Raw genomic sequence first — 144,179 nt, forward strand, 5'->3', positions numbered from 1 at the left:
GGACACTGCAGACAGAATACATTTCTATCATCACAGAAAGTTCTACTGGGCAGCCCCTGCTCTAAAAAGTGCATAAACAGGGGCACCTGGCTGGCTCTTTCGGGTAAGCATCCGACTTCAGCTCAGGTCATAATCTCACAGTTCGTGGGTTCCAGCCCCGTGCTCCGCATCAGGCTCTGTGCTAACAGCTGGGGGCCTGGAACCTGCTTTGGATTCTGTGTCTCCCTCTCTCGCTGCCCCTCCTCTTCTTGTGCTCTGTCTCTCTCTGTCTCTCAAAAATAAATAAATGTTAAAAAAAATTTTTAAGTGCATAAATATTTGAATCAGATGGTATGTTTTGTTCTATTGTGAGCAGCATTAAAAGTTGCTTCCAAAAGTTCTCTACCTAGAATTGACATAATTCTAGATAAAGTGATTTTCTACTTTTTCAAATCTGTATCTTCATTTAAATATATCTATTCACAGTGATATTTTCCTTTAAAAATATTTTTCTCTTGATAGGAGTCTTTCACAGCTTTCTGTTATGACTACCTACTATCTTGGCACAATTTGCATAGCTTAGAACTAGCATATATTTTGTTTATGGTTACATATTGCCTTAGCAACCCAGTTTAGGTTTATTTTGAACAGGTAGATGAATTCCAGCGTACCTGAAAATATCGTAGCTGTTTGTGCGATTATGATGCTATTGCTGAAATGAAAACAGCAGCTGTGGTACCAACAGCAGGCAGCCCCAGCTTCACATCATAAGGATGACCAACTGCCACGCACAAATATTCGCTCTGTGCTCCTGTGTACATTCTACTCAATGAAGCACAGGCCTGGAATTAAGATCTAGGACACATCCTCGGTTCCCTTTTGGAGGCAGAGCCATGTTTCCACTGAGGACAGTATTACAATTCTGGCCTTGTAGTTAAAACAGCCTATAAACTTATAAAACAGGCTTTAGATCCTTGCCCTTCAAAGTGTGGGATGGGACACGTACCAGCTGTATTAGCATTACCTAGGAATTTATTAGAGATATAGAATCTCAGGCCCCACCCCAGACCTACTGAATGAGAATCTGGATTTTAGCAAAGTCCCCCGGTGACTGGAGGCCCACTGAAGATTGAGAAGCTCTGCCTTAAGATAACGAAAATGAGACCTCAGTAAGTCCGATGACATTTGTGGAGCGCGGGGTTATGAGTTGAACTGTGTCACCCTCACAAAATGTGTATGTAGGAGTCCTAACCTTCAGTACCTCAGAATGTGTCCCTATTTGAGGAAAAGTTCTTTACAGAGGTGATCAAGTTAAAATGAGGTCGTTAAGGTGAGCCTAAATCCAACATACCTGAGGCATGGCCAAAAATTTTTTTTTTTATTAAAAAAAATTTTTTTAATGTTTTATTTATTTTTGAGACAGAGAGAGACAGAGCATGAGCAGGGGAGGGGCAGAGAGAGAGGGAGGCACAGAATCCGAAGCAGGCTCCAGGCTTCCAGCTGTCAGCACAGAGCCTGACGCGGGGCTCCAACTCATGGACTGTGAGATCATGACCTGAGCCGAAGTCAGACGCTCAACCGACTGAGCCACCCAGGCGCCCCCAAAATTTCTTAAACAAAAGCTAGAAGATCTCTGTTTATTTGTATGTTATGTATGTGATAGATATGTGATATTTTTCTATGTCTGGATTATATTGGCAAAATTAATTTGTAAAGAGCTTTATTTAATTGGTTTAAAGAAAAAAAAGCGCTCATGTAAATTAAGTAAACTAATCCAAATATTTTTCGAGTTCACATGATTGGAGATAATCTTTGATAAATAAAATCTCCTTTAAGTTGTTAGTTTAATAAAAATGGCATGTCTTGGGGCGCCTGGGTGGCGCAGTCGGTTAAGCGTCCGACTTCAGCCAGGTCACGATCTCGCGGTCCGTGAGTTCGAGCCCCGCGTCAGGCTCTGGGCTGATGGCTCGGAGCCTGGAGCCTGTTTCTGATTCTGTGTCTCCCTCTTTCTCTGACCCTCCCCCGTTCATGCTCTGTCTCTCTCTGTCCCAAAAATAAATAAACGTTGAAAAAAAAAATTAAAAAAAAAATGGCATGTCTTCAGAGTTATCAGCATGTATTTTTTTTAATTTTAGAGAGAGAGAGTACATGTGGAGGAGAGGCGCAGAGGGAGAGAGAGAGAATCTTAAGCAGGCTCCACACCTAGCACAGAGCCCGATGTGGGGCTCAATTCCCACAACCCTGGGATCATAACCTGACCCAAAATCGAGAGTCCAACAGCCAACAGACTGAGGCACCCAGTTGTCCCCACTGTTATCAGCATTAAATATAATGCCAATAAATAACTGATTCTCCCTGGGCTTATTAGTCAAATAAATTCATGTTATCTCTGTTTCAAAATTTGTTAGCAAGAAAATCCACTTGAGATAGTGTCTAGCTTGTCCAATGTCTCAAAGTTTTTGTGAGTTATGTAAACATAGTTGTTGGGAACAAATGATTTATATCGACAAATATGGGATAAGAGTTTTTAGGCACGATAATTATGTTTTATGGTATGTGTACTTAAAAAAAAAAGTAGCTTCCACAGATTTTTTTGGTAACTTGAAACTGTCGGGTTTTGCTAAGTTAAATTAAATGTTGGAATTTCATTAAATATCTGGATCATTTTCCAAGCAAGATAAAACACCAAAACATTGACCACTGAACATAGGTTTGTCTACTTTTGTCTTCCTATTGCTGAGAAACTAAAGATAAACTTAGGACTGTTAGTAACCATGTCTTGTGCCACACTGAAAGACTGTACTATTTGAAAGGGTGTATGCTTCTAGGTATTATAAAACGCATTTATAAATTTGTTGGTCCACAATTGCTTACTTATTAGTGTTCACTAAGAATTAAGGGATTCTAATATATAGAATATATATATAGAGAGAATATATATATTAGAATTCTAATATATATACAGAGATAGATATGAACGATAAGGAGGGAAGAAAATGACCATATATGAGAAGAAGGCAAGGAAGGGTGTGCATTATTGGTAAGAGAATAGTAAGTTGTAGAAAGTTTGTGGAAAAGAAATCTTTGAAAAGGAATTTTAATGTGTGGTCCAGCTAGCTAAGATTAAAATGAATTTATTTAAAAATTAGTTAATATCGGGGGCTCAGTGGGTTAAGTGTCCCACTTTGGCTCAGGTCATGATCTCACCGATTGTGAGTTCGAGCCCTGAGTTGGGCTCTGTGCTGACAGCTCAGAGCCTGGATCCTGCTTCGGATTCTGTGTCTCCCTCTCTCTCTGCCCCTCCCCTGCTCGTTCTCTCTCTCTCTCTCTCAAAAATAAATAAAAACATTTAAAAAAAGAGAAAAGAAATGGAGTAGTTAACAGACTCCTATCTAAGATTTCCCAATTTCAAATCTGTCATCCACATGGATTCTCGGATTAGTAACATTAATAGAAATACTTGTTACAGCATTAGCTGTATTAGAGTTATTAGCTGGAAGGAACCTTACATAAGGAAACTGAGTCCTGGTGCAGCGAGAGATTTACGCAATGTCACCTGGCTAATTAGGTGTCGATACAAGACCAGGATCCGTATTTCACAGCTCTCGTCCAGGGTTCCTGACAATCTACCTGGAATACATGGCTTTGGTAGCTGGAGATCATAGAACAGAGTGTCTATGATAATATACATTGCTTTACATAAAGCACATGGATTTTGCATCAAGTAGTTTTAATTATAAGGCTATAAATATGTCAAAAGGATCTGACAACATCTTCTTAAGTTACAAGAGTGAGCTCAAGTAGTTTCTGATGTGGGCATATTCCCAAGAAGAATGAGTTTCATAGTCAGGAGGTACCCAGGCTTCTCCCTCCCTCTTCCTGGCCCCCTGTTTCCTCTTTTAAATTCTGTTGGTTTTAACATTAGAAAATGTCATAGAGAAATCAAACATAAATCAAATTATGGAAATGCAGAAGAAAGATTTCATCCAAGTTGTTTTTCTTCCTTTTATCTTCTCATCTTTGAATGATGGTAGGTTTTAATCTCCAGAGAGACCTCTTTGGAACTCCAAATAGGAAAAATTGTACCTTTTCTATGAGATACTAAGCATAGCTGCTATCTTCCTTTGGAAATAGTATATTAGTATATATATATATATATATATATATATATATATATATACACATAATGAGTGTAAAGAAGCAAATTCATAAAACTATCTCTTTAATTAGCTATCAGACTCCTGGACAAAACTAGAAGCTGATAGGTTTTGTTTTGGTTTGTTTGTTTTTGGAGCTGATACTTTTAATAGGACATATGTGAGGTGTGAAAATTCTTTTTTTATTAAATGTTTATTTATTTTGAGAGAGGGAGACAGAGAGCGAGCGAGCGAGCTATCTGTCAGCGCAGAGCCCAATGCAGGCCTCAAACTCACAAACCATGAGATCATGACCCAAGCCGAATCAAGAGTCAGATGCTTAACGGACTGAACCATCCAGACACCCCATGAGGTATGAAAATTCTTAATGACAACTGTGGGAATGCTTTTTCCATTGGCAGCTGCCTAAATAATTTAAGGGTTTGTATCAGGTTTCCAGGTAAGATCTCTCTGACTTCATCTTCCTGTGATTACGTTGGGATTGAAGGCAATGAATTATGAATGTGTTCTCTTACAGGAGATCTCATCGTGTCCCTTCGTAATTTCACTATGTTATCTCTTCTCGTCTGTGTCTAAAGCACTCTAATACATGTATCATGTTCTAAACAAGGAAAACAGAAACCATTACAAGTGTTTACAACAAAGGAAATTGAATGTGGGGCAATTGATTACACTGGTGATGGCAGAGCTGAGAAGCCAATCAAGGGAGAGCAAGGGAACCCAGAGAGATTAGCGTCTCTAGGCTGTTACATACGTATGATTATTATTTTCCTCAAGGCAAGTATGCAGGAGCTCTCTGTCAGGGATTACAAAGGTAGAAGATGCCCTCAGGAGATTTATGATCTGGTTGGAAGACCAGACATGCACAGGAAACACAGGGTGATTAAGGGCTGAACTGTGGGGACACACGCTAAGACCTAGAAGTGCAGTGCCTGAGGAAGAGAGAATTCTGGTGCTCCCCGGCCAATGTGGAATGAACTAAAGGGTACTTTTCACGGAGTGATTTTGCCTAACTTGAAACTTTTAGAGACTAATCTGATCCCAGGGATTCTGCCTATGAATAAGCACCTTATAACACTTTTTCTTCTCTTAGAAATAATGATCTCTTATGGAGAAACAGCTTTTCTTCTCAATGAGTCAAAGAGATGTATTTATTCAGGAAGAAAGGAGACCCAGATGAAGTCATTTTGCTCTTCTAAAGAATATTGGTGGATTATGGGGCTCCTGGGTAGCTCGCTCAGTCGGTTAAGCGTCCGACTTTGGCTCAGGTCATGATCTCGCGGTTCACGGGTTCGAGCCACGCGTCGGGCTCTGTGCTGGCAGCTCAGAGCCTGGAGACTACTTTGGATTCTGTGTCTCCCTCTCTCTGCCCCTCCCCTGCTTGTGCTCTGTCTCTGTCTCTCAAAAATGAATAAAACATTTAAAAAAAAGAATATTGGTAGATTTAAAATTTATGTTCAAAATACCATATCTGATGATATATATAAATACTCCTGATAGGGTTAATTGGAGGCAAATGGCAAGTTTTGGGGTATCTGCAATAATCTTTTCTCATGTCCCTCCCCTTCTATATACTTCTTCCTTTCAATTTGGGCACTCAGCACTCTCAACTGCTCTTTTACATTTTTCACTTATTAATTCTTACTGACTTAAAGGGATCAGATTTAAACTATTTACAACATAGAATAAATTTGAATCAACATAACCTCTTATAGCCATCTGATTATATATATACATATATATACATATATATGTATATACGTATATACATATATATACACATATATACACATATATACATATATATGCAATGAAACTGACCCTTAACATTGGCATATATTTTGGGGAATAAAATTTTAAAATTAGAACATGAAAAGTGACAACAGGAAAGCATATTTTAAAGAAGTAGTTTGTGTACAGAATATTTTAAAATAAGCATTTATATAACCATTCTGAATATTTAGGAAAAATTTTGAATACTAAAATAAAAAAGAATTTTAGAATAGCACATATACATCAGGTCATAAGATAAAGTTTAATACATTTGATCATGTTAAAGGACACAAAACACAGCCAATCTAACCAAATTTCAGGCATGCATTTACATAAATATATTAAATTAAGAAAAGAAATTGTACACTTAAACATCCTTTTCACCTAAAAATCATTAAATCCACAGATCAACAATAAAATCCAATTCTCTGCATTTACCACTTTAAGATACAATCGTTCTATTTTAAAGATAACACAAATACACTTGTTAGAATTTATATGCATTATACATATATTATATATTACATAGATAGTGTGTATACATATGTAGTGTTTGTACAGATAGATAAATATATATATACATGGGTGTGTGCACACGTACAGATACACACAGATGTACTTTAGGCCATCTGTACTATTATTGCTGGACTCTAAGTTGAGCTGAATTGGAGCTGCTTGGGTGTGACTGGTTATTGTCTTTTGCTTCAAACATGTTCATCATACCCACTGGGCTCACAATCCCCCATTGTAAACATCCTTGCCTTTTCTATAGCACATAATCATTCCAGACACTTCAATAAATATTTGTGGAGTTAATGAATGGAAAGGTAGCTGAATAATAGAGGATTGATCAAAGAGAACTGAATGTTTTAATAACTTGGTTAAATAAATCAGATTAAGTCAAATTTAGAGGGATTATCTGAGCCAATGACTTTGCCTATTACCCTTCAGAAGAACATTTATGCAAATCCCAACTAGTACCTATATTACCTCTGCTCCCTCAAACATGTACCTGCCTTTACCACTTGTTCTCACAGCTTTCCACGTCCTAACAGAAATTCAGGCAAGGATTCGTTACTTGTCAACAACCTAAAGGAAAATGAACAGCTAGAAGAACGAAAACACGTTAGAAGAATAAGAAAGCTAACTATTCTTTAAAACTGGACTAAATTAATCATAAAGATAAAGCCAGGGAAGACACAGGGGTTTTGTTTTGTTTTTTCAGATTTCTTTTATGCTTATTGATGATAATGATTTGATAATGTTTTCATTTTAATTAGATGGGTTTCTTTCAAATTAATATGTCCTAGGGAATCAAGCCATCCAAATTCCATACTACCTTCATATCATTTATCTTGTTACTATGTGGTTCTTGGTGAAATGCATGTCCAAAAATGTCCTGTGGATATGAGATACGGAGAGCACCTGATTCTCGTAAGGCTGTCAATTTAATTTCTCAATAATAGTATTATGAATAGAATGTATTAATAGTATTAGGTTCTACTATACATGTAATCTTAACTTATTCTAGGAAAAGTCATGTCTCAGATTTTAAGAATGGGGTAAAGAAACACCCAACATACATTCTGGGCATAGACTACACCAAACCTGATCACACATTGTTCATATGAATGGAAACTATTGGCTAGTCGTCAGTGCAAAGAGAAATGTACTGGAATTAGTTTCTAACTATGAAGACAAAGTTTATTACAAATTTATCCATTATGAATTTTACAGCACTGTTAATGTTCTGTTCTTTCAATCCTATGTGTTAAAATGTGTTTTTTTAACTTAACATATTACAGTCAATTGAGATAACCCACCAAACATTTGTTAATTTGCATGTATATATAAAATATACATATATTTTGATTTTAAGTAATATATAATTGACACATGCAAAAAAATATCCTTACTGAAACTAGATGTCTGACTGTGGTATACATGAGCAAATTCTAATAGGTTAGAATTCATGTTGAATTGATATCTTTTTTTTTTTTTTTTTGTGGTAAGTCAGTGTGTAATAAAAAAAAAGCATTAACAATTTTTAGACCTAAGGCTTTATGTGGATACCAGGAATCCATTATTTACTCTTTATTTTTTCAATCTGCTTATATATGACCTATACAAAAGAAAGCAAGGTAAATAATGGGCATCTCCTGGGTTCAGATTTAATTGGAGATTTTAAGAAAAGTGCTGAGCTGACAAATGAATACATCTCTTCCTAGCAGCTAGGGAGGGTACCACTATGATGGACAAGAAAATGGCACTCGTGATGTCTTGAATGCAGCTCACTGTCCTAAACACTTATTTTAAAGCAATTTTAAACCTTACGAGAAGATATTTAAGAGACAGAAGTGTTGAAGTTGGCTAGGATTAGTGTTTGGCAGATTTTAAGGTCATGGTTTTAGTATTTTTCATATCAAAATGCTTCTATTATTCAGTGTCCACCTTCTCTGACATCGTTAATTATTGGAGGTATGACTAATTTGTGTTAGAGTGATGAAGAGAAAGAACGTAAGATAGCAAACGTATTTCTTTAGGATATTCTGAAGAGGGCCTTTCTGAAAGTATTCACAATAATAGGCTCACTAACTTCCTAGCACGGATACAGATATATGTACATTTTCGGGGCATGGAACTTTGGTCTGATTTCTCCGCAAGTTCAAGTCTCAACCCAGAGGTGGGGAAAGGAGAGATTTGGAATAATCTTCAAAACAGACTCCATACAGATGGTCATGCCTGACTAGGAAATAGCTACTAACTTTTACTACTGTTAGCTCAAGCTCTTGACTGGGGTATTCTTTGTGTTTTCCTGTATCTATGATGGAACACAAGCCAAGCTGGAGCATCCAGGATTGTAGTCATTTATCCTTTTGGTTATTTTTTCGACAACTGTAATAGGTCGATCTAATATATTCATATTTGTCTACTGTTCTTCATGATAGAGTCTGAGCACATGTGACATTGGGAGAGGGTGTTTTTCAGGAAAACAAAGATCATAATGAGCAAAATCAATAGCTATCTACCCCAGGACATCTTCATTATGGGTGTACTACTGAAGACATGTCTGTTTAGTCAAAACTGATAGAAATGGAAGAGCAGGAAGAGGTTATAGGAAGAAGGATATATGGGGGGGGGAGGGAAGGTGAGAGAAGAGAGACAGAGAGACAGAGAGAGAGACAGAGATGGGGGTAGAGATAAATACTATAGGTAACATTCTGTAGAGACGCTCAGAAACTTTAACATATCAATCAGCCAACTACATCTGCCTAGGGTATACATATTTTTCCTCTTAAAAATTTGGTCTTGCTTTCTCTTTTCTGTTTCAAAGCTAAGAATGTTAGACTAATAATTAAGTTTAAGTTAATGTGTGCTTTGAAAGACCCTGGATGTAGCATCTAACCTCATATTTCATACCTGGTAGGCTTATTATACAGTTTATGATTCAGAGATTAAAAAATAATACCGAAAAGAAATATATTAAGGTTGTTAATACATTGGGCTGTAATTATTTTCAAAGAAATCAATAGAGAAGAGGCACCTGCTCTGAAGTATATAAATGAAAAAGAGAATGGTTTTCTATTCAGGTCGTGCGTCTATGTTGTATGTGTATGTTTCTCTGCTCTTTCTTTATGAGATAGTCCAATAATCTGAGAAAACTTCTGAGTATTCTTTGTGAAAGAGTAAGACCTATATTTTACAATAGCCACACCGAAACAAAACTCCAAGAAGAAAAGGTATAGATGGAACTTTTTATCATCGCACACCTTATTTTTTTTTAACTCTTCTTTTCTTTTCAGTTTAATGATGTGCCAATTCAGTTTTCTTCTCATTACCTTAAATAACTGGCCAGAAAGCAGGGTTCTATTAACCAGGACAAGAGTTTGGCCAAAGCCATGGTAGAAAGTTTTTTTTTTTTCCAACCCTTTATAACTTCCATAACAGCATTTCACATTAAATGGACACCCAAAGCTTAAGGTCCAGAATGGACAAAGGAGTAATAATATACATTTTTCTATTTATTTATTTTAGCTTTATCTCACACATCTACACTCATACCAAGGACATGATTTTTTGCATTCTGATTGTGTGCTTCCAGAACCAAGTAGACATTGCCATTCATAGGACAAAACAGTAACTTTTTCCCTAGCTCATATTTTAACCAATTCCTACCTGCCTATCATGGATCATTCAAGAGAATTCTCCAGTCACAGTTTAAAAATCTGACTGGAAAAAAGAAAGGTCAAAAGATTTTTTTGAAATGATCACTGAGTTTAAAATATGTCGCCATCAATTAGCCACCGCTATTTACGTCTCTCCCAAGAACAAAAAGAAATGGCTCCAACGACTTGACTTTCTTTGCTCGGGTTTAATATCCATGGATCTTGCTATCTTCGCTTTTAGAAGAGTTTAGCCTTTTATTCTAATGATTCACAATAGAAAAGGCAGTGACACCTGGGGTACATATGTTTTTCTAAGACATTTGAAACTCTTTCGCTTGGGAAAGGACTGTGTAAACGTTTGGGTCTGGTCAATTTAATATAGATATTTTTAAACAGTAGGACTAATGGCAATATAACACCTTTTCGTTTGGAAAGATTCTTTTGGAAGAGATGGAAAGATTAAGTGTGTAAGAAGAAACCCTGGATTTTTCAGATTTTGCTGAATATATAGCAGTATCCTTATTGTTTTCAGTGAAACTATGAACAGGAGAATGTGTAATAAAACTGCACAATTTGACAGATTTAGACAGCTGGCTCCCTCACCAGAAGTTCACATTTTGTTAATGTCACCCACGTTGAATAAGGGACGATTAGATGGTAAGGTCCATTTACAAAAATGGTTGTCAGGACATTTTTTTTTTTAATTGTAAAACTTTCTGTGATGGAATTCAGTAAAAGGGCTATGAAGAGAAAGCAAAGGAGACAAAAGACTGCTATTAACCTCCAGATGCGGGCTACTGCAGGTTCATTGCAAGATTTGTCACACTCTTGGGCCAATGAAGTGTTAGTGTGACTAGAAGGGACCACCCCTTTTCTGGGGTAAGAGGGCAATTTGGTCTCCATGCTCATTTAATCCTGAGACTTCTTTGAATAGACTGTCAATTGAATCTAAATTGTGCAAAATTATGCATGCACTTTTTAATGCAGGCTATTGTTCACTAAGCACTGAACCAAGATTTCTCAACCCATTTCCATTTGGCATGAGGTCACTTGAAACTTAAGCAATCATATATGGAAGACAAGAGCAGTGTACTTAACCAACCTTTCTACATAAATGCTCACTGTGCTTTAATTGCAAACCTCTCACTTTAAAACAATAGAGAAATACTAGTTACCCGATTTTATTCTTTTTAATTGAGGTTCATATTCCCAAAGGTAAGGAGTGGGTTTGGACAGTCAGCCTGTGCTCATATTCTATACTAGTCTACAATTTAGATTCTGGAAGAACAGATGTTTACAGAAGGACAACCCATAGCGGGTGTGTGCACGTCACGATAGATGCTTTCTCAGTAGTGCAAAGAGGCCTTATGATTTTGTTACAATCCAAATGTGGAGAGCTGGCCTCAAAAACCAGTAAGAAAAATGTCTATCAGACTTTTTGCAGTTTTAAATTAGATCATGGCATTTCTTTAAAAACCTGAACAGAACATTTATAGAAATTTATTCATACATTAACCAAAGAGGATTTTCACTGAGGTCTTAAAAGGAACATATACATTAAAACTCATATTTGGCAAGAATTAGTATTTTAAGCTTACATAGCCAAGATTTGTTAGAAACGAGTGAGCTCTTCTCCAGTGAGTTTCATTCAGTGTGAAATCTGCAACGTTCTAATCACATATACTCTGACAGTCTTGCTATGGTGAAAAGCACTTTACATATGTTTAATGCTGGAATTTTATAAGGATTGGCTGTTTTCTTGCTTTTTCATCCGTCGTTAATGATTACATGTTGGCACAGGGGCACATTGCTAGATTAGATCCACAGCACATTAAAGACTGTTTGCTTTCTCACTCCCCTTCTTTCCAATTAAGTTGGTGAAAAATGTAACTTTAGTATTTTACAGGACAGGGCAAAGATGTTTCATCTAGGTGATGTCTATATTATAAAAATAAAATAAAAAATATAAATAGGTAACACAAACCCAGTGCCTATTGTTAGATACAATATATAATAAAAGCAGACCTTTTAGGAAGATTGATTTCAGAATATGCCGTTATGATTTAATTATAAAACGCTTGAAAACAATCTTGAGATTAAACTAGAGTAACCGGATTTCTCTGCCAATAAGAAGGTAAGTGGGTAACATTCTGTAATTGGATACATTGATACAAATGAAGATTACAATTTTATATCGTCGCCCATTAAAAATTCATCAGGGAGTTCTGAAACATTCTCTCACATTATAATCCTTTAATATAAAAATATTGCCTTTTTTATTAGATCCATCAGATTGCACAGTAATGTTTCAAAACTCCATTAAAGTTGACTTTAGCTATTACAGACAGAAAATTCCTGGGAAGTCAGATAATCTCTTTTGGTGACATAAAAATTCCGTTATCAATTTACAATGGAACTTCTGTGTAAATTACCCCACACAAGGAAATATATATATTTAAAACCCATCTGTTATGCAACCACGCGTATAGAGGTTGTGAGTGTGTGTGTGTGTGTGTATGTGCATATGTGAACAAACGTGCCAACATACACACACAGGATCTGCACATTTCTGGAAATTATTTTTAAATTAATAAAAGAAAATGAAATCACAGGAAGTGTGTAGCAGGAGAACAGTCTTTCTTTTTAATGACAGGATAAAAAATAAATGCCCATTGGAAAGGAAGATTCAAACAGTCCCAGAAACTATACAATGTAACTTGTTAGATCCAGCAAATAAGATGTCATGTCAATGATCTGATCAAGAATACCTGCCCTGGTCACTCTGCGGATGTTTCTGTCCACTTGTTCACACTGAGGACCAAGATAGCCTTTTTTACAGAGGCACTTGTTCGGTCGCACACAGACACCTCCATGACGACACGCTGGCTCACATTTTGCTGGCAGGAAAAGAAAAAGCAACAAAATCACACTCTCATTCTGCATGTCAGAAACAGCATCGAGTAACGAGGCCAACAAATATCTGATGAGTAAGGGAAAGGAGGGGAAGAAGGAGGTAGCCAGTCAAACAGTGATCCAAAAGATAGTAAATAACAAGAAGGAAAGAAGGTTTCCAGTCCAGACCCACAGTTATGTGGGAGCCAGGACTCAGTAGAGAATGGGAGACATTTCCAGGGAAGCGGAGATCACGGGAAACCATTTCAAGCCCTTGCAGAACTGACTCTATTTAAAACGAGGATTTTAGTTCTTCAAATATGTCTGCTCCATGAGGGCATTTCCAACAGAGGGCCTTCCAAGTAACTCCATGTTCCCATTTCTCCAGGGCAGGGCCTTAATGTGGGAAGGGCCTGGCCTGAGAGGGAGACGCGGCAGCTTCAGCATCTCCAGGGCAACATACAGGAAGGGTCAGTTCTCAGTTTTGGTCAGATGGAACAGCTCCCTTAGATTCCTCCTGCCTTTAGCTCCGAGGGGGTGCACAGCATCACTTCATCTCTGATTACACTTTGTGGCCCCTTCTGGGGCAGTGCAGCGGGCCAATCCTTTTCAGGGTGGCTCTCCACACAGAATCTCTTCATAAAAGGATTTTTACCACCACAATATAGGTGGGAAATGTAAAGATTTACTGCTAAAATGAGATGGAGAGATAAAATTGGTTTTAGAAGTTGTCTTTTACTGATGGGATAAATGTGGGCTGTGCAGCCACCGAAGACAGAAACAAATTCCTTGAACACGTGTCTTCATACTTTCAAGGGACAGGGTTATTTTAACCTTTTCAAATGCATTAATCAAAACCCAGGGGTCTGTGGTTGACAAATGGAAAAGAAACAACAAGAGAATAATGAGATGATTTTCTTTTTTACATTTGTGGTTGATGAACTATGTTAGTATATGAATAAAGTTCTTGCTTAGGTCAAAAATATCATGAATAGATTACTTTTATAAAATGGTTCTGATCTTATATATTCAAACTATTTAAACTGATAAGTGGAAAGACTAAAGTACTTTACTGAAATAAAACTTCATGTTATCTCAAAGAATGTCAATTTTCATTTACATCACTTATTATTATCATTATTTATAATGGTATGTATAATGCACCTATATTTAAAATAATTTGTTTACCCTCAGTTTAAACATACTGTTGCTAGAAGGCACTCAATAAATATTTGTTATCTGATAACTTGAGGTGACTTACGAGGTCAGGCAAAATCCAAAGTAAGGAATAAAACAGAATGGACACTATATAAAAGAAGCAGAGAGAATAGGTATTGTCAGGCATTAAAGGGGGCAGAATGAAGATACATTATCAGGAATTAGAATATCTGTGCATTTGAACACTGATCCTCATTTTTTGTCAACTAAGGAAAAAGAAGACAGAATGGGTAAATAAAATGTAAGCAGCTATTTTAACTAATGTAATTACCTAATTTCTGTAGACTTTTAATTATAACTCTCTCCTAGATATATAACCATGGTATTAATCAACCAGGTAGTGTTATTAGTGCTGAATCAATTTAAACTTAAATTGTACACTGCGTATGTGACTGTAAATGTGGCCTACGTTTTGTTAGACAATATATAGAGAAGTTACGGTTGAAATTTTTGGAACAAATATGTTTTTCAAATAAAGAAAAAATAACATTTACACATTAACTATAATATTAAGTATGAATTTGTAACACATTTTCATTGGCAAGAGAGGCTTTAAGATTTGAAATATTTGTAAGTAATATGTATATGCTGGTTGTTGAAAACGCATTAAAAATGCATTTGTCCTTATGGAAATCTCCTCCAGTTTTACTGGGAAGTAATTGACATGTCTCACTGTAAAAGTTTCAGGTATACAGCAGGATGGCTTGGTTTACATATATTGCAAAATGATTTCCCACAATAGATTCAGCTAACATCCATCATCACATATAGATAACATAAAAAGAAAAAAAAATTCTCCCGAAAATGGATTTTCACCACATACATCCTAGACGCTAGGTATCTGAATCTATCTAATTTTCTTCACACCAAGTAGAATTTAAACATCATTGCATGTAATTGAGGAAATCCCTGGTTAAAGGATAGGGTAACCGTGGAATAAATCTCTTCTGCTGTCTCTGAGCAGCTGCATACCTAGTTGATGGTTCACAAGGGAGTGGCAAAAAGAATTAAAAAATCTCATAATGTGCCCCTAGATAATTGCGTTTTCTCCTTTTTATTTAATAACACCCACTGAAAAACCCTGTTTTTAGTGCACTGTAGCAAGAAGGCAGGCAGTAAAGTTAGGGAGGGCATTTATGGGGTGTCTGGAAAATGCTGGCACTTGGAGAGGGGCTTTGCAAACACTAGGTCATTGGCTGGTGTGAAATCTCAAACCTGGGACTGAGAGCCTGTACAGATGATCTAGTTGTGCTGTTTTCATTTTTCACCATTTGAAAGGACTCAGTTATTTCAGAGTCTTTTACATTTATGATTAACTTATATATGTGAATTGTTTACATTAAGAGAATGGGAAAGATTTCATTTGCAAGTTCAGAAACAGACTGAGCATTCACATTATAAACGGCTAAATTCTGAGCCGTAGATAATTCTAGAAGACATAGCTGATGGTAAGTTCTTGAGTTCCTAAGGACTGCCCCGTGCCCAGCCTTTCCTGGGCACAACAGATATACTGACCAATTCTGCAGAAGTGCCCTTCCCATCCTGGGGTGCAGCAACACTTGCCCGTAGGGGTACAGTAGCCGTTCCGACAGAGCCGGGAGCATTCCGAAGTCAATGTCTGTGCAGGCTGTACCGTGGCTCTGCACTCCTCGGGCATCAGAGGTCTGTGTCAAAAGACAATGGATCAAAGTGTATTTGGGCTGAAAACCAGTATCAGGATGAAATCCCGCGAATTTGTAGCTTGCAAAGCATTTCTTTTTCTTTCTTTTAAGTGGGTCAGAAAGATGGACAACTTTTCTGAGAATACAAAATACATGCCAATGAAGAAACAACCTAACCAGTTCTGGACCAGAGAACATCATAATGAACATTACAAGAAATTTTGTCATGATGGGGCGCCTGGGTGGCGCAGTCGGTTAAGCGTCCGACTTCAGCCAGGTCACGATCTCGCGGTCCGGGAGTTCCAGCCCCGCGTCGGGCTCTGTGCTGACAGCTCAGAGCCTGGAGCCTGTTTCCGATTCTGTGTCTCCCTCTCTCTCTGACCCTCCCCCGTTCATGCTTTGTCTCTCTCTGTCCCAAAAATAAATAAACGTTGAAAAAAAAAATTAAAAAAAAAAAAAAAAGAAATTTTGTCATGATCAAAATTCACTGATTAAAAATATAATTATATTGTATTGGTGTTTTCTATTTGGTAGCTAAACATTTCTAGCGATTAAAATTCTTAAAATAAAGACACATAGTTTAAAACTCCCCCCCCCCCCTCCGGTTTACAAAAATGTTTAGGAATAATATCTGAGATAGGTTTCACTTGTTATTGGCATATTTGGCAATATCACAGGGGTGAAGGCATTCATCTAAATGGCCACTTGCAGCCCAAAAAAGCTTGGGAATCATTTTTTGTTTAATTTACATTTCTCTTGAAATACCTTTCTCAGACTGATTTTTCTCGAAGGGATATCGTGTGTGTGTGTGTGTGTACGACTGACTCAAATTTTCAACCCTTTATGCAAAAAATAAACCATATATATATAGATAGATAGATATAGATATATAGATATATAGATACATTTTCAGATCTTTTATTTTGTCCTGCTCTGAAGAAAAATAATGCTATTAGCAGCAAACAGAAACATCGTATCTGCTAAGTAAAAAGTCACAGACTTTGTTTTAATTGCTCTACAACTGCCATCACTTAGAGATGCCTTCAAAAGAAGATGTCTGTGGTTCTTACTGGTTCTGAAATAAGAGGCTGTCATTCAAGTCGGGCTAGAAGCATGGTCACAAGTGCTCATCACCTAATGTAGGAGAAACAGTGCACAGTGGGATTCCTCTATCAGTCACTGTTGCCTGGGTCACAGTGTGGGGAGCAAGTGCGTTCCAAAAGTTCAGGAATGTAAACAAACACTCAGCACTACTCAGATCACCACCATTAGGATGGCCAAAGCAGTTGGACTCCTTAAGGACCATAACAAAGAAGGTGATAATTATAGGTCAAAGCCACCAGAAGAAGTAAATGATAAAGCCTTCTAAGAGAAGCACATAATTAGGCCCTGTTGACTCCTTTTTCTTGAGACAGGTGATCTTGTTCTGTCCCTCTGGCAGTGAAAATACTTTGGGGCCTGACCTCCGGCTGTGTCTACAATGACTCAAACCATATTCAAAATACATAGTGGCATCTTTCGCTTCTCTCTCCAATAAAAGTCCCACTCTATGTTGAAAGTACTGAGTTTTGCAACTAATGTGACAATTCAGAAAGCTCCCTTAACCTCTTATTTAAATCTAGAAATGTCAATTTATGTGAAAGGTCCTCAAGGCATTCCATGAGCTGGGCCTATTATCAGTCCGACAACGTGAATAATTTCCATGTGTTCCCCAAGGAAGGGAGTCTTTCTGGGAGAGAGGGCAAGGTGCGATGAGGTGGAGAAAAAATGAAATGGTTATGCCAAGGGAAGTGGGGGCATTACTTTCACCTTCCTGTTTTGTTGTTGAATACCCCAAGTCGGATCTATTTCTTTCTCAATAAAATTCTTGGGGCAGGTGGGTGGCTCAGTCAGTTAAGCATCAGACTCTTGATTGCGGCTCAGGTCATGATCTCACGGGTTTATGACACTGAGCCCCAAGTCAGGCTCTGTGCTGAAAGCAAGAAGCCTGCTTGGGGTTCTCTCTCTTCTTCTCTCTGTCCCTCCTTCTCTCTCAAAATAAATAAATAAACTTTAAAATAAAACTCTTACTTTGTGAAACAATGGTGGCATTTTCGATCACTAGAAGAGCTGTTTTTCAACAGCCATGAAGTTCTTCTGAGTCACAGGCATTCAATAAACAGGTATTGTTCAAATTTTACTGGTAACCGAATTCTGTTTATCTAATTTCTACTGATTACTCACTCATTCACCCTCTTTCTGACTCATTCAAGAAAAAAAGACTCAGAAGTAGGGTATGTCAGGGACACCTGGGTGGCTCAGTTGGTTGAGTGTCTGACTTCAGTTCAGATCATGATCTCACAATTCTTGAGTTCAAGCCCATGCCAGCACAGAGCCCACTTTGGATCCTCTGTCTCCCTCTCTCTCTCTGCCCGTCCCCCACTCATGTGCGCACACGCGCTCTCTCTCACTCTCTGTCTGTCTCTCAAAAATAAATATTAAAAAAGTAGAGTGTGTCAAAAATATATCACACATTATATATGATGCAAAATATGCAGGCATGTAGCTCCTACACTCCTTGACAATATGGTTTATGTCTGAGCAGATGAATTTAAAGAGGAAGAAAGAGGACACTGGGGTGGCTGGGTGGCTCAGTCAGCTAAGCATCCAACTATGGCTCAGGTCATGATCTCGAGGTTCATGAGTTTGAGCCTTGTGGGGGACTCTCTGTTGTCAGCACAGAGCCTGCTTCGGATCCTCTGTCTCCCTCTCTCTCTCTGCCCTTCCTTGCTCTCTCTCTCTCTCATAAATACACGTTAAAAAAAATAAAGAGAAGAGGACACCATTTACATCAAGAATATAAGTGACCAGTTAAACAACAGCCGCCAGAAGATGTTGCCCATTTCAGTCAAAGTGTTAAGCACTGATTCTGTGTATACTGGGAAGAGGAATGAGGATGTGACAAAGGAGGACTGGGAATGAAACACAATTCTTCAGGGCAGAGCATCCGCTTACTGTTTCCCTGCTGATCCTCCAATTAGATGCTTTGACTATTTTTCACCATTCAAATATGTGGAAACTCAGATAGGTAGGGGGATTCTAAGTTGGTTTTTGCCAAAGATTTAGTAAATGCTTATCTTTCTGTGGATGTAATTATTTCATACGTGGGCTTGTTTGCTTTAGCTAATCTGAGACTAAGGCTGTCATATATAAACATGATTCCCTTAAGTTTTTATTTAAATATCTAGGAAAATAATCTTTTTTTTTCTTTTATGAAGTGGCCAACTAACATTCCTCACTTAGCATGTTAAATAAATGCTCTCTCTCTCTTTAAATTGTTATTCTGTTGGGGATCTTTTAATTGAAAATTTACATGATGGATAGCCTATCTCTTATAGAACTTGACTTAATGAATGGGTTCTCCTATCTCCTTTTCCATCCCCATTGAAATGAAAGCTTTCTGAATGCAAAAGTGACATATTCAACCCTCTTCAACACCAGTCACTCCCTCAGACAAGACTGTGCTCTTCATGGGGATAAGACATAAATAAAACTGGGTTACAGTCCTCATGGAGACACCAAGGGGAAGAGAGACATTCAAACAAGTATACAAGTATACACACAAGTATACAAGTATAATGCAGTGTGACCTTTGTTATGTTATAGGTGCATATAAAGCCACACAGGAACACAGACAAGGAAGCAATTAGTTTAGGATTGAGGGATGTTTTAGAAAGATGATATTCAAGCCACCAAAGTATGTTATCTCCTTCAACTACTTATATAGTTATAAGTATATAACTTATATAAGTATATAAGTATATAACTTCAACTAGTTATATAGGAAAACACTACAGAGGCATTCAATAAGTGTTTATTGAATGCATATAGTAGAAATTTTCTCAAATGCTTTTTCTGGAATATAAATTCCATGAAGACAAATGTTTCCCTCTCTTCTTTTTGTCTCTCCAGGATCTAGAGAAATGTAAAGCACATGGAAGATTCTTAAAAATCTGTTGAATGAATGAACAAATAAGAATATGGAATTTTAAGAGAGTGTTTATTTTCTGTGCTACTGAGTAAAGACATTAGGAATATATGGGCTATTTAGGGGAGGGGTATCATTTAAATCTGTTATACTTTTATATCATAAGCTTAAAACTAAGAAACACTTGCTATATTTCTCTGCATTGCCTAAATTAACTCAAATCTTACAAAATTTTTCTAAGGCATGGTTACATTCATTTTAAAAGAAACATTTTTACACTAATTATAATCATAGTAAATAAACAACAGACCATAAAGTAAGCATGACATAAAGAAATATGATTGCTTATTTCCTCCAGCTGGGAATTAAGCCAATGTATTAAAATTCATTTTTCTGGTTATGTATCTGGTAAAGTGTGACAGAGAGTTTTGGTCATCCCAATCATCCCCTCCACTCACTCTTTGTTCTACTAACATTTCTTTTTTCCATTGAAAAGAATAGGGTTCCTTTACATGGAATGAAGAGAAAACAAAAGGAATAAAACAAGTAAATTTGAATTTTGTTATTCACCTTGAAATAGACTATCATATGTTTACATGAATACTACATATACCCAACTAGATGGCATCTAAACAAAATTCTAGAGTACATAGCTGTGATAGATTGCTTCATTTTTCATTCTTATTCTTACTGGACTGGAAACTTGGGTGTTTTAATGTAGGTGTACTAAGAATTGCTTAAATAGTTTTGTTCTTCTTTTAAACAATTACTTTTTGGGGCACCTGGGTGGCGCAGTCAGTTAAGCGTCCGACTTCAGCCAGGTCACGATCTTGCGGTCCGTGAGTTCGAGCCCCGCGTCAGGCTCTGGGCTGATGGCTTGGAGCCTGGAGCCTGTTTCCGATTCTGTGTCTCCCTCTCTCTGCCCCTCCCCCGTTCATGCTCTGTCTCTGTCTGTCCCATAAATAAATAAAAACGTTGAAAAAAAAATTTAAAAAAAACAAAAAAACAAAAAAAAAAACAATTACTTTTTTTAACTTGTGGATCTTTACCTCTAGTGAATGAAGTCCAAGGTAGCTTTCAAAGTAGAAAACTTACCCAAAAGGATGTTTAGGTTTGTGATAAAGAATACATCAAACCCATTTGTTGATAGTTATCTCTATAGTCTTCAAACTTAGTTTAAATCAGAAAAACCCACTTTATAATCTTTTTACACTTGACAATGAAACAGTAGGGCTAGTGCCAGAAAACTTCCCCAAATTCTTTAATGCATAAAGCATTGTTTCTGGAAAAACAATGGAAAAAAAAAGAGAGAGAGAGAGAATGGCTCTGAACTTATGTACATTACATATCCTATTACAATTTTTTATTTGTACTGTATATTTCTAGAATTCCAACTTAGGATGGATAAAGCCAATGTTCCCCCACCCCCACCCCCAAGATATTGCTTTGGATTACTACATTTTCTATTCTGAATTTTCTTAGAAACCTACTTTGTTTGGTAGTATCATAAAGATTTAGATACTTTCCTGAAATAAAGGAAGAAGTTGAGAAGCATAAGTGATTTGTAACATAATCACATGTGATGACTTTTTGTGAGTAGCTAACAGTGAATGTCTCTAGGTAGTGAGATTATAGATGGTTTTAGTTTTATGATATTTAATTTAATCAATCAACCAATCAATCAATAAATAAGAAGTCCTCTGTGTATCTGTATGGAAGCACAACGATAAATCCTATCTGAGCAGGCCTGTTCTTCAGATTGAATATGTCAGAAATCTGTCTATTGTGTTTTTTACAAAAAGTAAGGGGACTCATTCCGAAACTTTTGTTAGCAGCCCAGATTTTAAATTCATGTTAGTGTAAAACAAGGTACATAAAATCATGAGTAATACTTATTTATAAAATCCTGACTCATTAGAGGTTTCAGAAGAAGTAATAATTCTATAGCTTCTCTTAGTTAACAGTCTGCTTAAGGGGGCAAGGTGATGTAAGAACTGTCTTATTCTTTTATCCACATTCACACTGGGACACATGGAAAAATGTTCCTTTGCAACTGTAACCTTCGCAAAACTATTTTTCTTCCATGCTTTTTCCTATTCTCATGGGAAAGGAAAAACTGATAAATCTAAGTTCTTACGACTCATAGCATGGTTCCAGACCAGAAGAACCAACGTCACCTTGGAGTTTGTTAGAAATACAGAATCTCAGGCCCCTCCCCAGACTTACTGATTCTACACTATAGCCAGCGTGTCAGGTGATACACATGCATATTCAAGTTTGAGAAGCACTGTTCTCACTTAGGGCCATTTCCTAGCCAGTAGCAATTAATGTGGCCATGAATTAGTGTGGCCAGGAGCTTCTAAGTAAAGAATGCTTTGAAATTGTATGACTGGAGGGAGTCTTTGCCACTGCACAGGAAGGCAGTCTTTGGATGCCACCATGGATTCTATGGTTTAATGGGTTTCCTCACTGTAAGCATTTTGATACACAGCGATAATCCATAATCATGCATCATCTCTAAGACCAATATTCAGCACTTTTAGCTAAGAAAAGCCAAGGGAATGGAAACTTCTCATAATGGGATAGATTTTACTGTTTCCCATCTGTGTAACTTGGGCACAGGCATAAGCACTAACTTAGTAGAACTGTTATCATCTTTCACATACACATTTTAGTGCTTTTCTCGAAGGTCAATATATAAATTGATTTTTTTTTTGAAGTCTGGATAATTTTTAGTCTGGATGTTCACTAAATTCTTCTTGCTCGTGTTCACATTTCTCTTTTCAGTGTCAATTTATCCACAAGGAGTAGAATTTTGTATTCCACTGGATCTATAGCATGTTTGGGGACTACACAGAGCCATTTTGTGGCAACTAGTAAGACAATACATTATACAAATTCAATTTGACTGTAAGGAATCTTATACATTCATAATACAATCATATTCCAGGTAAAAACATAGCCATGCAATAATGGTCTCACTGGGACTTCACAGAAGTGTAGATGGCTGAATACATTTCCTAACAGTATTTTTCAAGTACTATTTGACGTATCATTAAGGAATGCTGTCCTTGACATTATATTACATGGAGGCTGCAGAAATATCTTTTTATACATGTCTTGAGCAACCTTGATATTGGAGTAAAGGGAAAGATAATTTAAATTCAAGAATAGCTCTGGGGGCACCTGGGTGGCTCAGTTGGTTAAGCATCTGACTCTTGGTATTGGCTCAGGTCATGATCTCGCAGTTTGTGAGATGGAGCTCTGCACTAACAGTATGGAGGCTGCTTGGGATTCTCTTTCTCAAGCCTCTCTGCCCCTCCCACCCCCAAATAAATAAATAAATAAACATGAAAAAGAAAGAGAATAGCTTTGAACTTATGTACATTACATATCCTATTACAATTTTTAATTTGTACTGTATATTTCTAGAATTCCAATTTAGGATGGATAAAGCCATTTTTTTTTCCCTAGACATTGCTTTGAATTGCTACTACATTTCTCTGTTCTGAAATGTGCTGAAAAAATGGGGCTGGGCCTTGGCCTTTTTCTCTGAGACTAACGTTGTCTTCATTTCGAGGTCTTGCAATTTAAACGCTGAGCATATGCTCACTCAGAAGTCATGCTGACTGGCTTTAATACCTGGGCAGTTTGGGATTGAGTGAGCACTAAATTCTAAAGGGGCAAAGGCAGTGATGATTTGGTGAAGGGAGCCACAGGTTTAGCTGCCTTGGGCTAGTAAGATTATGAGAACTTCCACAAATATCACTAAATTCTGTTCTATGGTTAAAGATGCAACCATAATAAAACCAAATAATGAAGCCACTTACACTTTTCAGTAATTTCCTATTCAACTTTATCCTCATGAGGCAAGGCAAGTCCTGTTATTCCCCAAATTACAGGCACAGTACATGTATAAAGAGATTAAATGGCTTTCACACAACTAGTTACACGTAGTCTGGAACTATCTCCTAGCGTAGTGTTCTTTCCATTCAACTGGTCCTCTTTAGGAAAAAGGGAGCAAAGTACCCATATTTTAGCCCCTATTAATCTCACCATCCAAATACCACCACCACAATACACAAGTATCTACGAGGGTATATGGGTCTCCTTCATTCAACCTCTCAGATTAACTCAATGTATATATATTTCCATGGAAAAATTGGGAAATGAAAAGTTATGTATTTCCTCAAAGGGAAAACCTAGGAGAAATAATTAATGAAACTAGATGATAATGTCATCTTTTACCGAAAAAAAAAAAAAGTCCAATTTTCTTAAACTGCCTACAATGTCTATTGCATTATGTTTTCAATGTCCTAAATTCAGAAACAGGTCTACCCCAATTATCAGCGGTGAATACAGAAAAATAGGCATTTCCACTTTAATTCAACGTACACATTCCTGAAAAATCTTCTATGGTACAAAACTGCATACTAAAAATAATAGGGTTTATGTGAAGAATAGGGTTGGGGGAGATCCGTCAAGATCTGTGCAACTTTGTAACTACAGCACTAAAAAAACAAAACCTGGAACCTTTGGGAGAGCGCTGGGACAGCTGGAGGCGGCCTCAGCTGAGATTAGGGACACACAAAAACAAAATGGTGGTGAGCTCCTGGGAAGTGCAACCTGCATGGAGCAGGGGCTGTAGGAAGCATCTCTGGGGAGGAACACCCATGCAGGCACTTATTTTTCATTTTACCTCTGAGCTGAGAAGCCTCCTCTGCCTTTGCAATAGCCTGCCTGAGGGTTTGTTCTTTTTCTTCTAATAATGGCCCAACTTGCTTGAAAAGCTACATAATTTCCATGTTATATGGTCATTGTTCTCTTTTATCTGAGAGTTAGTGTTAAAGAAAATCACAGTGTAGCAGAACAGACTGGGCCAAGGAGCCAAATCATGGTGAATCTTACCCATCTCAGTATCCATAGCTTTCTGGACTATTAATACTGTAAGTTACAGTGTACAATGTTCTTGCATAATTTTTTTTGTCCCAAAGTGTTATTTATCTCAGATAATATTATTTATGTTTTTGATAATGTCTGTGATCCCAGTTTAAGGTAAAAATTAGCTCCTTAGAGGTTGGGACTAAATTCTCATTTATATCCTCCCTCTGTAGCACATAATACAATATCTTGAACACAGGAGACAGGTAAAAGATACTTGTAGATTGATTAAATCTCCTGATTTAATTCTGGAATGTAACAGTATACCTACTCTGATAAGATAAAAATAAAAACTGAAAAATTGGAGCACAGTGAAAAGTCAATGCCATTGCTCCCTAATATAAAGAAGGAAATCTACTCTGTTCAGAATTTTATGTTCAAAAGCAATTTTTAACTTAAAAACTTAATTTATAAAACCATAATTAATAAAAAAAATCTTAGATACTAAATAAATGTCTGTAATTGGGAAACTAGGCATTTAAAACACCTTGATTACATTATGATTCAAAAGACTTAAAAGCCTACAGTATTTTCTTTCAGAAATCACCAAAAATAAATAAATCTTTTTCTCACTTATAAAGCTGTAGAGGTATCAGTGTTTTAATTTTACATCATAGGAAGGCAGAAATTTTAAATGTCACTAAACGTTTTAAATGGGAAGCAAAAATTCAACACAAGTTTCTTTCTGTCTTTAAAAGAACACAAGAATGTCGATTTAAATTCTCTTTCAAGACCATGAGGGTGACAAATAGCCAAATTTTGTTGTTACATTTTTTGATTCATTTGTCAGTGTTGACAAAAACAAGTCGTGTAAGCAACAGATTTTTTTTGAATTAGTAAAAAAGAAAAGGGCAGGGGGAAAGGAAAAGATGCTAAGATGAAGTTTTTCCTTTAAAAAGTAAATCTTTCTCAGGATACCTGGCTGGCTCAGTTGACAGAGCATGCGAATCTTGATCTTGAAGCTGTAAGTTCAAGCCCCATATTGGGTGTAGAGATTACTTAAAAATAAAATCTTAAATAAATAAATAAATAAGTACACCTTCCTCTAGAAAACATCTTTTTACAAATTGATGGAACTGTTTTATGCAAGGTTAAATCTGCTTTTATCTCAATTACTGCAATATCTGATGACACATTGCCTTACAATGAAAGTACAAAATATTCAGGAGATCTAATAATATCTGACTTCACCATTGCCCTAGGCAGGGGAGTAACATGGGAATTAAAAAGAAAAGCTTTTAAGAATTTTCTACTCTTGGGGCCCCTGGGTGGCTCAGTCAGTTGAACTTCCGACTTTGGTTCAGGTCATGATCTCATGGTTCATGGGTTCAAGCCCCGTGTTGGGCTCTGTGCTGACAGTTCAGAGCCTGGAGCCTGCTTCAGATTCTGTGTCTCCCTTTCTGCCCCTCCCCTGCTCATGCTCTCTCTCTCTCTCTCAAAAATAAATAAACATAAACAAAAAAATTAAAAAAAAAAAGAATTTTCTACTCAACAGAAGAGTCTTATTTTGAAGAATATATTCTTCATTATTCATATTTTTCATTTTCGGTGGCAATGAAGTCTTCATTGCAATCTGTACAATTAATTCTAGGAATTGATATTTCAACATTTCAAAACTGATAGCTTAAGAGAGACTACAATTAGTATAAAGCAGAAAATTCCCTTGAATGCTGTGGTCATATGTCACATCTCCAGGAAATAAGATACACACACACACACACACACACACACACACATATATATGGATATACATATGTATATATATATGTATGTGTGTATATATACGGATAGAGAGAGAGACAGAGTGAAAGAGAGAGAGAGAGAGAAAGAACGCCTTATAGAAGCATTTTAAGCGACAATGATTTTTTTTCATAAATTATTAAATAATATTTTCTATTTATTTTGAAATAGGTGGGGGTTCTAGGCAGCAGGGTGTGGCTTACCTGAGTGGGCTTAAATGTGTGTGCATACGTATCCATATGCAAATCTTAGTAAAGTATGACCAAAATTCCAGTTATTCTTAGGTCATTACCATACATTATGCATGCATGCTCCTTCATTCATAGAAGTTTTTAGTTTGATCTTATCCCATTCTTTTGTAATATTATCCTCAAAATTTCAAATGCTATACAGCAGCTTAGAAAGGATTTGTCAGTCAAAATTGTGTTATGCATCGCAACATAAAGTATAGCTCATTAAGAATAAAATACAAGCTGGCAGATAAGAATATATCCATTTGTAGTTATCCGATATGTAGAAGAAGAGTAATAAAAAACATGTAAGACATGCATCCTTGTCTTTTAGACTTCAAATCCACCATGCTGAATGGATTTTTATAGGGCATATACTTGTTCATGACCTTTACTGTTAAGAAATTCTGTCATGTTTGAAAACTAGTCCCTAGTGGAGCCTGTGTCCCTGTTAATAGTTGAAAGGTCAATGGAGCTGCTAAACAGTTTGTATTACTGTCAGGGTGGCCATGAAAACACCGCCTGCGGCAAGAGGACTCGGCAGCTGGGTCAACAGGCACTGTGGGGATTTATCAACCTAGGGGGGCCACTTGCATAAAACTTTGACTGATGAATTGGGACTAGACTGGCTTATTGGGCTAAAGCCTCTCTATTATGTGTGACTTTCCTTAGGATGGCAGGGCTGCGTGCAGGCTCCCTGAGACATATGCGAAGGATAAACAACTGATTTCCTCTTATGAAGTGATTTTTTTTTTTTAAGTATTCTTCAGCATCCAGGATAATAAGGAGTAGGATGAGGATATTAAGAAAAAAATAAACAAAAGGCAGTAAGTAGGGCCATGGAGGGGAGAAATGGGGAGGAGGCATGGGGAGCAGTTTTTGGTACTGGTCACTGCAGGAGTCTGAAGATACAACGTTTCTATAAGATGACTTCTGAAGCCTGGGATTTGCATTGTTAATTTGTAGACCTCTTGAGGGAATGGTCTTGTGTGACGTGGTTGGATAACAGATAAGCACTATGTTAAAATAGAGCAAGACTGGCTACATGGTAATTAAATCAATATGATTAGGAAGAATTTTGTTTTACAGATTCCTGGAGAAATAACCCTGGAAATGTTTCAAAATAAAAAAAAAAGGGGGGGTCATTTGGTTTAAGTTCATCTGACACAAAAATTAAAGAATCTTTGGCAGCGGTATGAAAAAAAATTATGTTCTATAAAAATAAATCTTGGACGGTATGTAACTGTTAGAATTCTTTAATTTCCACCCCACAGGAGCATTTGTTTGGTTCTGAAAAGATTTAATTCAGAGCAAGCAACCAGGGCATGATGTTTGGTCTTTGGAAACTAAGTATTAAGAGCTCTTGAAAGCTCCACCAACATCTTTACCCCAATTTGGGGAAGAGATCCTGAAAACGGAAGAGATCACCTTAAAATAATTCTTTTTTTTTTATATACATGTTTTTGTCTTAAGGTTTTATTTAAGTGATCTCTACACCCAACGCGGGGCTCAAACTCACGACCCTGAGATCAAGGGTCGCTCGCTCTTCCGACTGAGCCAGCCAAGGGCTCCACATGAAAATAATTCTTGAATGCATAGGATGAATACCAACAATACTACAGAATTAACTATGTTCTAAATGTATTACTTAACTATCTTCAAAGGCACTCCACAGAAATGAGGAAGGGGCAGAATGATCAGCTGTACTCTCTTGATGAGCAAAGGGGCACAGTAGAGTTAAATAACTTCATGCAGGGTCCTTCGGTAAGGAAAATTCAGAGACAAGACCAGTTGACTCTGTGTCCTGACAAGATGGACTCATTCCTAGTCTTGATTAGTCTTAGATGGCACTAAATTTTGGTGAAACTAAAATTATTGCCCACCTCTTGTACTCAGTGTATTGAAATCTGTTTTCTGGAACTGTTGGCCAAAGGAGCTCCCCTAGATGGGGCAGGCAGGACCCAATATTAGAGACTTTTGGGGATCCAGTGAGTTGACTCAGGAAGCTGGGTGATTGGTATTGACTTGATCCTAACTCCACTCTGTCACGAGATGCAAGTGGTTCAACTTTGACAATATTCCTGAAGTGTGTTCAATGTTCTTTATTACTTTTTTAATGCTTATTCATTTTTGAGAGAGAGACAGAGTGCCAGCAGGGGCGGTGCAGAGATGGAGGGAGACACAGAATCTGAAGCAGGCTCTAGGCTCTGAGCTGTCAGCACAGAGACCGACGTGGGGCTCGAACTCATGGACTGAGAGATCATGACCTGAGCCGAAGTCGAACACTTAACTGACTGAGCCACCCAGGTGCCCCTCAATGTTCTAACATGAAGGAAAATTCATTTTCTCTACTTTTCCCTTAAATGACTCCTGAGTTCTAGTTAACGTTTAGGAAAACCTGGTTGTAGTGTTATTGAATTTGCATGTTTTTAAATGATAAATAATGAGTTTTGATTTTTCTAACAGGTTATCTTGCCATCCTTTTCTGAGAAGGATGCCCAGTGTAAAATAATTTTAAGCTTATGTAAATGCTTATGTAACAAATAGCATTAGGCCAAATTGTCCTTATAGCCTGAGGTTAATGCTGTAACCTAATCTAGTTTAGCCAAAATGACTTAAGAATGTTGCATATGGTTTTTAAACTCTCTCGTCTTTGTTATATGTGAGTGTGTGTGTGTGTGTGTGTGTGCAGGGAAAAACAGAAAAAACATAAATCTTATAGTGAGTAAGAATGTAATTTCTATGACATGTAATATAGAATATAAAAATTTTATAATTTGGTGTTATTCTCTTCTAGGACCATGAGTCAAGTGCTGTTTGAAAGTAATGATTCTGAAAACATTATTGTTACAAGTCTGGGAACTCCTCCACAAGAATTCAATTAACCTAAGATTTTAATTTGAGTTAGATTTTAGGTATAACAAGAAATGTCTATCTATTGTTTTCTTTAGTTCATGAGGCTTTTTCTTCAAATTCTCTCTCAAAAGTTTTGGAGAAACAGTTTGGCTCTCAAGCAGACATCCTGAACAATGTTAAGCTAGTAATTAGCTCACGTTTCTAAAATAATCCCGTTCACGTACACTAAAGGGTCTGCTTCTATAGAACTTCAACTCATCCAGGGAGAAATACTATAATAATAAACGTTGGCATCCAAATTGAAACAGCATGAGGCTCCCAACAAATGTTTATGAAAACATTTGTTTTCTTATAGTTGGTTTAATCTTAAAATTTATGTCTTTGCCTGTGTACAAGGACAGTGTGTTTGGGACTCTGTTACTACCCCCACCTTCTGAAAACCAAACACACATCTGAACCCTGGCCCCACACATGACAGGACTCAGCAGAAACAGGCACTGTAATGAGAAGTCAGGACTTTTCAGGTATGTCACTCTGAGACCACCCTACTAGAGGAGGCCCTCAGATCACAAAGCCAAGGTCCCTTATGGAAACCCTGCTAATTAGACACGAATAATGGATTGAAGGTGTAAAATTCACCTCAGCTCACCACCAGCAGACTAAACAATCCAGATGACGAGAGAAAGATTTTGTGAGAAGGAGGAAGAATTCATTATAAGACTACCAGGAAGCTTGTAAAAGCATATCAGCTTTGACAAACCTAATGAAATAACAATGACTATTTTGAAACGAAGGGCATTAGATCTGAGTGAAATCCCTAGACAGACACCATTATGAATCATTAGAATGCTTACTTTGTGAATTAACGTAAGTTCGATTTTTGTTCTTAATATTGCCAACTTCAACCACCACTGAAGTGCCTGTTATTTTTTTCATTCATCACTTTGCTTTTCGCAAAGAGGACATTCGTTTCATATCCAAGGAGGAAAGGATCTACAACGTGTAAATAGGTGCTTCTCTTATCGTGGAAGAAAATGATACGCCAAGAGACCATTTAGGACTGATCACTCCTTTTTTTTTTGTTCTGTAGTACCAATGTTAACTTACACTTTTCTCAAGAAAGATAGTGTTTTGTGGTATGGGAAGAGGACAAAACTCTCTATTTTGTTTTCTGGAGGAAAAACATACACTATAACTTACAGATAATATTTTAAAGTGTAAATTTGCTTTTAGCAAACTTTTTAGATATTGGAATTTATTCTTCTAAAAGAGACGTGAGGGACGCCTGGGTGGCTCAGGTGGTTGGGTGTCTGACTTCAGCTCAGGTCATGATCTTACAGCTTGAGGGTTCAAGCCCCACGTAGGGCTCTGTGCTGACAGCTCGGAGCCTGGAGCCTGCTTCGGATTCTGTGTCTCCCTCTCTCTCTGCCCCTCCCCGCTCACTCTCTGTCTCTCTCTCCTTCAAATATAAACAAACATTAAAAAAAATTTTTTAGGGGCGCCTGGGTGGCGCAGTCGGTTAAGCGTCCGACTTCAGCCAGGTCACGATCTCGCGGTCCGTGAGTTCAAGCCCCGCGTCGGGCTCTGGGCTGATGGCTCAGAGCCTGGAGCCTGTTTCCGATTCTGTGTCTCACTCTCTCTCTGCCCCTCCCCTGTTCATGCTCTGTCTCTCTCTGTCCCAAAAATAAATAAACGTTGGAAAAAAAAAAATTTTTTTTTAAAGAGATGTGAAATTTGGGAATTTAAATATGCAAATGGGCTCAGGAAGATAAGTTAATACAGAAAGATTTTGAAATTCACACCCTGGTGGAGCTAGAGTCTGGCAATAGTGCATTCAGCGGTAGTGGTATTTGAGGACACCTAGGTTCTGTAACAGTTATTTCTGAACTCATGGCTAATATCTGTTTGACAGTATATAATTTTATCAGCTTCTGATAGTTCTGACTTATCCATGAAATTAAGAACTGACTAATTATGATTCAAGATAACAATGTTGTGATGTGTCGGTGGAAAAGAGCAAGGGGGATAAATATGTTATTTAAAAGATTAAACATTCGGGGCACCTGGATAGCTCAGTCCAACTCTTGATTTCAGCTCAGGTCATGATCTCATGGTTCTTGAGATCGAGCCCCTTGTTAGGCTCTGCACTGACAACTTGGAGCCTGCTTGGGACTTTCTCTCTCCCTCTCTTTCTGCCCCCTCCCCCGCTCATATTCTCTGTCTCTCTCAAAATAAATAAATAAACATTAAAAAAATAAAAATTAGGCGTGCCTGGGTGGCTCAGTCAGGTAAGCATCTGACTTCGGCTCAGGTCATGATCTCGCAGTTCACAAGTTGGAGCCCCCGCGTCGGGCTTTGTGCTGACAGCTCAGAGCCTGGAGCCTGCTTTAGATTCTGTCTCTCTCTGCCCCTCTCCTGCTCATGCTCATGCTCTGTCTCTGTCTCTCTCTCTTTTAAAAATAAATAAACATTAAAAAAAATTGAAGATTAAACATCAAATCTTCCTCTTGCTGAGGTAAATGACAACATTTCTTTCGTTTCCATTTGTTTAGTCACATTAGCCTGCATGACAGCTGTGAGCTTCCAGATAGTTTTGAAATGAGGCTCAGATGTTGAAACTGCCAAATAGCTTATCTTGATTACCTGACAAAAAAAATCATACTGAATAGCTATAATGTCTGCCAATATGTTTCTAGTTTTCTAGAGACAAGAGGAAGGTTTATTGCTTCCAACATGAAAGCCAATACCTTTCACATTTGGGTCCTCTTCTGGCGTGTAACTGAGGATGCTGATTCCACAAATCAAATGCTGCTCTCCGATGGCAACAAGAATGACATGCATATGTGGACACAATGGGGCTTATAAAGTTCAGCAGGGTCAAGTCTAGCCCTCATAGACTGGAGTGGAGGGTTCTCCCAGGATAGCACTTGGCATATGGACAAGGCAGAAGTGTTCATCTTTGTTGATTGCTAATTGCAATTCATCGTCCTCAATGTGAAGACACTAAAACAACTTGGACAAACTACTTGACTTAAAGGAATATAAAAAGATCTCACCTTTTGGGATCTACAATTTTGTAGAGTTTTCCATTGTGAGTCTGGGTCATACTTTTACTACTTGATAGAATGTAAACTTCACCTGTGAAAAGTGAAATACAGTAAGTTAATTTACAGTATTATAAAGCCTTACTTCCTATTGTCGAAGCAGATTATTTCATATAAATAAATAGATATTTTGTTTTATTTATTTATTCAATTTGTTTAATGTTTAGTTATTTTTGAGAAAAAGAGAGTGAGACAGAGTGTGAACAGGGGAGGGGCAGAGAGAGAGGGAGACACAGAATCTGAAACAGGCTCTAGGGTCTGAGCTGTCAGCACAGAGCCTAACATGGGGCTCACATCCACAGACCATGAGATCATGACCTGAGTCGAAGTTGGCTTAACCAACTAAGGCACCCAGATGTCCCAATAAATGGATATTTTATATTTATTTTTGTATCTATGTACATATGTATATATGTATGTGTATGTATATGTGTGTATGTGCATGCACATGTATATGTCATGTATCTGTATCTCTCTATATATCTCCTCACAGCCTCAAGAAAATCACTTGCCTAAAGATTATGAGAGTCTCTGGGGCACGTGGGTGGCTCAGTCGGTTAAGCATCCGACTTCGGCTCATGTCATGATCTCACAATTGGTGGGTCCGAACCCCGTATCAGGCTCTGTGCTGACAGCTTAGAGCCTGGAGCCTGCTTCAGATTCTGTCTCTCTCTCTCTCTCTCTCTCTGCCCCTCCCCTACTCTCTCTCTCTCTCTCAAAAATAAACATTAAAAAAAAAAAAGATTATGAGAGTCTCACAAGTCTACTTTCACAGTGCATCCAGAATTCAGTCACTTGTCTCCACATCCTACTACTATTCCAGAACAAGCAGATACCAGTGTGTCCTGGATTAGGGCAGGAGCCTCCTAACTGATCTCCCTGCTTCTCCCTTGTTCTTCCATGTTTAATTTCAACATACCATCCACAGAAAATCCTTAAAGCAAGTTACATCATTTAAGTTGGATCACGTTCCTTTGTTTCAGTACTTCCAATGGCTTCTAATCTCTCTCAGAGCAAAAGTAAGTCCTGGCAGTGGCCTATGATGCCTCCCCTTATTGCTCTGACCTCATATGCTATGCTTCACCCTCTTGTTCACTCCTTCCTAGCCACAGTGGCCTCCTGGCTTTGTACACATGAGGCAGCACCTGTGCCATGCTCCTGTCTAAGGAGGCCCCCCCCCAGTTTCAGGCTCTTCGTCAGGCTCCTGACTCAGTTCCTATCTCAGCTTCTGTTCCAGGCTCTACCTGTCACAGCATCTGTCCCAAGTTGTCCCAGCCTCCTGTCCTTCACTAGATCTCCACTAGGTTGGCTTTTCTTTCCCCCTTCAAGTCTGTACATAAATATCATCTTTTCTGACTGCACTATTTAAAATTGCTCTGCTCCCAACCCTCTTCACAATGGGACTTTTCTCCAAAGCATTTACCAGTTGACACTATATATAGATAGATATGTCTCTCTCTCTCTCTTTATATATATATATACACACACAGACACATATACATATGTGTACACCCAACATGGGGTTCGAACCCACGACCCTGAGATCAAGAGTTGGATGCTCCTCAGGCTTTGCCAGCCAGGTGCCCTCTTAAGTAATCTCTACACCCAACGTGAAGCTTGAACTCATGCCTCCGAGATCAAGAGTTGGATGCTCCCCCAACTGAGCCAGCCAGGCACCACCATGGGGCTCTTAATTAAAGCCAAAGAGTATCACATTAAGGCATAATTCAGTGAAAGCCAGTTTAATTTTAATTATAAAGTATACACGATGCTGTAGCTTTTGACAGTAAGGATTGTATATGCTTCATTTGTTAGGTCTACTCCCAACATAGTATTAAGTGCAGATAGATGTTTGGATATTTTGACCAACGGTGGTGACACTAACAGGATGATTGATGGTGAGTCATTTGCAGTAAGGTCTGGGGAACTCAGAATGATTCAGTCACAACATCTAAATATTCATTTGTAACTCTGCCACAAACAATTTAATCCTCATTTATATTTTAAAACCAGGGTTTGCCAATGAAATTTAAATTACATTACAGAGTATTTCAGTGGAAAAGGGTATCTCTTTGGTTTTTCTGAGTGGGCTAGGAGATACCAAGGGAAAATTAATTGTAAATGTTTTCAATGTTGGAACAAGAAAAGAACAGATTGGACTTCTCTTCTTTAAATCATTGTATTCCTGTGGCTCTGAAATCCATGTTAAGTCCCTTGTTAAACTAAGTGAATGGCATAAAACTATTTACTTATGAATTCCCCATTTGATGTAATAAAACCAAAGCTGGACTTCTAGAGAAAATATTCGGATTCAGATGGGAAACACAACTCTTCTTTCTTAACACCTAAAATTCATCTCTCAGCCTGGGGGAGCATAGTAGCCATGGTTTGCCATGGTTTGGGTGCTGACCTTTAAACAGTGTAATTATGAAAGCTATGTTTATCTCTATAATTTAAAATCAGTAGCATTTTTCTCTTTGATCGCATTCCAGTTTCAACTTCTCTTTGCTTGTAAGTTACATACATTTTGATAAAATATGAACAAACATATTATGTGTTATCCCATAGATTGTCATTCAGAAGATCATTTTTATTCTGTTGGAAAGCAGATCTAAAACTTCAGCTTATCTTACACAAATTGCATGTCCCAATGGATTAAAAAAAATCAGAAATAGAGGATAAGGTGAGACTCAGATTGCAACAATTTTTTAAAAATTTGTTCCAAGAGACATGGAAAGGCTTTCAGATAGAGAATAGAAACAAATGACAGAGCTTTACTTAAAGTTTAAGTAGATATTTAAGATTTTCTCTCTTTAGGACTCAAAAATTCTCTTTTGTTCTTGCCTTCCATTTTCCTGCTTTGTTACTTTTATATTTCTGGAGTGGAGATAAGACTAAAAGATGCCCAGGGAAAGCTCATTGGGAAAGAACACGTGACTGGGCCATCTCTAACCTCCACAGTGGGTCATCTTTGCTGCAGGTTACCATTATCAGCAAATGGTTTTTGTTGTTAAAACAAAGCCTCTTGGGCAAGGGAGTGAGAAAGCAACTTAATAGAAATGGTTTGTACAGTACCTAATTCATCTTCTCCAAATCCCAAGATGTGACCTGAAAAGTAACCTCTACAGGAACCACTGTTGCCGAGACAGAGTGGTTTTTCTTGCCATTGCTTGCTCACGGGACTTTGCTGGAGGGTTAAGAAATTCCTACAACAAAAACATACCGTAAACTTACAGTGAAAATAGGCGTTTGCTTAAAAAAAATAAATAAATAAAAGGCTTAGAATAAAGTTCACAATAAATAATTGTTGTGCCATGAACCTGGCTTCTAAAAGGAAAAGTAACATAGCCCATAATGTGTGCAAATACTCTGAAATTCTCATGTAGGGAGAAAGTACTTAAAGATAATATTTTGTTTGGAGGGGGGCACTAAAAGTACCTGAGTATGAGAAAAGCCCTCCCCTTCATCCAGAGAATGATACTTCCTCTCCAGGACTAGACTCCATGCTGTGCTATTAATCAGAGAGAGGGACAGGGGGAAGATCATGGGGTCAGTACACTTTTCTAGTTCCTTTTAGTGACCAAGCATATCAGCTCTGCCATATGCCTGAATGCCAGTGACTCGGGAAACAAGGTTCTTAATTTGGGTTTCATCACAGAGTTCCTTCTAATTATCTACAATGTGACCTCTAAAAATTAGGCTAAAATGTAACTTTGTAGTATTCTTACCAATAAAGACAAACTGAGTTCTATTGTTAAAAGTCCTAAAAAGTATGGCAAAAACAAAAATTCTTAGCCTTCCAATTTCCAAATAATTTGGAAAATACTTGCACAACTCGTGTATAACAATAGTTTTCAAGTAACTCATTATCATGGTAAATTTATGTTAAGGATGAAGGGAAAAGCTTACATCATATGCAAAGTCCATATGAAGACCTCTCTGCTCTTAAAAATTATATTATGAATTTAATCAAATTTGTTTAAAAAGCATCTCTTAGGAAGTTCTTCAACAAAACCACCATAGATAATGAACTAAAAGAAAATAATAGTCTTTATGTGTGTACCTGACCTGACCCCCAAAGGGAGACAATCATTTGAATATTTTATGGCAGTTTGCCCACTAATTGATGGATATGTCATTTGATACATGAAATTATGGTACCAGGAAACCTACCCATTCCGGTCTCCAAACACATAGCTTCCATACAGTCTTTCAGACTGGCATCCTCGGTAAACAAATCCACCCACCAAAGGACCATTACTGAATGGCTTGAATTCTAAAAGTGATGGCTCACTTTCTGGAAAGAAATAAATGTAACATTAGATCAAATGAAACATACTTTTTATGAAATAAAAGTAATGTAGGCCAAGTAATACTATTATGGTCATTTATTTTACATTTGAAGTATGTTCCACAGTACACAAGCAGAACCCTTGTTGTAGATATTTAGTAGAAATAATTCCCGTTGCTTAAACCATATCAAATATTAAGACTCTCCATGTGCATCGTACTGAAACGGGAATGCTCTGTGAATGCTTTGCTGTTATAATTGTCACACATACCAAATTTTCAGTGACATTAGAATCTGGATATTGTGGAAATCATGGTTATTTACTTAAGAACCAAAGACTTAAAAAATTATAATTTTTTTGTGTTGATTTTTTTTGTAGAAATGCTTCTGCATATATGTAGTAAATTAATCCAGACTTCTGTCAAGTTATATAAAATGTTGGAGAGTTCATATTTTAATGGAAATAAAAGGTCCTTAAAACTGCATTTGTATATTTAAAAACATTATCACTCAAGTAATATCTTCATTTAAACTATTTTAAGAGTTTTGTTTATAGAGTTGTATGGTTAACAAAGTCTATTGCAGCCATTCTTTTTAAAATTACATGTGTATAGTCACATATCTTAATCTTTCCATGCATGCCATTATATACTTGAATTCATGTACACTAATTGCAATGGAAAAGATCTAAAGCCAGTTGCAAATTAATCTGAAAATTGCTACTTATGTGCTTAATGTCAAATAAGTCACTATCAACAGGCAGTATTTTAGGCAAAAACTTTGGTGGAGAGACAGTAATTTTAAAGTAATTGTCCCTTCCCATGTAATTAGGGTGAATATATTATAAAAAGTAGGAAAGATTAAGTTTTAACTACTGCACAGCAAGGAAGCATAACTTCCAGGTCACGAACTCTGGAGTCAGTCAGCTTGGGTTTAAATCCAGGCCCTGCCACTTACGTTGTATGATAATTAACCTTTTTGTGTCTCAGTTTCCCCATCTGTACAATGTGGCCAATAATAGTGCCTATCACACGGAGTTGTTCCGTGAATGAAATGAATCAAATTTATAATGTTACTACAGGGGCTGGCATGTAGTCAGTACTGACACGTGGTTATTTTGTTCTCGTTTCTGTTTTCTGCTTTATTGAAGTAAAGATAACAAATAAAATTATAAAATATTTAAAGTATACACTGTGGTGATTTGATATATGTATATATTGTGAGGGGATTCTGTGGATGTGTTTTGAAAACATAAATATAAGGCTATCAATATTGTAGCCAGTTTCAGCTGAGGCCCAATTAATGTGATTAGAGAATTTAGTTTAATCTACAAATATAGCCAAAATTCCATCAAACTAGTGACTCATGAGATTTTTTACCCAAACCACATTATTCTTTGGTTTGGCTTTTATAAGATGTGTGTGCGCGCACACACGAATACCTGAAAAAAAAAATAAAGTAAAATAACTGAATACCACATGAACTAACACAGCTGCTTCATTCCTGGTGCTAAATAAATATCTGTATTGAATGAGTAAATAGAAGAAGCAATCAATTTAATAATCTTAATCTACTGTGTTCCCTGAATCATAATAATTTTGATATATTGCTTCCTCCAAAAAGAGTAAATAATAAAACACTGAAAAATATTAAGATTTTTGGACTTCATTATTATCCAACTTTATTTTGTATATATATCTCTAAAACATTCTAGTAATCATGTTAGTAAAAGTAATGTCTAAACATTCCATTTTCATGACGTGGGTAAATAACATGTCTTTACATGTCAATTACTTTGTTTTCTTCTACAATGGGTATCTTAAAGAAATTACATTACTATTTGAAACACAATTTTTCTAATTGTTGAGACTAGAATATTGGGGATTGAGGAATTTCTTACCTTTAACTTGTTTTTTCCCACTGTATATAAGATGTTATGACAAGTTCAGCCTTATATTAGAAGTTACTCATCTTGACTCTCAGAGGAGCAAAATATAAACAGCTAATTTTTGAAGGTCCATTAAATTTTTTGCACCTACAGAACACAGTTTAATCCATTGGAAAGATAATTACCCAAATGGAATTCCTGGGGCTCATAAGAGTCACTGGACCTTTAAAAACGTGTGCAATTTACTCGCTTACCACTGTTGGGTCAGTGTGTTTATGCCTTCCCAAAAGCTCATTTTGTAGAAATCCTTTTCTCTTCAATGAATATGCTAAAGTAAAACAAAGCCCGAATTAAAGCCAAATCAACAAATTATGTTCTACTTACCATAGTCTTTCCCCTTTATTATCTGTAGGATTCTGGCTGATGATCTGTTCTTTCCATTGGAGTCTGAACAAAGTATTGTTAAATTGATGTTTATGTCAGTGGGATGTCGATCCACAGCACATCTGCATAACAAAAAGGAGACATCCATGAATTCCTACCAGGGTATTTTCTAAACTGAGACTGGAGATTCCTGACAGAGGAACCCCTTGGTGGGCTGGCAAGGACCCTATGGGCTATTTCCTTTGGATCCTCAGCAGAAACATCCTGATTTGTTTGTTCACTCTGCTGAAGCTAAATGATCTCTGGAGAGTATTTCCTAATATTCCTTGGTATCTCTCGCTAGTATGAACATACACACTGACTTGAAACATTTGTTGGTGCTGTTATTAAGGACTATTGCATATATAACATGCTGGGAAGGTAGGAGAACCTTCAGCAGCAGCAACTCACATCTGCAATACACAAAACAGTCTTCGTTTTGGTGTTTGTTTTGTGTTTTTACATGGAATGGCTATATTCTAAAGCTCAAGCTGCAAAGCATGCACTACAATGTAAGGTATAAAATAAAGCTGGTCCCCACAACCACTGAAGTCTTTTATGTTACATTGACTGTGTCTTCACGTCACCCCCAATCTGGGGTTAGAATATTTCTATGACTTAAGCCACCAACTGTCAACTCCATTAGCGCAGGGATCCCTTCCAACTTCTTTATCACTGTGTTTCTGTTACCTAATTCAAACCCAAGAATATCAAAGGGGCTCAATGTGTGTTGAATGTTTAAGTCAATGAGGGACTGGGCATATGGAGTTTGGGTTGCGAGAAGAATGAAGCTGTATAATATAATTACTTCTGAAGTTCTCACAAATGTGGAAAATACTGTTGCTTTGTTTTCAGGTTTCTCAACTTTGACATTCTTGACATTTTGAGTCAGACCATTCTTTGAGCGGGAAACTGGAAGGAGGAGGTTCTGTACTGAGCATGTACAATGTTTAGCAGCATGTCGGTGGCATGAACCCCTCCACCAGAGTTGTGAAAACCAAAAATGTTTCTAGGCATTGCCAAATATTCTCTGGGGGCAAAATAATCCCATTGAGAATCACTCCTTTAGGTCAACAAAATACATTAATGACTTAACAACCAAACCAAATCTTTGGGGCTACTAAATAAACTAGAAAACAAAACAACCCGGGAGTAGGTTCTGGGGCTTAAGACATGTTAAGAGTCACACACAGCAATCATCTCAACAACAATAACAGCCACAAAATAAAAACTGTTGCATCCAAATGATCCCATTCATAATAGGGAAACTCTAAGCCTGACCTACCAAAGATGAGTTAGTTGTTCCGTGGCAACAGTCCCTTTATTGTCTTTAATTCAACGATTCACAGAGTACAATGCCTGGCAGGGAACATGACACAGACGTGATGTGACTTAAGGTGGAACTAAATCCATGGATGGGGAGAACATTTTCCCATCTTGCCTTTCTTTTTAAGATGGAGGAACTATGACAAAAGAAGGTTTGACCACTTTCTATCAAGAAAAGAACAAATCTGGAAGAAAAGGCCAGGTCTCCCAAAGGTGGAGATGCCGGATGCCATCAGGCCTACCTCTGTCTGAATACTATGTCCACTGGGAACCACTTGACCTTTCTAACCTTTAGTTTCTTTTCAGAAAAAAAAAAAAGAGGTGGATACACATGGGTACTGGTCCTTATACATCTGTCCAAGTCCACAGAACATACAATCCCCAGTGAACCCTAATGTAAACTTTGGACTTTGGGTGATAATGATGTGTCCATGTAGGTTCATCCATTGTAACACATGGAATACTCTGGTGGGGATGTTGCTAATGGGGAGGCTGGGCATGTGTGGGGGCAGCGGACATGTGGGAAATCTCTGTACCTTCTGTCCAATGTTGCCGTCTTTAAAATTGAAGTCTTTAAAAAAAAAAGAAAGAAAAAGAGCGGTATCTAATGTCAGCAGGACCTCAGAGTACTGCTGAATGTCACAAATGAGATAATGTGTGTAAGATACTGAGTTCAGCACTCTGCCCCAAGGTACTTAACACAAGTCAGCTTTACTTTTAGCCAAGAATTGTTTTACTTTCTTTTCTGCTTTACTAAATCTTTCTCCGCTTGAGATACTCTTGAAGGGAGGTGCAGATTCCCTTAAGCTCTCTGCTGCCGGAGGAGGTAAGACTCTACAGCATAGGCATCCTGCCATATGCAAGGTCTGTAAAGTGCCTCATCCTGTGTTTTTGCACTGAGGGTCCAGGACCCCTGGAAGGTTGCACGAAAGCTCCAGTGGGATTGTGGTGACTCAGGCTGCTCAACTTCAAAGTGCTGCTTTGCGGTGGTATCTGCGAGTTCTGAGCTATAGGAATGGAATGTGACAGTTTCCTCCACATCCTGAACCCACCGTAAGTACTCCCTGTCGCACAGATTTTAAGATCTGCTGAGATGCCAAAAAGGAAATGAACTGTAGACTTGGACTTTGATGGAGGGGAGATGAAGGGCATGAGGGATTATAAAAATAAAAAGTTCGAGAAATACTCACCTTGCACATAGTGAACACTCAATAAACATTAAATAGCAATAATAACTTAGCTAGTAAATGAATGAATGTGGCCAAATATCCCATAGTATGAATAAGAGACCACAGATTGGATGAAGCTTTCATCACAGAATTGCTATATTATACTCCATAGCATTTTTAAGTGTACCCCAAATTTCTCACTCTACATACATCTCAGTGTTCCTTTCTTTATAGTTCATTGTAGTAAACGGTCAGTATGAATTCCTTTGCTACTTGTAATTTTTTTTTCAGGTGGAAAAATGTGAACATTGAGCTCAACTCCTTACAAACTCATACTGCATCATCATATTTAAGTGAAGCTGTAATAAGAAACACAATTTATTTAAAACCTATCAGGTGTGTCGGGCACTCTGCTTTTTTTCTAGATTTTCATTTAATCATGACAGCATCCTCAAAAGCTGTTACCACCCCCATTCAGTGCGTGTGGAAAATTTCATTTAGAGGGGTTTAAGGAGAAAAATTAAAAAGTTTATCATCTAAATCTGAAAAACGGAACTCTTAATCATTACACTAGTCCAATAGTGTTTAAAAACAACACTCTAGAACTTTAAGGCACTTTTCCTCCATGAATTTGTTCTCTTCCATATGTCTAATCTGCCGTCTCAATCTGCTTCACACATTAATAGAAGAAAGAGTGCTGAGATAATGAGCTGGTGTGATTTTACAGGTGCAACCTTGGACAACACCCGTGGCTGCTCGGTGCCTGGCCCCCCCTCATTCTTTTTCCAGTTCCCGAATCCTGGCCGGGCTCGGGTTTATAGCAGGTGCGGGGTTGTGGGGGAGGGGGGCAGGTCGTGTTCTCACCTGCCTGGATCGTGCAGGCCGTGCGCAAACACTTCCGGGGGCTGGTTGGTGCTGTTGAAGTGCGGATTACTTCTGGGGATGGAATAAGGCACGTTGCACATATCTGTGTCCACGTCCAGCCGCAGCACCGACCCTGTGAAATCACTGAGAAATTGGACAAAGAGGGTCAGTGTTTTCTGCTTTTGTTACATAGTTTACCTAACCTAAATGTGGGAAGGTCTCTCCACAGTCAAAAGAATCATTCCCCCATTTGAGACAAAATTATTAAAGTTATGAATTCCATATCGTGGGGAAAGGAAACAGGGGCAGTTTGGTTTCACACAAATGGCAGCACCTTGACACAGCTGAGTAGTGGCCGAGGACTGCAGCATCAGTAGCGTGCTACATTTTGCATCTGTTCCTTAGTTTTTGCCAATCCCTGGATTTTCTGCGCCCCCAGAAGCGCCACTGGACCTTGTGCGTCCAGCCTGTGTATTGTGCAAACCACACAGCACTGATGCATTCTAGAGCATCTGCGTATAGCGACTTCCAAAAATATCATCAGCATATTACTGAATTTTTCATTTTACAAATGCAAACACCCATAAGAAAAGTTAAATGTTTAACCAAGGAGACATAATTCAAAGACGGTTCTTTTTTTTTTTTTTTTCCCAAAGACAGCTCTTAACTCACTGCTCTGACCCTTTTTCCCCGGCTGACACTTAAGACATTTGAACATCAAGGGGAACATTTTTGGTTTTGTTTTCTTTTTTACCTTAACCCATCCATTTCTTCCATATCATCCAGTGTGATCATCCCATCACCGAGAATGATGTACAAAAAGCCCTCAGGGCCAAAGAGCAGTTGCCCTCCTAGATGCTTTCTGTGGAGTTCTGCCACTTCAAGAAATACTCTGGCTGTTCTCAAATCAACTTGATGGGGATTTTTTCTACATTGGGGGAGGAAACAATACCATGATTGTTAAAGGTGTTTAGGTGAATCCACTAGAAGGTAAAAATGGTACACAAATTAGGGGAGTAAACACTTGGCATGTAAATAAGGAAACATGCTTGAAATGGAACTAATAAAAACTACTGAAAAATTACGTTATTTTCTAAGTTTCAGAAGTAGCACCTAAGCTGAAAGATAAGAGAGGAAAAGTGCCAAAGCTATCATTTTTCTCAATTCTCCTTAAGGACACATAGGGGGTTTTCAGCAAGGTGGAGATTGTGGTTTAATTACGGTCACCTTTGTTTCTAAAATAATTGGGAAGAGATAATGAGAAGATAAGATTGAAAAATATTTATGCCTCAGTGCATTGTAGTGAGTGATACCTGGATACTGTGTATTCCACAACTCGAAGAATGTGGTCATGAGGCCCGATAGCCCACCGTTCTTGGTTGGTGGTATAAGACACATACAGCTTTCCATTTTTCTTGTAATTGGGATGGAATGCGAGGCTTAGCAGACCTCTTTCATCTCCTCCCTGCAGTCAAATGAAAAACACAAAGAATTGTGAAGTTAATTATGTTCTTTATTGTGTTTCAACTGGAACCCCAAAAGAGTCTCTTTCTTTTCTTCTGGATAATCTTTGCCCAAACTCTTTTCTTCCTTGCCCACTGCACAAAAAAAGATCATGAAACATTTCACCCTGCGGAACTCTTTAAGGGTTAGAACAAGACAGTTGTCTTGTGTGGCTCTCTATGCACAAGACCCCTACACCACTCTTGTCCAGTGATTTGTGTATGCAATCTTGGGAAGCTAGGAGGACAAGTTTAACTGTTGTGATTCTTTGCTGGGTTACTAGGTTGCTTGTAGCTCATAGAAGACAAATAAAAAAGGTTCATAATCAGCAGTCACTTCTAATCCAAGTCTCCCAAACCTAAAACACAGTGTGGGCTGCCAACTCCCACTGTCTTGGCAATATGTTTAGAAAACAGTTAAATTGCTTGTGTAATATGTAAACCTTTGTTTTACCCTGGAGGCATCTACATCACTTGTCACAACGATGGTGGTCTGTTCATCATAACTAGGTAATAAGCAGCCTTGGCCTATCTACAGAGGAAGGAGGTATTTTTACACGTACCCTTTCACAGCATCGAGCTTTTCTTTACAGAAGGATGGAGAAACGGGAGGGGAGCTAAACACCAGGGCTGGGACGGGGGTGGGAGAAATGCTAGAGAGGAAAGGGGACACTAGGAAATAAAAAAAAAAAAAAAAGATCCCAAACAACTTTCTTTGTTATTACATGAATGTCAAGGATTGTATACATTAGGCATGCCAAATGCTGTAACAATTAAAACATCATTATGTTCTTAAATAGAAAGGCATTTTATCTTTATTTTCCTGCTAATTCAGCTTGATGAAACTCAATATGGTCTTAGCATTTGCTTTATCCCACAAGTGGTCCCGGAATTTCTATAATGAAATTATAGTATCTGAAATTATCTAGATCAGAGACTTAAAAGTTCAAATTCTAGTAAGCCAGTGAGGGCTTTCTCTGTAGTCTGAGGCATTATCTAAACTGGTGAAGAATACGACACAGAAACTGAAATGAAGCAACTGCTAGGACATCACCTTACCCCCGCTACTTCAATACCTGTCTCGTCTCCTGAGGCAAACAGCTAGAAGTTACCCCTTGGAAATCTTACAGGAGGGAAATAAGTCTCGAACACTACAACTTCTTCACAAGTTTATGCTTGGTAATGGAAGCACTCTTTTGCTCTTCTCCCCCAGAAGACCATGTGTTACTACGGAAGCACAGAGCTGTGTGTGGTGGGATTCTACATGGACTGAAGAATTTAAAGTTGTGGGCATGGGGCGGGGTGTAGTGGATGGCTCAGTGGGCTGAGTGTCCGACCTCAGCTCAGGTCATGATCTAGTGGTTTGTGGGTTCGAGCCCCGCATCCAGCTCTGCACTGACAGCTCAGGGACTGGAGCCTGCCTTGGGTTCTGTCCTTCCCTCTCTCTCTGCCCCTCCCCCATTCATGCTCTGTCTCTCTCTCTCTGTCTCTCAAAAATAAATAAACATTAAATTTTTTTTTAAGTTGTAGGTATAAAAGCTCACTTTTAATAACCATTGTTTGATTTATCTCTTGGATTAGAGAAAAACTGCTTTCCGAGAGATGCCATCCAAAGTGGAAACACTTTTAAGAGTGTATAAATAAGAAAGTTGATGCAGGGGCGCCTGGGTGGCGCAGTCGGTTAAGCGTCCGATTTCAGCCAGGTCACGATCTCGCGGTCCGTGAGTTCGAGCCCCGCGTCAGGCTCTGGGCTGATGGCTCAGAGCCTGGAGCCTGTTTCCGATTCTGTGTCTCCCTCTCTCTCTGCCCCTCCCCCATTCATGCTCTGTCTCTCTCTGTCCCAAAAATAAATAAACGTTGAAAAAAAAAAAAAGAAAATGGATGCAAATATTCCAGAACTACCAAAGCATAATTGAAATGTCAAAAAAGCCAACCTCTTCATTTGTAAGCTACAATATGCTTAATATTAATTTTAATCAAAACAATCTCATTGAAGGGGATGGATCTAATGACTGTGATGAATGAAAATGAGCCTCTATTTTTCAGATGATCTTAGAGTGATTTTTTTTCTTAGAGTGATTTTAGTATTGATTTGATGTTGCTTAACTTCATTAAGCAAATATCTCTTCTTATGAGATGTTGAAAGCTGGGATGCATGACTAAGAATTGATTGTAGAAAAGCACATTTAAATCTCTTTGATGGATGTATAAGAAAGCTGAGGGGTGGGATTTAGTTTGTGATTAATTCCTCTTCCGAATGTATTTCACTTTAAAGCTGAAGTGCAGGGTAAGTACTTTATACCCACTTCACAAATATTTGCGTTCCACTATAAGGAGCTTTTGCTGAAAGCAGTTCTTTTATAGTTTTTAATCAAATCATCTGAGATACAATTTGAGTTGGATAGCAACATGGCTTAGAACTGTACTCACTCCTTTTCAGGAATTAGGAATGTAGAATTCATGCACTATAGAGAGATAGGGAAAGAGATTTAAACAAATCCACAAGTGACAGAAGGTAATTGTTCACTTTAGAGATTCACCTGTCACATAAATGAATGTGGGGGCATCACTGGCATTTGTTAAGGTGCCAAATATAGAAACGTAATGAGACATTTGAATTACAAGAAAATAAATGAAAAGAAAGCAATTTTTTTTAAAAGTCAGTAATTCTGAAGTTTTTAGGATGTAGGATTTACATTTGTTTAATTATATTACATATGATTTCGTATTTTATTTATTTATTTTTATTTTTTATTTTATTTTATTTTTTTATTTATTTTTGAGACAGACAGAGACAGAGCATGAGCAGGGGAGGGGCAGAGAGAGAGGGAGACACAGAATCTGAAACAGGCTCCAGGCTCCGAGCTGTCAGCAGAGCCTGACGCGGGGCTCAAACTCACGGACTGTAAGATCATGACCTGAGTCGAAGTCGGAAGCCCAACTGACCGAGCCACCCAGGCGCCCCTATGATTTCGTATTTTAAAGTCAGCTTCCAGGTAGTGATCTGGTTGGCTCTTAGACACATGACTAACTACTCTTAAGTTATTTCAGAGAAATACTCTCTTAACGATACTGATAAAAAAATTTAATGTATGATATAAATATGCTAGTGTATCTCAAAATTAGCTTTGTAAACTATGTAGCATAACATGGCTCCTAAATGTTCAGAGATTGGGAAGAGGGGGTGTATACCACCACCGTCAGGAGATTAAAGTATCGACAGGCCAAAATTTACCTTGAATTGGCCATCAGAATTAGATCATCTGTTTAAAGTATGTTACCAACACATCATGATTTTCCTCACAAATGCAAACCTATCTTTGAGGTCTGGGTGATTTTTCAAGATCTATATATGGAGAAATATGTTGATTGGGCATGAAAGGTTTAATTTTGAGGCAGGGTCTATTTGAGGCCAAAAGGCCAGAAACACCACCGGACATGGGAGGCTTCAATGATAGTCTTCACCAGGAAACTGCCTATCCTGAGATCCTGAGCGCTGGAGCCTGGAGGCAGGGCAGACCCGCAGACCAGCTGTCCAGGCTCAGGGGGAAGCCCTTGTGTGCATGTTACTGACTCTCTTCTTACTACTCCCCATCTTCTCCTCTCAATTATGTGTCGCTTTATGGAATTAAAAATCATGCACTCCTTCCGGAAATGTCAAATTATCAAGTTGTTTCTAGTGAGCATCTGGGGAGAATGAACCTCTAGTGATTAGTTCAGCCAAACTGGCTAAAAAGGGAGAAAAACAATGAATAGAATGGCAAATGGAAGAGTCGCGGTCTAGGAAGCCATTCCTTTCAAAAACACATTGACTTCTAACCTTATACTTTTGAAAACATTCGCCAAGGTCCAAAATGCTTAACCTGACTCATGTGAAAAGCAGTGATTTATCAAAACGTTCACATTATACTTTGTACTTCATTATTAATACCGAATGCTTTATGTGCACATTTCACTATGTGCGCACTTCCAGGAACATACACCACTGCTAGAATGCTAGAAATGGTCTCCGAGTAATTTATAAAGAACACTTCAGTGTTCCCTCTGTTTGCGTAATGTCCTTTTTTGTTTTGTTAAAGTTAACTGCAGAAAACTTTTCATCCAAGCATCCTAGGCTACCATTGGGAACTTCCTTCCCCTTTGTTCAGCCTTCTCAAACTGCACCGACTTTGGGACAGCCCCTCACCAAGCACAGGTAGGTGAATGATTTGAAAATAACGTCCCTGTATACTTGAAAACCTTGAGATTGACCCATGTTTCAGAGTAAATCATAAAATTCTCCTAGAGACTTTAAATGAGTAGTCAACTGCCATTCTAGGTATCGTTCAGCTTTCAGAGCAATTTCACAGGGTCAACAGAAAAGAGACAAAAACTCCAAACAGAGAGTATTGACGACTTTAATGTAAATACAAGATCAGATCTAGTCCTATAGTTTTGGGACACTCTTCCCTGATGAACACATCAAAGTTCTAACCAGTTGACTAATATTCCTCTTCTTTGAAGAAAAGGGAAGTATCTACTGGAAAAAGAAAGGTAATGATAAAATGATTATAATAGAAAGTACTTTTTCTTTTCTTTTGTTTAGAAAAAGTTTATTTTGAGAGAGAAAATGTGTATGCACGCAAGTGGGGAAGGGGCAGAGAGGGAGAGAGGGACACAGAATCCCAAGCACTATTAGTGTGGAGCCCAATGTGGGGCTCAAACTCACAAACCACGAGATCATGACCTGAGCCAAAGTCAGATGCTTAACTGACTGAGCCACCCAGGCACCCCTTTTTTTCTTTTTTAAGAGAAATGGTGGGCATGGTCTCTCATTGATTTTTAAGAAAAACAGTCCCTTCATACTTTCAATGTGGTTAAAGTTAATTTTTTCTGATTTCTATCTTTAAAATTTGCCTTAACCTTTCTCAGGGTTGTATATTTTAGGAAACAAGACTGGGTAACACTGAACTAGAAGCACCATTTCTCACTTCTGCACAGTTTTTCTTAGTGACTCTTTGGCAAGTGACTAGCTTCAAGCTTGGTAGCCTACAGAATGGCCTTATGGTATTGAGAAAGCAATGAAATGTAAATTAAACCAAATAATGCAGTGCTAAGTTCAAGATATGCCTTGTTATGTATAATCTTTGTTAAAAAAAAGTCTGTATTTAACATTCATTCAACAAATATTCATTGAATACCTACTATGTGTTAGGCATTGTACTTGGCACTAGGGACAAGACTAGACGACCAATAAGAACCAATCTCTGTCCTTTGGAAGCTTACAGTATACATGAAAGCAGATAACAAAGTCAGATAACAAGGTAAGTTTTTAGCTGTTTCACTCCCACCATACTTCTTTGTGATGCTGATTTTGGGGTGCAAAGGAGACAGTTAAACACTGTTACACTATTATAAATGTGCATGGCCCAAAAAAACGAGTATTAAAGGGAATAAATACATATTCTGGGTAACTTTGGACACACAGGCTAATTAGTATATTAGCATCTCAGGTTTCTCCACTCTAAAACTTGGAAAGGAAAAGAAAAAAGCTTGGTTTTATGATATCTAAATTACCTGAAGAATATTAGGTAGAGTTTCTGCAAATAGTAAGACCATCTTCCAATTTATTTTATGCCCATGACATAGGTATGAATGAGGACCTCTGGTAGAATTCGTGTTCTCTTAATAATGAAGAAGTTTCTGAGAATTAACATAGGGATAGACTGATGCTATTTTTAATTCCCTATAAATATATACTTTTATTACAAGGCTGATCATCCCAGCTCCCTTTTTACTTGTTATTCACATGTCTACATTTTGTTGGTGCACACCAGGAAAGGAACAAGAGAACTTGGAAACCAACACGGGCCCCTCCTTTGCTTCTTTTAGACTAGAACCTTTTGCAGCTCAGAAATGAGAAATAGGTTAGTTTGAGAATTGTTCATTCAAACACAATGCCAGAAGTATTCACTTTTCATTGCTGCTGTAAAAAAATTACCACTAACTGAGTGGCTTGAAACAACACAAATCTATGATCTTAAATCTGTAAGTTAGAATCCAACATGGGTCTCACTGGGCTAAAATAAATGTGTCCGTAGGGCTGTGCTTCCTTCTGGAACCTCTAGGGGATACTCCATTTCCTTTTCCTTTCCAGCTTCTAGAAGTCATCTGGCATTCCTTTGTTTGTCTCCTCCTTTCTCCATCTTCAAAAACCAGTTAAAGGGATGTATCTTTCTCCTATGGCACCATGCAGACATCCTCTACTCCCTCTTACACTTTTACGAATTTGTGATGACACTGAGCCCACCCAGGTAATCTGGGATAATCTCCCTATGTGCCATTTAGCAATTCAATTCTGTTGCAACCTTAATTCCCTTTTGTGTGTAAAGTAACATATTCTAGGGATTAGGACAAGGACACCTTTTGGGGAGGGCCATTATTCTGCCTACTACATGGCTATTTTAATCAGTTTTTAAAAAAGGATCGAAAGTACTTATGACCTGACTCATCTTGGCCGTGCCCTACTGGGAGCATCCTGAATGAGAAGACAAATGAAGTTCATGTACAAGTTCACAGAGATACTTAAGGAAAGGTTTATCACAGCAAGCACTCTCTCTTAGCTGTTAATAATGAAAGAACAACCAACACCCTTCAAAATGAAGTGAGAACACCTTTCACAGTTGAGGAGGAGGAAGAGAAGGGGAAGACCACCTGGTAACATGCGGGCATATATGAACTCAGTCAAGAGCAAAACTGCTGTATTAATCACAGGATGCAAAGAAGGTAAAAATAAAATGTAGACAAACCTTTTCTACTAACTAGAGGATTTTAAGCTCACTAGAACTATTGTTTTGTTTTGTTCATAAGTTTTGAAACATACTGTAAAGTGTTAATTTCTTCACAACTCCTGGAAAAGATGAGAAGCATTGCTTTTCAGTAGTTTCAAAAGTCTAACTTGGTCTTATAAGAGGAATCAATTCCCTGAGGACCCTGAGTTAGCTTATGGGAAGGGTAGGCAGGGGTGTCTTTTGTTATTCACAATAAACCCTGCCAACCTTACCTGAGTCTATGCTAATGAAGGGATTCTTGGCAGGCTCTTAGATAGCTTCAGGATGAGGACTGGTAGCCAGAGGAACCAAAAACATGATTAGCAGATTGGAACCTTCAGCCCAACCGTACCAACCCCCAACCCCCACCCCAACCTCCAACCTCCAGGGAAGGGAGAGAGATGAAATTGAGTTCAAACACCACCACACAGGATCTAATCATCACACCTAATGATTTGATCAGTCATCTATAATAAATTCTCCATAAAAACCTTAAACAACAGGGTTTAGATAGCCTCTGGGTTGGTCAACATATTGAGGTGCTGGGAGGGTGGCAGGAAGCTCCACATCTCCCTCCCCCATACGTTGCCATATGAATCTCTCCCGTCTGGCTTTTCCTGAGTTGTAGACTTTATAATAAACCAGCAATAGTAAGTAAAGCAATTTTTTTAGTTCTGTAAGTTATTAAGCCTGAGGGGAGGCTAATGGGAACCTCTGAATTTATAGTCAGCTGGGCAGAAATGTGGGCAGCCTAGGCACCCTATTTGCAACTGGTACCTGAAGTGGAGGAAGTCTTGTGGGACAAAGCCCTTAATCAGTACTGTCTGGGCTAATTCCAGATAGCTAGCATCAGAATTGAAGTGAATCGTCGGACACCCAGTTGGTGTTGGGATGATTGGTTAGTATGAGGAAAAAACTTTCTCATTTGGTGTCAGAAAACACTCCAGAAAAAATCTGGGCAGTTCTTTAGCCCATCCTCCTTGCTGGGGAGAAGCAGATCATGATCAACTCTATTGAAAATCTGAAGTTAGAGAGTAGTCAGGAAAAATTTGGTAGTCTTCCAGTCATGCAAATCTTACTTGGAAATTCACATTTTTATAAAATATCGTGTCATTTTATTATTCACTCTTTTGGCTTTCCTCACTTTCATTGTTCTCTGGGGATGAAACTAGCCAGAACGTGCTGAGGAACTATCACTTATGGCACTAGTTTGCTCCTTTTCTTTAAAATTTCCTCTATTTTTTCCCCAGATTTGGCTTTTCTTTTAGGTATGTCCTTAACTCATTCCAATTATTCTCTTGGTTTCATGATAACTGGATGCTCTTTGAGGCACTGTCTTGTCTCTTTGAAGCCTCATTTCTGCTTAATCGTATTTACTCACTGTTCTAGTTCTCCAAGAAATTATATACAATTCTCAAATGCTTGCAGAACCCAAGCGCATCTCTGCCACACTCCCCTGACAAAGAAAACAGTCTGTCCTGTTTCAAATGAAGTTGGAGAGCTGCTGGAGGTTACCCAGCAATTCAGAGTTTTTAGGAAGTGTTTTGTGAGGTGTATGATTTCTGTTATGTAGCAATTGGTCCGTGTTGCATCTATGCTTAGGATGGTACATTTTGTCTTCTGAAGCGAATGCAAAAACAGACTAAAAAAGTACAAATGGGAGCTATTCTGGATGGAAACCACTAGACCACTAACTTTCTTTTTTTTTTTTTAATTTTTTTTTTTCAACGTTTATTTATTTTTGGGACAGAGAGAGACAGAGCATGAAGGGGGAGGGGCAGAGAGAGGGAGACACAGAATCGGAAACAGGCTCCAGGCTCTGAGCCATCAATCAGCCCAGAGCCCGACGCGGGGCTCGAACTCACGGACCGCGAGATCGTGACCTGGCTGAAGTCGGACGCTTAACCGACTGCGCCACCCAGGCGCCCCTAGACCACTAACTTTCCTCAACAATTCTCTTCCCCACTCTTTTTAAACATAAACAAAATAAATCAGTCATGCTGGGTTTAAGTTATGACCTACACAGAGGAAAGATACTAGAAATGGTTCTTTTCTAGAAATCCGGCTTCCCGGTTGCTTCTTAGTCCAAATACTAATATTCTTTTGCTGTCTCACACCTACAGGGAAAAACGTATAAAAATGCTCAATTATATACTTAAAAACTATTATGGTCATAATATTTTATTATGGATGTACATGATTTTATATAAACTTTACATCTGTCAGATGGAATGGTGTTTCATATTTCTATTTTTCCCTAAGCTTTTTACCTATTTTAACCATGATATTTGATACAGTATGGCATATTAGATAGTGGATGGACTTGGACCTTTTATTTTGTCCTGGCAGTCGTGAACTGCTGTAGAACTGGTAATATACGCTGCTCAAGAAATCCAACATGATGCCAGGGAATGGCTTGAACACTAGGGACCATTTGTCTTAATATGTGTCAAAGGATAATGGTATCTGTGGTATTCCAAAGTTCAGTTTTCCAAAACAACTTTTCTAAAAGAAAAAGAAGTACTTCAATAAAATTAAATTGTGTGAAGCATCTATTTGAAATAATAGAAAAATAATAAAACTACAAAAAGTATAAATTCTTCTCAAAAACAAAATCCTAGCCCTAAATGCTTTTTAGAAAAAGGAAAATTTATAGAGATGTTGTAAACATTTAGAGAAAGCACAGCTCTTATGCTGTGTGTTTAGGCTGCATGAAAATAAATTAACAAGAGTTTGGCAAAAACTGTAATATTCATGGGAATTAAAAATGAATACAAATGATAATTTTAAAAAAATTTGGAGCTATACTAAGCTTTGCTATTACAGCCTAGAGATTTAATACTTGTTAGACCTTAGATTTGAAAATGTACACATTTCTAGATCGAACTGTAAACAGATAAAATATTGGGCAGCTACCTTGTTAGACACAGCAAAATGCCAGATTTGTAAATTAGGAACCAGAACAATTCTCCACTAGACTGTAAGCTTCTTGAAGGCAGGGATCTCATCTTGGTATTTCTGGTTTCTTACAAAGGATCTCATCTACAGTGGAAGCCTTGTTATAGAAGGTAACATGTATTGAATTCTTATTATGTGCCTGAGACCATGCTAAGCAATTTGCAAGCATTATCTTGTTGAAACTTTATAAGAACTCTAGAGTTTAATACTATTCTATCATTGTCTTTATTTTCTGGAGAAGGACACAGAGGCATAGGGGATTTGAGTAAATTGTCCAAAATGCACAACAAGAAGTGGCAAAGCAGAGATTGTCTGTGATTGGAGAACAAATAATGTGAACTATTATGTTACATTGCCCCACCAACTATTTCCTAAGTGAAGAAATGAACAAACAATGGATAGATTGTATTTTCTGTTCATGGCTTGAGGCATTATTTAAACAGCTCTACTTACATTTCCAAAGTTTTGTGAGGGAATAAAATGAAGGTTATATCTCAGTTATTTTAACACAAAAATTAATTTAGGTTTTAGGGCAATGGGCTGATAAACTATCTGTAAAAAGAAATTCCTGATTTGTGTATATGTCCATGGTATAAGTACTCTCACCATGGCCAATTTCAAACTGGCAACTTGATGTCACTGACGGGTATGTGATGAGATGAACACAATTAGCTTTTGTAAGCCCATGACTGCCATTGTAGAATATTTCTATTCTCCTTCAAACCTCTTTTATTCTTTCTCTCCATTACTGTTGTGCTCCTTTCTTTTTTCTCCTGCTTAAAAATTTTAATATACCTGTCCTTCTCAATGTTAAGCACCCAAATATTTTTGTAAGTTAAGTGGGGGGTTAAAATAACTAAATAAATCATTATTTAAACATGAGGGAGGTGGTATTTCTCACCTGTTTTTAAATGAGACATACACAAAAGCTAACATACCACCAAGAAACAGGGCAGAACACTCAAGAATCCTTTCAAAGGGGTTACTTGGTTATTTAACAGAGCAAGTGAAAACTTCTTAGTAAATTATCTTTCTGCCCTCTCGTAAGGTTGCTCAGATAATCAAAGAATGTGAAATCACTTTGCACAGTCCAACATGCTAGTTGAATATAAGATAGCGATTACAGTCAATAGAGAGGTCGGAGCCATCCTCAAATTCAACTGACCTGTAAAATAGTAAGATTTTGGAAGGGAATGTAATTTTGAAATACAGCATGTGTAGTCTTAAATTTTCACCAGGTGAGGAGTACATTTAAAATATGCACAGGAAGTATTGTCTTGCTCCATATCATTCAGAGAACTTTCAGACTTCAGAAAATTGCAGGCATGGAGAGGCACATTTATACTTCTATTTAGCACCAGGCTCACCACATAGTTTTGATAAAGATCATTCCACATCTCTTCAGAAGATTTAGATGGTATCTGTTCCCAATGGCTTATTTATAAATGATTTGCAAGACTGGAGGTAATGTGAATGTATCTTAGAGTTGAAATATACATACTTGGCCACCATAGGAACATTATTATTATTATTATTTTAGTTAAAAAAATACATATAGTGTCAAGTTAACCGTGATGTAATATATTTTCTTTTCTTTTTTTTTTTTTTTTTTTTTTTTTATTTGAGAGAGAGAGAATGCGTGCCTGTGCATGTGTGCCAGTCAGGGAGGGACAAAGGGAAAGGGAGAGAGAATCTCAAGCAGGCTCTCCTGGAGCCCAGGAGCCCAATGTGGGGCTCGATCACATGACCCTGAGATCATGACCTGAGTCAAAATCAAGAGTCAGACACTCAACTGACTGAGCCACCCGGGCGCCCCTAAAGTAATTTCTTTAGTAAACAAATCAACCCCAACATTTGAGTGTTCTCTCAGGATACCAATACAGATCACAATGATCCTTCCTCTCTACCAAAAATAAACTCTATCTACAAATGCCCTTCTAAGATTTATGATAAAAAAATATGCATTCTTGATATTGACAAACAACCGTGAAAATGACCTCAGAGCAATATTGAGTAATATAATACTTTTATATGAATAAAAGATACTGAATTTAGATTCAAATTTGGATATTAATTATAAACTAAGGAAGAATTTAAGATTATTCAAAAATGTGTGAGACAATGTACATCCATTCAAAAATATACATACCCCCACAAATTAGGTGATGTTACAGAATAAAGGAAATATTTATATTTGAGGAATTTCAATTTTTCCACCTTTTACTCTCTCAAGAATTTCCTTCATAAGATCACTCTTTTGTTTTTCTTTTTTAATTTCTTTAAATGTTTACTTTTGAGAGAGAGAGACAGAGTGTGAGCAGGGGATGGGCAGAGAGAGAGGGAGACACAGAATCTGAAGCAGGCTCCAGGCTCCGAGCTGTCAGCACAGAGCCCGATGCGGGGCTCGAAGTCACGAACTATGAGATCATGACTTCAGCTGAAGTTGGATGCTTCACTGACTGAGCCACCCAGGTGCCCCCACAGGATCATTCTTAAAGTATATTATTTTTTTAAAATTATTAAGTTGATAAATATTGGGCAAGGCTAGTTAGTAATTTCTACAAACCCCTCAAATTTATTTTACTTAAACGAGTAGGAAAAAGAAGATGTCCTTCTATTATCATCATGCAGCTTGGAAATATCTTTCTTAGAATGACTTGGTCTATCTTAAGTATGGAGAACAAACAGAGGGTTACTGGAGGGATTGTGGGAGGGGGGATGGGCTAAATGGGTAAGGGGATTACTCCTGAAATCATTGTTGCACTATATGCTAAATACGTTGGATGTAAATTAAAAAAAAAAAAGAATGACTTTGTCTATAATAAAGAAACATATTTTTTCATAGTTTATTAATAAGGGTCTTATGAAGGTTAATAATTCTAATATTTGTAAGAATAAAAGTAAATTTTTATGGAATTATTAGGAATACAAAATTTTTAATTAGAAAACTAATGAAATAAAATAGACTAGTAGGATTTCACTTACCATCCTTAAAACTAAAATATTTGAGGCATAATGTCTGACCATTCTGTTTTAAACATTAAACCTAGAACTATAAGGTATGTTTCCTTGAGAGTTTCATCTGATCTATACCTTTCTGGTTTGAAAAGTCTTTTTTCTCCTGTCGGAAAAAAGAGATTCAGTGTCCTTTCAATGAAGAAAATGACAATACTGAAAATAAATGCTTAACTACAGCAAAGAGTACAAAATTGTTTTTAATGAATTTGACCTCTTGCTTTTATCAAATTTGTTGTTTATGATGTGTGGCTAATATGGTGGTCATGCAGCTAAAAGCATTATCTTCACATCATTATATAGAAATATAACACTAGTATACTTGAGTTTCGTAGCCATGTTTCACTGCTCTTTGCCATTATATATTTCCTATTGTTACTCTAAGAACTCAAATTGACTTATATGAGAACAAACATTAAACAATTAAGTAAGATTATTGCTTTGAAAAGAAACCTTTAAAAAAGAAAACCCAAACCATTTAGACCACCAAGGAGCACTAATAAATTTAAGAAAATATGAGGTTTCCTCTATGTGACTTCTCTTGAAAAGTTATGCAATATATTACGGCAGCTTCAAGGTCATATAAAAATTATGGTACTTTAAAAATTATTTCTATTAGGGTTTGTATTTACAGGATTTGTATGTCAATTAAACTTGCAATTAATAAAATAGCAAAATCAAATTCTTTGCATCTTTAACATTTTTTTTAATGTTTTATTATTTATTTTTGAGAGAGAGATAGAGACAGAATGTGAGCAGGGAGGGGCAGAGAGGGAGGGAGACACAGAATCCGAAGTAAGCTTCAGACTGAGCTGTCAGCATAGAGCCTGATATGGGGCTCGAACTCACAAACTGCAAGATCATGACCTGAGCTGAAGTGGGACGCTTAACTATCTGAGCCACCCAGGTGTCCCATGGAATTTATAAAGAAAGATAAAAGGGAGGGCTTGGATTTCTTAAATTCAGAAAGAAACAGGGGCGCCTGGGTGGCTCACATGATTAAGCATCCAACTCTTGATTTTGACTCAGGTCATGATCTCACGGTTCATGAGATCAAGCTCCGCATTGGGCTTAGCACCTGATGATGCAGAGCCTGCTTGGGATTCTCTCTCTCCCTCTCTCTCTGCCCCTCCCTTGCTCATGCTCACTCTCTCAAAATAAATACATAAACTTAAAAAAAGCAGAAAGAAAAAACTCTGAGTACACATACCTTGCCTCAAATACATGAAGATTAATTATAAGGATGACAATGTCTGGCTGTTCACCTTTTCCATGGAAGTGTCACAGTAGGACAGTTTTCAATGCAAAGGAAGCTCTGTTTCTTATAATTCTTAATATTATGGAAAACTTACTTTATATATCTAGGGATGCTATAATTTGGGGCCAAAAGGCAGAATTTGGGGAACTTCTGATATTCAAATTTCATGAGATTGTGTTCTTAGTTAACCTGAGGGAAGAGCCAAAGAGTGAAAGACACACTAGAGTTTTCTAATGTTTATAATTCAGCATATGTAGCAATTTGAACAAAACTGATGGCACACAAATGATTCCCATTTTAATGCACAGATTCACCATGCAGACAAAGGGTCCTGGTTCTAAATCAAATGAAGTATTTATAAAACATCCATTCTCTGCAACACCTGTAATGTCATTACCATTTACCTTTGCTTACTGCACATCCCTTGCTCTCAGATTCCCAGCACTCCACTCAATCATCAGGGGTAAATATGGCAAGCCAGGTGCTTCCGTGTCACTGTGCATCAAATTCCTATGCATTTATGTTTACAAGCATGGGCTCAGGGGTTTAGATTGCCTGGGTTTGGAACCTGGCTCCTTCACTTGTTAGCTTTTTGATGTGGAAAAGTTACTTGGCCTCTCTGTGTCTCCATTTAATCACCTTCCAAACAGGGGCATTTCCTATCTCATAGGTTGTCCAGAAGTAGTTAAGGAGAGAGTATAGGATGGATCCCGACACACCAGTGGCAGTCAATAGAAATCAGCCACTGTTATTGTACCCGATGGCTGGGGCTACTGTATTCTAGTTGCGGAAAGAGACTTGAAACAAGTGAGCCCTCAAATAAATACATAATTGAATTTTGAAAAGGGTTATAACATAAAAGAAGAGGGTATTATGGGAAAGCATATCAGAGGGAATTTAATTTAGACCTGGGGGTCAGAGAAGGCCTCTCCAAAGATGTACATTCATGCTGGGACTTTAGGCGGCCAGAGATTGAGAGGGAAGAAAATTCCAAGGAAAGAAAAATACCATCTTCCAGAAAGAAGCTTTACTGAGTATGATTCTTTGGGAAAAGAGAGATGCAAGGGAAGAGAAAAAGACTATATATATTCTCTCCCATCTTTGCTCTCTGGCTGTGAGAGTGCTTGGTATCTGAGGGCACATGTTAATGGAGTGGAACAAATGTGGGTTCTTCAATATGAGAGCTGGGCTTGAATCCTTGCCTTGTGACTTACAGGCTGTTTGACTCTGGGAAAGTAATACAATACCCTTGAGCTTCAGGGTTTTTTTGTACTGCAAATGAATTATAACTTCTACTTTACAAGATTGCTTTTTTAATGAAAAATATACAAAAGAAAGGTTCACAGTTACTAACACTCGGTAACTGTTAACTCGGTTACTAGCTGGCACATATTAGGTGCTCACCAATCAGCTCTTTTCTTCCTCAAGCTAGAGAGCAGAGGGATGGACTTGTAGTTCACGTACATGACAGAGGGCCCAGGAATGCTATCCTTAAATGTAAGGAAGGATTGGAAGTTTGAGATTATTACCAGGGATGAACAATCATTTATTCATTCATTGATTATTCTGCCAGAGCTATAACCCCAAGCTAAGACACTACCCCCAAAAAAGTATAAGGTCAGCTTCAGAAGAAAGGATAATTCAATTATTCCTCCTAAGCACTAATAAGTTTTTCATTTTTGATAGGGAAAACTATTTTCTCCATTTTCATGGTTTCAAGTGGAAAACTACAGTTAGATAAAATGTTTGATTTTTTCCCCCTCATTTGATGGTGTGTGTGATGAGTGACTTTAGGGGTGAGGGCCTTGAAAGGGGCACTGATAATGGCACTTAGTTTTCTCATGTGTGACATTTGCAGTAAAGCTGCCTGTTTTACTGTATATTTGTAATTATTTGAAATCAAACAAAGGAACCAATTTATAAAGGCTTTCTTATATATGAAATCTAAATCTACATAGGCTCATTCAATTATATAAATAAGGATACTTATGTTTGTATTTATATGTGATGTGTGAATATTAAAAAAGAAAACATAAACACAAATACATTAACACAAAACTATATAGATATTTCAAGAATCATCATATGGTTAGGGGCACCTGGCTGGCTCAGTCAGTTGAGTGTCAGACTTCGGCTCAGGTCATGATCTCACAGTTTGTGGGTTGGAGCCCCACGTTGCGTTGGGCTTTGCGCTGACAGCGCAGAGCCTGCTTTGGGTTCTCTGTCCCCTCTCTCTGTCCCTCCCTCGCTCATGCTCTCTCTCTCAAAAATAAATAAACATTAAAAAAACTCATCATATGGTTAAAAAAGTCAAATTCTAGAAATAGCAACTCATCACCCAAATTATGGACATAAATATCAGCAATATCAACAAACTGCTTTGTTCTTCTCCTTTAAAAATATTTACGGACACAAAATATATTGCCTTTTATGTTCCACCTATAAGCCTGGATTGTGGGAATCAGGGACTCAGGCAATGTGAAATTACCTATCAAGGGGCTCCTGGGTGGCTCAGTCTGTTAAGTGTCCGACTTTGGCTCAAGTCATGATCTCTAGGTTTGTGAGTTCAAGTTCCACATCGGGCTCGCTGCTGTCAATCCTGTCAGCACAGAGCTCACTTCGGATCCTTTGTCCCTTTCTGTCTTCCCCTCCCCTTCTTGTGCTCTCCCAAAAATAAATAAATATTAAAAAAAATTACCTATCAAAATTAATACGCATTATATAAAACCTTTAAAGGATTTTTTTCCTTACATTTATAACCAAAATGTAGGGTCATGTTCATGTGAATATTAGAAATCCAGGTATCTGGAAGCCTACCTTTTATTGCTATAAAAATGATAAAGGAAATTACTTCTTTTCTTGGAAAACTGGCAATCTTCTCAACATGTGATAAAGAGCAGACTATCACAGATACATGTAAGATTGTCTAGAGAAATCTCAAATGTACAATGAATATTGAATATTATTTTGTATAATATCACATGTCATTCCAGAATAGTCTAGAAGAAGGAAATGGCCTGAGACAGAACTGCCCTTATCAATGCTGGAGTGACTTCAGCATCTAACCACTGCACTGGTTGAAACACAGATGAAGGTAAATTTCCTTTGAAGTTTCCTTTAATTTTCTGATATAAGTCAAAATGGAGTTAAGAAAAGCATGGACAGGATAAAGGACAACTCATTTTTCTTCTTTGGCTATGAGAGTTTTTTTTTTTTTTTTCTATTTACTGTCAGATGGTTAGAACAGCCTTACCCTACTTCTTTCACACAGGTTTGTGAAAAACCTATCTGATCCTTTTACGCGGCCCCCTTAAAACAATAACAAAACTTTCTGACTCTCACCACCTAAGGAATGAGTCCAAATTATTTAATAGGGAACACAAGACCAACCCATCACAAGACAGCTCTAACCTTTTTCTCCAGCCTTAACTTCTGCTGTTTGATCTCATGTTCTTGCCATTTCAGCCAGGCAACTTCCATGCCCCCTAGGCTTTCATATCCTGATGGCTTTACACTTGGATCCTTCCTCTGCTTAGAAGACCATCCCTATTTAGTTGCTCTGGAGGAATCCACTGATCTTTAAAGACCCAGATCCAGCTCTTCTGCAAAATATTTACTCTCAGACTCCAGAGTTGAACAGGCCTCTCCTACTTAGTGCTTTCTGCATATTGCTAGCATACCACACCACTGTCATATCATTTGGTGTTGACTGTACCTACCAGTGCCCCTACACCATAAAGACATCTTCAATGTAAGTCAAGTCTCACTATTTTTTGACTGTACCCCAGCACTCAGCTCAATGACTGATACCTCATAGGCCCTCAACTATTGTTGAGTATATGAATAGAAAACTATAAACCCTATAGCTCTATCTCATGTATTGTGTATATGTTTATACTATACTCTTTTAAGACTTTATTTTATCAAATAAGTCGTTTAAAAGGATTTATCTAGAAAAGGTATGACTTCCCCTCGGTATTGGTAGAACAAAGGAGCATATTGCTAACATATACAATAAAATATTAGCCTAAAATTTTTTTTCGAGCTGGAGACAAAGTGATGCAGTAGTTCAGACAAAAATAAAAGGTAATTATTTCCCATTATGCAGTTTAGGAAAAGTTTGTGCTTTACGACATTGTTGTTCTTCAGGATAAATGCGTAAAAGGCAACTAATGATAATATTGTAGTCCTAGAGTCACTTCCTAGGATAATGTCACTAGAAGACATAAAGCAAAGTATTAGGGAGTAACACTAGACAGTTTGTTTTTTCTTATAACTACTTGTCTAGAGCTTCAGAGCACAAACACTAATAAAAGTCAGTCATCATTATGATGTCATTCTCATAATTTCCTTAGAAATAAACTAGCAAGTACAAAAAATATTTATAATGTACGACATCATCTATGTGCCTTTCCATTGCTTAAACTTTGGGTTATATTTAGTGAGGTTTCCTGTTTGTTATAGAGAACACCTCCTGGGTGAAATAAAATACATTAAGAAAAGCTTTCTGAAGTCAAACTATCTTTTCAAACTGCATATGTGCAGGTGTAGCTTAAACACTATGGGCTGAGACAATTGTATGGCCCAATCCGGCATACTGTGAAAAGATTTTTTTCATTTTTGCGACCCAAACTCTTTGGAAGGTATTCATCTGTCACTGAAATGGATTCAGTATCTAAAATCAGCTCCCAAAAGTCATCTGCCTATTGGTATGGCATGGGCATTAGATGACATTTATGCCACCCCAAACTTCATGGAGAATGAGTGCTCTGATGACATTTATAGTTAGAGTTTTTGGTGCTCCCACTTTAAACCCATAAAACATCATATCCTTTATCCACATTCAATTTACAGGTAATTACATCTTACACAGAATTTGAGGCACGAGAGAATTGAGATTTGTGTGTATGAGAATGAATTCTCAACCCTTCCATTTTTGCATGTAACTTCTTAGATGATGCATTTCCTCACTTCCCATTCTCGCAGGGTTTCATCTGGCAGAATTAATATATACCACTTTACATCGTTTCTTGGACACTTAACATGCACCCCGTGATATGTGTCTTTTGGAGTATAAAAGAGACTTAGGAAAACAAAAGAATGAAGGAAACGCAGGCTTCTTCAAATACATTAGAAGGGCCTAACCCTTCCCCATAAGTTCTAATATTTAGACTCTCAATTTATTTTGGCAGAAAAATCAAACTTCCCACTCACCCAGGATAGGAAAGGCTTATCTCACCACAGGTGAAACTTTTCCCTAAGACCTGCATGAATAATGCATTTACACCTGTTGGCTGCGTACAACTTCAAAAAGAATCGATAATTAATTCTACAGAAGGGCACTCTGTCAACCAGTATCAAACTGGGGCTCTTCTGGCAAGCCACATATGGCTTCCTTTACAATTCATATTGCTCAAGGCCAAATCAAATGTAGCTACTTTTTCTGCTTCAACAAGTTAGTCCAAGGTTGACCCCCACTTGGAAACAGAAGCTGCCTTGAGCAGGAACTTGATGAGCTAACTTTCTATTAGTTTATTATGTAATGGTCACAGAAGACAGCCCCATTGGATATCAGTGCTGATTCTGGAACAAAATTGTTTTCAAATGTTCATAGATTGGATTCTGAATGGTTACTAGATGAACTGTGCATAATTACTGGGGTAAGACCGCATGAATCTGAATCATAGTTCTGCCGGTTACTAGACATTTATCATTCAGAAGTTAACTTAACTCTTCTGAACATGAGTTTTTTTTATCTATAAAATAAGAATAACAATGCCCGATTATAGGACTATTGCAAGGATTAAATGGATGTGTATTCTGTATCAACGCTGGAAGGTAGTGGAATTTCAAAGGCGCATCCTCTTCTCTAAACTAAAGGTATGCAGAAGACTGGCTGTATAAAGATGGCTTTGCCAGATACTATATCCGGCCCCTTGATTTGTTTGGCCAGCATCATCTGAAGGGTCACACTTTACACCGAGTGGCAGTCCTTCTTCTCTACGTCAAAGCACTCTTTTTTTATGAAAGCAATGTTTATTGCAATGTCTCTGGGCAGGACACATGAAGGCAATATTATTAGGATATCGAAGGAGACATAAGTAGGATTATCTGCTATATTATTCAGTTGTCACCAAGGAATGACGAGGGGACTGTCTAAATATAACAATTACACAGAACGACAAAACTGTGGTATGTTACCAAAGAATAGATCACCCTTGCCCTGGCGACTTGATCGCTTATTTTAAGCCAATCTGTCATGGAGCCTAAGAAACAAAGAATAATACCTTGAACAACAATGATTTGGAAAGAAATCCAGACTAAGCATCTTTCTTTTCAGTGTTTATGCTTTCACACATACTCTGAGAAACTTTTTGTCCCTGTGACTGTTGAGGCCGGACTAAAGACTTTGGGAAGCTCTGATAACCACCCAAGCTGCTTTGCCTAGAATGCTGTGGCCTTCTGACAAGCCCATAAACAGCTCTACAGTCTCAATCCTCTGTCCCCTTCTTTCTACTCAGAGTCATTTACATCTTTAATGGCCTTTTCATAATCTATATGAAGTCTATAACTTACTAGTCTAAGTTGTTATTAGAAATTTTATTTTTAAGCACCACTTAATTTGGATAAGCAGAGAGCAAATGCTTTCTTTTAAGAACATTTCCTAGTTTTACTTTGTTTTCACTATTTTGAATACATCTTTAATTCCCTATTTTTTCCCCATCCTAACTCCAATAGCATCTTTAATCCCAAGACCTCCTACTCTTTTAAAAGATACATTAAATGCACTCAGGATCACAGATAACAGAATTCTGCATTTTAACCAGCCTTTTTCCTTGAACAACTTTTATGTTGTTTCTACTGATTTTTTTTTAAGCCTTGCAACATTTCCCCAAAGACTGCTTCTCACTAATTTCCTGGCTCTTAAAAAATTCCTTTTCTTTAAGTTTGGTGTCATAATAATACTTCTTACAGCCTCCAGGGAGGATACTGAACTTAATTATATTATGGCCACTGTAATTTGGTGGGTCAGCCACACTTACTTCCTTAACCAATTCATATGCTACTCAAGGCTAAACCAAGAGTAACCTCTCTTTATGCTTCAGCAACAAGCTGTTCCAAGAAAGCCGTTGTTTATAGTATTGAGAAACTGTTCCTCCAAGCCACATCCCAGTGTAATGTTCAGTTGGCAAAAAGAAGGTTGTATGTTGTTCAACACGGAAATCTGCCTCATTCGACCACCCAAGAGGGCAGCAAAAATAAGTCACCTAGTAAAGGTGGTCTTTTATACAAAGGTCAAACAGAACTTTACTGGAAACTTTGGGTGGACTGGAAAGTCCTGGCTGGATATAGCGAACTGCATAATTTAACATGTGCTCGAGTTTTACCATGTAAGTGAAGCTTATTGCAACGTTGATGCATGCCCAATTATGTTTTTTCTTTAAGAAACAGTGATTAAAAAACGAAAAGGAAACACGATGGCTTGTGCAAGATATTGCTTCCTAATTCTGACACAAGCCTGGATCAGCTCCCTTCTTACTCCTATTTTTTTCTCTTTTTCTTTTATTGGTAATGACAACCACCTGCTCTTCCTGCTTTTCTTGAAGACTGAAAGGAGAAGATAGCAGGTAAGTAGGAGAGCAGAAGAAGGAGGTTTGGCCACTGTGCTGCTTCATCAGGCACAAGATATGCTAAGTTAAAGCTAATGGATATTCTCTCAATTTTTAAAACATGTTTGCTTTCAGTCATTTTGTTGCCATGATCAAGATCATTTTTATGTCTGATCATAGTTAATGATCAGATGTGGTATAGTTAAGTACATTTTGTCACTTTAAAATTATAATTTTTTGAATGTTTATTTATTTTTGATAGAGAGAGACAGAGTGTGAGTGGGAGAGGGCAGAAAGAGAGGGAGATACAGAATCTGAAGCAGGCTCCAGGCTCTGAGCTGTCAGCGCAAAGCCCAACACAGGCCTCGAACTCATGGGCTGCAACATCATGACCTGAGCCAAAGTCGGACACTTAACCGACTGAGCCACCCAGGCGCCCCATCACTTTAAAGTTATAAAATGTAGGGTGACTATTTGTCCTAGTTTGCTTGGATGCATTTCTCATTTATGTTCTAGTAAAATCAAGAGACTTTTACTCTCAAAAGTATACCAGTTCGGATGACAAATTAAATTGTCACCCTTATTTTAATACATATTTCATCTGCTAATCATGTGCAAAGGAAGATAATTCTACAAGTACACTTTTTAGACAAAAATATCAGTTTTGTAGAGTAAATGATGTAGAAGGCTGGAATATAGGAAGATGACATCAGTATGGTCCCTGTCTTCTAGGAGCTTATGGTCTATATGGAAAGATAATGGTAGTGTAAGGTGATTAATCTTATAATAAAGGATGTAACTCATAAAGAATGTTCTTCTGCTATTTTGTATGGAGCAGAAGGATGGAGTTATATACATAGACAATGTTGCACTGTTAATGGTAGAAAGCAGCAGTATGTCTAGGGGGTCAAGAATGCAGGTGGGATTTGAGAGATGTATACAAGTCCCAGGTGTGCCAATGATAGATGGAAATTCAACATAAGTCATTTAGAGGAGGAAGTTGCAGAATGCAATCAAAAGCATCTAGATTTTCTTTTTACCAGTCCCATATATAGAACTTGCAAAAACAGTTCTTGTTAATGGTGTCCTAAAAAATGTAAAACTCCAGGAAATACGAATCATAAGAAAATTAGGATTTTTTTGATAGGACTAAAATGTGCATTTAGACAAATATATTAACTCTTTAAAGACAGCCCTAATTTTGTTAAGATATTGTATAAATGATAGTCTAGTAGTCTTCAAAGATTTAATGCAACATAACCTCGTAGAGAGGAGTGTACTGAGAATAACTAATTGACCATCTAATTTGGGGTCAGCCAACTTTTTCTTACTGGTCCAAATAGTAAATATTTAAGGTTTTGTGGGGCATATCGGGTCTCTGTGACAACTACTCAATTCCACTGTTGTAGCACAAAAGGAGCCACAGATAATATGTGAATAAATGTTGTGGCTGTGTGCCAATAAAACTTTATTTATAAAAATAGGCAGTGGGCCAGATTTGGTCTGTAGTCTGCCAACCCTTAATCTAAGTGATTACCACACCGTATGTCTTAAGTATACTTTACTCTAGCCTACAAGCTATATAATATCCACGTGTGTTGAAATAGTTGGTATAATTGTTACATGCTTTAAATTCAATTATTTAACTATAATCTTAAATTTACCTTCCAAGGACCAACCACTCACTGTAACAACAGTGACTCTTTGTTAAATCTTTGACATTATTAAAACAAAAGAAAATGATGTAATTAGCTCTAGTTTTTTAACAATAGGTCACCTCTTATATTCGGAAACTCATAAATATACCATAGTTATTCTTTGTTTTGTCTACAAAAATGAAGAGTAAGTAAAAGCATTTGCTTTGGACATTTATCCTAAGTGAGGATGGAGATTGAAAAATATTTTATCTGTTCAATCTGATCTAAGTTCTTTATTTTAAAGAGAAAATGAGGAACATCACATTGCATACGAATAGTCTAAACAAATTAATAAGGTTTCAAAATTTTGAACGAGAATGGAAAAGCCCGTGATCCGATAATGAAGCTTAATTCTGGAAGTTAACACTTCTACCAAAGTTACTACTTTAGAATTGTGGGCCAGATTATAAACCTAGAGATTTGTTTTCAGTGCCTAAACTCTCTCAGGTTTTACATTTCTTTGTGTTTTCCTCTTTGAACCCAAAGATCCTCAAATGTTCTTACCATCAAAATCAGCATTTGAGAAAAGAGATGATATTTGTTCTCACTACACTAAAAAGACTGGTAAGGATAAGAATCAGTTTTATCAGGGTCATTTGCATTTTAAGAGATCAAACTAATAAAAATTTTTCTGTTGATCTTGTAAAATATATTTCATACATTCTTGCTTTTGTAAAAACAATTTTAATGTCTTAGTGTCATCCTGTAAAGAAATGATCTCATCTGCATTTTGTTTCACAACTAGAGATTGTTTTCCTGGGAATAATGCTAATCATCAACAGCATTAGTAGTATACTGGTTCACGTCTCTCTTTCCTTAATAAATTCCACTTAATTGAAATATCAATGGAAAGTGAATGCAATCGTCTTTCTATCTTGATATGTGAGGATGTTTTGAAAGAAATAAATCTAACCCAAGGTGAACAGGTTGGCAGCAAGTAGTGCCATGCAGACCTTCACTTTGTGTTCATGGAAAAACACTGCATTTCCTTTGATGAAGTGCATCTGAACAACCAGCAGGTATTGTCATCCTGACATAAATCCATCAGTCGTGCTGTCTAGACGTCAGGGTATGTTATGGCATGTTTTTTCTGCCCTGCAAATCTGCTGTTTCCTACCCTGCTATCAGTTTCCATTTCTCAGTAAGTCAGCCCTTAGCTGCCCTCTAGATTCTCCATATTTCTAATCCACTCTTCACTGTTGCTCAGAAACACGAACATTCTGGGAACGCTAATAGCAAAACATCAGACTTGTTAAATAATGAAGATTAATTTTACATATAATTCAATGTCAGTCTGACTCTGTGTGGCTAACCAACCTCAAACAAATCATTTTGTTTCTCTAGGCTCTCGTTTCCTCAACTGTAGAAGGAAAGAGCTAGGTTACATGATTCCAAAGATCTGTTCAGCTCCTAAAAGTTTCATGATTTTATGACTAAAGCACATGGTGCTTAGTGACAGCTATTTTTTTTGAAGCTCAGAAGCCATTTTTGCTTAATTTTGCTTTCCCACCTCTGTCACTAAAAGTTGAACCAACTGCCAGACAAATGAGATGCTCAAGCTCGGTATTATGATCTAGGAGGTCCGCGATCTCTTCTAGGCATTTTTGTGATCCAAAAACCTTTGAAAAGCAAAAGCTTTCTTACAAGTTTAGCGCAAACTTATTTGCCAGCAAAACTAGACCTGAACTCTTGTAAAGTTTTTATAGTCTTTTTTTTTTATTCCACTCAGTTTGAATATTTGGATATTTTTCTGTATGTTATTACAAGGTGCCATCCCAGACCCCAGCAGGATTGTCAAGTAATACGTAATATGTGAATCGCCTTGATTTAGGATGAATCTGAAAATCCCAGATTTCTGAAACTCATCTTGTCTCAAGGGTTTCATGTAAAGGATGGTGAGAGGTGGCAAAGCTGATATATTTCTAATGATGACCTGAGTACTACAATGTTTCAAATTCAGCATTGAGGAATAAATGATGCTTGGTATTATTTTCATGTTTTTCATTACACTTCAAGTACATTCTTTGAAAACTGATAATTTTCACCATGTGTCTTTTAAATTATTAGCTAATTAAAATATTCAGTTAATAAGAAGTTCCCATTCCCGTAACAGATAAATGGAAATTTTACACATTTTAGTATTTTGCAGGTCAATATTGGGAACAATCAGACAACCTCATACCAAATAAGTGAACAAGTAAATGGGAAGATATTTGAACCTATTGAGAAAGTAACCCTGGCACACAAATTCAAAAGTCCTCATTCCCTCCATCTTGCTTTTTTTTTTTTAAGCTTATTTATTTATTTTGAGAGAGAGAGAGAGAGGGAGAGAGAGCGAGCGAGTGCAAGCAGGGGAAGGGCAGAGAGGAGGAAGAGAGAGAGAATAATCCCAGGCAGGCTCCACGATGTCAGAGCAGAGCCTGAGGCAGGGCTCAATCTCAGGAACTCCAAGATCATGACCTAAGCCAAAATCAAGAGTTGGATGCCTAACTGATGGAGCCACCCAGGCGCCCCATCCATCTTTCTCTCTAATGCTACCAATCTCTATCTAAATGTTTATAATTAATTCATTGTAATCTATCAAAATACAAAGAGAGCATTTCTGGACTTTTCCCAATTCCTCTGGCTCAATCCAAAGAGATGCAATAAACATTAGCTTGATGAATGAGTCCATCAATGAATGAATGACACACTTAAAGCCATCGTCCCCATGTGGAGCTGAGCCATATTACTTTTGCAGATCTACAAGACATTCAGTAAGCTCCTGCACAAAAACTCTTCAGAAAATAGGTTATTCCTCTAAGCTGAATTCCACAGCTCTGTCAGGTTTTTGATTGAACCAAAAGTAGTTTTATTACCATCTCCTAGTTAATAATCCCCTGGCTGGATCCCACTTGGACCTTCCTAGAGTGAAAGGCCAGTTTCAAAGAAAAATGCCTTCCCATCATATGACATAACAGTGGCAGAATGAACAGTCTGACAAGGGGTCTGGGTAGTGAAATAAAGCAGAAGGGCCAAGTCATTTCAACTTTCTACATGAGCACATTAACACTGCTTTTAGAAGGAACAATATGACTGAGAATGGTATAATATATGTTAAGGAAAACAAGTTAACCATTTAAGTGAAGGCTTATGAGAGTTTAGGCATGTTTTTAGGCAAAAAGAACAAAAAGGAAAGTCTGTCATATACTTCTGTAATACTGTTCCCACTTAAAACTCAGACATATAAGATATAAACTAGGTTTTTTCCATTAAAAGAAATTAACTGTTTTTTGAATGCTTATTGCATGCAGTTAGCATTAATATGAAAAACATGTTTAAATGTGACAAAGGCTTTCAGTGAAAAAACCAATGACTACTTTAAAGATCTTCCTAATTGTTAGAGATAAACATACACAATCATGTGTAGAGTCAGGATTTGCGCCTTTCAAACTTTCTCTTGCTTTCATTTAAGTGAATAAGCAAGAACATATTTTAATATGCATATTAAATACCTAGCAAAGTCACACTAACAGACTCATGTAAATATTCAAAGTATAAAAAAGTACAAGATCACTCTTTAAGTAGTCTACAGCACATTAATCACACTATTATGACTAAAGACAAATGAAAACATACCATACTTGGTTCCCAAGGTTAATTAAATTGCACATAATGGAGCTCAACTTCAATGGAAAGAGAATGTGAATTTTATAGCCACAGGGTGCAAGATATTCCAAAACTACATGTTATGAAAATACAAAACCTTATCATTAAATATTTCATATTCTCTAACCATTTTGGAGACAGTTCCCTACATACATCTGATATCCTTGTAGATTTGGATGCACACTCTACAGTGACTCACCAATAAATAAGATTGATAGATGGAGTTGAAACTAAAGTTTTAAAAAAGCCTTTTGATATAAGGAGAGGCCTGTGGGTTGTGTAGATGTGTTTCATACAGAGCCTCAGCTGCCCTTTTTTCATAGCAGAGTCGTATTTTGCAGCTTGGAAGTTATTAAGTCAGTCTCTTGGACCCCGTTGTTTCTGGTAATTCAGCAATGCTTCCTGATGCATATTTTACTGGTCCATCAAATCTAGATATCTTGGTCTATAGGTCTTAAAGATGAAGGTGGACACAAGCAAGAAACTAGTATTAAGTGAGCATTGACAAAGCACTACCTAATCAGGTATATCACACCAACAGAAAGCATTAGTTGGGTTACTTTGCAACCGTTGAATGTCCCTAAAATATGACATAGATGAAAGCTCAGGACTCTGATTCAGAGCAGGCTTAGTTGGCCCAAGAGCATGAATGTCTGCTGTTTACATTGCCTAGAAGCCATGCCCTCTTCCTCTAGTAAGAACAGTTGGACTTTCCCCTGGGGCTCTACCCCTTCCACGGTTGGGGTTCAGTGCTTTGGGCTACACTAATCTCTGCCTCTAGCTCCAGAGAAGGGCACATGACCTGGGCTGGGCCAGTTATAGTGGCACATGTTCTGAAACTCAAGAGTGGCATCAGTTATAAAACTTATGTTGGAACTCATAGGAAAAAAGCAGCTTGCACTCCTCTGAATTACGCTGGTGAGCCTGGGGCTGCTACAGTCTGTGCCACAGGAAGAAAGTCCGCCCAAGAATGAAGCTAACATAAGAGAAACCCATGCCAAAATAGGAGAAAGCAAAGCCAGAAGTTGTTTTGTTTTGTTTTTGGAGTAAGCCTGTTTGAGTTGCGTTTGTTTTTCCTAGGATCTTCTCCCCTTGCATGCATTTTTCAATTCTTTCTAGATTTAGTTCTTAAGCTGCCTTGCCCTCCAGACAAGGAAAAGCTCCCAAATCACCAACAAGGGAAAGTAGAGCAGTCATAGCAGCCTGAAGAAGCCAACTGGTTACAGAGAGGCCAACCACATCACTGGAAGCTGGCCATCATTGCTCTTGTCGTCTACCATAGAAAGAAACTCAGAATCTTTGGCTGAGGGTATAAGACCCTTTATGGGTCCTGTCCCTTGCCTCTAGCTTTATCTCAATCCCGACTATGTCTTCTGCATTGAAAGGCTCTTGTCTCTTTTCTGGCCATCCCCTTTAAGAGTTGTTTCCCATGTACCAGGTAATTTATTGTTTCTGCTCCCTCATTAGATTTGAGTTTCTCATATCCCTATTGCTTTTCTTGCCCACCATCCATTCCTTGTGGTCAGAGCACTCTGATTTTCCTGTGGGGAACTATCCTCCACATTCCAGGTCCTGGGTTTTGGGTTGGGTTCCAAAGATGAGTTCAGTACCTAACACATATTATAAATTGCTTCTTGGTCCAAGTTTAATGGTAATTGAATAACAAGTCTCCAGACAATGACAGTGTAAGAGCAGGCTGTACTGGCTAAAATCATCAAGATACCTTAACATAACATTTTTGATGAAGCAAAACAAAAACAAACACACAGACAAATAAAAACCACCTGGCCATATCTCAGCAGGTGCAGACATGATGACAAACAAATGCTTTTGGTAGGATTAAAACAAACAAACAACGTAAGACAGTCTGAATATTAGTGTCTTAACACATATCATCTATTTTATTCTCACTCTAGTTTTCAAATTCGGTTCAAAATTGTGGCTTTGCCATTTTCTCAAGAAAAATCTTCTTAGGGCTATCAACAAGTTACATCTACGTTCTGCTTTACTAATTAGTCTGTTTCCCAGATCCAGAGATAAACAATTGGGGGCAGGGTGTGGGGAAGAGGACATTCTGTGCTGAAATTTTTTGGAAGCACATGCATGTGTACTCTTAATGTTAGTGTCACCAATTTAATATCGTCCCCGTCATTTAAAGATTCCTGTCTGTTGACAATTCTTTTACCATGAAGTTTCTCTCCTGGGTGGCATTTAAGCTATATTTAAAACTTACATCTTGTTTATATATGCTCTTGAGCCAGAACCTTTGATTTACAGGAAGGAATTTGCTGATCTCTTTCCTTCCACACTAAAAAATCACTGACGTTATAGTAATTACTTCTACGACTGTTATTGTTGATCTCTTCAAAGGGCTGAAATGCAAAGCTTAGACAGTTTAGCTTTGCTTGTGCTATAAGCTGAAATAAAAACTAAAAAGATCATAGAAATATTCTACATTTACTCTGTGCACTTACACTTATATACCTAAACACTGTCTGAATAAAAATTAGGTGTGTAATTTTGAGGACAAGCTTATCTTTAGCAATATTTTATCCAGCCATGCAGGGTTCTGTTGTGTGCAAGTATACGTAGAAGTATGTGTGTAAATATGTAAATACTACATATTTTTAAACCATGTAATACACTTATAGACAATAAAACTGAGCAGTGAAATACTTTTTTAAAAGGAAGAATTAAAAATACTGCCCCATTAAATGTCATCCAAAACTAATGGGAAAGGAAGGGAACTTAGACATTCATGCACATAAAACACGAACATCTGGGTCAACCAAGTTATGCCCTGATTATTAATGGACATTTCATTAATGATCACTTTGTATTTTTTATCTTGTAAAAAGGCATTATTTCCCAATGTTTTCAGTCTAATATAGCCAAATGAGGGTATATATTTTTTTAATCCAAAACTTAATCTGAATTCCTCTGTTTGATAATTTCAATGTACATTAGCATCCCAAAAAGCACAATAAAAACTTTCTCATGATGGAGACAATAAAAAAGTTGACAAGACTTGTTTTCAATAACTAAATGTTTTGTGAAAAATTAAATGTATTCTGATGCAATATCATCATTCATCTTTAATAGCCGCCATAAATTTTCAAGTGCCACAATAAATTCAAATTACCAAAATTATGGGATTAAATTTTCTACAGTGTTTTCCAAATGTCACCCAAGGCAGTCATAATTTAACTATAAGTCTGTTTTGAACTCATTTATATTTCAACTCACTAAATGTTTGTTTGGTATTAAAAATTAAATTGTTACGAATTATAGAAAGGGAAAAAATTAAATTGTAGAAATAAAAAGCTTACTGGCATGCTTCATCTGGAAGTTTAACAACAAATGTGGGGCTAACCCTATCTTGTGGGCACAAGAAAGGTCTCACTTTTCGTATGATATCTAACAATGTGACTAAATGCCTCCCAGAAATTTAGAATTAGAAATGCAAAGGTTAGATAAAGTTAAAGGTCATCCCTACAGGCAAGAGGGGGCCAGCTCCCTACCAAGTTTCTAGCAGACCTGCTTCCCTAGGGCACATCATAAAAGTAATTTACTGACAACTCACCTTACCAGGGGTCACTGGGGGCCTCAAGTCTTCTGGAATTCACTTTTAAGAAGCATGATTAAGTGGGGACAACTATTGGCCCTAAAGTATTTATGCCGAGAACAAATGTCTGTCAGAATTAAATTCTTTGTGTGTGGTGGTTTCAGACTTAAAAAAAGATGTGTGGCCTGATGAAAAGCACATATATTCTATTCACTGAATTAAATCTTAGAATGAATACTGGTTAATTGATTTATTAGGTTTTAAAAAAATACTCCAGAAATCCAAATAGACAACACAGTCTAACAAAGTGGAGAATGCATTTACCAAGTTAGCTAAATTATTTTCAATCTTTTCTAGTCCAGTTTTGTCTTATGCTGGAGGCAAAAAAACACATTCACATTATTTCAAAGAAAAATAAAAATGTCATTTAAACCGAGCCAAGAAAGTTGACTTACTTAACAATTTTTGCAAGAAAACTGATTTCCTGATTAAAACAAATCTCCTGCTTTTCGTGTTTTTGATAGTGTTGACATGAAATATTTGGTTTAATATTAAGTTGGGATGGCTTTTCCACATTTAAAAAATTACTTAAGGTTAAAAGTGTGCATTGGACAAAATTAAAGCAGATTATCTGACACTGTGTGTGGGATACAGCTCTAATCTCTACAGTGCATGGAAACGAAGCTGGTACTTTCAATTGCACAGCACACATCTCAGTAATAACAGGGGATGAGGCATACAATTTCAAGGAACACCCACAATGAAAATTATTCTTTCCAAACAGCGAATTGTTTTGGAATAAGTTAGGTTAATTGGCACCATGGGATTTCTCTCAAAGAAACACAGAGCACTGAAATCCTTACAAGTGCAAGTAAAATGATCAAGCATTACTCTCTCTCCCTTTTCAATTTCTCACATCTAGTCTATTCTATCCACAACAAAATTAACTTTTGTAGATTCACAGGCAGGTAGAAAAGGAGATCGTTTTTTTGCCAGCTGAATTTATAGTCCCAAAGACTGGTTAGTTAAATGAGGTTCAGTTGCTGACCACAAAGAAGAAATTCACTGAGTATATCTGGGAATATTCTACTTGAGAGTGAATTATGGGTATTTTATAAGGCCATTATTTTATCATTTAAATGGTTAGAAATTCCCTGCAACAACATTTGCATATCCTTCTTATTAAAGGTCCATAGTTTTGTCTTCTGTCATCTCTTTAATCCTCTCTGACTTCAAGACACCTAGATTTATTTGGCTTCTTGCATGCTAAATCCAAGTGGAATTATCCTTTACATTTTTGAATGTTTACTTATTTTTGACTGGGTGGGGGGACACAGAACCCAAAGCATGATCCAGGCTCTGAGCTGTCATCACAGAGCCCCACAAGGGTCTTGAACTCACGAGCCGTGAGATCATGACCTAAGCTGAAGTCAGATGCTCAACCAACTGAGCCACCCAGGCGATCCTAAGTGTAATTATCTTTTTAAAAAACAGTCATCGGACTCTTTTTCTCTACTTAAATTTGCATTTCCCAAGGAGGTATGTGTGTGCGCATGTGTGCACACATAGTTTTTGGTTGTGGTTATTATTTTCAGGAATTATCATTTACAGCTGGCAGAGTGAGCCCTCTTTTTTATATTATCACAATTGATACTTTCCTATAATTTACAACCTTTCACCAGAACCCACTGAATGCTCTACATTGTTAATATACCGAGTTTGAAAATTAGCACTTTAAAACTATGGGAAAGAAGGTAAATTCAGTGAACACTGTGTGTAAACGTGATTACATTAAATAGGATAAATTTCTAAATATTCCTCCAAGTACTGACCCACTGGAGGTTGGAACTGAAAGGAACTAAGCCATTATCGATCTGCTCATTTATAGGTGAGGAATCGAAGCTTGAGTGCTCAATGACAGGCCACATTCACAGGAGAGCTGGTGCTAGAAGTCAGTATTCCATATCCCTGCTTCCTCTCCTGCTCTTCCTCGTCTACTGTCAACAAGGCTGCTATTGATCTTGTTTAAACAGTTTAAGTCAAATCATGTCACTCTTCTGTTCAAAACGCTCCAATGATTCCCTATTTCTCTCAGAGTAAAAGCCAAAGACCCGAGAACATGTGAGACCCTGCATTAAATAATGAATACATACTTCCTGCCCCCACCAACACACAGATGCCCAACTCTGTGACCTCATCTCCTAGAACTACTTTCTTCTTTCTTTCCCCAGCTCCAGAGTGGTCTCTTCCTCAGCCCACCTCAAGGTCAGAATAGATCTTTACCTTCAGACTTGAAGGTTTGAAAACTTAACCAGCCATTATCCCTATACACTAAAGACATTGCCCTGCCATTATTAACTGAAACCTGAAGTCTCACTTCATGCTGAGTTATGCAGCTTTAATTGGAGTGATGATGATCATACAGAAGGTGAGGGCACTTATTGGTCAGCGTGGTAAGGTGTCCAGTAAGCTCTGCATTGGTAGACATTGATGGGGTTGCTGCATCAGGACAAAGAAAACAAAAACCAAAATAAAGCAAAGGTAGCCCCACACTCCCTGACCCTGGGCAAGCATGAAGCTCCCGGTGCCTGAGTCACACCGACTGCTTCTCTTTACTGTAATTCCCTCAGAAACAGTTGGGAGACTTGCACTGCTTTCTATTTCACAGAATTTAGAGCTAGAAAGGACCTAAGGTATCATTTAGCCCAGTCGTCTGACTTCAAAGATGAGGACCCAGAGATCCTAGAAGGCTAAGCAGACTGCTCTAGGTCACACAACCACTGGCAAAACTGGTACCCTTGTCTTGGCAGTGGATGAGTATTAAGGCCACGCAGTGATTAGTTCTCACACATACCCAAGTGAGGCAGGATATGACAGGAATGTAACACATTAGGGATCAAAGGTGTTGGAAATTGATGCTGTCACCAAAGGTTTTACTTAGTAGTGCCTCTAATGATTATTTACAAGGGAAGAAGCTTACCTAATCAGTCATGTCCAAAAGTTTTGTTTTGTTTTTCTGCAGAAGTTTTATATGTATTGACATTTAATCAAAACTAAAATCTTAAAATAGACACACACACCACACACCCACACACGCACATGCACACACACACACACACACACACACTCATACACAAGCTTCCTTGGACAAGGAGCCATTCATTGTCTTTATGTTGCAATTAAGGAGCTATGGCAGCTATTGGGTAAATCTTTTTGGAGCTAGCCGCATTACTGCAAGTCACAAAATTCTAACTAAGATCAGCCCCAGGTGACACGCACTGAGACCCTGGGTGTAAATACGTTATTAATGTCATGGGGTCAATCTGACCTTCCAAACCCCTGGAGATTTAAACAGAAGTTTGAATGGTGATTAAAAGAGGAAAAACCACAGCCGACTGCATAAGAGAGCAAATGAGCTACGTAGCTTTTTCAACCTCGGGTTACAGGCTTGAATCCAGTCTAAAATATAACTTATGACAGATGCTTGGTGACCTGTAGGTGGATGGAAGTCATTTCAAGTTTTGTTTCACCTTCTTCTGAACAGGTGTGTTCACATTTATCCAACAAAGATGTTTGAACTGTGAAAGCCTCATCAATTCTTTCATAGAAAACCTAAGATTTAATGGGAATTAAATTTGGTTATCTCTTCATCCTTTTTAGAATAGTGCTTTCCTAATTTTTTTCTAACTTCAAGAGTCTTCCATTGACACTACATACACTGTCTTTTCTTTTTTTTAGGAATTTTTTTGAACAGTTTCAAACTGTTGGCTAAGGATTCTTAGAACAGATGTGTTTTCCCTATCTAGAAATAGCCTGAGGACAGATGTAATTTTATTTAAGTTTGTGATCCATTTGGATCAAAGGTGCTTTAAGATAAGAGGCTGGTTTAGAAACAGCTTATTAGAATTAAAAAACAAAGTAAAGAATTTAGCTGCTCTTAAAGAGAGCTGGAATATTGGATATTTGGATATTTGAAAGGCATACTTTTCCTCAAGAATTTTGTAACAATAAATACAGTTAATATCTTTTGTCATAATGTTTCATTTTTATATTAGCTTCAGTTTATTGGGCTCAGTTCACATCAGATTAAATAATTTCAATTGCCAGCAATGATGTAATTAATCAAATTAATTGATGTTCTCTTTTCCTACATATATATATATGTATGATAGAGTAATTAGCACATATTGTATCTTTAATGATGACTTTTTACAGAATTTCTGTGATCTGAAATATAGGCCTGTGGAATTACACATTATTTATTTTTTTGATTTTATCTTTGAATTTTAAAAATTTTATTTATTTTTATTTTTTTGGAGAGAGAGAGAGAGAGTGCATGGGAGAAAGGGGCAGAGGGAGAGAGAGAGAATCTTAAGCAGGCTCCACACTCAGTGCAGAGCCCAACACGGGGCTCAATCCCACAACCCTGGGAACATGACCTGAGTCAAAATTAAGAGTTGAACACTCAACTGACTGAGTCACCCAGGCACCCCTACACATTATTTTAAAATGAGTGAATGGATGAACTTAAAATTAAATTGTATATGTCATGCCCAGATGGAAATGGAAATTAACCTGCTAAAGGATTCAAATTTTACCTCCCTTTCGATGGTAATTTCTGAGAGCCACTGTGACAAAATGTGTTGTCACCTGGTATCAGAAAGTCATGCTGGGATAGGAAATTAGATGATTTCGAAAAAGATTTTCTGAAGCTTTTCTCATTATAATACATTACAGAATGGCCTTGATAAATAGCACTTTCTTTTTCTTTTTTTAAAAAAAATTTTAAATGTTTATTTGTTTTTGAGAGAGAGAGAGACAGAGAGAGAGAGACAGAGAGAGGGAGCCTGATCAAGGAAGGGGCAGAGAGAGAGGGAGATACAGAATCTGAAACAGGCTGAGCTGTCAGCACAGAGACCTACACGGAGCTTGAACTCACAAACCCGCGAGATCATGACCTGAGCTAAAGTCAGACTCAACTGACTGATCCACCCAGGCACCCCAGGACTTTATTTTTCAAAGCATATTTTGATTGCAAAGTCCAAAGCTGATTTTTATCTAGGTAGTGATCCAGTTTTTAAAAACACTTTATATATGTCCTCAGTTCTGGCCACCTTGACATTATGATAGTTCAACATAATCAGACTTTATAGACTTAAAAATAACCTAATGTCAATTGATGAATACTAGCAAGAAATAAACTAAAATGTATTATAATAATTAACAACCTATTTATTGTAAATTATTATCATATATTATATAAATCAATCTATATATCATATAAATACAAAAATTAAAGAAGTCTATTAAAAGCAAAATGCTACATAAACAAGAGGGAGATAGTTGAGGTCATTGCATTTTTATATTCCTGTACCTGTTCTCTAGTACATTTCACTGATGTTTGTGGTTGCTTTTGTTTAACTTTGAAATTCTCCTTTAAAGTTCTCTCTCCCTGACCTCATGGTAAGTTTTACTGATCTACTTTTTTCTTTCTTTCTTTCTTTCTTTCTTTCTTTCTTTCTTTCTTTCTTTCTTTCTTTCTTTTTCTTTCTTTCTTTTTTTAATGTTTATTTATTTATTTTGAGAGAGAGAGCCCAAATGGGAAAGTGGCAGAGAGAGAGAGGGACAGAGAGAATCCCAAGCAGGCTCTACACTTGGCGTGGAGCCTCACTGGGGCTTGGTCCCAGGACCATGAGATCATGACCTGAGGTGAAATCAAGAGTCAGATACTTAACCAACTGAGCCACCTAGGCACCCCTGATCTACTTTTCTAAAATAAAACAAAACAAAGCAAAGCAAAGCAAAACTTTGTTGAGTAATACACTCTCTGTATCATGACATTACATGTTAACTTCATAGCGACTTTGCCCAACTGCTTCCTTTCCAAATCCTGAGATTCTACATCTGTACTTTGAGTAATAGTTGCTAGTGGGCAAAAATATGTGCCTTCTTAGTTTTCAGTCCCAGTATATTTCCTTTGCAAATCCTACAATTTATTAACTCTATGGCAGATTGACACAAACCATGTTCCAAAATAAACACACAAAAAGACCTTCATTACTATAATATCCAGGTTGAGAAAAACTACTATGAAAGCAGGGAAATTCTGGTGAAAGGTTGCTGCTGTCCTCTTGGGTCAGCTGCTTTGTGCTTAACCATCCTTAGGCATGTGCCCTGAGGAACTCCAGAACTGGGGAATTTTGCATCGTGAGGTAGGTAGCAATGCCATATACACCTACTATCAAGAGGCGATGCTGTAAAAATGAAGGTATGGTCTTTCCTAGTTACACACATAAATAAAAATACAGTCTAGGTTTATCTTTTTGAATTAAAGAAAACTCACACACATACATCAATACCACTTTGTTTCCACGGGGCTGCCATGGAAACAAAGTGAAATTGTGCACATAAAGTGTTAGGTGCAACCTTTTATTATCTCTGTCTTACAGATGAAGAAACTAAGACTAGAGAGATCTGCCTAAGGCCAAACAATCAGCACATGGCGGGGACCCAGTGCCTGGAACCCAAGTTTGTATGCTCGACGCTGGATCTAGGCTGTCTGCCTCCTCACTGTCCTGCCAGCCCAGTGGAGCACTACTGAGTGCCTGTCACCAATCTCTGTTTCTGGAACGCACTTCTCCGTCCTTCCTCCCACGCAGTCAGCTGACCAAAGGCACAGAGCAGGAGAGCGCTGGGGTTGAGAGCGTCGCATCAGATAGCTGCCTTGGAAATCTGGCCCTGGTGCTGGCTAGCTGTGCTATCTTGGGCAGTTTACCTAACTTCTGGGCCTCAGACTCTTCGTCTGTGAAATGGGATATTAATACATGCCTCACAGAGTTATGCCAGGATTACAGAGGTAATCTGTGTCATGGCTTAGCAAAGGAAGTGCTGGAGAAATGGTGGTTACGATTAATAAGAATGCAGACTGCGGTATACTTGTTAACGCAGCTTGCTTGAGGACTGTAGTTTTGGGAAAGAACGCTATTGAATGTCTCTAAAAGGGAGTGCTGTGCTACTTTCTACTCTTTACAGATAGTTTGGGATGCCTGCTATTTCCTTTTCATTAGATAATGCAGCCACTAGAAAGCAATGACAGGTGGTAGCAACAATAGCTCTTCTTCCCTTTCTAGTCAGATACCGTGAGGTGGCGGCAGCCATGTTCACACAGATGCTTTCTAAGAGTGGCAGAGACCTCCTCTGGGGTCCAGATTTCTTAGTTTTTCACTTGTTTTAATGATTACCACAGACTTCTGAGATTTATAGGCTCTATTTCCTCCGCCCTTCAAGTCTTAGATAAATATAAAGACATTAATGTAAAAACTTTCCTCACCTCAGCTGTGACTTATGGGATCTAAAATGTAGGAGAAGGCAGACCTTTCTCTGTTCAACTGGAGGGACATTACATCTGCCACTTCAGTTTCTGCTTCAGTAAAAAACATGATACATGATGGAAAATAATTTATAGATTAAACTGGCTTACACTGGCATGCACCATATATACGCTCATTTATATTTATTAAAATGTTTTATCAATAACAATGCAAATGCCAAAATAAAGAAATAAGAACACCAGAAATGAAAACCAACTTAACCAAACAAAAAATTACACTGAGATTATTTCACATTACCAAGGGATTTTTTGCTTTCCGTAAAATAATTTCTCTGTGGACATTTGCAGATTTCAGATGAGATTAAACTTATAGGAAAATTAAAAACATTTTTCACAGAGTACAGGGCATTCTGATGTAAAGTGTCAGCTACACTCAATAAAAAAAAAAAGGGAGTTGGGTTTAATACCATATCGTTAATTACTTACTACCTTGATATAAAAAAAAAAATAACTGAGGACCCAAATTTTACTTGCAATCTACATTTTGCTTACATTTTAACTTAATGGTTTGGAACCAGAATGTCAAACGTCAAAAAAGGGAAGGCATTTTAAAGCTTTTGTTTGGAGGAGGACTATTTAGTTAACTCTCTACCCACTTTCAGAATGAAGTTACCTAATGGTTATTTCCACCACTATAGCAATTCTCTTTTAATGCAGTAATTTCATCAAACACTTTAAATATTAAATATCAAACACTTTTAAATTTTGTCATATATACAAAAACATTTTAGGATGGTGATTCTTCTATTGTAATATTTCTCAAATATATCTTGCAGCTTTCTTTCAAGGGAACACATGCTTTCTTCCAACCTAAAGTATGCTTAAAAGCAGACTTCTAATGATTTTCTGAGGAAGTATGTGACACATGGTCCAATCACAGCCATATGCATACGTGTGCATGCTATGTTCCACTGCACTTTTGGGAAGTAAATTGCTTCTCACTTCTGCCCTCACTTATTTCACTCGAGCAAAAATATACTGACATTCCAGAGGCTGCATCAAGACAGCAAGTTAAAGGCAGAGAAAAACATGAAAGGTTAAGTCTCGGACAAACTTTCAAGAAGCAGGACATCAGCCCTGATGGGTTGACGAGCACTTGGATTTCATTAAACTTTCGATGCTCATAATTATGCGTGTGATTTACAAGCATGTGAAATCAGAGGCTGCCCCACTGGGGCTTGCCCCGGCACACCCTGCGTCCTCCTCCACATGCTCCTGTAGCTCCCCGGCGCCCGGGCCACTGTCTCTCAAGAGTCCCACCTCAATGGGCTCAGTCACCCGGACAATCAGCAGCTTTCAGCCTTATGTCCTCTCCTCCCCTGGTAAAAGGATTGCTTCGAAAAGCATCTTTTGAAATGAGGATCCAAGTAGATAGAGAGGGACAGGAGTCCAGTCACACTTGTTCCAGTGATAGACAAGTCTTTCGGCTTTGTCTGCTGCACTCTGCAAGCCAAAAGGGCTGCTGTGGGTGTGAGCCCCTCCGTCTTCTGGCCGCTCATGAGAACTGAGTGGCAGAGAAAGCTGTGTGTTAGTTTCCTTGAGGGGCCACCCTGTAGGTAACAGGTGCAGGCTTGTCCTTACTACACACACACAAAGCTAAGGCTGACTTTCAGATCCTTGGTAGTCAGGAGAACTTTGGTAAAATTACACTAGAGTAGCTTTTGGTGTCATTTTTACAAGGGTTTATAGATATAAAAGCAAATTGCATATTTGAGGGACAGGAATGATAATGTTTTGCCAATTAGCTGAATACCAGGGCCCAAAAGGAACACAAACAGGAAAAATTTAATGGGCAAAGCAATTGTTCAAACAGAATTATTGAGATTTTAAATACTATTTTTCAAAACTTCAAGAATCTTACATGGCACGAAAATTAACTCCTCTCTTCACTCAAAGTGGAAAAGTAATATGTATAGGCCAATTAAGTGATAAGAAGTTTGGGGCAAATGACAACCAGTATTCAACCATTTGTTCTTAGTGGTCGTTTCAGTAATAGCACTTGGGCATTATCTGGGCAGAGAAAAATGTGTCTCATTCAACATGTAACTGACCCAGGGGTTTGGTTCAGTCTAGATCAGTGGCTCTCAAATTGGCTACACATTGAAATCACTTGGGAAAGCTTTAAAAACATACCCATGCCTCAGTCCCAATCCCAGACAGTGGTGGATTTAATTTGGGCAGCAGCAATTTTGAAAGCTCTCTCAGGCAATTATACTGTGCATCCATTCTTTTATTTTTTAATTTTTTTTTTTTACATTTATGTATTTTTGAGAGACAGAGAGACACAGAGACAGAGTACAAGTGGGGGAGGGGCAGAGAGAGAAGGAGACACAGAATCTGAAGCAGGCTCCAGGCTCGGAGCTGTCAGCACAGAGCCCAACATGGGGCTCGAACTCACAAACCGTGACATCATGACCTGAGCTAAAGTCAGAGGCTTAACCAACTGAGCCACCCAGGCGCCCCTACTGTGCATCCATTCTTGAGAAGCAGAGGTTTGTCATTTCCAAAGACTTCAGATAGATGAAGTTGGTTCTGGCACTTGCCAGAAGATCTGATTCAGAATTCAGACAGAAGCTCAATTTAAAGATTTCACAGTACCAGAATCTCTTACTTTTAAATGTTTATTTTTAAGAGAGAGAGAGAGAGAGAGAGACTGAGACAGAGACTGAGCATAAGCAAGGGAGGGCAGAGAGAGAGGGACGCACAGAATCTGAAGCAGGCTCCAGACTCTGAGCTGTCAGCACAGAGCCCAATGTGGGGCTGGAACCCACGAACCAGGTGATCATGACCTGAGCCGAAGTCAGATGTTTAACCCATTGAGCCACCCAGGTGCCCCTCACACTACCAGTATCTTAAAGAAATTTTTACCTGGGGAGATAGAGAGTATAATTTTTTAAATTTCTCCCTTTGGGATAAAACAACAACAAACAATGCATGTGCATACATATATACATCCACAAATGATGATTTTAAAGACTGCTCACCAGCTGAACACTTGGGTCATTCTTCAGTGTCAGTATTAGTAGTTAGCTTCTACAGTGCACTATAATCAAAACTCGATCAAATCACTACATACTTTTAAAACATTTTTCTGGGGCACCTGGGTGGTTTAGTTGGTTAAGTGTCTGTCTTCAGCTCAGGTCATGATCTTGTGGTCTGTGAGTTCAAGCCCCGGGTCGAGCTCTGTACTGACAGCTCAAAACCTGGAACCTGCTTCGGGTTCTGTGTCTCCCTCTCTCTCTGCCCCTCCCCCACTTGTGCTCTGTCTCTCTCTCTCTCTCTCTCTCTCTCTCTCAAAAATAAATAAACGTTAAAAAAAAATTAAAACATTTTTCTGACTCACTCTTTATTTGGCAACGTCACAAACCCCAGTCTTCTAGGATTTGAGTTGTGAATAGAATTGTCTTTTCTCAAATAAAATGATAGTTTAAATTCATACGGCATAGAATTTATTCCATTAATCCAACTCCACAATTTATTTCCTATAGCAAAAAGAAGTCTTTAGCTTGTGTTTTGCAGTTTTGCATCTAACTTTGGTGAGACAGACAATTGTGTGTACTGAAATCTCCTGCAATATAGGCAGCACAATTTGGGTTTTTAAAAATAAGACAACATATTTTTAGCTTCAGACAGGACCGTTTAGGGAAGAGTTGACTAAGTTCCCTAGATGGTTGGCTATGTGGATGGCACTTCTGTGAAGTAGTTTTAAGAATCAGAGCTGGTAAAGGTTTGAGGATATCAACCAAGTCCAACTCCTTGCCACAAAAAGGTCAGTCCATTACCAGGTGATAGAAACCCCTGTCGATTTTTACTTGACCATTAACAGAAAAGGAATTCCAGATTCCCCTCTAGCAAGTCCTAGCTTTTAGAAACTCTTATAATCAGGAATTCCTCTTTATGTTTGATTTAATATACTCAGACTGGTCATCAATAACTGTCATGGAGGGATCTTCATTGTGGTTTGTCTTGTTTTCATTTCAAACATACGAAGGTTGGGGTTAGTATACATTACTAATTTCTGTGAACGGAGTATTGCAATCAATACCTTAGTTAAAACAGCTTTATGTCCTCTCTTAGAATTTTAAAACGGAAAGAACAGAGAAGTGATATACATAATAATTTTTGAGACTTCTATTTGTGTCATCTATACAAAATGATTGTTGACACAGAATACTGTCATGAACACACTAACTATTCATACATCAAGAAGCCTAAAAAAACTACTGTGAAATAGTTTGAAAATGTTTTTACTCCAGAAGTCTCTGAGGGCATATCACAAAAATCAGTGGTGTGACCAATTCATGAATGTGTTGGCATCTGCCCCATCATACCAACGACAGCCTCTCCTAATACTTCCAACTCATGACTCGAGATGGAAGTTTCATGGAGCCTAAGATAAAGGACAGATCACCTACCTGAGGGAACAAGGCTGTGGTATCATTACTCACTACCCAGTACACACTCAAAAATCCATGTGATAGATTCCTATCTTACTGACATCACTAGTGCCAAACTTCAAGGGAATTCAAATATTGCACTTTAAAACATGTCATGTCATATATTCTACAAATGCAGAATAATGGATTTTGAAGTTTATATTTAAGCCCTAAAAGCCCTGGAACTATCATAAGAAAGAAGACACAAGGGCTTCTGCAGAATTTCCAGAGGCCTGCAGAACATAGATAGCACAGAACCATAGCACTGTCATAACCTGGCTTATACAATTTTATTGCATGATAAAATGTCTCAAAGTCAGAGAAGATAAACTTTCATTCATTACACCAACGAATGGGCACAAACTGAAACGGAGGCATTCCGAAGGAACCCTAATTAAGAGGCAGTCATTCTTTAGGTAGTTAAAGTAGAAACAAGAATATCAGTTCTTTACTTCTTACAACAAAATTGAGCTTATTTCTAACACCTACATTTTACCATTCATTATCTTTTTAATACCAACATTGTTATTCAAATAATACATAAAAGCTGTATGTTATTCTTTTAAAAAAATGTTTATTTATTTTTGAGAGAGAGAGGGAGACAGAGGATCTGAAGTGGGCTCTGCACTGGTAGCTCAGAGCCAATATGGGGCTTGAGCTGAGATCATGATCTGAGCCAAAGTTGGACACTTAACCGACAGGTGCCCCTATATGTTATTCGTTCAAATACTTGAAAACATATCCTACAGCCATTGGCAAGATGTGTAATGATCTATGTCCCCATCTCAGTAACGCTCTGTGAATGGATGTTAAGGAAGTCATTCATGAGCAGGTTAAATAATACATACAAGAATGATAAAGCACATTATTTACAATGATAAAAAGGAAACACTTCATAATTAGGAAATGGAATACCCGGAGCAGATAAAAACTAGGTTTTTGAGAAAAGTTTTCAAATTTGGTAATATACTCATGACATATTGTTATGTCAAAAAAAGAAGGCTAAAAAGGTGTATATATGGTTTGATTTCAAATTTATTTTAAAGCTGCTTAGGGAAAAAGCTGCAAGGAAACATATTTTTGTGTGTTTCCACATTTATTAATATGGACCTGTGTTACCTTTGTAGTCAGGATAAGTTCATCTAATTTTAATATAAAAGTTGGAGGTATATCAAAATGTAAGTAGTGATATTCTTTACCTGATGAGATGATAGGTGATGATTTTTAAAATGCAGTCCCAATTTTTTCTTTCATAGAGAGTATAACTTTCACAGTAAGAAAAATACACTGCTAGTGAGTAATGTATTTGCTGCCGTATCTTAATTCTTTGTTCTTTTAGGTACCACTGGCAGTGAATTATCAGAACACATTCCAAAAAGTATTTATTGAAGTCTTATGTGCAAAACACAAATGCTTCATTTTAAGAGACTTTTGATGATCTGCTGTGAAGTCTAATGAAAACTTTTACTGGAAGAAAGTTGAAACTACTGAGCTAAACAGGTTTTCCATATGATCTGTGTGTTGGTGCTGAAGTACTTTTCCTTAAAGGACCAAAAGTACCATAAGGTACTTCTAGTATGCAGGATGTCTTAGTGACACTGACAACACACTCTTGAAGCGGGGTGGTGTCAATGATGTGGCAATCCCTATATTCTAATGGAATCGTTCTAATGATTTTAAATGGTAGGTAATGAATTGGTGTGAGAAATATACCTATATTTTTCCCCGACTGTTTCTTCTGGTTTTGATGTTCTTACCTTTGAATAGAGCTCAACAAAGCAAGGAGGAGTTTATTTCTCTACGAGTAGAAGAGTATAAATCCTCCTTTGATTTCTTTCCCCAGGTAAGACATGACAAAGATAACCAGTTCTTCCCAAATCATACTGTTAGTTTGTTTCAACCTAACTTAGTCATGAGCTGTTGAATGTGCCTCAGTTTTAAAATGCCACAATTTGCTTTACAGCTTATACTGCCAATATTATAGCATGTCACACTCTTGTAAAACAAACTTGACAATAATTTTATTTATATGCCGCTAGATTATTTAACATGAGAATTCAATCGGAGAAGTGAGAAAGAAGGCAATATGTGCATATGTAATATAAAGACGGCTAATTATAGATTAAAACATTTGACTTACCTGCAAAAACATTGTACAAGGAAGGCACAGTACAAGTAGCATTTTTTTATGACACAGACTCACAAACAGATGCGGGAAAAGAATGGTTTGCTGTTGCCCAAATAACCAAAAGACCTCTTTGTTTCTACTAGCAAATGCTGATACACAATTCTACGCATTATGCCTGTCAAACAACATTTAAACACATACTATATAAAACCAAGACTTAGTTTAAATGTGTAAATTACATAGGGAAAGCATGTCAAGATATCAATCTCATTGCACTGCTTAATAGTCACCAAATAACATTAGACATTTAATGCCACTGTCCCAATTCAGTTGCCATAATTCTTGTTCCCTTATGTTGTCTCCTTATTTTCTCCTTAAATATTCTTTCTTTTATTACAAATACCTCCGGTGAGAATGATAACACTAAAATAAAATTAACATAGCCAGAGCAAAGATAAATAAAATTTAAAAAGCCAACCTTTATTCCACTTTGAACAAGTTTGTGAATGTCCAAATAAGGCTCCTTGAAAATTTCTCCTTCGGGGGTAAGTATCTTCACATAACCTTCTTTTTCCAGAATGAAGAGCCGGTGCGAGCCGTCCCCGCTGTGCAGGGCACCGACAGGCTGGCGCAGCCCATTCACCACCTCCTGGATACAGAAGCAGTTGTGTTTGTGCTTCCTAAACAAGTTAAAGAAAACCAGTAAGCTTTTCTTGAGGTGAAGGAGGCAAAGGATGCACTTAACATCCTTTTCAAAAGGTACTTCCTCTAGGAATCAATGGTTTTGAGAATCAGGAGGTGCCGTTAACCCCAAAAGTCACAACAGGACTCTTTTAAATTGCTTTCAGTGGAACACATAAAACAGCCTTCTACCAGAAAGTCCAAGAGAGAATCAACATAAAAATGCTACATCTTTTAAAATTGCAGAAGCTCATTATCTTATCTTTGAGTGACTATAATTAAAATGAGCTTTACTCACAATAATTAAGCCTTATAGAAAGGCCCTCAGAGAGAAGGTTTTAAGATCTATTTATAAAACTCCGATTTGCTAATGATAATTGTGCTGAATATTTCCATAAGCTAACAATAAGCATAAAGTTCAAGTTTAAAACTGTAATCATGAAATTCACAGGAATCATAGAGAAGCCAAACTCATGATAATAAAAGATTAGTAGTCTAAGCATTAAACGCTTTTAAGGGAACATGATATTAGAGAAGCAAACTATCCAAAAGAAAGAAAAAAGCATCTGGGGGATATAGCTGCTGGAATCAAGCACAGAAACAGTTGATTCACTAATAAAACCGCAAGATTTGTCAGTTGGTATTTTGTTTTTGTTTTTTTAAAATTAAAGAGCATTTATCTTTATGAACCTGCTGATCTCTTCCACTTTGTCATATTCTTCCATCTGGTCCAAGTAGTTAGATGCTGGTCCTCTGATTTGTTTTCTTGGAAAATCTGGAAAGCACAACCCACCATCTTTTCTTGCATAGTAAAAGCAAAACTCATCAGCAGTAGTTTGAAGGAAACCTTTAAAGAAATGCAAAAAGACTCATTAGAAATATTTAGTGTCACAGTAAAAACATCCTATATGAAAGGTAAAATAGAGTAAGAGATTTTTTTAGAAAGTATATGAATATTCTAGGAAAATAATAAAAAGAATGAAAACTAATTTTTTTTTTGCTTGGGATTTCTATTTTTTTCAAAAAAAATTTAAGAATTTCAATTAAAATGGAGTAATATTGCATTGGCTATTTTAAAAGACTCATCTGAAATACACATAATACAAATCCAGCATTAATCTTGTTATTGTTATTGACTGTTTGCAAGATTCTATGGTATGTATGTTGTACGTTTATCTGATCACTATTCAGCATTTTCCCCCAGAGCAAAAATAACTTATTAAGAAGAACAAATTAGAATGAAAGAAGAGATAGGCTATTAGGTGCTGATTTCGGTCATTTTACAAATTTTTTTTTGTACTGTCGCTCACATATGATTAAATAATAAATCTAATGAATATCACAAGGTCATTAGATGCTATAAGTGACTGGCTGACAGTAATTGTGCTAAGAACAGAGTCTCCATTTTCAAATATGTAGGTGCCTTTTTCCTACACCTCACTTTATGTAAAATAATGATTATTTTGTAAAACAAAACTATACTTAATATATCCCTTCAATCTTCTCAATCAGAAAGCTGGTATACCACCCCTCACTGAAAAAACAAACAAACAAACAAACAAGGATAACAAGCCAAAACAAAAATGCAAAATAGACTTACTTAAGGAAGTCTGAAAGAAAGCTGTTTTCTCTTTTCTTACATATTAAGAATTTTTTATCAAATAAAAACAGCTATACTTGACTAAAAAAAGAAGAGGACTTGATGACAAAAAAGAATTTTGACATTACTCTCACAATTTGAGTCATCAAGTATTGGCTTTTTTTGTGGTGGAGGGCATACTAATAAGATTCACTTCCATATCCTGATGATTTCTGCTCTCAGAATATGATATGGCTACCAGAATCGACCTCATATGATGTCCTAACTTCTTGCTTCTGGTGTCATATCTTTATGCATAATGTTTTGATTTTTTACCTAACAAATTAGATTACTGTATACCTATCAGCTTTGTGATAAAGGCACCTTAAAACTTAGCTGATATTTAGAAGTGGTTAATGAGTCCAGGTTTGTAAGGATTTCTAAAAACAAGAATTGGGGACCAATTCTTAACCAAGTGAGACTTACCAATGAAACATGAAAGACTAAAAGTTTATTTTCTATGCCCTTGACCTAGGTCCTCTCAAACCTAAAACTAATCTTATAATTCTGAGGATCTTGGTGTACGTTTTCACCTAACTTTTGAGTAAAATGTATCACCTCTAAATTTCTGAGACAGACTCTTCAAGGCCAATATCTGACTAGGCTACTAAGAAGCATCTTATCCTTGGAAACCAGGCAAGTGAGAGCAGATGTCCTTGGGAGTTGTGTGTGTATATGTGTGTGTGTGTGCGTGTGTGTGTGTGTATGGGGGTATGGGGGGTGAGACTGAAAGTAGGCATAGTAGCCGGGAGGGGTGCTCCACACGAGGGGCAAGGCAGCTGCAAGGAGGTTATCTTTCTTTGAAAAAATTCAGGGATTAGAAATTGGGGAGAGGAATGAAGGCTGCACAGCATTTACTCTTCTTCAGCAAGTAACTGTTTACAAAAGATAATTTTCTCCTCCATTCTTTTCTGGCTAAGAATATACATGAAAACTGCCCAGTAGTGTTGAATGATCATATCTGAGGTGAAAAGAAGAGAAGGAGAATGGAGTTGTTAAATCAAACCTTTTGCAGTTTTGGGCTAGATCGTTTTTTGGATACACACACACACACACATACCTACACACACACACACACACACACACATACATACACACATACACACAGATACATACACACACAAACACACACACACACAGCTCCCATCAGGCAGCAAGATCTCCATGCCAATATTATGCACACAGGAATACTGTCATACTATGTATATACTTATAACTGAATGTGAAAATGAGAAAATTTGTTTCAACATGATGGTTGCCTGCAGGATCACCAAAAAAAAAAAAAAAAAAAAAAAAAAAAAATTCAAAGTGTAACTGAGAAGAAATTTCAAATTTGCTTTAAAAAAAAAACCTGTATTCCAGCATCATAGTCTGCAAACCAATACCATCTTAAGGAGAAATTAAACAATGCTGATGGCTGATTCCATTTTACAAGGAGTTATTAGCTGGGGACAAACATGCGGAAGTGAGAAATCGTTTTCAAATAGAACATCTAAAGATTAATTAAGTACACATTCATAAACTCTATGGCTCCAGAGGTACTATGTTCTCTTACCAAATCAAAAGGAGAACAAAAACAAAACTGGGATTAACAATGAATTATTCCTAGCTTTTTATAGAATCTCAGTATACTGAACAAGTGTGAAGGAGGGAGTCAACTCAAAAGACTTTTACGTAAAGATATGGGTATTTTCTCATAATTACACACATCTAACATTTTCATTAATACTTTACAATGATCTGATTTTGTGGACAGTGATGAATAAGATATATTTTGCTGTGAAGAGCTAAAAGGGACGTGGCTTCAGGACACTGGGCTTACATTTACTGCCAGGGAAGATAGAATTTACCAAATAGTACCCTTTTATTTGGAACAATACCCTGAAGAGCATTTTACTGAAGGTGGGTGTTTAGTTCAGCCTGTATCATCACAGTATCATCAAGTCTACTGATGATGGAAGTACACAGATTATTCCAGCAGCTGTATTTTTTTTAAACTCCTGATAATTTATCAAATGTCCTGGAGCGGGATGAATCCAGTCCTACTATACCACAAAGCACCCCATAACATGCTCATGTAAACAAATACTCTCTGTGGAGTATTCTAAGCTCTAGCTTTTCTCTCAGAATGTATGCCAGAGAAAAGTTACTTTTCCTCCTTATATATGCTGTTCATCAAATAAAGAAAGAAACGAAACAAAACCCATTGTTCGTAAGGCCTGCACTTGCCAGCATTTTCTAATAGAGGTAGTGGATTTTGATGTATCCATCCATTCTGTCTGGCTTGCTCTCGTGGGGAAGACACATGTATAAGATATCTCCCTGGGGTCAGGAGTGGCTATGGACTAGAGAGACTCAGTGGAATCAAACCCTTGACCTTGGCCTCATTAGCAACAGGATTAAACCAATCGAACTAATTGTATACTGACATTTCACACTAAATCACCTACAGCTGAAGAGATGACAGTCTGAGAGTGATAAAAAGTGTATCATGATACTCGTGATAACAACTGTAAAGGAAGAAGCAAGGCCCATGTCTGTCCTTTTGTACACTTCCCACAGAGTGCACTATGCCATCACTGAGTGAACAGGAAAGCATCTACTCTGCTCATCACAGTGCAGCAGGAGAAAAGACCTGTGATGCTGAGCAAGAAGCTCCTGTGTGAGGGGTTTTTTTTTTTTTTTTCCAAATGCAATTTTGTTATTTTTAGAAGTTTTAAGAATTTACTTCCCTAAGTCAACTCACAACTGGTGAATATTATGATTAATAAAACACTAGTATATCCTTACTATATTAATTTTTAACTTTTCTCGTTTTCTTGAAAATAGGCACACCATGAATGTTTCTGAATTAAAGTTTCTAAAGAGTTTCTTTCAGATGTACCTGTATTCCCAAGTGACTGGTGGTGCTTTCTGAAAGTCATGAAGGTGAAGCAAAGGGGTGGATCATTTATGTATTTATTTCTTTACGTTCTGGGCAGTGGAGGGAAATGAAGACATCTCAGAAATTATTTTTCCTCTCTCTCAACCCCTTTGAGCATTTGCCTTAGTGTTGCATTTTTAAGTTTCTGATTTGCAGAAAGATGAGGCTGTTCATTAGAATAGTCAAATATATCGACTTCTTATAAGAAAGAATCACAAAGTAGCTGTTTTTTGCAACTTTGAACTCCAGAGAAAAGTTACACCATGTCATTAAATAAACTTGAGAAGGTGAAAATATTAAAAATTTGCTTTGAGAGCAATTTCTGAAAGATAATTGTTCTAGAATTGTAAAGAGCCTTCTGTGTTGGGGCAAGGGCTGAGGGGAAGATTACCATCTTCTCTATCTATCATACTTCAGAAAATGGTCAACTGTGTGCCAAGGATCAGTCTGGCTAACAAGTTGATTAACATAAATTAACACAAAGAATGTGTTATTACAACTCACTTTTGCGACAAGTATTCAGGATGATTATTAGCATTTGACGGAGGCAGGAGAAGCCCCCCCCTGCTTGTTGCTAAAGCCTGTAGCCTGTCCCTGGGAAGCACCCTTGCTGCTCTCTCTACCACTGGAGTAGAGCTTTCATCTGGTTATCTTTCAAGGCAGCCTGGGTGGCCACCAAAAGCACTTGACATCTTGATGCACTTCAGCAGTTTTACATATATACAAACTTTGTAGAAAAATAAATTTGTCATTCGTCACCACATATGTTGATCTGGGGAGCGAGGTGCTTGCAGTTCTGGCTCCTGAGCTGTTTGCTACACTCTTTCTTCTGCTGGATATTGCTTTTTGTTGTTTGTTTTGGAAGCTAAAATAACTTCACATAGATGGAGACTTTCTGGGTGAGTCTTTAAATACAGCATAGTTGTATTTATCTCCAGTAGATAAAGGTAGAGGAAAATGGGAAGTGTCGGTGTTCTTTTCAACTTACATTGGTAAAGGCAAACCTTCAAGACTTGAAATTTGCAGCAAACCTTTATGGTACCTAATCTGTTATCGCTTCTCGGCAGGCCTTCTATGCAACCGTGACCTATTCTACTTTGCTTTTGGGGAACGTGATAAAGAGGAAGAAACAGCTGGTTTAGGAAAAGCCTTACAAACATGGTTGTGGTTTATAAAGACAATAATAATATTTTCACATGAATGGGTTTAGATACATGTTATGGTACACCAAAGGAAGCAAGCAATCCTAGTCAAAATGTTTTCTTAGGTTATTGCAAGAGCTCTATAAAAAAAAAAATCCACACTTTTCTGGGTCAGAGAAAAATGTAAAATATGCAGAGCAGTTAAAAAGTTCTCCAAGGGCATCCTACAGTTCTTAAAGCTTGTCTTTTCCTTCAATGCCATTTAGTTTTATAAACTGTTAGCTTCAGTAGATTTGTTTGTGTGTGACTTTGCTTAACTAAACAGAATCTGTGTCGTTAAATTCTTTTGTATCTCTATGTTGATTCTTCCAACTAAAGCAGTAACAACCAAAGTTTATAAACTTTTGATGGTAAAATTAATCCATGTCCAAGAATCTATATGTTTATTAGGGTCCAAAATATGGTAGTGAGCAGGTATATTCGTGACACTGTCAACCTAAGAACTTCTTAATCTATTCTATCACTTCCTCACTGCACAACTTTGGTTAAGGCATTTAACTTCTCCTCAGGCTCAGTTATCGTCATCTGTCAAATGGGGATGACTCCACTTTTCCTACCTGCAGCACAGAGTTTTTGAAGAGCAAATTAGTCATTACATGTAAAGGTGCATTGTAAGGTGTTACTTTTCTTGGATTTCTAGTGATACTTTAATTAAGGGAATACTACCTTAAAAGTCCATGGACAATCTGCACTTGCATATCAGCTATGTAGAAGAGGAGGCTGTCTTGATATGGATGCTAATGGATGAAGAAGACACCAACAAGAAACTTGTACTGATAATCCAATGTGTGTAGATTACCAACTGTAGTGTTGATTTAACAAGAACTGTAAAACATCCCATCAAAACCAACATACTGTGTGCAGACTGAAATGATAGTAATCCTTTTACCAGCAATGAAAGGTTACAAATTTGTAAAGGTTAATTGTGAGGCAAAAGTAGGTATTTTGGAAGGTGAAATAAATTTTACACTCTCAGAAGCGAACATTTAAGATCAGATATCTTGTGAGGATATGCTGCAGTAGTTTATTTAATTTATCAATTTTTTTTTTTTTTTTTACCTGGAATATGGCCTCGGCAAGTATAAAAGAATTCTTTGCAATAGTCTTTGCAGAGCAGGGGAAGTACAAGGTCTCTTTCCAAGGCTTCTCTTTCAGGTGAGTTGAACAGGCTCTGAGAATGTGGAGAGCAAAGTGCACACTTGATTTCCTCCAGTAACTTCCCACATTCTGTGTTGTTGGTAACAGAAAATATCTGAAAGCCATAAATCAGAAACAAACTTCCTTTTATTCATGTGAAGCTAGGTCTAGTTATGTTTTTTGTAATCATATAAGTAGAATAGTATAACTTAGCCAGTGCAGTTGTCTGAAAAGAATTATCATATCAGAAACATGGGATGCTTTTATTTTTTATTTTATTTTTTTTTTTTAAATATTTTAAGCATTCAATTTTTTTTTTCAACGTTTATTTATTTTTGGGACAGAGAGAGACAGAGCATGAACGGGGGAGGGGCAGAGAGAGGGAGACACAGAATCGGAAACAGGCTCCAGGCTCTGAGCCATCAGCCCAGAGCCTGACGCGGGGCTCGAACTCACGGACCGCGAGATCGTGACCTGGCTGAAGTCGGACGCTTAACCGACTGCGCCACCCAGGCGCCCCACATGGGATGCTTTTAATAAGGCTAGAAGTACAGTCTCTTGGGCTGGGCTGGGGGAGCGGAGGGTAAGGATGCACAAAAGTCCTTCTTACTCTTGCAGATCAAAGCCTGTTTATCTTTTGGGTATGAAAAATTAAATGACACCTATATTGAGACCCTTTAACCCTTTACCATGTTACTCTGCATCAGAGTGCATAGCGATATTTGCATAGTGCATAGTGATATTTGACTTTAAAATTCTAAATACCTATATCCAACTGTACGTAAAGTAGAATTTTTTAAGATGTGATCATTTCTGTCTTAGGTAAAAATGTATTTCACTCTTGAAATTCGTGATAGGATATTCTCAAAGATACTACTTTAATTACATTTTTCTAGTTTCAGTTCATTTTCAATCTACAGGTTGCATCGGGAAAGTTTCCTAAAGTGGGGGGAATATTGCCTTTTCATGTTGTAGAAAAATAATATCTGAAGCTGAAACTGGTTTCAGACCAATTTTTATTATTCATTTTATCTTAGCCAGGAAAAACTTTCTAACCAGCTCCTCAGGTATGTTATATGTGTGAATAAACACAGGAGTTTAATAAAAGTGCTTTTGTATAGGATTGAGTGAGTTTTAATAAAAAAAAAAAAGAATACTTTTATCTTTATTTATACAGTATTATGTCTTTTTTTTTTCAATAAGACCAATTTGGGAGTTACTGATTCACTGAAGTTAGTAATTTGTAGATAAAATAGGTCTTGGTGTCCAGTACTAACTTTAAAAAACTGACTTCAGGAGTTCCTCTAATAAATATAGAAGACAATACCAGCACAATATTTGAGACGTAAAATGTAGTGCTGTCTAAATCATTCATTGATTTTTCATAATAAAAAACACAATAATGGGAATGAATTTTATACCTTTTCTCAGTTTATATAACTAAATTTATACTTAACTATTTAGAACTAGGAACTGAAAATAACATTTGAAACTCTAAATCATTGTTCAAAGCAAATACTTCATTTGTGAGTTGAGGTTCTAATTTGAGTAAATGGCATGGCTTCTATTTTTTAGGATAAAGATATTCTAGGTGATAACAAAATTTGGACCTGAAAGAACAAAGCAGCTAAAAAAAAAAAAATCGCTGAATACAAGCATGCTGAAATTTTAGCATGCAGTAATTAAAAGCTCTATAGAAGTTACCATATATATACACATGTACCTATATATAGATATAGATATAGATACACACACACTCTGTGTTGTCACTACCTATAACATTCAGAAGTTATTATTAATCACAGTTATATTTACACGTTGACTTTTATCAATTTATTTAAATGACAATTGCTTAAATGGTTAAATTTTCTAAAAGGAAACATATGCCAGACACTTAGAATTTGCATTCCAAGAATGTTTTAAATGTCTTTTATTGTCCATACTCTGGCAGACCTCACCAGATCTATTCAATATTAATACTGTTCAACTTTGTTCTGTTTGTTTATCGTACAGCAGTCCCCTAAGAACAAAACAACTGCAGGATGCTGAAGCCACCTTTTTTGCTGGCTGGAAGACTGGAATGTAATTACCTTTAGTTTTATGGAGAATATGCATACTTCCATTTTTTATAGCTGAAACAAACTGATCCCCATGTACTCTCCCAGCTGCTATCCAGGAAGAGCCTGATTTTAGTGCCTAAAGAATTTTGTCTTTTACAATTTTTGGAATGTGTCCTGGCCACAAGATCTCTCATCAAAAGTTTCAGAAATAGGATTCAATAAATTATCTGAAATCGAGTATAATATTATTCTTTGTAAAGTTTCACGCTGTTCCGGCCCAGCAGGATGGTAACATTTTGCTCTGTGTGAGGTCTGCAGTGTAAATACCTATTTGAAGATAGATAGAGCCATCATTCTGGCTTTGGTTTCAATGAACCAATAGTCTTACTGAAGTCAATTAAACTGACTCAGCCCAAGCTGCAACACTGTTTTAGACAGATGAGTACTGGTGTGTGTAGGGTATTTTTTTCTTCTTTTTTGCCTATGTGCTTGTGTCTATATAGGTCCTTAACTTTATGCCTGACAATGTCATCCATCTGAAGAAGAAATTTAAGCTAATTTCCTGTTTCGATTTTTAAAAGCCATATATGAAACCATCAAATTATAGTGGTTTAAACTAAATATACTTTGAAAGTCATGTAAAACTTCGAGACATTATTACAGCATGCCTAGTAATGACCGTGGCTGTTGCTGACTAATTTATAACATCTGGAAGGTCATCCTTTAATCTTTGGCCACAAGAAAGTAAAATCCACGGAAGAAAGGTAAGATGAACACCGTAGTACACAGTGAAGTGTGGCCCAGAACTATAGCTTATCAACAAATAGTAAAATGGGTGACAGAGACCTTCTGTATTTCTCTTTATTTATCAAGTAACTAAACAAAGAGGATAAAAAGGCACCCACGTGGTTTTGATGAGCAGACAACAGGAGAAAATACATGACAGCATATTAAGATGTCGCCTTAAGATCAGTGGGTACACAAAAAGTTATTTCTAAAAATCATATGCCTACAAGGCTGTTCAGCTGTTGGGTGGAACACATGCGTCTCGGCACTATAGTGCTGGATTATGTCATTAAAGAGTTCAGTTTCAATTTTAGGCTAATATGTAAATAGATCATTGTACTCAGGCAGCTGTTAAAGGGACCCCAGGATGAGTTATTTGTTTAGTTGGATGTGTTCAACAATAGCCTTTGTCCCTGAAAGAGCCAGAGCAAACAAATGATTGTAAAAGGGCACACTTGAAAACAATTACTTTTCACCCATTCCTTGACAGCTTTGGCTGTGAAACCACCCAAGGTAGAGAGAGCTTCTATGCCTCTGTGGCTACAAGTTTTAGAAATGGGGGTATTTCAGTTGGCTGCGGATTCAATTTGGCTAATGGGAATGAGGTCCTTTTAGCATGTTGTATTTAGGAACTGCAAAAATATTGCCAAGACAATAGAACTTCCTAAATTTTGGCAGTATTTGTTTATAATGGCAGTTAACAATCTTGTTACGATACACAAAATTATTAAAATGTACAAAAAATTAAAACATAAAAGCATAATACCATTATGAAGAATTGAACTCAATGCCAGTTCATTACATTAAAGAATTGAACTCAATGCCAGTTCATTACATTAAAGAAAATGTGTTAGTTTGGAGTCTGGACTTAACTGCACAGCTGAGCATGCTCAAATATTCCTACCTATTTTGCTACTGTCTATGAAGTTTCTTCCTATAGGAGAAAGATGTGCCTGTAGTTTCTTGAAAAGTTGCAGAAATCTTTCTGGAGATTTTTTTTTTTTTCCATAAGCAAAAACGGGCCCTTTCAAACAGCCATCATCTCTCCTGTACACACGTTATGAAATAAGACCCTAACATATATTATAAGCCAGGAAGGCTTAGGGGAAAACAAGGAAACACTGAAGTTTATTATAAAATAACATGTTTTAAAAACTATTAAAACTTGAGAGCTAACATAGGTCAAGAATGCACATGCATAGCTATATCACTTCTCTGTTTTGAACAATTTGAGTATTGTTGGTTTATAAAGCACTTGTAATGAAACTAGCAAAGTCTAGTGTACCGAATTTAATTCAGACACATTTTCCAAATGAGTAGGGGTTTGTTGGAGATTGGAAGCACGTAAAACGGAAAGGAATGTGGATAGCTAACGTGGCAGATTTCTTCCTAAAGAATGATTTCTTAAAAAAAAAAATTTTTATATAACTCCTCTTAAGGGCTATAACTCCCCTCAGTTCCGCCCCTGCCCCTCCAACTCCCCACTCTATTCAGTTAAAGTTTTCATTCCTCATGTTCCTGGTAGAGTTCAGCATTGCAGGGGTCTGGAGATCACTGGTGTAGTCATAGTGTACATTGCACACAGGGAGACTTAATGGCAGATATTTCTAAACCTTTCTCTGAAGCTCCTGGTAAAACCCTGCAGATGATGTGAATGTAGCTTTTCTGATTTAATTCAATTACCACACAGGAGCTTAATGACATTGTTTTGAATAAAATGCTGGAATATCTGTTCCCTGAATCGCAGACTACTGCTGCATATGGTAAGAATAAAGAGAGAGTTGCAGCTGAAAACCTGCAGCAAGACGGTTCTCACTCATCTGGGAATAGAGGGAGTTGGACAAATGCTCCCTCAAAAGGCATGAACATTTGGACAGAGCTGGGGACTGAAAGAGAATGATGTTCTCTAGTTTCACCCATTAGTGAACCAACTAACAAACACAATGGTGTTGTTGTTATTCTTTTGCCATAAGCAACAGGACTCTGTGTGTGGGCAGCAGTTTAGTGGGGAGGAGGATAAGTCGACCCCTTTTTGTCCTATTGATTTTTTCCTATTTGCATGACTTGAGCAAATTAAATGATGCAATATGGCTTTTTGTTACAAAACAAAGTGAGAGATACCACCCAGACACATATGTTGATTCGTAGGAGCTGTTTACATGAGAATAGAGTGAAATCTACCGTGAACTGAGCATAAAAATTAGATTCAGCCTGGGTATTTTTTTTTTTTTTTTTTTTAATGCCTGGGCCAGCAAGACTGAAGCACAAGTTTTCCAAGAGTCTCTCAGACCTTGACAACTGCAGTGTTGTAACAGAGGAATTCTTAATTAAACCTAAAATGGGGAGCGGGAGGGGGAGCGAAGACACCTGATTGTTTATTTCACGTGCAGTGATTGTTAATGACGGGATCCCCCCTTTCCTTTTGCAGTACAGTAGATAGCCCACGTTGCTGCGTCCCATGACAAGAAAGATGTTGGAAACTCAAAAAAATAAGTTTGCCTTCACACTCAATCGACACTATCTCATATTCGTTTAAACTCAAGAACACAAGGGAAGTGTAAATGCCATTAGTCCTAAAACAAGTTTCTAGAGAAGATCTTCCTGGGCAACTAACTGCCATTTGAAAGCCTGAATTTACAATGTTTCAAAACATTACAAACTGGGGCGGAGAACGGTCTCGGTTTTAGGTGACAAATACGCCCCAGCAAAATCTCTGGCCAGCTTTTCGGGTTCTCAACTGGAGTACCAGGAGTTCCTTTTCGCAGCTTAACTATTGTAATGCAAGACAACCCCCTCTGACGGGGCTGGGGATCATAAACCAACCATGCTTCAACATCCTTTACGATTCAATCCTCTCCCTCACCGAGCACGTGGAGAAAACTGCACAAATCTTGTTACCCTAGAAAAATAAACCGGAAACCACAGCCACCTTAATTTACAGTTTCACCGCAGCCAATGCCCGATTCGACCCAAAACACACTGTTAATCGCGAATCTTTTAAAATATTTACCCAGCCCAGAATGCGGGTACCACAGGAGCTTCTCTTTTCTGACACAGGCAGTTGTGCACAGCATCCCGACCACGGACTCGTGGGGGCGGGAGAGCTATCTGCGCACCCCAGAAGAACGCACCACCGAATCACGCTAGCACTTCAGACAAAGTTATCAGACAGAACTCTCCAAACAAGTTTTCTCCCTTCTCACGGCCACTAGCAGTCCTGGAGCCCCAGGGAGCCCCCACCTAGCCAGCATGTCACTCTCGCATCTGTGAGGCGGGTGCGTGCTTACCTTGTTATCCAGGCGCCCCAACCCTGGGCTGTCACTCCGCAGACAGCAGGACAGCCGAGGGTAGAAGCCACCGCACAGCATCTCTCCCCCACTCAGCAGCTCCAGCTGGGACATCATCCGCCTATCTCTCCTTTTCAGGCGCTTCGGGGGGTTCCCATTCAGGCACCTTCTCCTCCGCGCTCCGCTCCCTTCGATTCTTTCCCCAAACTTAGCATCTCCTTCAAAGAAGCCCAGAGCCACGGCCAGGAGCAGCAGCTTAAAGGAGAGCATCTTCAGCATCGTCTGCCCCGAGCTGCAGGGGCTCGGCGCGGGAGGCTGGGGGGGGAACGCCACTGCCCACCAGGGGCACTAGGGCGCAGCTCCAGGAGGAGGCTGCGGGGGACACTCGAGAGGCAGAGAGTGGTGCCGGGGGCGGAAATATGTAGAGCGATGCAACTTTGCGAAAAATGAAAGACAAGGCGATGGGTCCAGTGCCTTAGGGGAGTCCGAGGACCGAGACAGGGTTGTGCAGATGACACCGTTTGCAGTTGTGCCAGGGTCAGTTGGGTTAGGGGCTTCCTGCTGCGGCTGGGAAGTGGGAGGAGGAGAAAGAGTTGGAAGAGGAGGAGGAAGAAGAGGAGGAGAAGACGGCCACAGAGGTTCACTTGTCCGTGTAACGGGAGTTGTTTAGGTGAGACAGTAGCAGGAACAGAAAAGGCGGCGGCGGCGGCGGCGGGGCAGACGCAGGCAGGGCCAGCGCTGGGCTCTAGATGATGCTGAGGTCTCCTCTGCCGGCGGCTGCAGCTTCTCACACAGCCTCTCATGTTTCGCTCCCTCTTTTCTTCTTCTTTTTAACTAGCGCGCGGGGAGGTGCTGCCACCGCGCGCCCCTTGACGTCACCGCTCCTCGCGCGCCCCCGCCCGGGCCGAGGTGGGGGTGGAGGGGAGGGGGCGGCCCCGGCGCGAGCGCGTCCCCCGGGCCCGACGGCCTCGCGGCTGCGGCGGGGAGGGGCCACAGGCCGCGGCGGCGGACGGAGGGGGAGGGCCTGGCGGAGCCCTCGGAGCCAGCCTCGAAGGCGCGGGACGGAGCGCGCCCGCCTCGCCAGGGCGCCCGGCTGGGGGCGTCCCTGGCCCCGGCCCGCGGGCGCGCGGAGATGGCCCGCTGGTTCCCCTCTCTTCCCCAGAGCCCCTCCGCACTACCCCTGGCTAAAGGCGGCCCGGCCGAGGCTCCGAGAGCAAGTGAGTAAAAAAGGGGCGCCTTCTAGCCCCCCCCCCCCCCAAACTAGGCCGGGGAGTGGGGACGGAATGAACCGAGTGGGCTGGAGTTGGCGGGAGGGAGCTTTTCGTCCCTTTCCCTCTCCTGGCCGCACGGCCTCCCCCTGCTCGCCGGTGACTTGCAACGCGAAGCTCAAGTCGATAAAGATCTTCCTTGGGGTCTGATTTAGAGGCCGGGGTACAACCCAGATCCTGCGAGCCGCCGAGTAGGTTAAGGCGGTCCGAAGACTGTTCGAGAAGAAGTATCCATCCTTGCTTAAGGTGCCGCGCCCTGCTGAGGTGACACAAGCGCGTCTGCATGCATGCGGTGGGGTGTCGGGGCCCCCAGTCCTGCGGGCAGGGCCCGGACGCCCCTTCCGGGGTCCGACCTGTGCCCTGGAACCCAGGTGGACCCCGCCCGCACCTTCCCGGAACGCCGGAGCGCACCCCCCCTCAGGTGGAGGACAGAGGAAGTTGGCCGCAGAATCAGCGTTCATTTTAAATGAAAAAAAAAAAAAAAAAAAAAAAAAAAAAAATCCTGGGGAGATTTCCCGGGTGGTGTAAATACAGAGGCTACCGAAGCATTAGTTCTGGAGGAAGAATTCGTAGCAGGTTTGCGGGAGTCCCGAAGCGGGATGCCCTATGAACCCGATGTACCTAGATAATAACCTTTCCCCCAGCTAGTCGAAGTCTGTGTACAAGTGTTTCGAAAAAGATCTGTACCTTATCAAGAGTGGTGACCTGACGCTTACGCGATGCCCGCAATTTGGCGTGAGGGTGAGCCGATGCAGGGTTGCACACAAAATGTGCCTTGTGCCCATTGGAGTAAGAGGGAGGCAGACTTTCTGGTAGATGGGATTTTGAAGAAGAGATAAAGCAGTTTTCCCATTTGGGCAATGGAAGAATGTTCCCCATATTTGGATTTGCTTCACTTCTAGTACATAAGCTTCGCCAAACTAACGTGAAAGTCGACGATGGTGGAAGTGGACAGGGGATTAAGCTAATTGCTGTTAAAGTGACCTCAGTGGCCAGATAGGGCTTCTGCCCCTTTCAGTTTCTGGACCTGGATTTACTAGTGGAGGTAGGTTTTTCTCCCCGGAGAGGTGACCACTTCAAATACCTGAAAAAAATCTGCTGCGATATTTGGTCCGGTACTGAGCTCAGTGTAGGTCTGGGATGGTATCCTTAACATTTCTCCCAGGGCCTGTTGTATGTACATGAGTTCTTTCTATGTGTGATCCCAAATGCTACTTCTGATCCCACAGACTGCTTTATCTGACATGCTTCCTACATCAAGGACTTTTAATATAAAATAAATCATAGAACTATAAGGACTTAAGACTTTAAACTCTCATTTAATAAACAGGAGAAAACAGACATTCCATCAAGATTAAATCATCATCTCACAATCTCATCTAACTAGGTAGCTTAAAAAAACAGGATTTAGGGACCCAATCTAGGTTGGTTTCCACTATCCAATCCTTTACTCCCAAATAACCAGTTTTATGTTCTATTTCCAAAACAAAACAAAACAAAAACCTTTTAAAATTATATTTCAGTGGCTTGAGCTCCGACTCCAAGTGATGAATTCATCTTAGTAGTTTTGGAACAGGCCTTCCTTATGGTTTGTACTTCAAGACTAAGGACACTTAAAAGGTAAATTAATTTTGGTAAAAAAAAATTATGTGGCTGTTATAATCTGTGACCCTATGTTTTAAGAAATAGTTTATAAAAGATTACTGAAATGAGACACACATTTTCTTTCTTGTTACATGGGAGCTAGAATTGATCCCATGTATTGTTAGTCATGACGAGTCAATAAATCGGGTCACTGATGATATAACTCAGCTTATTTATTCTCAGTGTCACTGGTATAGTCACTAAGCAGTTTTGTACAAATGAAGTCACTTCTGATACTTTTTTTTTTTCTTCCGCAGAGGGAAGTTGCATAGTTCACCTGTAGCCAACTTGACAGCATAATTTTTAGGAGTCAAGAATCGACATTGGGTTATTTCTTAAGATTGAGCCTTGAAAGTCCACTTGGATGTGACGCAGCTCTGTGCACACTTGCACATGAAAATGATCTTCCATCAAGGAGCTCTCCCTCTTCAGCTAAATCAACAGCAGTCGTTCGAAGAAGAAGGGACCCCCTATCTGACCAAACTCAGCCAGACTAATCAAATAAGTCTTTGTGAGCAAGGAGTAAAGCTGCACTAGGGTGGCCCTATCACACCTTTCTTGAGCAGCTCCCTCTAAGATTGCCACCTACATGCAGGTCATACCCTGTACGAAGGATGGATGGAAGATTCTTGTGAACAGATTAGGTTTATTGTAAAAGATGAAATATTTGACCAAAATTGAAGTTAATTTCATGGATAAAGTTCAAAATATTACTGTGGATATGAATTATGTTTGTATGTATTTATATATGTATATATATATATATATATATAGTTATGTGGTTACATGGTTCTATGTATCAGAAATTAGCACAACTTAAACTTAGTAAATGTTGAAAATAAAACTATTTTGGATATTGGAATCAGTTTTACGTATGGATTTCTAGCCTTTGCAGAAACATATGCACTATTACATTTCAACAAGTATATACTGAGTACCAGCCACTGGGCTGTGCAATATACGTGCAGTAATGACCCTGTTTCTAAGTAGTTTATTATCTAGCAAGGAGGATAAATGATAAGGTCATAAATTAACCCACAATTATAAATTGTGGTAAGGGGTGTGAGAGACATGCTATGATGGAGAATAACAAGGCACACTTAGTTCAGACTGAGTCACTGAAAAGTCTCTCTGTGAAAATGACATTTCAGTTGAGACTTGTGAGGTGAGTTGGAAAGAGTTTATTTAAAGTTTAGAAACTACCATTTAAAGTTTAAAAACATTTGAAGTTTAGAAACATGTGAATTCAGAATAGAATAGGAGACATTTAAGCAGAGGCACAGAATGAAGAGGTAACTAAGAAAGGAGAGAGGTTAAATTTATAGTGTAGTTTATAAACTCTAGGAAACTAATGAAGTTATATTCATGTATGTGTCATTTCCTTTTGCAGGTACCTAATCCTCATTTGTCTTTGTCTCTTTCTTTAAATCCTGGATTTTTATTCAACATCGAGAGATTATTGTAGTTTGAATGACTCTTCAGCCTGTTGCATCTTATCTAACCAGCACTTACGTGTTATGTTTTCTTTGTTATCATTTGTGCATTGGTGATAACTGTTGAGAGTTTTTTTCTTCATGGGAGTTAAATATCCATGAGACTTTGAGCTCTATGAGGGTAGGAACTGCATTTCCTTCTTGTTGGGCCATCCCAGGGAGGAGTCTCATCGTACAGTGTCATGCATTTCATACTCTTTAATCATCCTACTCATACAATGTCATACACCTGTCTCATATAGTGGCCAGTTTCTTCAGAAATTCTGCTGGCTGACCAGTCTTATTCAACTTAATACTTTTTTTTTTATTTTACTTATTTTGAGAAAGAGAGAAAGCATGCAGTAGAGGGGCCAAGAGAAGAAGAGAGAGAATCCCAAGTAGCCTCTGCACTGTCAGCGCAGAGCCCGATGGAGGGCTTGATCTCGCAAACAGTGAGATCATGACCTGAGCCAAGATCAAGAGTTGGACACTTAACCATCAGAGCCACCCAGGTGCGCCTCAAATTAATACTTTTAAAGGTTGGAAAATGGAGAAAATATTTGCATTATAAAAAATCTGAATTGTTAAACAAAAGGGAACATGCAACTTAAAGTGCACTATCATTAAAGACTTTCAAGAGATGCTATTATAAAGTACAGTTCCACAGAGGAAGGGCAGCCAACAAAGCCAAAGAATAATCACGCATCTTTTAAAAATTAAAGATTAGTTACAGGTCAAGCACACTGACACAAGAGTAGGTCTGCTGATGAGTATTTTTCTATAGTTACTCAGTCGTCCTTTCAAAAGTTGGCACTTGCTGTGTGCCAGACTCTGCTCTGGGCACTGGGGACACAGCAGCGAACAATGATTCTCTCATGGATCTTGCAGTCTACTAGGGAAGGCAGTAGATAACATGGATATGACATTCGCCAGAAGGGGATGCTTGCTACAGAGGAAGGGGGTTACGGGGAAAGAGAAGGCAGGGGTTGAGAGAAATAATTTTGTACACATTGTTAAGAAAGATGTCTCCAGAGGTATGGGCAGAGACTTGAAGTAGGGAGCCACATGCATGCAGATATCCACAAGCATAGGGAACAGCAAGTCAAAGGCCATGAAGCAAGCATGCTTAGTACGTCTAAGGATTTGTAAAGACATCAGTGTGGCTGTGACCAAGGAAATGATGAGAAAAGCAGGCCGAGAAGTAGCCAGGGGCAGGGCACAGATTGCATAGGATTTTATAAGCTAGGTTTCCAACTTTGGCTTTTACTCTGAATGAATGATGAACTCAGGGTTCTTACCAGAAGTGAAGAAACTGTGCTAGCTATTTCCTATATCCACAGTGTGAATTAAGTATAAGGCATGTGTTAAATGGGTGTCAGGAAACTGAAAAAACAAAAGGAACACCAAAGTAAAACAGTAACTGCAGGGAGCTGCTCCCATCCTTACGGACTGAGGAACAAAGGAAGAATGGGGGTTAACGGAACCCAGAAGCTGACTGAGCCCTGATGGCCTCACGGAGACAGGGCTGCAGCCCAGCACTTGCAGGTACTCCCCAGGGTGGTGGAATGAAATAGATTATGGCAGTGCTGGAAGGAAGCTAGAGACTGGAACCACCTGCCACTGATAGGGTATATTTGTTTCTAAGATGGCCATAACGAAGTACCACAAACTAGGTAGTTTAAAACAATAGAGAGGTTATTCCCTCACAGTTCTAGAGAATGCATGTCTGAAATCAAAGCACCAGCAGGCTTGGTTCCTTCTGAGGGATATGAGAGAATCTGTTCTGTGCCTTTCTCCTAATTCTGGTAGGCTCAGGGGTTCTTTTCCTTGGTTTGTAAATTGACTTCCCTTTATATCTTCATATCATATCCCTATGTCCACATCTGTCTATGTGTCCATATTTCCTCTTTGTGTATAAAGACACCAGTCCTTGGGTTAAAGTCCACCTCCTCTTAACTTGATCATCTACAAAGACTTGATTTTCTTTTTTTTTTTTTTTTTTTTTTTTTTTTTTTAATTTTTTTTTTTTTCAACGTTTATTTTTATTTTTGGGAGAGAGAGAGACAGAGCATGAACGGGGGAGGGGCAGAGAGAGAGGGAGACACAGAATCGGAAACAGGCTCCAGGCTCTGAGCCATCAGCCCAGAGCCCGACGCGGGGCTCGAACTCACGGACCGCGAGATCGTGACCTGGCTGAAGCCGGACGCTTAACCGACTGCGCCACCCAGGCGCCCCAAGACTTGATTTTCAAATAAGTTCACATTCATAGGTACTAGGGGTTAGGACTATAATATCATTGTGGGGCAGAGACACAATTTAATCCATAACACAAGATAAGGGGTTGATGCCAGAGTGATGCAGGCAGGAAAAGCAAGGTAAGAGGAAGAACAAGTCCCTTCTGTCATCCTTTTGCCTTCCATCCTCTTTGGCAGTTGAATATCCATGTGTAATGTCTGACTCCCCCCAAACTTGACTACTAATAGCCCATTGTTGATTGGAAGCCTTACCGATAACATATTCAATTAGCAGGGGTGCCTGGGTGGCTCAGTTGGTTGAGCATCTGGCTCTTGATTTTGGCTCAGGTCATGATCTTATGGTAGTGAGACTGAGACCCCATGTCAGACTCTGCACTGAGCATGGAGCCTACTTGAGATTCTCTCTCCCTCTGCCTCTCTCCCCCACTTCCTTGATCCCTCTCTAAAATAATAAGACAAAAAACATTCAATTAGCACATATTTTGTATGTTATATGTATTATATGCTGTATTCTTATGATAAATTGAGCTAGGAAAAGAAAATGTTACTAAGAAAATAAGAGAAAATACAGTACTATATTATATTTATTGAAAAAAAATCCACATATAAGTGAACCTGCACAATATCAACCCAGGTTGTTCAAGGGCCAACTGTATTGCCTTGTTAGCCTTTTATTCTATAGAATCTGTAGTAATGTCACCTCTCTCATTTCTGATATTGATTGTGTCTTCTGTTTTGCTTCTTGATCAATATGAGTGAGAATTTATCAGTTTTGTTGCTTTTCTCAACAAGATTTTGGTTTCACTGATGTTTTTCTATTGTTTTTTTTTTTTTTAATTTATTTATTTTAAGAAAGAGAGAGAGGGAGAAAGAGAGAGAGGAAGTGGGGGAGGGGCAGAGAGAGAATCCCAGGCAGGCTCCGCACCATCAGGGCAGAGCCCAATGCAGAGCTCGAACTCACAGACCATGAAATGACCTGAGCCAAAGTCAGATGCTCACCCAACGGAGCCATCCAGGCGCCCCTATGTTGTTTTTGTTTTTTATTTAATTGATTTCCCCTTTGATCTTTATTGTTTACTCTCTTTTGTTTACTTTGGATTCCATTTGCTATGATTTTACTAGTTGCCTAAGATGGAACCTGAGGTCATTAATTTGAGAACTCTCTCTTTTTCTAATGTAGGCACTTAACACTATACATTTTCCCCTTCATACTGGTTTAGCCACATGCTACAAATTTTAAAATGCTGTATTTTCAGTTTCAATCAGTTCAAAATACTTTCTAATTTTCCCTTTGAGTTCCTTGACTTATAGGTTATTTAAAGTGTTTTAATTATTTTCCAAATACTTGGGTATACTTTTGAGGCCTTTCTGTTGATTCTAAATCAATTTCATTGTAGTCAAAGAGTATAAAGTGTATGAACAGATTCTTTTAAAACATTTTTGAGACTTTTTTATAAATAGAAAAATGGTCTATCTTGGTAAACCTTCTGTGTAAAATTGAAAAGAATGTACATATTTTGGGTGGAGTGTTCCCTAAATGTTGATCAGGTTGATTTGGCAGATAGTGTTGTTCAGTCTTCTGTTTCCTTACTAAATTTCTGTCTACTTGTCTTGTCAATTATTGAGAGACAGAGAAATATTGACATCTTTGACTATGGTGAGGATTTTTCTGTTTCTTCTTGCAGTTCTGTCAGTCTTTGTTTCATATATTTTCAAGCTCTGTTTCTTGAGTGTATAAACATTTAGGATGGCTATATCTTCCTATCGAATTATCTCTTTTGTCATTATGAAATGTCCTTCTTTATCATTGGGAATGATCTTTGCTCTAATATCTATTTTGTTATTAATACAAGCACTCTTTTTTTTCTTTTGAATAGTGTTAACAGATTTTTTCCATCCTATTATTTTTAATTTATTTCTGTCTTTATATTTAAAGTGCATTTATTGTAGGCAGCATATAGTTGAGTTTTGTTTATTTTTGCCAATATGACAACCTGTGAGTTGAAAAGAAAATTTTTTAAGTTTATTTATTTATTTTGAGAGAGAGAGAGAAAGCTCACATGTGAGTGTGAATGGGGGGAGGGGATGCTCCAAGTGATGTCAGCGCAAAGCCAGATACAGGGCTAAAAACGATGAATCATGAGCCTTGACCTGAGTCTAAATCAAGAGTCAGATGCTTAACCATCTGAGCCACCCAGGTGTCCCAACAACCTATGACTTGTAGTTGAGGTATTTAGACCCTTCATATTTGGTGTAAGTACTGATCCAGTTTGGTTTAAAATCCTTTTCCTTATTATTTGCTTTTTATTTGTTCTGTCTATTCTCTATTTGCTTTCTATTTTTTTTCTCCTTTTTTAGATTGAGTATTTTTATTTATTCCACTTTGTCTCTGTTATTGGCTTCTTAGCTATAACTTTTTCTTTTTTCTTTTGTGTTTACTCTAGTGTTTGGAGTATCTTTAGCTTATCATAGTGTATCTTCAGTTAATATTATACCCCTTTATGTATAATTTAAGAAACTTAACAGTAGGGGTGCCTGGGTGGCTCAGTTGGTTAAGGCTCTGACTCTTGAGTTAAGCTCAGGTCTTGATCTCATGATTAGTGAGTTTGAGCCCCACATTGGCCTCTGCGCTGACAGTGTGGGGCCTGCTTAGGATTCTCTCTCTCCTCTCTCTCCTCTCATTACTCTCTCTCTCTGCCCCTCCCTCACTTGTGCTCATGCACGTGATTTCTCTCTCTCTTTCTCTCAAAATAAGTAAGTAAATAAATAAATAACAGTATACATTTATTTCCCCTTCTCAGCCTGTATACATATGCTCTCTATATATTCTAAGCTTCAGTATATATTATTATTTTTCTTTATACAGATATCTATTTTTTAAGAGAAATTTGAAAAAAATAATAAAAGACTTCCATTTCCATGCACATGCCATTTCTGCTGCTCTTCATTCCTTAGTATAGATCCAGATTTTTATCTGATATGATTTTCCTTGTGCCTGAAAAACATGTGTTAATAGTTTTTATAATAAGGGTCTGACTGTGATGATTTTTTCATTTTAGGATGTCTGGAAGAGTCTTTTTCCTTGGTTTTTTGAGATATATTTTTCCTGGGTATAAAATTTTAGGTTGACAGTTTCATCCCCCACCACCAGTACTTTAAAGATGTTGCTCTGCTGTCTTAATTATATTTTTCCAACAAGAACTTGTTCTCATTCTTATTTTTATTTTTATTTTTTTATTTATTTGTATATTATGTGTCTTTTTTCTCTGGTTGCTTGTCACATTTTCCTTTTATCAGTGGATTTAAGCCATTTAAATCGAATATACCTTGGAGTGGTTTTCTTCATGGTTCTTGTGTTTGGGGTTTGTTGAGATTGTTGGATTTGTGGGTCTATAGATTTCATTAAATTTGGAAATATTTTTGTCTATTATGTCTTCAATATCTGCCCCTCAGATATTGGGGATTTTAGTTACATGTATATTAGGCCAGTTGTGTTCTATAGCTCATTGAAGCTCTCTTCATTTTATTTTGTAGTCTTTATTTTCTCTGTATTTTATTTTAGATAGTTTCGATATATTTAAGTTGAATAGTCTTTAATTCTTCAATGTCTAAACTGCTGTTTATCCCATCCCAGGTATATTTTATTTCAAGCATTGCATTTTTCATCTCAAAACGTTTAATTGGGGCCTTTTAAAAAAATCTTTCAAGTTTGTATTCTACCTGTTCCATCTTTCCTCTACCTTTCTTGAACCTATAGAATATAGTCACAATAACTGTTTTGATGTCCTTGTTTGGACAGTTCTATCATCTGTGCCAGTTCTGGGACTGTGTTTATTTATTGATTTTTCTCTCTATTATGGTTAATATTATCCTACTTCTTTGCATGCCTGGTAGTTTTTAATTTAATTCCAAACATTGTGATCTTTACCTTGTTAGAGGCTTAATATCCCTATAAATATTCTTGAGATTTGTCTGAAGTGCAGTTAAATGACTTGGTAAGAGTTTGATCTTTTTAAGCTTGCTATTAAACCTTGTTAGGTGAAACAAGAATTACTTTTAATCTAAGAGTAATTTTCTCCACTACTGAAGTGATACCATTGTACCTGCTCTTCCTCATTGTCCTTTCATTATGAGGTTTTCCTCTGTGGCTGTTTGGAACATGAACTATTCTTGGACCTGTCTGAGTTCTATGTATCTGTTCCTTTCAAGTAGTTCTTTCCCTTTCCTTGAGCAATTTCTCCATAGTCGTATGCTACTAAAAACTCAGCTGAAAACTTTAGGAGTATCTCTGTGGATCTCCACAGCTCTCTTTCTGTGTAGCTGTCTCCTCTCCAGCACTTGGCTTTTTGAACTCCACCTCTTGGCCTCTCTAGACTCCATGTATCTCTTCTGTCAACTCAAGGTTACTGCCTGGTTCTGTTTAGATTCCCTTCCCTGCACCGCAGCCTGGAAAATCTGTCTGGGCAGTGTGCTGGGACAGTCACGGGGCTCACCTTGCTTGTTTTCCCTCTCTTAGGGATCAACATTCTCTGCTTACTGAGATGATATACGATGCCTGAATATCTTGTCCAGTGTTTTAGTTTTCATGGTTATAACATTATAATATTAACTGCTTAGTTGTTTCAGGCGGCATGGTGAATCTGGTCGCTGTTACTCCATTTCAGCTAGGAGCAGATGTCATACAGCATTTTTTTTTTTTTTTTTGGTGGGAAAGTTTTTGATAACCAAATGAATTTCTTTAAGGATTTAGAAAATAACCAAGTACATGGGAGATTCATTTCAGTTTCTTATTTTTGCCAGTGTTCATGCCTTTCTGCCTCATTAGACCTATAGCATCATATAACCTACATCCTCTTGAAGTAGTTGTCAAGAGTTTGTTTCAGTCTTTTTTTCCATTTTTGCTCTTCGTTATAAGTAGTGATCCTAACTACATTTCCCCTTCTTATATGAAGTCCTTTTAACACTGTCTACCACCTTTTGTTTTCAGCCCATGCCAGGCCTTCGTCCCAGCTCTGCTATTACCCTGGGGAAGCTTGACTCTCAGAATGTTTTTCCCTCAACGCTCCAACAGCAACAGTTACTTATTTTGTTTATGCTAAACCATGTGTTAAATTTATTTAGAAAAGGCACACACAAAACCTTCTTCTCCTTTTTTTTTTTTTTTGCTTAGAGCTTAACACCTGGCTGTTGTGTATTCTGAATACAAGGATGGGGAAAGAGCAGCAGACTTTGAATGCATGCTTCTGTTTTCAGCCCTGTGTTGTACTCTGCTGCCCATCACACCTGGCATCTTGAGTCAATAATCTCCCCTAAATTCTGAAAGGCAGAATGGCTCCCTCCTTGGCTACAACCTCTTCATATCTATTCTCGGCTGTGTCTTTTCCTAGCCTGCTTCACCTCTCCTCTCAATTTCTACCTTCCAGAACTGTGTTAAAATAGTTCATCCATTGATAAACTCCCTCATGTCCTTTCTCCTGCTCTGTGTTTACTTCTTTTCTTTTAAACTGGTATATTCTTACTCTAATGGGAGCTGAGGGATGAGGGGAAATTAATCCATATGCTCAGTTTGTAATCTTGAACTGGCACTGATTGCTATTTAGTTACTAAAGCTAAGGATTATTTTGTTTCTGTAATTTACACTTAATTCTTTAATTCACACTACTGACCGATTCCTTTCCTGAAGCTGTGTTTTTCCTTATTTCAGCAAGTCCAGTCTCAGCCGATTTTCCTCTTATTGATCTGGATACTACTCCTCAGTCTTCACTTCCTTTCTACATCCCTTTACATGTTTTTATACCCTAGACTTACATTCTTGACTTTCTTCTCTGTTTAATATATGTAATGAATACTTTCATTTTGTTTTATTTTTTATTTTTTATTTATTTTTATTTTTTTTGAATTTTATTTTTTATTTTTTTTCAATATATGAAGTTTATTGTCAAATTGGTTTCTATACAACAGCCAGTGCTCATCCCAAAGGTGCCCTCCTCAATACCCATCACCCACCCTCTCCTCCCTCCCACCCCCCATCAACCCTCAGTTTGTTCTCGGTTTTTAAGAGTCTCTTATGCTTTGGCTCTCTTCCACTCTAACCTCTTTTTTTTTTCCTTCCCCTCCCCCATGGGTTTCTGTTAAGTTTCTCAGGATCCACATAAGAGTGAAACCGTATGGTATTTGTCTTTCTCTGTATGGCATATTTCAGTTTGCATAACACTCTCCAGTTCCATCCATGTTGCTACAAAGGGCCATACATTTCATTCTTTCTCATTGCCACGTAGTACTCCATTGTGTATATAAACCACAATTTCTTTATCCATTCATCAGTTGATGGACATTTAGGCTCTTTCCATAATTTGGCTATTGTTGAGAGTGCTGCTATAAACATTGGGGTACAAGTGCCCCTATGCATCAGTATTACTTGAATACTTTCATTTTGATATAGACCTGGTATTTCAAACTCAGCACACCCCAAACCAGACTTGTCAATTTCACTTCGAAATCTGCTTCTCACCTGTACCTCCTGCCCTGATGAACAACACTTCCATACCTCTAATCACCAAGCCAGAAGTTTAGAAGCCATCTGTCTTCCCACTTTTCAGATACAATTGGCTGTTGTGTCCTGCTTGTAACGTCTCTTAAGTATTGCTCAAACATACTCTCTTCTTTCCCATCCTCTCAGCTGCCTCTTTTATTTCTATTATTATTAATTTTTTATTATAGGAAACTTTAAACAAAGTAAAATGTACCTATCACTCAGTTTCAACAATTATCAACATTTGGCTAATCTTGTTTCATCTCTAGTCCTTTCTTATTTTGTCCTTTCACTGGATTATTTTAAAACAAGTTCCAGGTGGGGCATCTGGGTGGCTCAGTTGAGTGCCTGACTCTTGATTTCAGCTCAGGTCATGATCCCAGGGTTGTGGGATCAAGTCCTGTCTCTGGCTCTGCACTGAACATGGAGTCTGTTTTAGATATTCTCTCTCTCTCTCTCTCTCTCTCTCTCTCTGGCCTGCTTGCACTCTCTCTTTCTCTAAACAAACAAACAAAGTTCCAGGTGTTATATCATCCATCGGTAAAAACATCAGTATTAATTTCTAAAAGGAAGAGATTTTTTTAAACATAGTCATAGCACCTTTATCATCACAAAATAATAGCATTTCTTTAAATATATTTATATATCCAGTAAGAGATTTTTTTAAACATAGGCACAGCACCTTTATCATCAGGTTTTATTTATTTAAAAAATAATAACACTTTTTATAATATACTTATATATCCAGTAAGTGTTTATATTTCCTTGGTTGCATCATAATTTCTTGTTTTTACAGTAGATTGGTTCAAATCTGGAACTAAAGCAAGAACCACACATTACATTTGGTTGATATTACTTTACTCAGTCTTATTTAGTCTAGAGATTCCTCCTTTTGTTTTTCCTTCCATGTGTTTGCTGAATGAATCAGGTGATTTGTCCTATAGAATTTCCCACACTGTGGATTTTCCTGATTATATCCTCACGGTGTCTTTAAGGTGTTTCTCTATTTCTGTATTTTCTATGAACTCATATTTAGATCTGGAAGCTTGATTACAATTTTTGTAAGAATGCTCTGTAGATGGCTCCTATTTCATCATTTCAGGGGGCATATAATATACCAGTTTTCAGTGGGTTAGTGTGTTATCATAATAATCCATCCATTAAAAAATTCCCAATAACCTTTCATCTAATGGTTTTAACTGCTATTGATGAGTATTGCCTAGGTCTATTATTTATTAGGAACCTATCATTTCTTAACAGATTTATAGCAACAATTTCTTAAGGTCTTCACACTTGTAATTTCTTTTCCCCAACTTGACACCATTATACCTACTGCCACTAAATGGATGTTTGTATGCTACAAATCATTTCATGTGACTCCCTGGATAAAGTTCTTCGGTGGATTTTAGTGAATTCAGAATAAAATATAAAATCTGTAGTAAAGATATACAAACTCATGTTCAACTCCTGTTCTTATTCCCTTTATATTCCATTTATATTTAATTTATTCATAATTCATTGTAATTATTTTGCTGTATATAATTTATCATAAAACAGCTTTTAAAAACCACATATTAATTAGGCTTTATTTCTTACTCATTACACATTATATTTATTTATTCAATTCAACTGAATAAAATTTTAATTTTTTTAATTTAAATTTTAATTAGCTAACATACAGTGCAATATTGGTTTCAGGAGTGGAATTCAGTGATTCATCGCTTACATACAACACCCAGTGCTCATCACAGCAAGTGCCCTCCTTAATGCCCATCACTATCTAGCCCATCTCCCATCCACCTCCTTCCATTAACCCTTAGTTTGTTCTCTATTGTTAAGAGTCTCTTGTGGTTTGTTTCCCTCTCTTCCCTCCCCCATCTTCCCATATGTTCATCTGTTTTGTTTCTTAAATTCCACATATTAGTGAAATCATATGGTATTTTTCTTTCTCTGACTTATTTCACTTAGCATAATATATTCTAACTCCATCCACATCATTGCAAATGACAAGATTTCATTCTTTTTGATGGCTGAGTAATGTTCCATTGTATATGTATACCACATCTTCTTTATGTATTCATCAGTCGATGGACATTTGTACTCTCCCCATACTTTGGCTATGGCCGATAATGCTGCTAGAAACATTGGGGTCCCCAATGCATATACCCCTTTGAATCTGTATTTTTGTATCCTTTGAGTAAATACCAATCATGTGATTGGGAGATTGTAGGGTAGTTCTAATTTTAGTTTTTTGAGGAACCTCCATACTGTTCTCCAGAGTGGCTGCACGAATTTGCATTCCCACCAGCAGTGCAAGAGGGTTTCCCTTTCTCCACATCCTTGTCAACACCTGCCATTTCTTGTGTTGTTCATTTTAGTCATTCTGACAGGTGTGAGGTGGTATCTCATCATGGTTTGATTTGTATTTCCCTGATGATGAGCAATGTTGAGCATCTTTTCATGTGTCTATTAGCTATCTGTATGTCTTCCTGGAAAAAATGTCTAATCATGTCTTCTGCACATTTCTTAACTGGGTTATTTGTTTCTTAGGTGTTGAGTTTGATAAGTTCTTTATAGATTTGGGATACTAAACCTTTATCAGATATGTCATTTTCAAATATGTTCTCCCGTTATGTAGGCTGCTTTTTAGTTTTGTTGCTTGTTTCCTTCACTGTGCAGAAACTTATCTTGGTAAAGTCCCAATAGTTCATGTTTGCTTTTGTTTCCCTTGCCTTTGGCAATGTGTCTAGTAAGAAGTTGCTGTAGCTGAGGTCAAAGAGGTTGCTGCCTGTGTCTCTTCTATGATTTTGATGGTTTCCTGTCTCACATTTAGGTCTTTTATCCATTTTGAATTTATTTTTCTAATAAATGTAGAATGTAAGAAAGTGGTCCAGTTTTATTCTTCGGCATGTTGCCATCCAGTTTTCCCAACACGATTTGTTGAAGAGACTGTCTTTTTTCCATTGGATATTCTTTCCTGCTTTGTTGAAGGTGGTTGCCCATATAGTTGTGGGTCCTCAACTGAATAAAATTTTATTGCTATATATAAATTCCCTAAGGGCAGAAACACCAATTAGCAGATGACATTTACATGAATTTCTTTACAGATAGTTGGCCTTTTCTAAATATGTACAACTGGTGTGTTATCATGTCCAAATCATTGATGGAATGATGGAATCATGTCGGAATCAGATGGAGTCTATCCGCAACATTCACTGCACTTGGCCACAGCAGCAAGGACTGTGGCCTGCCATTATTGTCTAGCCTCTTTTGTGTGGCCAGCTCCACATCTAATATGTGTCTTTGAGGCTCCAAGACTTTGCTGATGTGCCATTGAAAATCCTTGACTCAATGATTTGGTCTCTGCTCATTAACTGGAGGTCTCAGTGAGAGGGACTAAATTACAATGGAGATCCCTGGGTGCCTGCAACAGGAGTCTTTTGTGTAGATTTCTCATGATGGCTAGAAGTTGTGTCTCTCAGAATTGAGTGTTGTCAATTCAAACTTAAATTTTTTTAACGTTTATTTTTGAGACAGAGAGACAGAGTGTGAGCAGGGGAGGGGCACAGAGAGAGAGAGAGAGAGAGAGAGAGAGAGAGAGAGGGAGACTCAGAATCCAAGCAGGCTCCAGGCTCTGAGCTGTCAGCACAGAGCCTGATGCAGGGCTCAAACTCATCAACCTCAAGATCATGACCTGAGCTGAAGTCAGACACTAAACTGCCTAAGCCACCCAGGTGCCCCAATTCAAAATTACTTTTTAAAAAGTTTTGTTCAATGGTAGTGACTTAAACTGTTATTTTTATAGTATATGCTAGAGTTTTTCTTTAGTAAATGTCAATTGCTTATAATACCTGAATCAGCTGCAGTGGTATAATTTGCTAATACATTTTCCTTCAATGGAAATGGAAGGGTGAGCTAATGGGACCAGAGGGTGTTCAGAAATGGTACTTAATTATAAAATAATGGAAAACAGTCTACATCATGAAATTACCTCATAAACAGAATGATTGCAACTGAGATGATTCAGTAATTAATGATTACATCAAGTAAATTAACTCATTTGTATCTCAGCCCTACATAAATGATGTGACAAAGTATAATACCTTAACTATCTAAACAATTAATAAAATATGGAAGACATTATAAATTCAGAGAATTGAAAGCCCACACAGCTATAGAATTAATTATTTTAGTGTGCATTAGGTGTTTTGGAAACTGAACATTAATTTTCTGGCTTGACTCATATCAAGACCACCCTGTAGGAAAGTTTAATTCCTCAATGAGTATCTATTTATCATTTAACTAAATGTTTGGCAACTAAGCCACCAAAACAACATATGCAAATCAACATGTACTAGTGATTGAATGAAAACATGCTCTGTTTTTAGATGTGTTTAATTCAAGAGTAATGTAAAAATACTAAGATTTATTTATTCAAAACAGGCTACTTTAATCAAGATGAAGAACTAATCCTCAAAGATACTAGGCTATGTACAATTTTGACAATTTGACAATCTGGCAAAAACATTTCTTTGAAAATATGAAAGATAGGTACAATATGAATCTAATTAAATCAAACTTAAATATGTGATCATTTAAACATTTTCAAATAAACATTTAAAACATTATTTACCTTATAAATAATTTTCCTGGAGAAAATTTATGTTATAGAACCCTTTCTCATGTAGTTTAAAGTGTGGGTTTGCAGTAGCCTTGTGGTTATTGGTCTGGACAGGGACAAATATATCTGTAAAAGAATGTTCTGACTAAACCAAAAACTTAGCATTTAAATTTTAGGGCCAAAAAATCATTACATCTAAGGCAACAATATATCAAAATCTGATAGAATGTGATATAGTTAAAAAATTATTTGTGTGGGGTGGTTTGAGACCACAAATTTGGCCTTATTCTAAAGCTCATGAATTGCACGTATCCTTTTATTTTCAGAATGAGTGGTTTACTCATCAAAGAAATTCTACAGTTCTTTTGTTGGAAATATGTCTAAATTTTATGTCCTGGCCAAGGGCATGAAGTTCTGCAAACATTTTCATGTATTAATAATTATAAACACCTGGGCATTTTGTAGACATTACAGATATTTTTACATGCATAAATTTAGAATAAATGTTGGATAAAAAAGAAAGCTTTTCAACTTTAAAATCTATTTGTATTTCTTAAGACCATAGATTCCACAAGATTCAATCTTTTGGTGTTTTGGTTTGCTTACCTTACATAAAATGTGATTTTTCTATTTAAAATATCTGAAATATATATATGCTCAAATATCCACGAGTTTTTGAAATATGTTTGGATAGTTTAAGTGTAAATTAACCCAAATGTCAGGATATCATATCCTTTAAAACAGATGAGTTTTTTTTTTTTTTTTTCTCTTTTGGTAAAGGAATGGAGAGTTGTGGGTTTATTCTTGGGAGCATGAATTCAAAACATACTGAGCTAGACCTTATTTTCCTATGAAAGATAATTCTATTTTAATCATCAAAATGTACATTATTTATTGTTTAAATGATAGGTTAACATGACTGATATGTACCTGAGGAAGAATAATTTTATTTTCATCCTGAGAAAGTGAGAGTCTCTGTAGGTGGAACCAACACAAAGTCAAGCACTACAGATGGCGGTAGTCCTCATATGAAGTCATCACTCACATTAGGAAAAGACACTTTTAAAAATGTGTTTCATCTTGTGAAGTATGGATATTGATTTAGTGTCTCTTCAGGAAAAATTTAGATCGTATTTCTGAAGTTCAGTGTTGCATTCTGTAAATTAAAAATTTTTTATGTGCATGTAGTTTTTGAGAGAGAGAGAGAGAGAGAGAGTGAGAGAGAGAGAGAGAGAGAGAGAGAGAGAGAGCATGAGTGGAGGAAGGGCAGAGAGAGGCAGCGGGGAGACACAGAATCTGAAGCAGGCTCCACGTGCTGAGCTGGCAGCACAGAGCCTGACACAGGGCTCAAACTCGCGGACCATGAGATCATGACCCAAACCGAAGTCAGACACTCAACCAACTGAGCCACCCAGGCTCCCCACGTTCTGTGAATTTTTAATCCAGCCTTATCTCATGTCTTTAAAAAGTAGGATTTTCCTCTTCGTCTCTGCTGGGATGTAATGATTTTTTCAATTCCTTTTGTGCTATTCTACTTATACAGATGAGTGGCTATTTTTTTCATATTGTTTTTTTCTAAGCTTTCTCTCCTCAACCACCTATGTGACATTGCTCTCTAGCCTTTGAATCCATTTGATCAATTACTTTCGTGAAATGAAAGTTTCTTGAATGGAAGAGCTGTATTTGAGTCCTTACTTTATACCAGGTGCAGCAATAAGTGTTTTGCATTATCACCTCATTTAATCATTGTAACAACCCTGCACTGAAATAAATACATTTTACATAAAAGAAAAACTCAGCTGGGGAAAGATTTCCCATGGCTGCATAGCTACTAAATCACAGAGCTATGGTACAAACACAAACACGTCCAAAGACAATCTTCAGTCAGTTTACTATGGTCCTTCCAAAAGAGCTGGCCAGGGATGATCATTTTATCCTAAACACAGATGCCCTAGTATGGTGCTTATCTTCTCATTATTAATCTGAGACCGCATCTCCCTGTATGTGCACTGCTAAGAGTTCTTGGTCCTTGCTTATATCATGTATCTTTAAAGTCTGAAGCCCATTGCATATGTTCTTAGTCATTGTGGAACAAATAACACAACCTGTTTCTCTAATTCTCCTTATTTCCACTCACCTCTTCCTTCACTTCACCTTTATCTTCTCCTGAGATGACACCTTGGCTTTGTCATCATCTCTGGTTTGATATTTCTCTATTTGACTACATCCTCTTTATTAATTATATATGCTTTGTAACAATATCATTACAAACTTGGCAGCTTAAAACAAAACACACTTATTATCTCACATTTTAATGGGTTAAGAGTACAGGCGTGGCTTTAGCATCTCTCAGTGCTGCTATAAAGGTGTTGACTGGGGCTCCAGTCTCAACTAAGTCAAGACTGGGGAAGGATCTGTTTTCAAGCTCAGGTGGTTGTTGGCAGATTTCAGTTTCTTTCTTTCTTTTTTAAGCCACTCTATTGACCAATGATTGACATACAAAAAGCTATACATATTTCATGTGCACAATGATTTCAGGAGTAGATTCCTTAATGCCCCTTACCCATTTAGCCCATCCCTCCTCCCACAACTACTCCAGCAACCCTCTGTTTGTTATCCATATTAAGAGTCTCTTATGTTTTGTCCCCCGCCCTGTTTTTATATTATTTTTGCTTCCCTTCCCTTATGTTCATATATTTTGTATCTTTTTTTTTTTTTTTAATGTTTATTCCTTTTTGAAAGAGATAGACAGACAGATCATGAGCAGGGGAGGGGCAGAGAGAGAGGGAGACTCAGAATCTGAACAGGCCCTGAGCTGTCAGCACAGAGCCTGACATGGGACTTGAACTTACCGACCGTGAGATTATGACCTGAGCCAAAGTCAGTAGTCCAACCAACTGAGCCACCCAGGCACCCCATTATCTGTTTTGTATCTTAAAGTCCTCTTATAAGTGAAGTCATATATTTGTCTCTCTCTGACTAATTTTGCTTAGCATAATACCCTCTAGTTCCATCCACGTGGTTGCAAATGGCAAGTTTTCATTCTTTTTGATTGCCAAGTAATACTCCATTGTATATATATACCACATCTTCTTTTCCATTCATCCATTGATGGACATTTGGGCTCTTTCCATACTTTGGCCATTGTTGGTAGTGCTGCTATAAACAATGGGGTGCACGTGCCCCTTTCAAAACAGCATACCTGTATCTCTTGGATAAATACAGGGATTTATCCCATTTATAGGGACTCTGCTGGGTCATGGGGTAGTTCTATTTTTAAGTTTTTTTTTAATGTTTATTTTTGAGGTGGGGGAGAGAGAGAGAGAGGTAGAGAGAAAAGGAAACACAGAATCCGAAGCAGGCTACAGGCTCTGAGCTGTCAGCACAGAGCCTGATACAGGGCATGAACTCACAAAGAGTGAAAACATGACCTGAGCCAAAGTCGGACACTCAACCAACTGAGCCACCCAGGTGCCCCTCTATTTTTAAGTTTTTGAGGAAACTTCATACTGTTTTGCAGAGTGGCTGCACCAGTTTGCATTCCCACCAGCAGTGCAAAAGAGATCCTCTTTTTCCACATCCTTGCCAACATCTGTTGTTGCCTGAGTTATTAATGTTAGTCATTCTGACAGGTATAAGGTGGTATCTCATTGTGGTTTTGATTTGTGTTTCCCTGATGATGAGTGATGTTGAGCATTTTTTCATGTGTCAGTTGGCCATCTGGATGTCTTCTTTGGAGAAGTGGACTCATGATTTTGGCCATTTCTTGACTGGATTATTTGTTTTTTGGGGGTTGAGTTTGAGAAGTTCTTTATACATTTTGCATACTAACCCTTTCTCTGATATGTAGTTTGCAAATATCTTCTCCCATTCCGTCGGTTCCCTTTTAATTTTGCTGATTGTTTCCTTCACTGTGCAGAAGCTTTTTATTTTGATGAAGTCCCAATAGTTCATTTTTGCTTTTGTTTCCCTTGCCTCTGGAGACATGTTGAGTAAGAAGTTGCTGCAGCCAAGGTCAAAGAGGTTTTTGCCTGCTTTCTCCTCAAGGATTTTGATGGCTTCCTGTCTTACATTTAAGTCTTTCATCCACTTTGAGTTTATTTTTGTGTATAATGTAAGAAAGTGGTTCAGGTTCATTTTTCTGCATGTCGCTGTCCAGTGTTCCCAGCATCACTTGCTGAAGAGACTATCTTTAATCCATTGGATATTGTTTCCTGCTTTGTCAAAGATTAGTTGGCCATACATTTGTGAGTCCATTTCTGGGTTCTCTATTCTGTTCCATTGATCTGAGTGTCTGTTCTTGTGCCAGTACCATACTGTCTTGATGATTACAGCTTTGTAGTATAGCTTGAAGTCTGGGATTGTGATGCCTCCTGCTTTGGTTTTCTTTTTCAAGATTGCTTTGGCTATTCAGGGTCTATTCTGGTTCCATACAAATTTTAGGATTATTTGTTCTAGCTCTGTGAAGAATGTTGGTGTTATTTTGATAGATATTACATTGAATATGTAGATTGCTTTGGCATTTTATTGGCATATAATCACTCATAATATTCTCTTATTATGTTTGTATTTCTGCTGTGTTGGTTATGATCTCTCTTCTTTCATTCTTGATTTTATTTACTTGGGTCCTTTCCTTTTTCTTTTTTATCAAACTGGCTAGGGGTTTATAATTTTGTTCATTCTTTCAAAGAATCAGCTTATGGTTTCATTGATCTGTTCTACTGTTTGTTTGTTTGTTTTTTGTTTGTTTTTTGGTTTTGATAACATTGATTTATGCTCTAATTTTTATTATTTCCTGTCTTCTGCTGGTTTGGGGTTTTATTTGCTGTTCTTTTTCCAGCTCTTCAAGGTGTAAGGTTAGGTTGTATATCTGAGACCTTTTTCCTTCTTTAGGAAGGGCTGGATTGGTATATACTTTCCTCTTATGACTGCCTTTGCTGCATCCCAGAGGTTTTGGGCTGTGGTGTTATCATTTTCATTGGCTTCCATGTACTTTTTAATTTCCTCTTTAACTTCTGGATTAGTGCATTCATTGTTTAGTAGGATGGCCTTTACTCTCCAAGTATTTGTTATCTTTCCACATTTTTTCTTGTGGTTGATTTTGAGTTTCATAGTGTTGTGGTCTGAAAATATGCATGGTATGATCTCAATCTTTTTGTACTTGTTGAGGGCTGATTTGTGTCCCAGTATGTGATCTATTCTGGAGAACGTTCCATGTGCACTGGAGAAGAATGTGTATTCTGCTGCTTTAGGATGAATTGTTCTGAATGTATCTGTTAAGTTCCTCTGGTCCAGTGTGTCATTCAAAGCCATTGTTTCCTTGTTGATTTTCTGTTTAGATGATCTGTCCATTGTTGCAAATGGAGTGTTGAAGTCCCCTACTATTATGGTATTATTATCAATTATGTTGCCTGTAGAGTTGGAGTTTCTGGTGGTGTTCTCTGGTCCTTTCTAGTCTTTGTTGCTTTTGTTTTTTTTTTTTTTTTTCCTGTCTTTTCTCCCCTCAGAGAGTCCCCCTTAAAATTTCTTGCAGGGCTAGTTTAATGGTCACAAACTCCTTTAATTTTTGTTTGTCTGGAAACTTTTTATCTCTCCTATTTTGAATGACAGCTTTGCTGGATAAAGAATTCTTGGCTGCATATTTTTCCAATTCAGCACATTGAATATATCCTGCCACTCCTTTCTGGCCTGCCAAGTTTCTGTGGATAGGTCTGCTGCCAATCTGATCTGTCTTCCCTTGTAGGTTAAGGACTTTTTTTCCCTTGCTGCTTTCATGATTGTTTTCTTCCCTGAGTATTTTGTGAATTTGACTATGATATGCCTTGTTGATGGTTGGTTTTTGTTGAATCTAATGGGAGTCCTCTGTATTTCCTGGATTTTGATGTCTGTATCTTTCCCCAGGTTAGGAAAGTTTTCAGCTATGATTTACTTACATAACACTACTACCTCTTTTTTTCTCTCTTCATCTTCTGGGACCCTTATGTTTCTGATGCTGTTCCTTTTTAATGAGCCACTGATTTTTCTAATTCTTAAATCATGTTCTTTTGCCTTAGTCTCCCTCTTTTTTTCTGCTTCCTTGTTCTCCATAAGTTTTTCCTCTATATCACTGATTCACTGATCTGCCTCATCCATCTGTGCTGCCATGGCAGCCATTCGAGATTGCTGCTCAGTTATAGCAGTTTTTATTTCATCCTGACTAAGCTTTTGCTTCTTCTATCCCCACAGAAAGGGATTCTAATCTATTTTCAACCCCAGCTAGTATTCTTGTTACTGTGATTCTAAATTCTGGTTCAGACATCTTGCTTCTATCTGTGTTGATTAAGTCCCTGGCTGTCGTTTCTTCCTGCTCTTTCTTTTGGCGTGAATTCCTTAATTTCATCATTTTGAAGGAAGAAAAGGAATTAATAAAGTAAAAAAAAATTAAATTAAAACATTAAAAACAACACACACAAAAAAGTCAAATAATTGATGCTAGATCCTAGGTGTTTTTTGGTCTGGTTGTTGAAAGGAGCTTGATAGATTAGAGAAAAAAAGAAAAGATAAAAAAAGAAGAAAGAAAAAAAAAATGAAAAATGGAAAACGTTTGGAAATTTGAAAAAATGAATACAATGAAATAGAATAAAGTGAAATGATGGAAGTAAAATATAATTTGGAAATTTTACAAAAATTAAAAAACACAGTAGAAAAAAAGTATTTTTAATAAAAATTGAAGATAAAAATAATTTTTTTTCTTTCTGTATTCACGAGAAAGAAAAGAAAATAAAAAGAAAAAAATTGAATAGATGGGCCAGCGAATAGACTGAAATACGATTGAAATTACATCAGTTTCCCCTAGGAGTCAAACTGTGAAGCACTTTATAGTCTGTAAACTAAGCAGGTGGAGAAACTTGTGGTGTTCCTGTAGAGCGAAGTTGGCTCATTTGGGCGGCACTTAGTGTAACAGCACCATTCTCACTAGATAGAGCTGCTTAGCTTACCGGGATGAATTGTTATGGTGCTTGTAGGTGCATATGTGCATGCGCAGGAGGGGTGAAAATGCCATCACCCAGCTACCCAGTCTCTAGTATCGGAATTCTGTTCTTCCTGATTAGCAATAGCACACCCGTCCTTTGTCTCCAGCTTATGTTCACTCCCTGCTTTTACATTGTCTGTGACCAAGACGTCAGGTTGCCAGGCAGCACCTCCCACCTGAGTTTTATCTCAGATGTGGCTGTGTTTCCTAACCCCTCACTTCTGAGGGACTGCGGCTTTGACCCACTCAGACTTTCTGGGGGAGGGTCTCACCGAGCAATGGCCAGGTGCTGGCCACGCCCAGGAACTTTTGTGGGACTGTGCTGCCGCCGCTGATGCCCAGAGACTGCCGTTGGGTGCCAGCCCGCCCCAGACAAATTTCATGTGATTGTGTAGCAGCAGCGTTTCAGGGATTATGGAAAATCACAACACACATCTGGTACTAGGCTTCACCCTTAACATCCTTGTTCCAGCACCAGTGAATGTAGTTGTTTTCCAGGGTCTGCTAGGACCTTTGCCTGTGGGGTGTGTGCACAGCCTCTACCAAATATACTCCCAGCAAGGGAACTGCCTCTGCCTGTGACCCAAGGACCCCAAGGACCTCGTTCTCTGGTCCTGGGGACTTGCCCTTCCTACCAGAGCACCACCAGGTATCAAGCTTCAGAGTTTCAGACTCTGCACTGCCCCTGTTTATAGAGTCTTAATGGAATTTAGACCCTCTCCTTCCTCCTTTCTCCTTGTTTTGTTCAGTCCTTGATGCTGTTTCCACTTTTCCCCTTTTCTCTCCAGCTGCTTTGGAGAGGGGTGCTTTTCCCGTATTCTCCCCTGCCATCCTCTCTCTGCAAGCAAAAACAGCTCCCTGCCCTCCACGGCTTCTCTCTGCCCCAGTTCACCTCTCTGTGCCAAGTACCTGCTGAGTTCTGTGGCTCAGGTTGTGAAGATTGTTGTGTTAATCGTCAAGTCAGTTCTCTAGGTGTGCAGGATGGTTGATCTGGCTGTTAGTGTTGATCTGGCTGTATTTCATGGACAAGAGATGCAAAAGAAAAAAAAAAGAAAAAAGAACCTTCCATGCTGTTCCACCATCTTGGCCACTCATCCAGATTTCAGTTTCTTATAGGCTGTTGGACTGAAAGCCTCAGTTTCTTGTTAACTGATGGTCAGAGGACACTTTCAGTTACTTACCACATGGCCCTTGATGTGGGTACATGGTTCAGCTCACAACATGGCAGCTTGCTTCTTCAAAGCCAGAAAGGGAAAGAGGGTGTCCTCTTAAGATAGCCATTACAGTCCTGTGTAATGTAATCATGTACATTTAATCATGTACATTTTGTCACCTTTGCTGTTTTCTGTTGGGTTAGAAGGAAGACATAGGTCCTACTCACTCTCAAGGGAAGAGAATCACACAAAAAACGTGAGTACTGGAAGGTGGGCATTGTGGGGGTCACCCTAATGTCTGCCTGTCCTTCTATCCTCAAGGCTTCCTGCTTACATATTTCTGCATTGCCTGTTTTACCTCATTTGGCTTTCTAAGCCATTGGTCTCTCTTCTTTCTCTTGATGTATCAGTTTCCTCCTATTTTCTCTCATTGTCCTACTTAGATTAGATTCCTTGCTCCCATAGCATGTCTTGCTAATGATTCCCTTGACCCTTTGCCTATTGGCTGCAGTTACCAGAAGAGACTTTAACCCTAGGTAATCCCAATAATCCTTCTCCCCTGAGTCTAAACTCAAATGGCACTACTATAAATTCATGCTCACAAATTCAACTTGGCTCTCAACAACACTCAGTGATTTTATCAGGTTTTCCAACTCAGTTTGCTTTCCCACTTTCCACAATAACTATTCCAAACATTCTTCACTCTCCTCAGATCTCCAAGCCCCAACTTCCCAGCCTCTTTATTATCAGCATAAGAATTTGTCTCTTATATTCTGCCCCTTAAAACGAGAAACCATCATATGGGATTTCTCTTGACTTCTTACCACCAAATTTACAAATCTTCCTGTTATCTGCTGCCATCTCTTCCTTTTTCCCCACTCTCACTGGACCAAGTGTTTTATGTTCTATAAAAAATCATATCCTCGCGGCGCCTGGGTGGCTCAGTCGGTTAAGTGACCGACTTCGGCTCAGGTCATGATCTCGCGGTCCGTGAGTTCGAGCCCCGCGTCGGGCTCTGTGCTGACAGCTCAGAGCCTGGAGCCTGTTTCAGATTCTGTGTCTCCCTCTCTCTGACCCTCCCCCGTTCATGCTCTGTCTCTGTCTCAAAAATAAATAAACGTTAAAAAAATTAAAAAAAAGGGGCGCCTGGGTGGCGCAGTCGGTTAAGCGTCCGACTTCAGCCAGGTCACGATCTCGTGGTCTGTGAGTTCGAGCCCCGCGTCAGGCTCTGGGCTGATGGCTCGGAGCCTGGAGCCTGTTTCCGATTCTGTGTCTCCCTCCCTCTCTGCCCCTCCCCTGTTCATGCTCTGTCTCTCTCTGTCCCAAAAATAAATAAACGTTGAAAAAAAAAAATTAAAAAAAAAAATTAAAAAAAAATCATATCCTCCACCTGAATCTCATTCCTACTTTAACATATAGCTTCAACCTCTTCATCTTTATTGGCTTCTTCTCATCGATACTTAAATATGTAAATATTTAAGCTATTCCTTGACCCATGTTTCCCTTTGCAGCCACATTCTTGTCTTTCTTCTCCTCCTCACAGCATGACTTCTTGACAGAGTTGTGTACACTGTCACCTTTACCTTATTTTCCATTAGCTTCCTGCTCCATTCCATTCTGGCTTCCAACTCCAGTCTGCCTTTGAAGTGGTTTCTGCCAATCTTATCCATGGCCTTCCAGTTATTAAATCTAAATAATGTTTCAGTCCTCAGTTAATTTAACCACTCAACAACACTCATTAGAGTTGACCATTCTTTTCTTAAAAACAAAATCTTTCTTTTTGTCACATGAGGACACATTCCAGCTTCCCATTCTGGCTATTTCTTTGCACTTTTTAAAGCTAAATTCTCTTTCTCTATTAAACCATTAAGTATTGTCATTCCTCCAAATTCTGTCCAAAGTCCTCCATTCTTCTCATTTTCACTGTCCACTCTGTACACAATCTCATCTATTCCTGTGAGTTAATTTCCATTACTATGCCAAATAATCCCAAATTTATATGTGTAGATTGGGTGTCTCATGTCACTCCAGAATTACATATGTGCCTTTTTTTACATTTCTAATTTGATATTTCACGAGCATTTCAAATCCAAATTCACAATCTTTATTACATAGACCTTCCCTACTTGTCACATTCTGTACCCCAGTAAATGGCACTATATTTCCTGATGACTTGCTCAAGCTAGAAACCTGTTTTATCCTAGCTACCCTATCCTTTTTCCTCACTCCATATTTTTAATCAGTTACCAAATCCTGTCCTTTCTATGTCTTAAGTAACTAATCTCTCTTCTCTATGTCTACTGGTATTATCTTAGTGTAGGTCACAATTAATTATTCCTTGCCCGGCTATTGCATCGGCATCCTAAGTAATCTTTCAGTGTATGTAGTTACTCTTTTGAATCCATTCTCCACATTGTAACTAGAGCAATCTTTGTGTGTGTGTGTGTATTTTTTAAATGCTTATTTATTTTTGAGAGAGAGAGAGGTAGAGAGACTGTGTGTGCAAGTGGGGGAGGGGCAGAGAGAGGGGGACAGAGGATCTGAAGTGGGCTCTGTGCTGACAGCAGTAAGCCTTATGTGGGGCTCAAACTCACCAACCACAAGATCGTGACCTAGCTGAAGTCAGATGCTCCAACCGACTGAGGCACCCAGGTGCCCTAGAGCAATCTTTTAAAAATTCAAATTGAATCAATTTGTCCTGGCTTTAAAGACTTTTAATAGTTTTTTTTTATTGTCCTTATGATAAATCAAATTCCTTACCATGGTCAATAAGCTCCATGAGGGCAGAGACCTTGTGTCTTGGACACTGGTACATTTCCAGTGCCTATTTAGCACACTACCTGATACATAGGTAGTGCTTAATAAATTTTGGATGAATGAATAATAAACAAAAGAGCCCATATATTCTGTACTCTGTATACTTGTATCAGTTAGTTTTTGCTGTGTAATAAACCATCCCAAAACATAGCAGCTTTAAAATATTTTATTTGCCCATAATTCTGTAAGTCAGTTAGGCATTTCTATTCTGGGATATTTTGGCACATCTTTGAGGTCATCTTGCAGCTTTACTAGGGGTTAGATACAGCCTCACATACATGTCTGGCCATTACTGGTGGGTTGGTATAACTAAGGGGGCTCAGCTGGGACCATACATTTCTGCTCCACATGGTCTCATCCTCCAGCAGGCTACCCCCATACTTGTTCATAGGTAGTGGTCTCAGGGTTCAAAGAGAAACATAAGAGAGAAAACTTAATGCATAAGCACTTTTTAAGGCTTTGCTAACATTTTTTGGTGCTGTCCAGTGAGTCAAGACAAATCACATAGTTAGGCTTAGATGAATACCCATAGGCATAAACAAATTTGTGGTCATTTCTACAACAATCTGCTGTGACACTTTTGTAACCTCATCTTGACAAATCTACCCCTTTCTATTTCTTCTATACCAATCATATTGAACAATTTTAGTTTCTTGAATGGGTTCTGCATTATTGTCCATTTGCTTAGAATGCTGTCCTCTTCTGGTTTACTTTGCCTGTTTCAAGATAGTATTAATATATATGTCCAACTGTGTGTAATAGAGAACAAAAATAACAGTGGTTTAGATAAGACTGAATTTTATTTCTAAGTTGATATGGCTGCTACACTCTGAATATCATCAGAGATCCTACTCATATTTCCTCTTTTCTTGTTATTTTACTATCCCCATAGAATTTTCCTTACTCACATTCTCCAGGATGTCTTGTCCCCATTGTCATATTCCAGACAGCAGAACATGAGGGAAATAAAAGTAAGATCATATACTTTTCCCATTAAGGGTGCAAAACAGAAGTTCCATACATTGTTTCTACTCATATTTTCTTTGCCAGAAATTGGTAATTTGACTTCATTTAGCCGCATAGAAAGTAATGAGTCTTTATTCCGAATCTCTAGGTATCCAGGTAAAGTCCTATAACGGTGGAATAAAGAGAAAACAAATATTGGAAGACAACTACCATTAGCTCTCAGCTTAAATGTAATTTCCTCCAGAGAACCTTTTCTAAAACCCCAGTCAATGTGAATTCTCCCTTATGAGATTTCATATTATCAGGCACTCCTTCATTGAACCTGTTATTTTTGGTTGTTATTGGTCAAGTAGCAGTCATTCCTCTTATATTAGAAGTGGGCAAGAGATAATATTCTTCTTAGTCATACCGATATTTGCTTAGTATAGAGTATAGCATTTGACACGTTGTAGGCAATTGATGGATATTGGTTGTAGAATGAATAATTGTGGCCAGAGCCAAAACAATTACAAACAGGTTCAGGAGAAAAGAAAGCTGGTTGCTTTTATAATTTTATTGTCCATATTAATTTTCTGAAATTTAAATGAACAGAAACTAACATTAAAACTTGAATTAAAAATAAAAATTTGGTTAACAGAAAATAAGAAGTTGTTGCCAGGAAATGGTATACCATAGTAATTAGCTGTAATTAAAAGTAATTCTTAGAGATGTGACTTGATGGGACATAATAGAATGGCTTTGACCACATGTTTGGCATACAAAACAAAACAAAGCAAAACATTTTAAACAATTTTCATAAAATGTCTGAAGTGGAGATCACCTCTAAACTACAGAGTAAGTCTGTATAAATTCAATTCCCACATCTTTTGGAAGCAATTTCATAATGAAATAGATCTCTTTATCCATAGAAATTAAAAACAAATTTTTAGCATTGTAGACATTCTCAATAAAGTGATTATTGTACCATTCATTCAATTGTAAATTTCTACAATGTTTTAAAATACTAAAACATATAACCTATCAAAGCAGGAAGAAATAGAAAATTTGAACAGATAAATTACTGGCAATGAAATGGAATCAGTAAAAAAACAAAAAACAAAAAACAAAAAACCTCCCAGCAAACAAAAGTTCAGGACCAGATGGCTTCACAGGGGAATTTAACAAACATTTAAAGATGAGTTAATACCTATTCTTCTCAAACTATTCCAAAAAAATAAAAGAGAAAGGAAAACTTCCAAATTCATTCTATGGGGCCAGCACTATCGTGATACAAAGTACAATAATCCATTCATGATAAAAGCCTCAATGAAGTAGGTTAAGAAGGAACATACCTCAACATAATAAAAGTCTTATATAGAAAACCCTCAGCGAACATCATGCTCAATGGGGAAAAACTAAGAGCTTTTCCCCTATGGTCAGGAGCAAGAAAAGGATGTCCATTCTTACCATTTTTATTCAACGAAGTACTGGAAGTCTTAGCTACAGCAATCAGACAACAAAAAGAAATAAAAGGCATCCAAACTGGTAAGGAAGAAGTAAGACTTTACTATTTGCAGATGATATGATACCATGTATAGAAACCCCTAAAGATTCCATGAAAAAATGACCAGAAATGACAAATGAATTTTGTAAAGTCACAGGATACAAAACCTACGTACAGAAGTCTGTTGCATTTCTATACACTAATAATGTAGCAGCAGAAAGAGAAATTAAGAAAAAAATCTCATTTACAATTGCATCAAAAATAGTAACATACCTGGGAATAAAGAGGTGAACCAAAGAGGTGAAAACCTGCATTCCAAAAACTATAAAACATTGATGAAAGAAACTGAGGATGACAAAAAGAAATGGAAAGACATTCCATGCTCAAGGATTGGAAGAACAAATATAGTTAAAATGTCTGCACTACCCAAAGCAACCTACAGATTTAATGTACTCCCTATCAAAATACCAACAGCAATTTTCACAGAACTAGGACAAATAATCCTAAAATTTGTATAGAACCACAAAAGGCTTCAAATAGCTAAAGCAATCTTGAAGAAGAAGGAAAAACAAAACTGGAGGTTTTATAGACTTCACATTATATTACAAAGCGATAGTAATCAAAACAGAATGCTACTGGCACAAAATACAGACATGTATATTAATGAAATAAGATAGAGAGCCCAGAAATAAACCCACACTTATATGGTCAATTAATCTATGACAAAGGAGGCAAGAATATAGAAAGGGGCAAAGACAGTTTCTTTAACAAATGGCGTTGGGAAAACTGGAAAGCTACATGCAAAAGAGTAAAACTGGACCACTTTCTTACATCATACTCAAAAATATACTAAAAGTGGATTAAAGGCCTAAATGTGAGACTTGAAATCACAACACTCCTAAAAGAAGACATAGGCATAATCTCTTGGAACATTTTTTTTTTTCTGGATATGTCTCCTTAGGCAAGAGAAACAAAAGTAAAAATCAACTATTGGGACTACATCAAAATGAAAAGCTTTTGCATAGCAAAGGAAACCATCAACAAAACAAAAAGGCAACCTATTGAATGGAGAAGATATTTGCAAATGGCATATCTGATAGGGGTTAATACACAAAATATATAAAGAACTCATACAAGTCAACATAAACAAAACAAATAATCCAACTAAAAAATGGATAGAAGACATGAACAGACATGTATCCAAAGAAAACATACAGATGGCCAACAGACACATGAAAAGATGCTCAACATCACACATTATCAGGGAAATGCAAATCAAAACCATGAGATACCACCTTGCACCTGTTAGAATGGCTAAATTCAAAAACTCAAGAAACAAGTGTTGGTGAGGATGTGGAGAATAAGGAACCCTTGTGTGTTGTTAGTGGAAATGAAAACTGGTGCAGCCACTGTGGAAGACCGAATGGATTTAATTTCAAAAAATTAAAATCTACCCTATAATCCAGCAATTGCGCTATTGGGTATTTACACAATAATTACAAAAACACTAATTCAAAGGGATATATGCACCCTTATGTTTATTGCAGCATTGTTTACAATAGCCAAACTGTGGAAGCAGCCCAAGTGTCCACTGATAGATGAATGGATAAGGAAGGTGCAATATATATATGTATATGTATATATGTATATATGCATATGTATATATGTATATACATATATATGCATATGTATTGTATATACACAATAAAATATTATTCAGCCATAAAGAAAGAATGAAATCTTGCAATTTGCAACAACATGGATGAATCTAAAAAGTATAATGCTAAGTGAAATAAGCCAGTCAGAAAAAGTCAGATACCATATGATTTTACTCATATATGGAATTTAAGAAACAAAACAAATGAACAAAGAAAAAAAGAGAAAGACATACCAAAAAACAGATTCTTAACGATAGAGAACAAAGTGATGGTTACCAGAGAGGGGGTAGTTAGAGAACTGAGTGAAATAGGTGAAGGGAATTAAGAGTACATTTATCTTTTTAATTTTTTTTTTTCAACGTTTATTTATTTTGGGGACAGAGAGAGACAGAGCATGAACGGGGGAGGGGCAGAGAGAGAGGGAGACACAGAATCAGAAACAGGCTCCAGGCTCTGAGCCATCAGCCCAGGGCCCGACGCGGGGCTCGAACTCCGGGACCGCGAGATGGTGACCTGGCTGAAGTCGGACGCCCAACCGACCTTGCCACCCAGGTGCCCCAAGAGTACATTTATCTTGATGAACACTGAGTAATATTTGGAACTGTTGAATCACTATATTGTATACCTGAAACTATTATAACACTGTATGTTAACTACACTGGAATTTAAATTAAAAAATTTTTGAATGCTTTTGGAAGTTATCTTTCCTTTTTTTTTTTAAAAAAAATGTACTTTTTAAAAAATGTACTTTTAGCCACTTGCGTGGCTCAGTCAGTTAAGCATCTGACTTCCGCTCAGGTCATGATCTCATGGTTGGTGGGTTCCAGCCCTGCATCAGGCACTGTGCAGGCAGTTCAGAGCCTGCAGCCTGCTTTGGATTCTGTGTCTCCCTCTCTTTCTACCCCAGCCCCCCACCACCCCACTCACGCTCTGTCTCTCTCTCTCTTTCAAAATTAAACATTAAAATTTTTTTTAAATGTACTTTTCTTTGAAGAACTAAGAGATTTGTGAGTCTGTGTACATGTCTTATTTTTTTTATACCTACAAAGTAGTATCATAATAATTAGAAATTATTTTTAAAATATATGAACTGAAAGAAAGACATATTTTGGGTCCCCTGATAAGGATCCAGAGAAAAGTGAACATAACAATACTGTCTTAATATATGTTGTGAACTGGCAATAGTTTCATATTCCCTGATAACTTTCTGTTAAATGATCTCTGGTGTGCTTGTGGGTAATGTTATTTGCTGGCAGAAATCCTCTATGACTCCAGGGACAGGATTTCCTGTAACGCAGAGAGGTAGATTGGGGTGTGGGAGGTAGGTTACAAACCCTTAGAATGTAAACATGCTTTTTGGTAATCCCTTCATGAATAGATTGGTCTGAACTTACTAGGAACTGGACAGCCTCTTCAGGACCAAGTGGAGCATTTCCTATGTTTCTGTGTTGGCCTGGAGGACAAGGCAAGACCCTCCTCATAGACTACCACAATGAGGTTCTGCTGTCAGTGTGCATACAGCTCACCCAGAGAAGCACAAGGCTTCTAATGGCTGAGGGAAGTCTTTTGGCTCCTTTTTCTTTTGGTGACTAGAAAATTGTTTCTAAAATCAGTGATGCTATGGATTAATAACAACAACAAAATCCCATCAGAACCTTGAGCACTCCAACTAAACCAAAGGAATGATTTCGAGGAATTCTGTATTTTAGTTGTTGTTTGTTTATTTATTTATTTTGAGAGAGAGAGAGAGAGAGAGCGAGCATGCATGCACAGGAGCAGAGGAGGGGTATAGAGAGAGGGAGAGAGAAAATCCTAATTTCCTAAGCAGGCTCTATACCATCAGCACAGAGCCATATAAGGGGTTCAAACTCACAAAATGTGAGATCAAGGCCCGAGCCAGAATCAAGAGTCAAATGCTTAACAGATTGACTCACACAGGTTCCCCAGAACTCTGTCTTCTTAATTTGTATTAACTCTTTCATAAAGAAATGGTACCCCAGTGGCTGTATTTTACCTTACCTTCATGTTTTGCATATGGATATTTACCTCTAGATAACAATATCCATGAATAGAAATGTAGTGAAGTGAGACAACCTTGAAATTTTTGCAAAATAGGGGCGCCTGGGTGGCGCAGTCGGTTAAGCGTCCGACTTCAGCCAGGTCACGATCTCGCGGTCCGGGAGTTCGAGCCCCGCGTCAGACTCTGGGCTGATGGCTCAGAGCCTGGAGCCTGTTTCCGATTCTGTGTCTCCCTCTCTCTTTGCCCCTCCCCTGTTCATGCTCTGTCTCTCTCTGTCCCAAAAATAAATAAACGTTGAAAACAAAAAATTTAAAAAAAAAAAAAAAGAAATTTTTGCAAAATAAAAGATACCCTTGGCTGCTAATATTTTCTTAACTGATGCCATTTCATACTTGCTGTTTAAATGGAGGTTAATGTCCATGTACCTAAAGAAAATGAAATCGATGTGAGTTGCCTTAAAGCATACAGTCAGGTAAAGCTCACAGCTATTGTCTGATCCAAAGCCAAATGGAAAGATGTTCATTACTGAATTAATATCCACTGGCAAAATCGGATTTTCATATCTAGTTTAGTGTCGTGCTGATAATAACAACACGTATCAGAGGGCAAAATATAAATTCTATCTTTAAAGAAATAGTGCTCATTGATTTCTTAATAACAGTTCCTTATAGAACTGAGAGAAAAACTATAGAAATCAAAAGAATCTGTTAACTTTCCTTCATCAATATATGACAGTTAAATCAGGTCTTTATTGTTACTTGAACCAGCAGAGTAATGTCAACAGAAATAAAGAGGAAAGCCTTCTTATTGTATTCTATTATTAGTCCTCCAAAAAGTTGGGATTTTAATTACACTACAAACATGTAAAATAATTTTTAACTTAAAGAGAACCTTACAAAAACTAAAAACAAAAAAACAAAACAAAAAACAGGAGAGGCTTGCCCATGTCCAAGTTGGACAAGTAACATTATCCTAAATGAGAAGAGCAAATGAATGGGTAAAACCTTTCTATTTTCTCAAATGCTTTGTGTTATGAAAACCCCCTGCATGCTTTTTCTCTAAATGAAATTCTCCTTAATTTAAACCTACTGGCATTTTAAGGAAAATGTAATAAACAAATGCTTTCCTGGCCTGAAAGAATTCTGTGCTATGCAAACAATGAAGAAACCATGACAGAGGATGCTGAGTGCCTGCTGAGCCAGGTTTTAGTTCCATTCCCTAGATAGCTTGTTCACATACAGAACTCCTTGGAAGTCAATGAGAGGAAATTAATGTGCCACCCAGAGCAGAGAACATTGAAATGTGCTGAATTAATATCTTGGATCATAAAACCCACTCAAAGAAAATTCTTTCAATAGGGTGCCAACCAGAGTCTGGTTATATAATTCTTATATAAACCTTATTTTTTTCTTATAAAAGGAAATTTTGGTTTTTCTCAGAAAGAATAATGGTCCTGCTCAACACCCCCTGCCCCCCGAGTACAGTGTGAATAAGCTTACTTGTAAATAATTCGTAATTGTTTCCTGATTGTAAAAGAAATACATTCTCAATGTGGAAAATACAGAGAACCACAAAGGAAACAAAAATCATGATAATCCTACTCTATTCCCTAACCTGAGATAAAAATGGATACCTTTTGGTATATTTTTAAATATTGTATTTCTTTAAAGCTAATAAAGTTGGCATCTATTATTATTGAAACATGTGAGTATATTTTATCTGAATGATGGGTATCTGTATAACCGTTAAATAACAGAATCAACTTTTTTCAACAGACAACTCAAAAAAAGAAGGCAGCATAAAGAGAAGATAGCACTGTACCCTTGAAAATTGTCATCTTGGGAAACTAGACACGTAAATCTACTTATGTTTCCTTAACTCCAGCATTTTAACATCTCTTTCTTGGAGTTGTTTTCAGAATCAGTTTATGAACCATAAGGCAAAATAACCTTGTAATTTTATAAACTAAGTGCTTCTTTAAAAACCGTTCTTTTTCTTTTTTTTTTTTTTTGCTTGTTTTATTTTTTAAGTCATCTTTATCTGGAGAAGCAAAGCAGAGTTGCTTGTAAATCATTTGTGGGAAGCAAATGGTTTTGATTAAATTATTATAGCTTTTATAAGTGTATTTAAGGTAGGTTCAACCTCAGATATTTCTGCTAATGTGACATCTTGTATAAATCTCATATTAGTCATTGGTTTCAAACTGTGCAATGTATCTGTTCCTATCACATTTGCTGAAGAGCAGTTTAGCAGTTTCAACACTGACAAGTTTAAAGTTTAGTTTTCAGTGATATACAGATGGAGGCAACCTCAAACTCCTTTAGAGCTTAGTCGTTTCAAACATAGAAGTCGCAAGACCTCTGGAAAAGACTGAGGACATAAGAGACTGCATTAGTATGTCTCAGCTAACAACCATGATGGCATCTAGCTGTGGCTGTGAGGTATAAAGACCTGATATGTATGGTTGAATTGTAGGAGGTATCTATTTATAATCCCACTATGTACCAAGTGACCAATGGATATGGTGGTTGGGTGGTGGGGAGTTTTAAACTTCAGGGTTTTCTTCCAATGGAGGAGATAGGGCTGGGAGATACAAAAGAGACAAGAGCACTCTGGAAAAAGAAACCATGAGTAAATTCAGCATTGCAAACTTTTGATGACTGCTGTCCTGAAAGTCACCTTCTTGGGTGTTTTGTGGGTCATCACATTCAAATTCTTTTCTTATTTCTCTGATTACATACAAATAGATTTTATTCCACGGATCAAGAATTTTCTGCTGGTTTTCCTGAGGAGTGTTAACTACTTAGTCATGTCTCTACCTCATAAAAAGCACTGTGCCATGTTGTTTTTCTTCTCTGTTTGGTGGGTGTGGCTATAGGAAGAACAGTGATGTTAAAGGACAGAGGACTGGAGATGAGAACTACCACTTTACTTGCTAACCAGGAAACTGCTACCTTGCCTACTAATAAAATTACCTCAACCACTCCACAGTTATTAACAGAAAAATTTTCACTTTGAGAATAGTAGGTAGAACTGATTGAGACTCACTTTCACCTAAGGGACCGTCACCTTTACCACCACAAATGTCTCGGGGGTACAGAGATGGACACATGATTCCTCTTTGCTCTCTGCAACTCAGCACTGAGAAAGGAACAACATATTTCGCTAAGATGTTGAAGGCTGGGGTTGAGTGAGGACAAAAGGGAAAACAAACAAACCCAGAGAATACCATGAATTGAGATGGTAATGATTACAAAATGTTTTTTCTCCTCTGGGGCTGGTTGACCCCATCCCATCTGAGCTCCTGGTCAGCCAGTTTGTGGTGGGCATGCTGTACATCAATCATCAGGAGTCTCCATCCTCTTTGAAGAATAGGATCAAGACAGTGAAGCCCCAAAGAACAAGAGTTCCTTCTCCTGCAGCCTGAAAGCAAAAGTTCTGGTTCTTGTTTAGGGACTTGTTTCTTTTCCAGTTTGACTCTGGCAAGGCCATGCCCATCAAGGGAGATCACGACAACCCATGGTCTTATCTGGCCTTCAGTATCTTAGCTCTATCTAAACAGCACAATAACCCAATGACCTTGTAAGAGGGAAAATATCAGGAAAGCTGCCTTATTACTGGGACTGTGACACTTGAACTTGCTGAGCCATTGGATCCTCGTCTGTAAAAGAGAGATAACAACAACACCAACTTCTCAGATTGACTGTCAGGATTAAATGAGACTATGCCAGCAAAAAATTCTGTATGCTACTGTATCCTGTTTATGTATATCTTTATTATCCTGTAAAGAAATGCTTTCTTTACTACTGTTGGTAAGCTTACCCAAGGTTTTGTTTTGCAAATTTTTATGGCTATGGCTTGTCTTTGGAACTGGTTTACCGGTTTCTGGAAGACCGAAAGATATTTTATAACCCTGCATTTGGTGCCACACATGATAAATACTTGGCACATCGTTGTCCATTGCTTTTCCCTGATTAACTTTGCCATTACCGTTAGGAAAGGACCTGCATTTATGATTTATAATTACTGCTACTCGAACTGTGCTGGGGCATCTGGAGAAATGATAATCTGCTGCAGTAGCTTTTCATTCCCCCTTTACTGTATGACTCAATCCTGTGCTGTCATCATTCCCATTAGTATCCACTCCACATGACTCAAAGGGAGACATGGAAATGAGTTCCACTCAAGACAACATAAAAGCAAAGATAATATAATAAATTAAGACTTCTGCTAAAACAACAAAGGAAAAGTGGTGATTCTGAGACACATAGATGTTAAGTTCTTTGCAATGTATCCAAAGCATTCTCTCAGCCCTATCACTCATACCTTTTTTTCCTTACAGAAGCTGTTTCCTGAATGAAAAGGTGGAGGTACCAGGATACTTTTGGTGAGTGATGGCTGTGGAGCCTGTCATGATGATAATGTCGCTGCTACGTGTGTGTCTTTTGGAGTGTCCTTTGGAAATTATGATGCTATTTGCCAAGAATCTCCTACTAATGCAAGAATGTCATGTTTGGGGCGGGTCATCTTGTTTAAATTAGCAACACCCTGGCAAAACTAAATTACTTTATGAACGAAATTATTGCCAAGCGCAAGTATTTCTGGTTAACTTACACATACCTCATTCAAAAGATGTATCATTAAATTTTTAAATTAAATGTACCAAAAAATTATCTATCAATTTAAACTTGGAGAGAATACTAGCAATCATGTGCTTTACCAAGGCTAAGTCTTAATTGTTTTCTTTTCCATAAGTTTCTTTAATATACAAAGAGAAAATTCAGTCTTGCAGTCACAAGTAACATTCTAGAGAAGCCATTTTATTATGTTTAATTTTGTTTGCTTGAACTTTTTAGTATTTAGCCACAAAATACCAAGAACTGCTACTCTCCCTTTGCTACTTTCTAAGGATAATGGTTTTAAAAAAAGTGTATTAAGGTGAGTTGGTGATTTTCTCCTTTTGTGCTGTCATTTTTCCTACATGACTGTGTTTCTTACAGTGTTTTACAATTTTTTTGTTCTTTTTGTCACCGTTTCATCACTCTACAGGGGAGTGGTCACATTTTATGCTTCTTCTATAAGCAATGGCTGGTAGAGTCCCTGTCATTTTTCACCTGAAACTACCTGTAACAAGTTAGAGGGAAAGAAAATGCCAGCCTCCTTCAATGCCTGGACTTGAGGCAGGAGGTTCAGGGTTTGGTTAAGAACTTGCTATAATGCATGTAGACTATAATCAAGAATTTGGAAGAAGGAACTGTGGAAAACCTAACTCAGGACCTGAAGACTGTACTCCTTCTATCCCATGATGAATTACTCAGAGAATTCATGGGGAAGGAGTTCAAAAGACCACAGACTTTCACAGGTTTGGGGTGAGGATGGAGAAGTAAAAAACTTTGGTATACTTGCACGGATTACAATAACCCTATTCCCTCAGAATTCAATGTGATCTCACACCCACAGAAGTGTGCTGCAGTGCTTCTTTAAGTCAGCCGAGTTTGGTTAATTGGAGGAGGCAGGTGAGGAGAAGGGAAGGAAGAGGAATATATCTAACCTCAGCTGGACCAATTCATTTCTCTATCACAGGAGTCTGGCATTTGGATTCAGAGGCAGCAGTGTTAGTCTCTGAAGGGGCTAGAAGTGGGGTGATGTAAACTAGGGAGGTGTCTGGGGCAGCCATCTTCTGCATACTGACAGGCAGAGACAGCATGTAGGCATGGAGCACAATATGAGTATGTGAAGAGAGTTGAGAGACTGAGAGAACAAACACTTCCTTGGATTCGGAACACTTTCTGTTTCCTGGTTTCAGCCCTTTAAGAAGCCCCACTACTCATGGGTTCTGAAAGATATGCCTGTCTCATTTCAGTAAATTGTCTTTTTGGATTATGCTATTTTAAGCTGGTGTTTGGACTAAGAAAAGGTAAAGCATTCAGGGCCCCTATATAACCTCTGCAGAACTGAAGGACTGCTAGCTAATCCTTCCTTATGGTTTTTGTTTTCTTTCAGTTCTCTATTCTACATTGATTTAGGATTCATAAAGTCAATTCATAGCCTGCCATTTTTGCATTTGTTGTTTCCATAACTTTTCAAGCCACTGTCTATTACATTGGTATCTTCTAGAATATTGCATGTCGAGTACACAATTCAAGTCCTTAGAGTTTATTTCAAGCTCATTAGTTACCCCAGGGGGCTGGAGTCTACTGCTGCTACTGCAGTGAGGTCTCCTGTTATGTGTAAGAAGCTCAGGTTTATAAGAATGGTGAAGCAGAGATGAGTTTAGAATCTCGTCCCAAACCTGCTCCTTTCCCCAGAAGTTCTAGTTGGAGACAATGCTTGGCAGGACTGAATCCTATTTGTCTGTCTATGAATTGAGCCAGAAGCAGTGGTTAATGATTACTTCTTTGTAAGGATAAGTGCAAATCAGATCCCATGAATTAGTGTTGGGATGAATTATTTAATTTTCTTCCTTTTAATGATGTGGAAGAAAATTAGAGTACATGAGGAGACCTCCAACTTTTTAGATGACACAAAATTCATTTAGACAAGAAGTGGCAAATTGGAACACTGCAGACTTCAGGTCTGTAGGTTATAGTGTGGTAATATATTTGGGAATACATAGCTTTCTCAATTCTGAGGCTCTGAGCTCTCAGTTACCACTCAGGGAGGATGTAGAAATGTTTGGTCCTGAATGGAATTTGGCACTGTCCTAAACTGGTGCTCAAATTTGCCTATGTTTTTTACGTTAGAAGCTAAATAGTTCATTCTTATTCTATGTGAGGCTGTGTACTAAATGCCTTCAATACATAATCTCATTTAATTCATGAAACTATCCAGTGAATCAGGTGCAACTGTCCCTATTTTATTCAGAAAGGTTAATCAGGGGTGCCTGGGTGGCTCAGTCGGT

General features: G+C 37.9%; 1 protein-coding gene and 1 pseudogene across 2 annotated transcripts; one reads left to right on the top strand and one right to left on the bottom strand.

Annotated features, from left to right (window-relative positions):
* Nucleotides 1–6,152: 6,152 nt before the first annotated feature.
* On the bottom strand, nt 6,153–103,249 carry HHIP (hedgehog interacting protein). The gene is made up of 13 exons (XM_025921773.2): nt 102,377–103,249; nt 96,166–96,358; nt 90,033–90,189; nt 89,140–89,341; nt 43,959–44,110; nt 43,400–43,573; nt 42,646–42,789; nt 39,248–39,369; nt 36,858–36,981; nt 35,760–35,890; nt 32,637–32,718; nt 15,701–15,849; nt 6,153–12,972 (listed from the first exon to the last, which is right to left on the bottom strand). Exons 1-13 carry the CDS (start codon nt 102,653–102,655, stop codon nt 12,779–12,781), a joined length of 2,103 nt encoding a protein of 700 aa, XP_025777558.1. The 5' UTR covers nt 102,656–103,249; the 3' UTR covers nt 6,153–12,778.
* On the top strand, nt 102,583–106,150 carry LOC147581728 (uncharacterized; annotated as a pseudogene). Its single transcript, XR_015250193.1, has 2 exons — nt 102,583–103,593; nt 105,546–106,150. The product of XR_015250193.1 is annotated as an uncharacterized LOC147581728 (transcript).
* Nucleotides 106,151–144,179: the final 38,029 nt, after the last annotated feature.

This window comes from Puma concolor, chromosome B1 (genome assembly GCF_028749965.1).
Source record: "Puma concolor isolate L17-30 chromosome B1, mPumCon1.1.hap2, whole genome shotgun sequence".
NCBI lineage: Eukaryota > Metazoa > Chordata > Mammalia > Carnivora > Felidae > Puma > Puma concolor.

Coding starts and splice junctions, on each gene's coding strand:
- HHIP (XM_025921773.2), bottom strand. CDS start 102,655: ATGCTGAAGATGCTCTCCTTTAAGCTGCTGCTCCTGGCCGTGGCTCTG. Junction 36,982..39,247: donor AATAAAGGGGAAAGACTATG/GTAAGTAGAACA, acceptor ATTTCTTTCCAG/AAAGTGAGCCATCACTTTTA. Junction 15,850..32,636: donor AAAATTGTAGATCCCAAAAG/GTGAGATCTTTT, acceptor CTTTTGACACAG/ACCTCTGATGCCCGAGGAGT.